This window comes from Macaca nemestrina, chromosome 2 (genome assembly GCF_043159975.1).
Source record: "Macaca nemestrina isolate mMacNem1 chromosome 2, mMacNem.hap1, whole genome shotgun sequence".
NCBI classification, from domain to species: domain Eukaryota; kingdom Metazoa; phylum Chordata; class Mammalia; order Primates; family Cercopithecidae; genus Macaca; species Macaca nemestrina.
In genome coordinates this window covers 39,675,350-39,815,672 of record NC_092126.1, presented here as the reverse complement: position 1 = coordinate 39,815,672, position 140,323 = coordinate 39,675,350, and the positions used below count along the sequence as shown (strand labels likewise).

Genomic DNA, 140,323 nt, shown 5'->3' with positions numbered 1-140,323 from the left:
ACCTTTTAAGCCTTCTAATATGATCATATGACAGATACATGGCTCTAGGGTTGTGTGAGCCGGAGAGAGCAGATAGGATTTTTCATCCTAAATCCAATATTAAACGTAGAATACATATGCCTATAGAATATTCTGGAAGACACAACAGTTGCCCAGCGTCACCCAGACACAGATGAAGTTTCACTGTCTGGGAAAGCAAGAGGACTTGCTAATCACCCATCACCTCTACAAACCTGCCAGGAATATCAGAAGGAAAGTCACTACTTTGAATGAGACAGCAGAGAACAAAATGACTCTTGGTTTTATTAGAGATTATTAAACTGAGCCCATGCCAGCAACAAAAATGGAGGCAGCCCCACGTTATACCGGCTTTGACTATGCAGATTAATAAAATAATAACCCAGTTAGAAAAAGCAGTTCTTGTTCTTTGTGGAAAGTGCTAAAAATATTTTAAAACATCAAGGTGAAAATTGAAATCACCTATAGCTTCACCTTTCAGAGATGAACAGTTAGCAGTCTAATGTATTTCCTTCTAGTCTTTTTTTCCATCACATTAATACAGAAGGTTGTGACAATTTGGACTTGACAATAGTTGATTTTTATATTGTATCTTAATAAAATATTTTCTGCTTTCGCATTTACAGAATAAGTAAAACTGTAACTTACTGTATATTATACAGTTTGCAAAGCTAACTGTATGTACTTTTGAGAGTTCTATCATATATCTTAGAGTTAAAATAGTTTTTCACTGGAAAGTTAGGAGGAAGTTACAGGTACATACTGTCACCTAATGTTACACTTGTATTAAATATTATATCCTAGGTTTTCAGTTCACATTATGCCATTAGCATTTCTCTATGTCATTAAATATTATTTAAAATATGATTTTAATTAATGCAACATATTTCAGTGTAAGGATAATCTGTTTAATTTCTCACTGAAATAGTTCCTCACTGTTCAACATTTAGGATATTTTCAGATTTTTAAAATAATATATATTTATGATGATGAATACTCTTGTACAGTAAATCCTCACTAAAATTGTTGGAAACTGTGACTTTAAGAGAAATGACATATAATGAAATCAATTTTATCATAGGCTAATTGATATAAACAAGAGTTAGGTTCCCATGGCATATTTCTGGTCACAAACATATCACCAAATTTCTAAATAAAGGCCTAAAACACTTCTAATACTAAACATTGAAATAAATGTGAGTTATGCATACATTTAAGAAATGTTAATAAAAACAAGTATGATCATTATTTGCCCAATTTTTGGTGAATCCATGAATGGTTGTAATGGTAGTGGATTAAATCAAGGGATAAATGTTTGCAAGCAAAAATTGTAAGGAGTACCTCCTACAACCACACAGTTCAAAACCAAATACTAACCAATATGGTGGGCCCTCTGAAAGATTTCGTCCCATACTTTTTATTGTCATGCAATTGTATGATTCTCATATATTTTATAAATTTTTATTTCATGATAATTTGTATCTTTCATTCATTCCTTTTCAATCCACTTATTCTAAGTCAGGGTCTCAAGTGGCTGGAGTCGATTCTAGCAGCACAGAACATGAGGCAGAAACCAATCATGGCCAGAATGCCTTTTCATCGGAGGGCGCGCACACACACACACACACACACACACACACACGCATTCACTCAGACTGGGACAACTTAAAAACAGCAATTAGCCTAACATGCACATCTTTGAGAAATGGGAGGAAACCAAAGTACCTGGAGAAAACCCACACAGACATAAGGAGAATGTGCAAACTCCATACAGACGGTGGCCCCATCTGGGAATCCATTTTTTTCTCATCAATGTTATAATGAAATAACATGGAACAACATAACATTATTCAAAGGACATGCTGTATCTTTGGCCATATCTCTGGTTATTTCTTTAGGACAAATGCATAGGAATGATACCTGTAGATTTGTATAAGATTTTTGCTTAGGCCCAGTATTTTTTAGAGTGCCTCTCCCTTAAACCTGAGATATTGTGAATCCCTGAAGCATCATTTTCAATCTAACAGGCTTGACAACCACTTCACCTTCATCCTCTACAGACAACAGCTTTTTGAGTTTCCCTCCTTGTCTATTCCCTACCTGTGCCAGTTCAGACCATTCCTGAGCAAATGGGGTAATATGTGCTTATCTCCCCTTTCTTCATGTGTTCTCTTCTCAGTTCCTCTTTAATGCCTTTTTTCCAGAGACCTCCAGTGCCCAAGAATATAAGATGTTAACTTCTTAAGTCTTTCCTCCCAGAGCCTTAATGACTTAATTAGTATGACTTCCATGATTACTTGCATTTTAAAGGAGGATCCTAAAGAAAAAAAAAATACTTAATGCAAAAAAAAAAAAAAAGACTCCCCAATGGTGGAAACCACAAAAACAAACAACCAAAAAGTCAAATCAGAGAGAGACAGAAATTCACATGAAGTCAATGGCAAAGAAAAGGTATTGAAGCCATTGGCTTAGCTGGACTTACGTACCAGGATTGGGAGGAGGGGAAAAAAGTGAGCCAAATATGGAGTCCTGGGAATACTCAGTGACCTGAAACCTCAGGAGGGAGCCTGAAGGGGAGTGGGCAGGAAGTCCAGATGGTGGGGAATGACCAGAGTGAGATGGTGGGATGGGAGGCAGAGGGAGCCTTGCCTGCCAGATGAGCAGTCTGGCAACAGGCCTAAAGAGGATACTGTGTGGAAGCCAGTGTTTGAAGATTGTTTCAGTAACTGTGGCTTAATAAATTGTGGAGGAGAGGATGAAGAGCAGGCAAATCAGCCACAAACGTGGCAACCCTCATAGCTAATATTTACTAGGCATTTATTGCGTGTCAGACACTGTGTTAAGTGTCTCACATGTATTAACTCATTTAAAAACTAGCCCAGATCCATGTTGTATCATTATCCCATTTTATAGGTGAGGAACTGAGAACCAGAAAAGTTAGATTACTTACCTAAAGCCACAGAGCTAGTAAGTAGTAGGACAAGGATTCAAACCTGGGTGCTTAGCCCTACACTGCTAATCTGCCATAAAGGTGAGGGCCTTGATTGTGGAGGCAATTACAGTCGTGAAATACAAGAGCATGCATTGGTCACTGTGCACACAGTTTGTGTTCTGGGGCACAAGGACAGCAGGGCATAGAGGGGAGAGGAAAAGAATGCCGACTGCTTCTCAGAAAATTTTCAGAGATGGCGAAGCCAGGAACCTGGAGCTAAGAAATGTGTAGTGTTGCAAACTACAATCATCACACATTCCAGCAGCACAGCTGCTCTTCTGTGACTCAACAGAGCCATTTATTAGTCTAGGCAGAGACCTAGGCAAGGTCTCTTAGTCTTTTCAGGCTGCTAAGACATAATACCATAGACTGTATGGCTTAAACAACACAAATTTACTTCTAACAGTTCTGGAGGCTGGGAACGCTAAGATCAAGGTGATGGCAGACTCAGTGTCCAGTGAGGACCTGCCTCCTGATTTGTGGATGGTGGTCTTCTCACTGCGTCCTCACGCGGCAAAAGGGAGTGAGGGACCTCTCTGGCTCATTTGTAAGGGCACTAATCCCATTCATGAGCATTCTGTCCTCATGACCTAATCACCTACCAAAGACCCCAACTCTAAAGACCATCGCATTGGAGGTTAGGATTTTAGTGTAAGAATTGGGGGGTGGGGTTTCTGGGGGGACATAAGCATGCCATCTATGGCAGACAGTCTCTGCTGGACTCAGTTCAGGTAATATTTAAAGAGTAATAATTTCTTCTTATTGAGTATGTATTATGTGCCAGGCATGAAGCTAGCAACTTGGCATGTATTATCTAATTCATTTCTCACAGTGAAACTATTTTTACTTCTATTTTATAGATGATAAAACTGAGGCTGCAAGAATTTAAGTGACTTGCCCAAGAACACATAAAGACTTGAACTCAGGAAAGTCTGGCCACAAAGGCTGGCGGCTCTCTGTCCACTCCTGGCTGAAGGGAACATCCCCTGTTCTAGTGTTTGGGCCCGTCCTCTCCTTCCCCAGAGGAGCCCCCTTTCCCAGAAAGGAAGAAAGCCTGAGATTTTCCTTCCTTAGACTTGTCATCAGCACGCACCGCCCTGCTTCCATCTTCCCTTCAAAAAGAAAAAGAAACCAATCTGTCAGTTCCTGGGACCTGTAGTTGACAGACAGTTTTATTCAATTCATGACCTTGTCTAGGTATTTCCTTCTCTTTTGTGAACTCCCAGGGAGCACTTGGGAATAAGCACAAGATGTGGGATCAAGAAGCCTGGGTTCAAGTCATGGCTCCTTAGCTCATAGACACATGATTACAAACAAACCTCAATTTCCTCCTTGGGCTATTGGGAGAACCAAGTGAAATGATGCATGTGAAATGCTTTGTGAACTGAAGAGCCCTATGTATCTATTCTACCACACCAACCCATTCTCCCTAGTCGGTCAGGATTGAGTCCAGAATAACTGTCCCCCATGTTGCCTCCTCCACATTAGGGGAGATGAAGCTGTCGACAGGGAAGTGGGGCATCCATCAGAGGTCTGCTGTGAGCAGAACCACCTGCCTGCCCTGTCAGGGCTGGAGTCAGAGCCAGGCAAGATGGCTCGCGTTTATATGGGGCTTTGCAGTTTACAAAGCACATTGACATCTATCACCTGGTTTGCTTCACACCATTCTACGAGGCAGGCAGAGTGGACAGCATTATCCCTGCTGGTCAAAAAAGAAAGCTGAGTCTTCAGAGAGATAAGTTGTCCAAAGTCTCATAGTTACCATTAGAGAGCTGGGCTCAAACCCTGGTCTTGCCTTGGTGGGTAATTGCTGCTTCTGGTTCTGGAAGGGCAGGTCTGTGGTCCACAGCACAGCTTCCTCGCTCTGCTCAACACATGGACTAGACTGGAGAGCATAACGAGAAATTGTATAAATCATGCATAAATGTGTTGCTTTGTATAAATTGTGTATAAATACATAGTTATGTATATAAATTAAACATAAATTAGTTTCAACTGGGCAGTTTTGTCTTAATTTCAAATTGGGAACATCTCAAACATTCTGGAAGCCTCTTGAAAACCCCATCAACCCTAAACACAGTGTCAATAGAGCCTAAAGGTTAAAACCACCTGCTCCCCCATCCCTGTACCAGCTCGAGATACTCTACTATGCTCAGTTTACCTCATTTAAGCCCAGATATGAGATCTTCTCCTCATATGTGGCCCAGGAAACCGGGGGTACCCTTTAGGTTAACAGGTAGCTGAGTGCCTGTTATAGGGACTGCTCACAACCTCTTCTTGCTCTTCAAGTCTTAGCCTAACCATCACATCTCTGGAAGCCTTCTCTGACTGCCAGCCTGGCAAAGACGTCCCTTTTCTGTGTTCCCAAAATGCCCTGCAATGGGTTCAATCTGTGTGAAATGTAAGTTACTTGCATGATATCACCTACAGAAAGTGAATCTCTGAGACCAGAGACTGTCTGTCTCCCTCCACATAAGAACAGTCAATAAATGCTTCTGAAGCATGTGAGTGGTGAATAAGTGAGGAAATGAGTGAATCAGTAAATAAAATAATGAGTAAACAAATGGAAGTTTATTTATATTCCCTCTAGCTCTTAAATTATTCTCTAAGTCAGAGATGGGGGTGAAATGTGGCAGTTAAGTTCAGAAAAATAATACTTTTAAAATAGTATTGATTAAAAAGTTGTATTATTTAAAGGCCCAGCTCTTATAGGCTTCCAGATAGATGGCTCAGGGCACAGGCCACACCCAGGGAAGTGAGGTGTGCTAATGGCTAATGTCCTCTCACATATCCATGATGCTCTGAATTTGTTTAAGGATTGTTATCTTCTCTCCTTTCCTTACTAGGTCACTAATATTCAAGCTGCAATGACCAGTGTTTTCTATGCAGCAGTTTCACTTTATCCATTTCCTTCAGTAAACGCAATTTTTTTAATCCACCTTAGGGCTTTCTCCTTGACCTACAAAACAACGCTGAGCACTCTGTTCCTAGGGGAGAAGTCCTGCCAAACCTTTATTTGGAGAAGCGTGTGTGCTGGAGCCTGTCGTCCTCAGTGGGAAGCTTGATTCATCTCACCAGGGAATGGTTGGGGGCAATTCCAGCCTGAGATTCCACTTCTTCCTTTAATGAAGTAGCACCTATTTGGATGATAAGGAGCCACTGAAAATTGGGAACATCTTACAAATGCAAAATGGCCTTTTATATAGAAATGTATATCTTATTTTAGAATGTATCCTGTAATATTATTCTAATATAATAAGAATACCTACAAGGAGTTCATAATAACTTGGGGAAATGTTTATGAAATAACATTGACTTTAAAAGTAGAATGTGAAATTATATATACAGTGTGTCCTCAATTCTGTTTTTTTAAAAGTGTACTTAGAAAAAAGAAAGACAGTTTTCTCATTTAATCTTCACAACAACCCTGTGGTGTTATTCTGCAGAATTACTAGATAATTTGCCCAAAGCCACACAACTGTATGTGCTGCCCAAGGTCACAATACCTGTAGAGAATTTGATTTTGCATGTCTATTTCATCCAGAAGGCAACTTGGGAAGGGTGGAGAGATATTTTGGGCCTCTGTGCTTCCAGGCACATGGTAGAATTGCACTTCCCTAGCACCGTAGAGTCTGACATGGTCAAATGACTTGCTTGGGCCAATAAATTTGAGCTGAGGTGATATGTCACTTCCAAGTAGAAACTTTAAGAACCAATGCATGCTCTCCATGTTCTCCCTTCCCTTCTGTCTACAGATTGGCAGTCCTCCAGAGAAAGGCTTCCCTGTCAGCGTAGATTGTGGAGTGAGGACAACATGAAGCAGAATTTATATGCAGCGGTGAGCAAAAGTGGTGCTGAGTTGTTTTAAGCCACTAAGAGTTGGAGGATGATTGGTATCACCACATAGCACAGTGAAACCTGGCCTATTCCAAATCATTCAGGCCGATTGAATACTGAGGCTAGCTGACATGAACACTCCAACATGATTTCTTACACTGTGAGTTGGAGGTGATGTGATACTGCAGAAGAGGTTGAGTTTTAGAACCAGACCTGAATTTCAATGCAAGTCATCATCCTAGTTAAACTTACTTTCATATTTGTAAAGTTTTATGTTGTTTTTAATTGATACATAATAATTGTACATACTTATGGGGTATGGTGTGATATTTTAATACATGTGTACCTTGTGTAATGATCAAATCAGGGTAATTAGCATATCTAGCACCTCAAATACTTGTCATCTGTTTGTGGTGAGAACATCCAAAAGCCTCTCTCCTAACAATTTTGTAATATACAATATATTATTGTTAACTATAGTCTCCCTGCTGTACAATAGAATAACAGAAATTATTCCTCCTAACTAACTTTGTACCCATTGACCAAATTCTCCCCGCCTTACTACTGTCCCCAGCATCTGGCAACCACTACTTTACTCTCTACTTTGAGTGAGATCATGTGGTGTTCGTTCTTCTGTTTGGCTTATTAAACTTAACATATGTTCCGTTGGTCCATCTATACTGCAAATGATAGGATTTCATTCTTGTTTATGACTGAATAGTATTCCATTGGGTATATACCACATTTTTATGCATTCATCTATTTTTGGACACTTAGAATGGTTCCATACCTTGGCTACTGTGAATAATGCTGTAATAAACATGAGAGTAGAGATAGCTTTTTGACATACTGATTTCATTTCCTTTAGATATACATCAAGTAATGGGATTGCTGGATAATATGGTAGTTGTATTTTTTTTTAGGCTCTTCCATCCTATTGTCAATAATGGCTGGACTAATTTACATTCCCACAAACAGTGTATAAGAGTTCTTCATCCTTGCCAGTATTTATTTTTTTTTTTTGTCTTTTTGATAACAACCATTCCAACTGGAGTAAGATAACATCTCATTGTGGTTTTGATTTGCGCTTCCATGATGATTAGTGATGTTGAGCATTTTTACATATGCCTGTTGGTCTTCTTTTGAGAAGTATCTATTCAGATTTTTTGCCCATTTTAAAATCAGATTATTTGGGGGAGTTTGTTTGTTGCTTTTGAGTTGTTTAAGTCCTTATATATTCCGGATATTAGCCCTTTCTCAGATGCATAGTTCACAAATATTTTCTCCCATTCTGTAAGCTATTTTTGCACTCTCTTGATGGCTTCTTTTGTGGTGCAAAAGCTTTTTAGTTTGATATAATTATATTTGTCTATTTTTAGTTTTGTTGCCTTTGCTTTTTAGTCCTTACTCAAAACATCCTTGCCTAGACTGACACTAGAAGGGTTTCCTCTGTGTTTTCTTCTAGTAATCTCACAGTTTGGGGTCTTACATTTAAGTTTTTAATCAACTCTAGTTGATTTTTGTAAATGGCGAGAGGGGTCTAGTTTCATTCTTTTGCATATGAATATCCAGTTTTCCCTTCACAACTTATTAAAAAGACTATCCTTTACCCAATGTGTGCTTTTAGCATCTGGGTCAAAAAGAAGTTCGTTGTAACATGCATATTTATTTTTGGGTTATCTATTCCATTCCATTGGTCTGTGTTCCTGTTTTTATGCCACTATCATGTTGTTTTGGTTTCTATTGCTCTGTAGTATATTTTAAAGCCAAGTAGTGTGATACCTCAGGCTTTGCACTTTTTCCTTAAGATTGCTTTGGCTATTTGGTGTCTTTTGTGGTTTCATATGAATTTTAGAATTGTTTTATTTTATATTTCTGTAAAATGTGATTGGCATTTTGATATGGATTGCTCTGAACCTGTATATGGCTTTGGGTAGTAAGAACATTTTAACAATAATAATTCTTCCAATCTATAAACATGGATATCTTTCCATTTATTAGTGTCTCCTTCAGTTTTTTAAACAGTTTTTTTTTTTTTATTTTGAGTTTTCATTGTAAAGATCTTTCAAGTCCTTGGCAAAATTTATTTTTAGGTGTTTTGTTTTCATAGCTATTGTAAATAGAATTGCTTTCTTGGTTGTGTTTTCAAATAGTTCATCATTGATGCATAGAAATGCTACTAACTCTTGTGTATTAATTTTGTGTCCTGCAACTTCACTGAATTTGTTAGTCCTAAGAGGTTTCTGGTGGAGTACGTAGGGTTTTCCATATATAAAATCATGTCATCTGCAAACACAAACAATTTTTACTTTCTCCTTTCTAATCTGAATGCCCATTATTTCTTTCCCTTACCTAATAGTTCTAGCTAGAATTCCTAGTACATGTCTGGTAGCAATGAGTTTCCTCTGCTTTTGTTTGTCTGGAAAATTCTTGCCTCTCCTTCATTTCTGAAGCATATATATGTGGTATACAGTATTCTTTGTTAGCAGGGCTTTTTTTCCTTAGCACTGTAAATATATTGTCCCACTTCCTCCTGGCTGCAAAGTTTCTGCTGAGAAGTCTGTTGCAAGGTGTATTGGATCTCCCTTGTATGCCATTTGCTTCTTCTCTCTCACTGCTTTCAGGGCCCTCTCTGTCTTTGACTTTTGAGAGTTTGCTTGGGTTTTTAACTTGAATCTTATTGGTGATGTTCGACCTTCCTACACTTGAAAATGTATATCTTTCTCCAGGTTTGGAAAGTTTTCTGCTATTATTTCTTTGAATTGGCTCTCTACCGCTTTGTCTTTCCCACTTCCCTTTTTAACTACAATGACCCAAGTATTCTCTCTTTTGATGTTGTCCTATAGATCCCATAAACTTTCTTCCAACCTTTTTATTGTTTTTTCTCCTCTGACTGTGTTTTTTCTACAAGACCATAGTTTGTCTTTGAGTGCATGATTTTTTTTCGGTTTGAGCAATTCTGCTGTTGATGCTTTGTTGCATTTTTTATTTTAGTCATTGAATTTTTTAGTTGCAGGATTTCTGTTTGAATTTTTATTATCTCAATCTCTTTGTTAAATTTCTCTAATACATTTCTGAATTATTTCACAGCATTCTCTTGAAGTTTGTTAAACTCCCTTAAAACAGCCATTCTGAGCTTTTTGCCTGAGAGGTCACACATTTCCATTACTTTATGATTGGTCTCTGGTGACTCATTTGGTCCATCTGGTGAGATGATATTTCCCTAAATGCTCTTAGTTCTTGTGGGTGTATGGTAATGTCTCTGTATTGAAGGATTCAGTATTTATTCCAGTCTTTACAGTCTGGATTTCTTTGTGCCCATCTTTCTTCAAAAGGCCTTTCACAGATTCTAAGTACACTGTTGTGTTCCCTGAGTCAATGGATCCTGCAGCCATCTCAGCACTGGAGGTTATTCTAAGCCCAGGTTAGACACGAGTCTCATGAGGTCTCTGATGTTGGCATGGCTCTCCAGTGCAGATGTACATGTGAAAGACTCAAGGAAGGTACCCATGCTGTGTGGGAAAGCTGGCCAAGGACTCAAGCCTGGGAGACTGTCATGGTTGCCCAGATAGGCACACCTCCCAGCAGGTTTCTGCACAGGTAGGATAGGTTCCTTAATGCAGCAACTGAAGCTGGAGCTGAGACTGGACCCCTCAGGATCTGCCATGGGATGGCAGCTGGCAAGCCTGTCTTGTTGGCTCAAATGGGTACACACCTCCCACCAGGTCACTGCACAGATGGGATAGTTTCCCAACTGCAGTAGGAAGGTCCAAACCTGAGACTGGGCCTCATCAGAATCTGCTGTGGGATGGAGGTTGATGAGCCCAACACAGAGGCTCAGAATCCCAGGCTGTAAGATTTGAGTAAGTCTCTCTCTAGGGACTTGTGTGAGCAGTTCTGAGCTGAGACTTCAGCTGAGGGGTGCTGAAGCCAAACCACAGGGAAATTTTCAGGTCCACAGCTGAGACTGTTGTCAGCAAGCAGACCAGCCTCTCTGCCATGGCACTAGTATGCACAGTTCTTCCTAGACTTCTTGGTAGATGGCTCTGGTTGCAGACTCAAGGCCAAATGGGGCTGTAGCCAAGCCCCTCAGGGAACAGGGCCATTTCTGGGCATAAACCTGGGAGTACAATCAGTTGATCAGCCACCTGGATGCCTATCTGCACTCTCAAAATTACCATCCTAAGTCTGGGCTCCACTCAGGTTTCATAACCTCTTTCCTGGATCTGAGACTCCCACAGAGAGCTTTTTGTCTGTGAACAGGTGCAAAACTTTTTTTGTTGTGGGGGATATGAGCGGGTGACCTCCTATTTCTACCATCTTACTGCTCTATTTTCATATTTTAGAATAACAATTACGGTATGTTCTATAAAGAGTTATTGTATTAAATAAAATAGTGCATATAGAGTGCCTGCCACTTAGAAAAAAAGAAACTAATTATTATGAAAATTTTTCTACGTTATCTATTTTTATAAAGATTTCCAAGTCCTATTGTGTTTGCCAACCAATGTATGGCTATACTTCTTTTATTTTGAATTTGTTCTTTCTACCAATGACCAAAAGATGATGATAACTTTAGTTTTCCTTGTACCAAACAGTAATAAATATGCACTATATAACATTAATATATCAATATATTTCTACATGAAAAGCCAATGGTTATAATGATTGAAAAAGCTAAACACCACAAATTAATATTAAAAGTGACATCAGCAAGATGGCTCACTAGAGTTGCCCGGTGCTTATGCTTCGCCCAGTGAAGAGGGATCAAAATAACAAATAAACAACTATATTTCAACTAGAGTGACTGAGAAAGTATGCTGGAGAGCACAGAGGGGTAGTGAAATTCCTGTGGAACATGGAAGCCCAGGATAGCACCATAGAAAGGAGAGCAAGGTATCCTGCCTCTGCCACATTGTCTCTCTTACTGGGATAAGCTTGGGGTCTGTCATTCTTCCTCTTTTGGTGGAAAAGGTAAGCTGGAGACCACCAGCAGTTACTATCGCCTCCACAGACAATAGCAGTCCTTACTACAGGAGAGTTTCCTAGCCCCAGATTTAGTTTAGAGAGTTGCCAAGGGTTCATTTATGTTCATGGCCTCAGAGTAGAACTCCTACCCTTTCACCCTCTTTCCCATGACTTAAGTTTCTATTGCACAGTGACATCTTGAAACCATACCCACTCCTAGAATGTGACCAGCTCTTAGGGCCAGTAACCACTGACTCTTTACATCCCTGAGGCTCTGCCATCATTCCACCCCTTTATTGCAAATGTCTGCAGTACCACTACCCCATCTGCCAGGAGCTTAGGCCTGATGAACAACCAAGATCTCAGAGTCCAAACCCATGTGACTCATGTGGCATCCCCCAACCCCAACCAAGGAATAGGTGGATCAACACAGTGAGGAAGCTACCGGAAGGAAGCCAGCCAGCCTGCCAAGCCTACACACATCCACACCTGGCCAAACAGCTAGTCCCAGCAGCGGCCCCACCTCCCTGGGGAGACCAGTCGTACACTGTTGATGGGAATGTAAATTAGTACAGCAACTATGGAAAACAATGTGGAGGTTCCTCAAAAAAATAAAAGTAGATCTACCATATTATCCAGCAATCCCACTACTGGATATATATGATATTGAATCCTCGTACACATCCAACAATAGATAAATGGACAGAAAAAAAGTAGTGTGTGTGTGTGTTTGTGTGTGTGTATATGTGTGTCTCTATACACATACTATCTTTCTCTTTCTCTCTCTCTCTATATATATACACATATATATGTACACAAAGGAATATTATTCAGCCATAAAAAGAATAAAATCTTGTCATTTGCAATCTCATAGATGAAACTGGAGGAAATCATGTTAAATGAAATAAGCCAGACACAGAAAGACAAATACCACATGATCTCACTCAAATGTAGAATCTAGAGAAAGAAAATGTTGGTATCATAGAAGCAGAGAGTAAAACAGCAGTTACCAGAGACTAGGAGGAGAGGGGTAAGAGGATGACAGAGACAGATTGGTCAGTGGGTACAAAGTTACAATTACATGGGAGAAATAAATTCTAGTGCTCTATTTCACAATAGAGTAACTATGGTTAACAGTAAGGCATTGAATATTACAAGACAGCAAACGAGCAGCTTTTTAATGTTCTCACCACAAAGATACATTAAGTGATGGATACCCTACCCTTATTTGATTATTATACAGCACATATATGTATCAAGACACCAAATTGCACCCCATAAATACATACAATTATAATGTACCGATTTAAAAGACAACAAAAAATGTAAAGTTACTAGATGAACAAAAACAAAGGAAAATTAACACTAATATGAAGTTAACCAAAAGATGGTAATATTATTGAAAATCCATTTTAAAAATATAATCATTGAGGTTCAATTTTATGTAACACCAGTCTAGGGAAAACATAAGGAAATATTGAAATCTGACTTCCTTTGAATGCTTACTCTACCAAATACATAGTTCCTGTCCTCCACACACTTTCAATCTGAGAAAATTAAATACATATGAAAAATCTGATGACAATTGAAATCACATATGATCATACAGCAGAATCATTCCACTTGTAGTTATACTGCTACATGAAATTGCAGAATATTATGTAACTGTTGGGCTACTTCCTAATTTTTATGAAAAGTCCACTCTTTTTGCTCACTCCAATACTCCACACACACACAGAACACACTTGTGGATGTGTTAGAGTGTGGTTATTTCTTCAAAACTTAATGCATCTGAATAAAATTCTGATTGAGTTGTAGACACTTCTTTAGGAAGAGGAAAACGTTCATTTTCCTCTTTCAATGTTAGATTACCTCTTTTTACCTCCTTCTTAAGACTCTCCCAAGAGAGTGAAGTTGCTAATTTATCAGTCAGAGCCCAGGACATTCCTTATACATTCTAACATTTGTACAGGTTTCCATTCCTCGAATGCAATATATGTTGTAATCTCTCTTCCACATGTACCACCAACTTGAGAGTCAGCTTCACTTATGTTGAGACATAAAACTATTCTGCCAGCTCCCTTAACAAGCCCAACTTTCATTTGTCCAAGATTGATAATGGAGGAAGGATCTCAGGGGTAATGTGGCTGCACCTCACAGCCCTTCCCATATGTCTGCTGTGATTGGCCTTCCCATTAGAGATGGCACTAACCACCTCTGCAGTCGCTGCACTTGCCCTAGAAATACTGCTTCTTCAATGCCATGGCCCAAAACATGGCTCAGGGTCCTTCACTTGGGTCACCAAAGCACCCCTTGAGGAAGCCTTCTTCTCATTCACTCTCAGTGGGGACAGTGTGGGCCCATTTAGAGAGAAGTCTGTGAGGATGATTTTCTACTCATGTTACCACAGCTACTTCTCAGGTCCCCTCAAGGCAACAAGCTCTTCAAGGAACCAATTTATCTTGCCCCTCTCTAGAAAACATGCCAATACCAAGGTCAACTCTAGGCCAGATACCTCCCTCTACACTACTGTCTGGATCCAGTCTACCTGTGATTAGGCTGCCAAGAGGCCAATCTGAGGCTCACCCTGGCCTTGTACATAGGACTGCTTGTGGAAAATGTGGTTGTAAGTAGAGAGGAGAGAGGTGGGTTGAAGGTGTATCTTCCTAGCCTTGGCCTTTGAGACAGGATGGATACCCAGTTGTGCTTATCAGCAGCCAGCAGCACTTCTCATTTCACAAATTACTTTGTCACAAGTGCCTCCAAAACTGTAACCATTTCTCCAACTTGGGAGTTCTCTCTAGAAAGACTTATTCTCTGTCAATGTCAGCCCATTGTCACTTCATATTACTGTATCTTTAATGTGCTCCTACTTTCTGTACTAACCTGAGCTAAATTTTGTAAAAAAAAATACAGCATTTACACTGTTCTCCAGCTATTTCATTGTGTTGGACAGCAAAGTCCTTTCATTTAACATGCTTCCCTTACCCCATGTGAGAAATTTCCTTTTAGAACTAATTTCTATGAAAAGTTTGGTTTCCCCTCCTAAGGAACTAGTATTTGTAATGCTTATGGTTATTAAAAAAATTTAACCAAGTTAATTTTTTTTTTTTTTTTTTTTTTTTTTTGAGACGGAGTCTCACGCTGTTGCCCAGGCTGGAGTGCAGTGGCGCGATCTCGGCTCACTGCAAGCTCCGCCTCCCGGGTTCCCGCCATTCTCCTGCCTCAGCCTCCTGAGTAGCTGGGACTACAGGCGCCCGCCACCGCGCCCGGCTAATTTTTTGTATTTTTAGTAGAGACGGGGTTTCACTGTGGTCTCGATCTCCTGACCTTGTGATCTGCCCGCCTCGGCCTCCCAAAGTGCTGGGATTACAGGCTTAAGCCACCGCGCCCGGCCCCAAGTTATTTTTTCCTTTTTTCCTTCACCTTCTGGAAAGCTCAGAGCCAAACTTACAGCTCAATTATGGGAACTGAGTTGGGTCTTTTGGCTCACATACCTATGTCAAGTTTCTAATAGCTCCAAATTTTTGCATGTGTATTTCATTATTTTATTATACAGGTTTCTATATGTATCCTCAACTGTTGCAAAATTCAGTAAAGAATATAGATGATTCATAGATATACAAATAAATCAATAAATAGATGATTGATTGGTAAATATTAACAGATCAAAAGAAATGTCCAACTCATTGGTCATTTATTCAGCCAAATTTTGTTACTGAGTGTCCACCCCTTCTGAGTACTAACTCTTAATTTCTCCAGTTCTTGTCCTCATTCTCTGGATTATGTTTTCGCCTTCAGGAACTCAAAATCACAGAGAAGAAATATTGTCTTGCAAAGAGAAGAAGTTAAGCATCCTGTTCAAGGTCACACATGTAGCAGTGGCCCAGGCATAGTTGGCTCAGATGTCCTAGTTTCCAACTCAATGATGCTTTCACAACATTGCTCTGTTTTTTATGGAGTTTACAGTATGGAAACCCCACAAATAAAGGCAGAGTCCAAACTAACCACATACTTTTTGAATCCTGTTCTAATCCTATCTCTATCTTCTTCTGGGTAGAGGATTTTCTCTTCCCTTATCTTTTCCCTGAACATTTTTACCTTTTGCAGCACATTTCTTTCTCTTCCAGCTTCAATTCTTCACTTTTAGTATTTTCTCTGTTAAAAAAAAAAAAGACAACAATACTTATAACTGCCTAGCTGACCTGCTGCTGTGTGTACTCAATAAATGTTAGTTCCCTTCCCCTACAGTTTGGAGCATATTAAAAGCTCCTCCCTTACCATATATGCTACCCCCCATCATTCCTGTACTACTCCTTTCTGTACACACTGACCTGGGAAGTTGTTAATGACAAATGAATCAATGGAGATAGAATAGATACACATAATGTCATTTTAATAAGAGAAATAGAAATAAAGAAGGTACCAGTCTGTTCAATTGGAACAAAAAAACACTGCCTGTTTCTAATAAGTCATTTCATGTCTTCAACATATTTGATTTTTGTCTTTGCATAGAAGGTAAAATAATGTCTGTTCTTTATTATTTGATTTTCATTGCAGAAACTTGACTTCAATGAAGTCACAGGAAGGAAGCTGATGATTTTTAGTAGGCATTTATATATAACTATTTATATAGTGAAAACTTCCCCAGCACCTCTGTCTTCTCTACAAGCCCTATTTGCGTATGGGAGTCCATATGGGGATCTACGTGGTTCCAAGGAAGCTAACTTCACTCTCTGGCCCCAGGGTTCATGACTTAAACTACACAAATCAGCACATTCCATCCACCTGGCTACAGGGCCACAGTGATTCATTACCTGGTGCATTATACAACCTCACAAAGTCTGATCAAAATAAATCTCAGGACTTTTGTTGGAATTGCTGGGTCAAGGGCTCTCTCTCTCCTGCTCTGGAAATAGGAAGTCTAATACTCCTCCAGACATTTTACTACAATGAGGAAAATCAGCTTGAGAATGAAGCCAAAACCTAGAGAATTACAAAGGAATTAAGCCAGGATCTTGATGATTCATGAACTGTTGGATTCGACTTTACCTAAGCCTAGACTTTTTAGTTACACGAATTAGTACATTTTCTTTATTATTTAAGCTCATGTGTTACTTTCCAATAGAAGCTTCCTAACTGATACACTGTTGTCACCTTAAAATTCATGCAAATTATGCTTATTTTTGATAGATTGAAGTTGTGATTCATCTTTGCTACTTCCTCTGTCTAATATGCTAAAGATACCAAGCAGATGAAGACTACGGTGGCGCGTATGTCTATGTGTGTGTATTTTCCCAGATGATCAACACCAACAATAGTCATTATCCCCATCATCACAGCGGATGGGGCCATCATATGTAAATCAAACTCAGATGACCAAAGTTTACAGCAACACTTGAAATTTAGTGTCTCAGAAGCATTTCATTTCAGCCCCATAAAAGTTATGGTATGCTGATTAAATACTGACTGGAAGCTAAAAGAGTGCTTACTTGAGGTTTATAGGGATGGAAAGGATGCATTCTGTTGCCACCTAATTTTGTTTTCTAAATATTCTTGCCCAAAGACAGCTGAATTCATGTATTTCATGTGTTTTAGGGGAGGGGATGTGGGTATTTTTTTTTATAATAGCATTTTCTGCCAATAATAAAATATGAGGAAGAGAAAATCACAATAAAAGAAACCATATTCCTTTTCCAAATAAAACATTTGTCGTCTTCAGTTTCTTCACTTCTGTATTTGAAGGGAAAGAAGTAATTCATTCCCTCTGGTAAACATTTTCATGTGGGAGTATCCCAGTTTTCCCCTTTGTAATTTCAGTCCAGAGCTTTGAATGTTTTGTACCGAGCTCCTTCCCCTTACTCGACTCTCTGAGAAGACAAAGGACAAGAGCTTCCTGAATAGATTTTCAATTAAAAAAAAAGCGAAGAACTAAAAAGCTGTCTCAGCAGAGGACCAAGGTGTATCCATAGCCCTTTCTGTGGGGCTGCTCCCTATATGGAAAGCAGGAATAAGGGAGGGACGGAGAAGGCAGGACCAGAAGCCGAGAATGGCAGAGAGCAAGGTTTGAGGATAGGAGACTGAACGGCTGCTGGGAATCTCGGGTGCTAAGAAAGCGCTGTACGTGGAGAATTTTAGAGGAATTGCCATGGACCAATCTGTAAGGGTTTGAGTTGCTCCAGAACTGAACCCTGAGTTTCTCAGTTCTATAGGCAATAAATACATCCTTTGGTGACTTCTTTCTTATTTCTAACATTTTATTATGAACTTTTTCAAACATATAGACAAGCTGAAAGAATTGTGGAGTGTACACCCACACACACCCACCATGCAGATTCTACAATTAACAGTTTGCTATATTTGCTATCCATTTATCTATCCTTCTATCCATTCATCAATCCATCTTATTTTTTAGTACGTTTTAAGGTGAGTTGCACACATCAGTATACTTTACTCTTAAACATATCATCATGCTTGTCGTTAATTAGAGTTCAGGGTTCAATTACAGTATTTTTTCCCCTAGGCAAAATTCACGTAGAGTGGATTGCATGAATTTTAACTGTACTATTCAATGACTTTCAACAAATGTACATGCCTGTAAAAGGAAAACCCCTGCTGAGACATAGAACATTATCATGGTGATTTCTTTCTAACATGAACTATCAAGAGTATTATTTCTCTGCTCCATTCGTTTATTCAACAAATATTTTCTGAGCTCGTCTATGGTTCAGGTATTGTGCTAAGTGTTGGAGATAGCGAGGTAAATGAGATATAGCCCTTCATGGGAGCTGACTGTTTATAGGAAGAGATCCCTGTATTTTAATTAGTTGTTTAATTAATTAAACTAGATAGTCACAGTTGCTGTGAAAATCTGTTCACACAGAGGAGAGGTTAGCCAATGCACCTGAAGTGGGGTCAAAAAGGGCTTCATGCCAGGTATTCTGAAAGATGAGAAGGAAGTCCCCAGGTGGCTGGAGACTAGAGTATGAAGCAGCCTGAAATGTATGACCTTGCACAGGGTCTGGCATGGCTGAGTTCCACGACGAGGGGGATGAGAAGAGTTTGGAGACACAGTAAGGGCCAGGTACAAGAAGGTCTCAAATGTCCTGCTAAGGGGTTAAGTTATAATCCAGAAAGTGATAGGAAGCTGAAGAGGAACTTGCCAGACATGTGAGCCAAGGTGCTCTGATAAAATCTACTCCATTTGGACCTTGAGAGAGACACGGAGAGGTACCATGATGGAGGCTCTGGAGAAGGAAAGACAAACGTTTTGGGATCAGATGTTAAATTATAAAAATTTTAGTCCATAATCCAGGCAGCTAGATCCTGAAGGTCATGGATGATTAGCTGGCTGCCAGCCAGAACATGTCTTCCATGCATTGTCAGAAATAGGAAAGGAGCTCTGAAGTCCGACCTCCAGCTGCTCCTCGACTCACATTACCAGAGAGCATTGTGGACTTAAGAGAACTGGAGAAGTCTGAGCTGGGAAACCCTAGATTCTAACATGATACAGTCATGTATCACTTACCAACAGTGATGTATTCTGAGCAATGCATCATTAAGCAATTTTGTCACTGTGTGAACATCATAGAGTGCACTTACACAAACCTGGATGGTTTAGCCTAATACACACTTAGGCTCTATGGTACAGCCTATTGCTCGTAGGCTACAAACCTGTACAGCACGTTACTGTACTGAATACTGCAGGCAATTGTAACACAATGGTAAGTATTTGTGTACCTAAACATAGCTAAACATAGAAAAAGTACAGTAAAATTACAGTGTTATAGTCTTATGAGACCAACATCATATATGCAGTTCGCCGTTGACCAAAACATCGTTATGTGGTGGAGAACTGTGTTTTTTAATGTAGTCAGTTGCATTACAATTATCTAATCATGTTATGGAACAACTCCTTTAAAAAATGTTGTGAAGGGTCTTGCCAGACTCTATCAAGAGATAAATCTTATAGCTGAAACAGTTCAGTCACCTTTGTTTATACTGAGAGGAAATTAAATGATCACACGAACACAAGGTCTGTGTAGGCACGTGTGAGTACAAGCATGCAAACTCACAGGCATGTGCACACATACTTGCTACAATCAAGGCTGAATCTTCTTGTGTTCCAATGTCTCCCAGGTAAGAAATGTGAAATGATCCAGGGTAAAGCGTCAAATTCTCTTTCTACAGGATGGAAAATTAGTGTGCTGCTGTAGTAAAATCCAGAGTGGACTATGAAATCAATAGCTGTAAAATCCAGTAGAATACTGCTAAGTTAAAAAAAAAAAAAAAAAAGGCCAGGGCCTCTCCATTGGTGGGGATGCCTTCCAAATTCCTAATGGATTTGATTTGTGATAAAGGTTGAAGGTGTGAGTCACACAGTAAACAGTATCAGCAAAGAAACCAGGGCAGAAGAGTGAATAAAGAAAGGAAGAGAGAGGCTTAATGACGAACAAAGAGAAGAAATAATCTCTGGAGAAGATACCAGGTCTTTTGTTTTTTCCTGGCCTTTTAATAGAGCTACAGTTTTATAAATCAGATGAAATGATCTTGCTTTAACAGCCAAGCAGAGAATGATCAAAAAAGGTGAAAGTGCTGATTTTTAGGACTTAATATCCTATACAGTGAAAAACTGTCCTATCAGAAGTGTTTCTCTCTGTTCCTTCCCTCTCTTCCCCCACCCACCTTCCTCTCTTTCTCCATGCCACCCCCACTTTTTATCTTTTTATCTGTCTCTCTTTTAACTTTGAGATCCTCACTGAACTCTGACTGGAATAACAACAACTCCCTAGGTACTTGAAGAACTCTGAGAAGTTGCTTCATGTTTACACCTCATTAAAACAGAGACTAGTCTTCATCAAGAGCAAAATTCAAGCCCAGAGTGATGGCTCACGCCTGTTATGCCAATGCTTTGGGAGGCCAAGACAGGAGGATTGCTCGAACCCAGGAGTTCAAGACCAGCCTGGGAAACATAGTGAGACTCTCTCTACAAAAACTTTTAAAAATTTTCTGGGCGTGGTGGCATGCACCTGCAGTCTTAGCTACTTGGGAGGCTGAGGTGGGAGGATCCCTTGAGCCCAGGCATTTGAAGTTACAGGGAGCTGTAATTATGCCACTGAAGTCCAGCTTGGGTGACAGAGCAACACCCTGTCTCTAAACAAAACAAAACAAACAAACCAAAAAGAAGCAAAAATTTTAATATTCACACATCTCTTTTATTAGCTGTGAAGTTTTCAGATAAAAAATAAGTGTTTAATTGGCTTAAGTATATTTGATTGGTCCAGGTACAGGACTCAACCTCTCCTCTGCTCCCCTTGCTTCTCAACTGTGTGCTGACTTCTCTTTTTGGCTGTTGTCTCCAGATGAAAGGTACAGCATCTCTAGCCTCACCTTCACATTCTGGGGACTGACAAGGAGCTTTTTGTCCCCAATCATTTAAAAATCAGTTAAGGTCCCATAACTGAGCCCCTTTAGGCTAACTTGGCTTATATTCTCATCCCTAAATAAAATATACTGATAGGCCAGGACTGGATCATATGACCACCCTGCAGTTGAAGAATGAGAAAATCACATGGTTTGAGGGTTAAGTAACAGGTGTCCCCAAGGAAAATGGAAAGGTTATTGTTAGGATAGGAGGGAGTGGATTGGAGGCAGGCAAAGACAAGAGATGTGCACTAGGTTTCTGAAAACTCAAGGTTTGTGTCTCAGTCAGCCTGGGATGCTATAACAAAATACCATAGACTGCATGACTTACACACCAGAATGTATTTCTTATAGTTTGGAAGCTGAAAAGTCCAAGGTTAGAGTGCCAGCATAGTTGAGTTCTAGTGAAGGCCCTCTTCCTAGTTTGCAGATGGCCATCTTCTCTTGTATCCTCACGTGGTAAGGAGAAGAAAGAGAGGGGAAGCTAGTTCTCTGGACTCTCTTGTTAAAAGGGCACTAATCCCATTATGAGGTCTCCACCCTGTCTCCTAAATGCCTCATCTCCAAACACCATCACATTGGAGACTGGGGTTTCTATGTATGAATTTTTGAAAGATACAAACATTCAAGCCATAGCAACTTGAAACACTAGTAAAAGCAGAACCCAAGAAACAGGCAGACACCACACCTGTGTCTGTACTGGTTAAAGTAGAGAAGGAGAGCATAGATCCTCTGGTCTCCACTGAGAACCTCTGCTCTTGCAATGCTTCTTCCTGACATTTTATCTCCCTGCCCCATCATTTATACAAAGTAACTAAGGCCTCCTTGCTTGTATCAGGAGAAGAACAGTGCTGAGAAAGACAGAATGACAAAGTACACCCATGACGTCTGGCCTCAAGCTTTGTTCTCAGTCTTGTTTCATGACTATTCTCCTACAAATTAATATTCTAGCACACTAAACTTTCCTTAACATGGCATACATGTTACCTCTTCCTGGAATTTTCTACCTCCTTTTCTTAATTTGTTGAAAGCCTTCCTATCCCTCAAGACATGGCTCAAATGCCACCTCTTCCCTGAATCGCCAGTTCAAATCAATTCCTCCTTTGTGACTTCCCATGAATTCTGCTCAGACCTCTATTTACAAGCATTCTATTCACTCAAATACCAACTCTGGAAAGTTCTTCGGTAATCAGTACAGTAATACCCTTCTTTTGAACAGAAATTCTGCAGGACATTAATAGGTATTTTGACTAAAAGGAATTCTGTGGTTAAAAAAATATTTGGGCAACACAGTCTTAAAGAATGTTAAGCTTTCTTTAGCACAAGACCTCTCTCCTAGTCTTTAGTATGCATGCGTGTGTTGTAAATCTATAAGAAGAGGCTTTGGTAAGGAGCATTTTCCACATTTTTTTGTTTGTTTCATTTTATTTTTAATTGACAGATAACAATTATATATATTTATGGAGTTCAAAGTGATATTTCAATAATGTACCCATTGTGGCATGATTAAATCAGAATAATTACATATTCCTTACCTCAAATATTTATCACTTCTTTGTGATGAAAACATTGAAAATCCCCCTTTAGCCATTTTGAAATACATAATATATTATTAATAGCAGTGCAATAGAACACCAGAACTTATTCCTCTTGTCTAACTGAAGTTCCATACCTGTTGACCAATGTCTCTCCTTTACCCAACCACCCCCACTTCCGTCATCTGCCTCTGGTAACCACCATTCTACTCTCTGTTTCTTTGAATTCAGCTTTTTTAGATTCCATATATAACTGAGATCACGTGGTCTTAATATAATGTTCTATGGGCAAAGAACTTGAATGGACATTTCTCAAAAGAAGACATACAAATGACCAACAGACATGAAAACAATGTTCAACATCTCTAATTATCAAAGAAATGCAAATTAAAACCACAATGAACTATCATCTCACATCTGTTAGATTGGCTATATTCAAAACGAGGAATGATAACAAACGTTGGCAAAGACGTGGAGCAAAAGGAACCCTTATGCACTGTTGGTGGTATTGTATATTAGTATGCCCATTTTGGGACACATTATGGAGGTTTCTGAAAAAACTAAAAGTGGAATTACCACAAGATCCAGCAATCCCACTACTGGATATATATTTAAAGAAAAGGAAATCAGCTGAAGGGATGTCTGCACTCCCATGTTCATTGCAGCATTATTCATAATAGCCAAGATATGTAAACAGCCTAACTCTCCATCAATGGAAGAATAAGTTTTTTAAATGTAGTATATACACAAAATGGAATTCTATTCAACCTTAAGAAAAAAAACCAGGAAATTTCCCACATTTGTTTAAGCAAAAGATTCTATTTGAGAAAACATCTAGAAAAGCCATTATTTCTACAGAATATAATATCAGAAAAGCTGACCTAGCCTAGTTCCTTTTATAAATGAATAAACCAATTCTCACACAGTTTTAATGACCTGGTCAACCCATAGCTGGTCAATACTGGGGCCAGGACCACAAGACACATCTCTCGTTTCCAAGTGTTAAGCACTTGCCTTTACACTGCATCCTCGCAGGTGCACTGTAGGCTTCTGGAGCTGTTCATTCTCCATAGGAAAGATCAGAGTCAGCCCTGTGGCTGGAAGCTGGGGTGGACGCTCCAGGCAACCCTCATTCTAAGGCAGTAATACATAGTAAGCTCCCAGACATTACTGCTGAGAGTCAGGACCATGGACAACATTAAATATTGCCTTAGGTTTGGGTCCCAGAGATAGAAACAAAAGGATTTGAGTTCTGATAGTTTATTTGGGAAGTGATCCCAGTGTAGAGATGTGGAAAAGTGAGACCAGGAGGGGAAAGCAGTCAATATAGGGTTTATTTATGTGAAGGTGGGTAAATGGAGCTGAATTCCACAGGGTCATCTGTGTAAACAATGTATGGCACACCTCAAAGATGTTGTATCCAATGATCAAGGAACTAAACTATTTATCACCAATTCTCATTCATCATTGGCTGAAGACTGTTTTCAGGGGTGTTAACTCCCCAGCACCTCTGTCCTGCCCTGCAGCAGATTAGGCATGTTCCCGTGGTCATGGGCTGGATACTGACAGCATCAATTAAGTACCCTGGGAAAATGCTCTGTACCTAACAAGTACCTGGGATCAGGTGCATTGTCTCACTCAGCACTGGGTGACCTGGCCTCATCAAGTCCATTGCCAAAGCTATGAGGATGCCTCTAAGATTTCTAAGTACAGGGCTGAGGCCACACTTACCATGAGCTTCCAACCAATGACTGAGTGTGGTAGAGCTACTAAGGCAGGCCCATACGCTGGAGATCTTATAGCTTACTTTAGCTCCAAGACTCATTGCTGGACTAGCCAAACTTACACTGCATAGCAGTCTACGATACTTCCACCTTTCCTTCCCTCTCTCTTGCACCCAGGATGAACTTACATTGTGGTCTCGTGGCACTCCTTGACTTTCCCAACTCCTTCCCCATATTCTCTCATACAGGGGTTCCTTTAATCCCACATTTTAATCCTATGTTGGCCATCTCCTTCTCTGAAACACACATCCACAAAAACTCCCTGGTGACAGCCATTGGAGCTCCACTGCAGCATCAGGGAGGCAACTTCCATACTGTATAAACAAATGATTCATGAAATCCTTTTTCCACAAGAAATAGGAAATAATATTTCAATGGCCAGGAGAGGGTTACGCAAGTTCAGCTGAGATTCTGTCTTTCTGCAGGAAACTTTTAGTATTACTTCTCTTTTACTCCAAGACTAAATTTCTCAGTTGTCTTATTAATACCCTAGCATGTGTTGGTGAGGATGTGGAGCAACTGGCATTCCCATACAATAATGGTAGGAATGTAAAATGGTTTAACCATTTTGAAAAAAGTTTGGTAATGTCTCAAAAAATTAAACAAACATCTGTCATTGGATCCAACCACTGTACTCCCAAGTATTTATCCAAGAGAAATGTAAGTGTATATCCACATAAAGACCTGTACACTAATGTTCTTCCTATCCCAGCTCACCTGCCACACACATATACCACTTCCAGACCTACTCTCACCAACAACACAGAGCAAATATCAGGTGGTCCATGAGGCAGTGGGTGTCAAATGTTTAGAAATAGCGTTTATAATATAAATGTTTAGAAATAGCCTTCATGAAGAGCAACAAAAATAATTTGGAAAGCATTGTTGTTGCAAAACTGAACTCTACTCAGTGAAACTGTGATAATTTGATTAATTAGTCATAAAGTCAGGCAGACTCTGTGGCAAATCTGGATTCTAGAATGTGCTTAAAGAAGTTTCATTGTAGTGCTTCCTGAGTTTCAGTGCCCACTAAAAGCTTAGCTATAAGGAGATACCCGTTATAACTTATACCCACCCCAACTGCTTACTACAGTTAAAGGTACTTTGAATGTTTTATTTACAGAAAAAAACTCCTTGACTTTTGAGCAAAGGCTTGCAATTTTCAGGGACAGAAATTCTGTCGGTTTTGTCCAGCAAGTGCCACATATCTGTGTTACTATCATTATAAGCCCAGTTTGAATGAGGGAGAAGATTTTTTTTGGTGGTCAGTCAGGCAGCCCAGTCCTTGCAGAAGGTTCTCAAATGTGCTGGGCATGGCCTTCTGGAAAAGGCTCCCTCGGGCACTTGTGTGTATAAGAGACAGAAACAGTCAATTGTTCTAAAATAAAATGTCAGATTCCGTTCTCTCTGAAGGCCATGAGAGTTCATCCTGAGACTACCTTCTAATCAGCTGTTCTTTCCTTGGCTTTTTTCTCTTTTTACTCAGTCTATGGAAACTTAAGCCAGACCCAGTCTCCTGTTTGCTCAATTCTAGAGAGTCAGAGCCTGAGGCTGCTCCATGCTGTGTATATTCTGCCTATAATTAAGGTGTTGGCTGGGGCTACAGTCATATCAAGGCTCAACTGGAGAGGACGGTGCTTCAAAATTCACTCCTGTGGCTATTCATAGGCCGTGACACATAGGCCTCTCCATAGGACTACTTGAAACATGGCAACTTGCTTCCACCAAAGTGGGAGCTCTGAAAGAAAGCAAGAGAACCAGAAAGCCAGAAATCTTTTTGTAACCTAATTTCAGAAGTGATATCCCATCACTTCTGCTGGATTATATTAGCTGGAGCAAGTCACTAAGTTCAAATAACACACAAGGAGAGAGGATTATACAAGGCAAAAAATATCAGGATGCAGAAGTCATTGGAGGCCATTTTAGAGGCCATCTACCACTGTCTGCCCTCTGGCAGATAGGACTGGCATAGCGTCACTTTTATGAACATTTCTGCTCAAAAAGGAGGAATATGGAAAGCCCAAAAAAGTGACTAGTCTGTAGCAGTTATAAAATCTAGCCAACCAAATGCTAGAAGTTCCTTAAATAATTGCCCATGGTTCTTGGCTCTGTCCTTTGGGCTCTTGATTCTGCTCTCTGAGTTACCCTTCCTTTTTCATGAATGGCAGCACGCCTTTGCAGATTTGTAGTTTTCTCAGCTTGGCTCCTTCCAGTAGAATTTTGAGGGTCCCACAACCTCTTTTCCTTTCGTACCAATCTACCCTTTTCATTATAAGCTGGCAGTGTTATGCCAATTAGTTCACTCAAAAACTTTGTTAACCTCCATGAATTTCACTGGACTTCATCAAAATCAAGAACCCTGCTCTTTGAATGATACAGTTCAGAGAAGGAATATAAGCCACAAGCAGAGAGGAAATATTTGAAATCATACATCTGATAAAGGACTTGCATCCAGAATATATAAAGAAATCTCAACTCTCATTAATAACAAACCAATTTAAAAATGGACAAAAAAATGTGAACAGATATTTCACCAAAGAAGATATACAGATGACAAATAAACACATGGAAAAAGCTAACCATTATTAGTTATTAGGTAAGTACAAATTAAAACACTGGGACGCTACTATCCACATATTAAAATGTCTAAAATTAAAGTGACTGACCATAACAAGTGTTGGTGAGAATGTGGAGCAGCTAGAATTCCCATAAAAATGATGGTGGGAAATGGTTCAATCACTTTGGAAAAAGTAAAAGTCTGGCAGTTTCTCAAATAGTTAAACATACACCTATCATCAGATTCAGCCATTGCAAAACTCCTAGATATTTACCCAAGAGAAATGAAAGCATATATCCACACAAAGACTTTTACACAAATGTTTACAGAAACATTATTTTAATAACAAAAAAAGTGTGAACAACCCAAATACCCATCAACAGGTGAATGGACAAACAATTGGTGGTATATCCACACAGTGGAATACTACTAAACAATAAGAAAAGCACAATAGGCAAGAATCTTAAAATAATTAGGCTGAATGAAGAAAGCAAGGCAAAAAAAGAATACACATTATATTATTCCACTTACATATAATACTAGAAAATGCAAGCAAATTTATAGTGATATAAAGCCAACGAATAGTTGCTTGGCGACAGTGGGAAAAGGAAGGGGAATGATGGCAGGAAAGGGTTACAATAGGATTCCAGGACACTTTTGGAGGTGATGGATATATTTATTTTTTTGACTGAGTGATTGATAGTTTCATGAGCCTGGGATCTCCTTGCCGAAGTTTGCTGGCCTCAAGGGAAGCACAGATGACTTGGAACTTGAGACTTGATAGAGCTCTCAGAAACCACATATCTAGTTCTCTGCTTGATGCTGGATTCATCTCCACAGCAGCCACCTCTTGATCCTCCAGCCTGTTCCCTGCTCTCTGCCAAGGCCAACCCATATCCAGAATAGAAGCTTAGCAGTTGTTTAAATTTATTGTTCTCTCCAATAGAAGCTTTAGGCTTTTTCTCAATCACGGTGATCTTTGTAACAGTTCACTAAGTCAGTTGGGTATTTGGCAAGAAAATCATCTACTTTAACCTTAAGCCAGTTCAACTGTGGGCAGTGTTAGTTTCTGTAAGCTTTTGGACTCTAAATTCATAGATCCCTTTGGGAAACTAGTGGAAGGCATATCCCACTAGCATATAATAAATGGGAGTAGGATTATGGGACTTAACTGTCTTGGCAGGACATAGTCAGATGGACTGGTGGAGGAGGAATTATCTAAATTCCTTCCTTGAGCAGTACCAAGCCTTCTGGGAGCAGTACATAGGAAAGCTGGATGAAGGGCTTGAGGACATGAGGGGTTTGCCCCTGTGCAATGTTCCTTGTTCATTTTCCAGACTTAGGAAGAGATGAGATGACGTAAGAGTAAACAGTTTGGATTTCGGAGTCAAATCATCTGGATTTGCATCCCAGTGCTGACTTGGGAGTATTATGTCACATTAGTAATTGTCATTGTCACAAATTCTCTTTTAGGCTTGGGTGAGGCACCAACTTAGCACTGTTAATATATTGCAGTAATTAGTTAGGGGAGCTGCCAGATGACAGTGCTGGTTCCTTGGCTGAGAGATTAAATTTCCAGCTTTTTGGAGGACCTGTCATGCCTGGAAGACCACTAGAGAAACTCTTGCTTGCCCCAGGTAGTCTCCACATCTGCTGCCAGGCAGCTAGACCCAAAACTCTAATTGGTATATAACAATCACACAGCTACTGTCATGAAAAATGAGAGGGAGAGGCAAGTCTTGTGACTAATCCAAATCACACTCCAAAAGATCTCCTGTAGGTTGCCAGCCCCCATATGCAGGGCCCAGGTCTGAATTTTCTCTATAATCCAACACCAAGCAGAGCACTCAGCATACAAATATGCAATAGGCATTGGACAGGGGTAAGTCCCACTTTGGACTTCTCCCATACTTTGGACGCTGCCTCAGGCCACAGAAAACAAGTGTCTTTTACTGTGTGGCACTGTGCCAAATGCTTTCAAAACAAGTTACAGAAAATTTTTAAGCCAGTTGCACTCTTTCAATTCCCCAGATGATCCTCCATTAAATGGATCTGGAAAGTAGGTGGCAGCAAATAAAGTCTATCTGACAGCAGAGGCCACACGTACATTCCACCCCATGCTGCCTCAAGCATACTTGAAAATGTAAGATGCAAGCAAGTCGCCTCATCTGCCTCCTTCATTCTCAAGAAATTTGGAAGGTATGCACCTCCTTTTTCTAGCCCCTAAAGTGCTCAGGATAAGGGAACCACAATCCCCCACATCCAGCCCCACCCTAACATCCTGCAGAAACTACTAGAAAATCCACTCTAGGCTCTGAGGTCAGGCCTAACTCCATTTTGCACTATGGGCAAGAACGCCATGGTGTGCAAGAGCCAGCTCAAATGGGCTGATGAGAGTTGATTGTGTGCCTCTCTTTTCAACTCCTAATGAGTGGCTCAAAACTAGCCATATGGGAATATTTACACCAAGGGAATTGGTGAACACTACAAATCAGGGCTTTTCCTTTTCCCCTGGAGAGGTGATTCTTACACATTTACCAGCATGCCACTGTTTTGAAGATATAAACTCTTACCATTCTGAGACAATGCTCTCATCAGTGTGCAAACATTTTATACTGCTTTGAAAACTAGGAACATGTCAGATGGATTCATATGCTGCCTTTGGGAACCCAAACCTTTCAATTGCCTTGCTTTAAGTATTACAGCTGTCATCCTGGAATTTTTCATTTACCAGTAGAACCTTTAATCCACCAATAAAATATGATTCACATAATGAATCCAGGTATTTCACCCAGTGCTAAAATCCAAAAGCAATTAGCCTTTGTGTTTATTTCACATGGGAGTTAGACTAAAAGCTAAATGAACATGCAAAAAAGAGTCAGGCATTGGTCCAAATGTCTGAATGATGTACTAATTAAATTGTATAACAACACTGCTATCTTTATACATACACTTTATTACAGGTTGGGGAATCAGCTCGGGCCTTCCAAGTCAGCCTCTGAGAGAGCACTCCTTTAAAACTAGAGGAATGGTACAGGATATACCTTTGTAAAGAAGATACAGCTACAATTCAGAGAGAACAGATAAGACTTGGGATGAGATTGAAAAAGCTTCATTAATTTTCCTCCTCTCTCTGCTATGATATGATCTTAATCAGGGATAAGAGTTTAAAAGTCTGCTTATTCACGTATTCACAAAATAAATATGATGAAACTTGGGGTAGACGCTGGGGATAATATAAAATTAACAAGACCTGGCCCAGGCCCTCTAAAGTCCCCAGATAGCTCCAGCCTGGCAGGGAAGTGAATGTTTATGAGGAAGATGTCCCTAAATGTGACCTAGGATTCACAGGTTCCTCATGGGTCCAGGGAGGTATTGTTAACACCGCCAGGGAATGGAGATGGGGTTATTGAAGTGTACTTGAGTGGATCTGTCATTTTGTTCATCCTAATCCAGAGGCTTCCATGAAGAGTTAATGACATATACATTGTTGAAGCAGTCTGTTTGTAAAACTCCTGCTGTCTGCCACAAGGAAAACCAAGAAAGAATAGTAATAGCAAAAATATGCACTGAGGTTTTCCAGATGCCAGGCATGGTTTCAGGAGCCTTACATGTCCTGATACACGTAATCCTCATGGCAACACTAGGACGACTAGGTGAGCAAAGTGACTTTCACAAGGGACAGAGTCTGGATTTGAAGCCAAGGGTCTGGTATGCCCCATCATACATTGTCTTTCTGGGACTGCACAGCTAAGTGCAAGTATGCCATCCCCAGTCTCATCCTACTTATCATTGCCTCACCTCTGTATATTTATTTTCTTTAAGGAGACCGTCCAATGCAGCTAAAGAGGAAGGGCACATAGATAAATAACATAAGCCTTGGAGTCAGTTATGAGTCCTCCTCCCCGCCACATCACTGACTAAGCTGTGACCTCTAGACAAGTTGTCTCTACAGTCTCAGCTGCCACCACTGCCCATCTCAGGTCATGAAATCCAAGCCCCACTGAGTGACTCAGTTTCCCTAATCATCAGGCCCTGCTTGATATCCAAACCTATGCAGGCTGTTTCTTCTCCCAAACAGAATCCCTTCCCCACAACCATCACCACCCTGCCCCACCCGATCATAGCTGCTCACTCTTGGTTATCTCTTCCCTCCAGGAAGCCCTCCCTCACCCCTCAACACTGAGTAGGCTCCTTGCTTGGTGCCTGGAGGACCCTGCCCTCATGCCCAGGTGAGCATTTATCATTTCTCACATGTTAGGTGTAACTGCCTGTGAGTCTCACCCCATGGTCCTGCACTTACTAATTAGGAGAACCTCAGAACCACCTAGGCAGTCTTCAATAGTGTTTCTCAAACCTGCCCTAGAGACTCTAATTCAGAAGACCAGAACGGTGGTCCCAGAACACTGGATCTTTAAAAAGCTCCCAGGAGATTCTGATGTGCACCCAATTCAGTATTTACCTGACTATAAAGTACCCTGGATTATACAATTTTAAAGGCTGGGGTTGTGCATTTGCCCACAGATGTATACCCACAGCTGAACACATAATTTAGCCCAGAGTAAGACTCTGTTAGTATGTGTTAGTTGACTTACTGAATGTGTGAAGTTAGTAAATCTCACATATCCTCAGTACTTTAATTTGTAAAATGGTATTATAACATCCTTCTAGCATAATTCTCGTGACTACCTATAATAAAGAAAAGATGAAGGAGGAAATTACAGTAAAGGAATTCCTCATTTTAGTATTAAAGAACCTCTCTACTATCTGTTATCATGAAAATCCTCTTTAATGAGGCTCATGTTATCAAGTGTGCTTCAGAAAGAAGAAACAATCCTTTGTTTAAGCAATCTATATGGTCATTCCACACTCTGTATGCTACATTGCAGGAAAAATAATTAAGTTGTTTCAGGTATATTCCTCCAGTGACCCAGCTCCTCTTTAACATGGTATGCACCTGGAAGATTTTATTTCAAGTTCATGAGAGCATATAAACCTGTCTTTGCCCTTCCCACTTGGCCACCCATTTTGCCAGGGTCAGCAGCCACTTACTAAAGGAGAGGCCCTGTCTGCTTAGAGGTTTTACCCACTTTCCACAGACCCGCTTTAAATTCACCCAATGTGACACCTTTGGGAGCCAACACTTTTGAGATGCACAGCACTTTAATTGTCCCCCTAGAGGAGAAAGAGCGAGCATATTCCCAAGTTCTTTCTCCTTGTCAGGAAACAGACCTAGCCTGAGAAGCAGAATTTTTCACTCTCTCAGAAGAGCCCTGGGCAGTCTGTTCTATCCACTCCTAGAGCCCCCTCACTGCCTTGTGAAAGGCTGGACCTCCTGGTAGCTTGACCTGATGTGGTCTGATGTGCATGAGGTTCCTACACATTCTCTTACAAGACCCTAGGAAATAAGCATGAAAGACACAATCAAGGCAGATAATTCCCATCTTTTTCCAGACACCATCCTAGCTGCTTGACAGAACTGGCAAAAAGCAAGTTCTACAAAAGAAAATCATGAATGCTCTGGGCTGCCACATGTGCCTCAGGAACCCAGGGTAGAGCTGGAAGCTTAGGGAAGATGTAGGGATCACTGATAAGTCCTCAAACATCGCCAGCCTGGGACATGAAAATAAGGTCTTCATGTTACAATGACTCTGAGTGCCCATCCTGTAGAGTGTTGGACATTCAAATTTTAACTAGGCTACCCCAAGCCCCAAGTATTTTCAGGGATCCCCAAAAAGGACTCATGCATTTCCTAGATCTGTCTCTGTGCTTGTCTGTTGCCTCTGGCAGATGATATTACTCTAAACCACTGGTTTTCTTCAACCAGGAAGAGTTGCTAGTTCATCACAATGTCTATTTGGTGGCTTCTCCAGCCGTCTCAACTCCCCTTGCCCCAGTTCCATTCAAGAAGTGACACAAGCTTCTCCACTACTATTAGAAGAGCTCACTAGGACAAATCTGCCTCAGAGGTCCTGACCACATCTCACACATCAGGCACTACAACAGTCACCCGGAGGGATCTCTTGACCTCTACTCTACTTGACCTCTACTCAACCTCTGAGTTGAGCACCCCACTCTCCCTATCCCCAAGACAGACCATTATCTCCCTTTCCCAATCCAAGCTCTTGACAAACTCCCAATGGAGGACCAGCTATTCCCTTAAGGAGAAAGCTCACACACAACCCAGAGGAGCCAGTTTTCCTCCAATGCAATGCATGCTCTAGGTTAATCTACTGAAAGTAAATTTGAAAATTTGTGCTGAAGGGATTAGCAGGACCTAGGAGGCTATTGGGAGCCATGACCCAATGCCTTCAGACTGTACAAACTGCCCTCAGCTTTCTAGCTCTCTGCCTTATTTCTTACCACCCTCACTCACCCCATCCTGTCCTGTAGCCTCTGCCCTCTCAGGATCAGCAGCCTGTGCTGGGCTGGGCACTAATTCCCCCCTGCTAACTCTCTCCAAAATAAGAGCCCCTCTTTCTGCCCCAACTGCCTCCAGCTATAGCAGCACAGAACTGGGATGGACACAAATGGAAGAAATATTGCTTAAAACACTGTTAAGAGGACAAAATGGGGCTAAGTGCAGTGGATCATACCTGCAATCTCAGCACTTTGGGAGGCCAAAGTAGAAGGATTACTTGGAGCCAGGAGTTCAAGACCAGCCTGGGCAACATAGCAAGACTCTGTCTCTACAAAGAAACTAAAAATTAGCTGAACATGGTGGCACACAGGTGGAGTCCCAGCTACTCAGGAGGCTAAGGCAAGAGGATCACTTGAGTCCAGGAGTTAGAGGCTGCAATGAGCTATGATCACACCACTGCACTCCAGCCTGGGCAACAAAGCAAGACCCTATCTCTCCAAAATAAAAAATAAAAACCTACCATTCAAAAATATAGAATTTTTCCAAAGCTATTAAAACCATCTCAAATTGTTGTAAACTTTATAATAAAAAGTCCTCGTAAATCAGTATATTTATCACTTGGTAAATTTAGTGAATTGGTCATTTGATGAAATTTGCAAAACAACTTATAAATGTTAAAATGTTGTCAATAGGGAAAATGACTTATATAATAGAATAACATATAAGTGTAACCTAAGAAAAATTTATAGAAAACTCAGAAAATTTAGTTATGTTCAAAATCTACGCATTTATTCAACAATATCACTGTATATCTCTTATGAGCCAAGTCCTGTTCTAGGCACTTGGGAAACATCAGTGAACAAAATACAGATTTTTGCCTCCATAGGACAATAAGCATATCAGTGCTATTGCACGTTAAAAGACAAAGAGTGCAACAGGAAAACAGAAACGTATAGCAGGATGAGGAAATCGGAAATGCAGGAGGGGAAATGGCAATTAGATGGATAATTCAGGAAGACTATATTGACTGAACGTATTCAACAAAAATATTGAAATTGTTCATTGACAATATTCAGGGAAAAAAATCACATTCATTAAAAAAATTGAAGAAAAATAATTCCCAAAATAAGTATAAAAGACAAATCAATATATTTGGTAGATTCAACAAACTGGCCCTTTTTGCATTTGTACAATAAAATGACCCATTCTGGAGATTTTTCCTAAATGAACTCAAAGAAGGAGCTGATGACTCTATCTCTAGAACAAAATTGCCTGCAACTTCTAAAGGCATTTCTCTTACTAAGGAAAAAAAAAGGTGAACTGTAGCTACACCAGCACCCAACTGCACCCATGAAATGCCAGTGAGCATTCCAAGTCAGTAACGAGGTGCTCAGGGAGAGCTGGGGTGGTCCTTAGCGTGGACCCCGAAAAAAAAGCAGGTTCGCATGAGCACAGAGAAGGGGAAGCCAGATAAGGAGCTCTTTGAGAAACAGAACTCCAGCTTATGCTTTCTTATGCAAGGCCCAGCACAAAGGAATTGCTCAATATAAGTTTACTGAATAAGTGAATGGTAACAGGGGCATTCTGCGCAGGGGAAGGAAAGGAGGCAATGGGTGTGCTCTGCCTATAGCACAGAGAGAACACTGGCCTGGCTACAGTAGAAGCAGGTGTGTTGAACAGTGGGGAACAGGACTTGGACAGGTAAGCCTGATTCTACCAGCTAGAAACCAGAGATGGAACGAGAGAGAGAGAAGTGGATCTTCTTCATCGAGGGGCTGCAGATCCCTAGAGCAGGGTTTATTAGGAATCTTATCAGAATGTAGATTCTGATGCAACAGGTTTAGGTTAGGGCCTGAGATTTCCATTTCTCAAAAGCTTCCAGGTGATGCTATTGCTGCTGGATCACAGTTGGAGGAGCAAGTCTCTAGAGAGTCCATGATAGGCTTTAAAGCTGTGTGACCCCACTAAAATCATGCACAAAATGTTGTATTCTATACACATGTCCATTTTTCTGTAGCGAGGGACCATAGTTTTCATTAGATTCACATAAGGAGTCAGTTATGGGTTAAATTGCATCCCCTCAAAAAGATGTGTTGAAGTCCTAACCCCCAGTGTCTGTGAATGTGACCTTATTTGAAAGCAGATCCTTAATTGGATCTTTGCAGATACAAAGATCCAAATTAAGTTAAAATGAGGTCATTGAGGTGAGCACTAGTCCAGTATGATTCTTGTCATAATAAACGGGGAAATTTTCGACACAGACACATAGAGAATGGCATGTGACAAAGGTGGCTGAATTTGATACAGCTGCAAGCCAAGGAACACCAATTGTGGTGACTGCCAGCAAATTGCCAGAAGATATGAAGAGGCAAGAATTTTCCCTTACCGGTTTCAGAGGGAGCAAGGCCCTGCAGCACTGTGACCTCAGACTTCTGGCCTCCAGAACTGCGAGACAATAAATTTCTGTTCTTTAAAGCCACAAAATCTGTAGTATGTTGTTACAGGCACCCTATGAAACTGTTAAAACAGAGACTAAAACACGCACACACACACAGAGACACACACACACTTTTAAGAATTATCATAAAAATATAAGGAGTCTTATAAGAACATAAGGGTGTGGTGGCTCATGCCTATAATCCCAGCACTTTGGGAGGCCAAGGCAGGTGGATCACCTGAGGTCAGGAGTTCGAGACCAGCCTGGCCAACATGGTGAAACTCCACCTCTACTAAAAATACAAAAAATTAGCCGGGTGTGGTGGCACACGCCTGTAATCCCAGCTACTCAGGAGGCCGAGGCAGGAGAATCGCTTAAATCCAGGAGGCAGAGGCTGCAGTAAGCCGAGATTGCACCATTGCACTCCAGCCTAAGCGACAGAGTGAGACTCTCTCTCCAAAAAAAAATAATAATAATATAAGAAGTCACTGATGATTTGGAGACCAAGGGTCACAGCTGTCACTGCCAACATGAAACCACTATGCGTCCGCTTGAATTTCTTCCTCTCTTGAACCCGAAAAATGGCTTCTTTCCTAGTCAAAGCTCTTTCTCTGGGATCTTCAGGTTGTCTATCTGAAGCTTCTAGCAAGAGACACATTCTTTCTGGACTTCTGGACCCAAGGAAGGAACCTTTTTCGGAGCTGCTTTCTTCTTGCCATAGAAGGTGGAGAAACTGAAATATGGCTTTTCTTCCTCCCCTAGGTTCCCCTTTGCCATTCTTTCTTTCTTCATCTTGGTCCACACAATCTGATTCCTCTTATTTATTCTTCTGCTGCTGCTGCTGTGAGGAGAAAGGCAGCCTTCTCTCTTTTGATAAGCAGACTTACAACCTTGACCTATTTATTTTTCTTGCTATACTGCTTCCCGTGTCTTACCTGGATGCCGGATTCTCTGTATTGGGAGCCAAGACTCAGGTAATTTGCTGCATTTTTAGGGATTGCCCCTGCTGCCAGGACATTCCCTGTCCTCACTGGTGTCTGAGCTTCTAGGAACTCTGTTCCCTACATCTGTCATCAAGGTGGCTACAGCTGCCATCACACTTCTCATTTTCTGCACAGAGAGAAAAGAAAGCAGAAGGATAACTAGCATTTACCAAGCATCCAGTGCATAGTTTCATATACATTTTCCCTCTGAACTCTCATATACACAATTACATATTCAAAGTGAGAATCAGTAGCATTACATCACTGATCCCATCTTCCAAATTAGTACACAAAGTTACAGAGCTCTCAAGGAGCAGAACCAAGAGCCTAATCCAGTACTATCTGCCTCCAGAACCCACGCTCTCCCTACCACTCTAGGCTACCAGCCTGAGGCTGAGCAAAACAGTTAAATTAGGAAAATAAAAGCAGTCAAGCCCAATTCTGTCATTCCAGAATGTTGTCTTTAAGACAAATATTTTGGTGTCATGCAAACACAAGCACCATCTGTCTGTGTACGTGCTATCTGTCTGATCCACTTACTCTACCTGATGTAAAAACAACCACCATCAGCTATTCCACAGACAAAACAACCAAAGAGGCACTTTCCACTGGTTGTTATGGACACAGTCATGGCTTTAGCCTCTCCACAATAATCCTCAACTCTGAATTTGCAACACCCCAGGGTATTTTCAGTCACTGTAAGGGATTTTGAAAGATTCTCAAAAATTCTCAAAACCAAATTAGTGTCAATGTACTTTAAGTAATAAAGAGGCTCTGCACTCGGCTTTTCAGACGGCAGGGAGAAGGCTGTATTGTGAAGCCCAGCAATGGTGAGAGGCCGTTAAAATAAGTACAAGGAGGAAGGCAAGTCTGTGTCCTGTTTCTTCACTTGGGCAGCCCTTTTCCCTCAAGAAACAGAAGAAAATGTCATTCTTGCTTATAAATAAGGATGAAGATCTTGATGTTCATATAGAATGTTTAGAGGGAAAAAAACAAAAGCCTATGAAGATTTGTGGGTAAAAGGTAAAAGGACATGGAGCTAATTTTGTTTGGAGAAAGGAAAACTGGAAAGCAAGTCGTTATTACTATTATTATTATTATTAGAGACAAAGTCTTACTCTGTCGCCCAGGCTGGAGTGCAGTGGCACGATCTTGGCTCACTGAAACCTCCATCTCCCAGGTTTAAGCAATTCTCCTGTCTCAGTCTCCCAAGTAGTTGGGATTACAGGCGCACACCACGATGCCTGGCTAATTTTTGTATTTTTGGTAGAGACAGGGTTTCGCCATGCTGGCCAGGCTGATCTCAAACTCCTGACCTCAGATGATCCACCTGCCATGGCCTCCCAAAGTGCTGGGATTACAGGCGTGAGCCACCGCACTTGGCCGAATTTGTTATTATATATTTGAATATATATATAATATATTTGAATAATATAATATTCAAATATATTCAAAAGTGACACATGGCAGCACTGAAGCCCGCACTTTTGTTTCTCTTGCCTGTGGCAGACACCACTCACTGATCACAGCACTCTTTAGCACTGAGCCAGAGCTGAGCCTCAGAAGCCTTCTCAACACAACTCATCAGGGAAGCACGTGAAATCTCTTGTCTTCATATATTGATATACACTGCCACATTATGAAGAACAAACAGGATGGCAGAACACGTACCCAACCTATCTCTCTGTCCCTTCCCTCAGCTTGTTTCTAACCTTCTAATTTTCCCTTTTCAGAGTTTCTACACAAGCCTATCCTTTTCAAGGTGTTCTAAATCTGTGTTCATTTTTATCACTGGGCATCCACCCACCCACTCTCCCTCTCATGGGTAGATGACAGCTAAAGACACATTTATAAGAAATTGATTTTAGCCTGGGAGTCTGAAGACCTCACTTTAAATCTACCACATCTCAGCTGTTTGACTTTAGGTGAATTAGATTACCTCTTAGAGTCCATTCTCTCATCTACAAAAAGAGGAGAGTTGCAGCAACTTATTCATATGGTGATTATCAATATCAAGTGAAATAACATAAAAGACCTTGTACATTACATGGAATGCAATGGATATCCAACAAATGTTAGATTAATCTGAGGAAACAGAAAGTCTAGATATTTTAAGACAAATTCTTTACCAGAGAATTGAAGAAGCACCCTCATCTACCATATTACAGCTGTTTAACACTCTCTCTTGGAACAGAGTCCTCTGGGACCTCCCTGTTCTCCGAGATTTATGTAAAATTAACCTGAGCCCCACCTGCAAAGCCACAGCCTTTAGAAGTCCTAAGCACTTCCTATGGTCTCAGTGGATTCTAGGGGCTCATGATCTCAGGATCTCCCCTCCCTTCCAGGCTCTTATGCCCTCACATGTAGAATCTGCTCAGTATCTCTTTGACCCAGATACAAAGCTTAGATCCTTCCTCATCTACCACAGAAGCATGTGTGTGTGGGTGGGGGTGTGTGTGTGTGAGAGAGAGAGACTGTGTATATGTATATGCTCCACAAAAAGTTTCTGGGAACAGTGGAGCCCTTCGGTCTTCCAGGTTATCACTTACCTGGCTGCAGCCCCCAATAATGTGGTTATCCATCCCCAGCCTCTGCTGATATTCTGCCTATCCTAGAGCACTTAAGCAACCTCCTGCCAACTGTTTCTCATGTGCCACCCTTATCTGGTTCACAGTGGACACTCACACCTTTTTTTTTTTTTAGGTTCCAGGATACATGTGCACAACATGCAGGTTTGTTACATAGGTAAACATGTGCCATGGTGGTTTGCTGCACCAATCAACCCATCAGCTAGGTATTAAGCCCCACATGCATTAGCTATTAGTCCTGATGCTCTCCCTCCCCCTCGCCCTCACCACAGGCCCCAGTGTGACACTCACACCTTTTTAACCCTGACTATCCATGGGAGTGAATGCTGATCCCAACATGCAGTTCAGCCAGCCTGAACTTTTTCAATTTCTTTTACATTTCTCAGATGTAGACTGAGAAATTTGAAGCTCAGGCCACTATTTTCCCCAAGTCCCACTCCCACCCACCTCCAATCTGCAAGAAGCTTCCTTGAAATCCAGTCTCTCTTAAAATGAAGGAGTTCTATTTCCCAAAAAAAGAAGAAATGGCTTCATCAATATCGTTGGTTGCACAAACTCTTCCTGAACTTTACCACACACTTATCAAGAAATACAGTCGTTTCCTCTCTTTGAAATTAGGCAAGCCTTTGTGATTGCCTTGACCAAAAAAACCTGATAGAAGTGACGTTGCATGATATCTAAGACTAGATCATAAAAGGCTATATAGCTGCCTACTAGCTGTCGCTCTCCAGGATTCTCAACCTTGGCATCCAGCCACCACGTTGTAAGGAAGCCCAGGCTACATGGAGAGGCCATGTGTAGGTGTTCCAGCTGACAGGCCCAGCTAAGATCCATGTCAACTGCCAGCATCAACAGCCAGACTTGTGAGCAAGCAAGATATGATTCCAGTCCTTTCTTCAAGTTGCCCCAACAGATGCCAAGTGGAGAAGAAAAGAGCAATCCCTGCCAAGCCCAGCTCCAACTACGAATTCATGAGCAAAATAAATGTCCTTGTTTTAAGCCACTCAGTTTTCAAGTGGTTTATTTTGCAACATTAAATAACCAGACAAAGTTTACCCATCAGGTGCTAGAGATTATATAAATGTTGACACCCTACACTTCTATATTATTTGGTTAGCCACTAACCAGTCCTGAAAGTTAGGAGTCAGTTCTCGGGCACCAAAACACATTCCAGCCCCTGAAATCCAAGGGCCAGAACCTCAGTTCATGAACTCATTATCTGAACCATGCTAGCTGGGATTAACCCAACCCTTAAAAACCAGATACGAGTGGCCCCCATGCCCTCTGTTTTATACAAACTACCTTCTCAGAGTCCTTTCTGGCTCCATGCTCCTGTTTTTGCTGAATTAGTTCTATCAGTGGGTAATTTCTATGACTAGCATGTGCTGGTAGAGAATAGAAGTCAAACTCTTTCTCCGGTATTTGCAAAAGACAATTCACACAAGTCTTAGTCTGAGAATCAGACATTACTGGATGTTTGAGCAATCTAAAGTGATTTATACTACAGAACTAGATATTAGATTTCAGACATCCCTATTCCTTTCAGCCACCCATCAGGGCCACCCCATCCCATAATAAGACCTGAATATCTCCAGATTTTTGTCTTTCCCCTCTCACCTTCAACATTTTCCCCTCTTCATTCTCTCCTTCCCAGTTGCCCCTAAGAATTCCATGTCCAACATAGCACTTTTCCTTCTATCGTATAGGTCAGTAGTTCTCAACTTTTACCATGTATCAGAATCACTTGATAAGCTTGTTGAACACAGATCGCTGGGACCCACCTCAGTATTTTTTTTTTTATTTAGGGTCTAGGATGGGACGGACCTGAGAAGTTGTGTTTCTAACAAGTTATTGGATGATGCTGATGCTACTGGTCTGAAGACCACACTTTAAGAACCACTGGTGTAGATTCCACTTCTCTCTAGCCTTTAGTTTCAAACTTGTTCCAGGGCTACCTTTGCTCATCAGCTGATCAGAAAAGTGCATCCACTCAGTTAGTGGCCTAAAGGATGCTTGATAGCATTCAGAAATCATTTCTGCTCTCAAAGTCAGTTATAGTTTTAATTACAATGAGGTGCCCCCTCCGGTTAGTTAGTCTGACTGATCCAAAGCTGGTTCTACCAATCACTAGTTGTGTATCTGTGAACCACAGTATTTAACTTCTTTGAGACTAGTTTCCTCATCTGTAAAACTGCAGCTGATAATGCTTACTCCTTAAGACTGTATGAGCATTAATGGAGCATATAAAGTACTAACCTGTTTCTGGGCATACAAAAAGATACTCCACATTAGTTATTACTTACTCATTCCACAAATCGTAACCAAACCCCTGCAGTATTTCAGGGACCTTGCTAGGCATTGGGATGAGCGATGAAGAAGTTGAGGCCCCTTATTATTAGGAAACCACATAATAGGAGAGAGGAGGGGCAGTAAACAAACACAAGTTGTCAGGTTTATGTCAGAGATGAGTTCTCGAAGCCCTCTCATAATTCAAGACTAATTGCTCTTAGAAATAAATGTAAAATGGAGGCTGCAATCTAGGGGCACATAAATCCACAAACATGGTAGAAAAATGTGCTCTAATGTTGCTCTTTATTTTCTTAGCATTAGCTCTAATATTTTGCAGAAAGCTTGTTATTACATTAATAGTATATCATGGCAGTTGCTAGGTCGCCCTTGCAGTATTTTATCACCTCTAACTTGCATTCCAAAGTTACTGATTTTTCTGGAGTGTTTTTCATCACTTGTGCAAACGTTATCATTTAATAAATACTTAGATGACTTTATTAAATTATAAGAAATGAATGTTAACATAACAGGACAACAACTACCAAATTTCACTCACAGAAGTTCAAGCACCTTTGAAAACAACAGAAGGGTCACAAAAAATGCTGACCCCAACAGAGATCCAGTTTGACAGCTAAAGTGGCGCCGCCATGTGGCAGCAGCAAAAATATTTGCAATGTGCTGGGTCCTCCAGTCTGTGATGGCTATTTTGGTTTTGGTCGTTCCACTTTTCATTTTGGAGGAGCTACACTACTTCACATTTTGTGCTTAAAATGAAAATTTATGTTTTTATGTTGCACTGTTTCAAATCCATCAATCAGATTCCCATGAAATGTCTGTGCCCTGTAATCACAGTGGTCTGATAGAGACACGGTTGGAGACCTTGAGAGAGTTGAGGAAAGACCAACCCTGGCAGGATCTGCTCCCAGCATGGGCAATTCCATCCTCTCTTCCTGCGGCCGCTCCCTTATGGGTGGGCTCATGTTTGCTGCCTCTGTTACTCTCATAAGGCAGGAACCCTTCCTGCCCAAACAAAAGCAATCGTCCCAGGAGGTACATCTTGTCATGGACTGCCGTCTGCAGCCAAGACCTAGCTCCTGATGGCTGAGACAGTCCATCCCACAGAAATTCATGGAAATTAAAGAAAAACATGCATCCTTTCAAACACTTGCAGGAACAGCAAAAAAATATATTTAAAGTGGCTACCCCTTTTCTGGTTAAAATATAGCCAGCATGACTTGCTTTTAAAAGAATGAAATACTTGTGTATGTTTTGGATGAAGGTTTTGGATTATGACCCGGAATATTGTCAATTATTTAGTAACTAAAATTAGAACAAATCAGACAGGACTCCAGAAGTTACATTTTAGAGGAATTGGCAGCTGCCTTTCCATCGACGCTTCATATTTTTCTTTTTACTATTATTATACTTTAAGTTCTAGGGTACATGTGCACAACATGCAGGTTTGATAAACAGGTATACATGTGCCATGTTGGTTTGCTGCGTCCATCAACTCATCATTTACATTAGGTATTTCTCCTAATGCTATCGGTCCTCCAGCTCCCCATCCCCCGACAGGCCCCAGTGTGTGATGTTCCCCACCTTGTGCACCTTGTGTCCAAGTGATCTCATTGTTCAGTTCCCACTTATGAGTGAAAACATGCGGTGTTTACTTTTCTGACCTTGTGATAGTTTGCTGAGAATGATGGTTTCCAGCTTCATCCACGTCCCTACAAAGGATATGAACTCATCCTTTTTTATGGCTTCATAGTATTCCATGGTGTATATGTGCCACATTTTGTTAATCCGGTCTATCATTGATGGACATTTGGGTTGGTTCCAAGTCTTTGCTATTGTGAATCTGCCACAATAAACACGCATGTGCATGTGTCTTTATAGGAGCAAGATTTATAATCCTTTGGTTATACACCCAGTAATGGGATGGCTGGGTCAAATGGTAATTCTAGTTCTAGATCCTTGAGGAATTGCCACACTGTCTTTCACAATGGTTGAACGAATTTACACTCCCATGAACAGTGTACAAGCGTTCCTATTTCTCCACATCCTCTCAAGCATGTTGTTTCCTGACTTTTTAATGATCGCCATTCTAACTGGCATGAGATGGTATCTCTCTGTGGTTTTGATTTGCATTTCTCTGATGACCAGTGATGATGAGCATTGTTTCATGTGTCTGTTGGCTGTGTAGATGTCTTCTTTTGAGAAGTGTCTGTTTATATCCTTTGCTCTCTTTTTGATGGGGTTGTTTGTTTTTTTCTTGTAAATTTGTTTAAGTTCTTTGTAGATTCTGGGACATTAGCCCTTTGTCAGATGGGTAGATTGCAAAAATTTTCTCCCATTCTGTAGGTTGCCTGTATAAAATGATGGTAGTTTCTTTTGCCATGCAGAAGCTCTTGTTTAATTAGATCCCATTTGTCTATTTTGGCTTTTGTTGCCATTGCTTCTGGTGTTTTAGTCATGAAGTCCTTGCCCATGCCTAAGTCCTGAATTGCCTAGGTTTTCTTCTAAGGTTTTCATGGCTTTAGGTCTAGCATTTAAGTCTTTAATCCATCTTGAATTAATTTTTGTATAAGGTGTAAGGAAGGGATCCAGTTTCAGCTTTCTACATATGGCTAAGCCAGTTTTCCCAGCACCATTTATTAAATAGGGAATCCTTTCTCCATTTCTTGTTTTTGTCAGGTTTGTCAAAGATCAGATGGTTGTAGATGTGTAGTGTTATTTCTGAGGCCTCTGTTCTGTTCCATTGGTCTATACATCTGTTTTGGTACCAGTACCATGCTGTTTTGGTTACTGTAGCCTTGTAGTATAGTTTGAAGTCAGGAAGCGTGATGCTTCCAGCTTTGCTCTTTTGGCTGAGGATTGTCTTGACAGTGCGGGCTCTTTTTTGGATCCATGTGAACTTTAAATTAGTTTTTCCAATTCTGTGAAGAAACTCATTGGTAGCTTGATGGGGATGGCATTGAATCTATAAATTACTTTTGGCAGTATGGCCATTTTCACGATATTGAGTCTTCCTCTCCATGAGCATAGAATATTCTTCCATTTGTTTGTGTCTTCTTTTATTTCATTGAGCAGTGGCTTGTAGTTCTCCTTTAAGAGGTCCTTCACATTCCTTGTAAGTTGGATTCCTAGGTATTTTATTCCCTTTGTAGCAATTGTGAATGGGAGTTCACTCATGATTTGGCTTCTGTTTGTCTATTAATGGTGCTTAGGAATGCTTGTGATTTTTGCACATTGATTTTGTATCCTGAGACTTTGCTGAAGTTGCTTATCAGCTTAAGGAGATTCTAGACTGAGAAGATAGGGTTTTCTAAATATATAATCATGTCATCTGCAAAAAGGGACAATTTGACTTCCTCTTTTCCTAACTGAATACCCTTTATTTCTTTCTCTTGCCTGATTGCCCTGGTCAGAACTTCCAACACTATGTTGAATAGGAGTGGTGAGAGAGGGCATCCTTGTGTTATGCTGGTTTTCAAAGGAAATGCTTCCAGTTTATGCCCATTCAGTATGATATTGGCTGTGGGTTTGTCATAAATAGCTCTCATTATTTTGAGATATGTTCCATCAATACCTAGTTTATTGAGAGTTTTTAGCATGAAGGGCTGTTGAATTTTGTCAAAGGCATTTTCTGCATCTATTGAGATAATCGTGTGGTTTTTGCCATTGGTTCTGTTTATGTAATGGATTAGGCTTATTGATTTGCATATGCTGAACCACCTTGCATCCCAGGGATGAAGCCGAGTTGATTGTGGTGGATAAGCTTTTTGATATGCTGCTGGATTTGGTTTGCCAGTATTTTATTGAGAATTTTCACATCAATGTTCATCAGGGATATTGGTCTAAAATTCTCTTTTTTAGTTGTGTCTCTACCAGGCTTTGGTATCAGGATGATGTTGGCCTCATAAAACGAGTTAGGCAGGATTCCCTCTTTTTCTATTGATTGGAATAGTTTCAGAAGGAATGGTACCAGCTCCTCTTTGTACCTCTGGTAGAATTCGACTGTGAATCTGTCTGGTCCTGAACTTTTTTTTGGTTGGTAGGCTATTAATTATTGCCTCAATTTCAGACCCTGTTATTAGTCTATTCAGAGATTCAACTTCTTCCTGGTTTAGTCTTGGGAGTTTGTATGTGTCCAGGAATTTATCTATTTCTTCTAGATTTTCTAGTTTATTTGCGTAGAGGTGTTTATAGTATTCTCTGATGGTAGTGTGTATTTCTGTGGGATCAGTGGTGATATCCCCTTTTTCATTTTTTATTGTGTCTATTTGATTCTTCTCTCTTTTCTTCTTCTCTCTTTTCTTCTTCTTTATTAGTCTTGCTAGTGGTCTATTAATTTTGTTGATCTTTTCAAAAAACCAGCTCCTGGATTCATTGATTTTTTTGAAGGGATTTTTGTGTCTCTATCTCTTTCAGTTCTGCTCTGATCTTGGTTATTTCTTACCTTCTGCTAGCTCTTGAATGTGTTTGCTCATGCTTCTCTAGTTCTTTTAATTGTGATGTTAGGATGTCGATTTTAGATCTTTCCTGCTTTTTCTTGTGGGCATTTAGTGCTATAAATTTCCCTCTACACAGTGTTTTAAATGTGTCCCGGAGATTCTGGTACGTTGTGTCTTTGTTCTCATTGGTTTCAAAGAACATCTTTATTTCTGCCTTCATTTCATTATGTACCCAGTAGTCATTCAGGAGCAGGGTGCTCAGTTTCCATGTAGTTGTGTGGTTTTGAGTGAGTTTCTTAATCCTGAGTTCTAATTTAACTGCACTGTGGTCTGAGAGACAGTTTGTTGTGATTTCTTTTCTTTTACATTTCCTGAGGAGTGCTTTATTTCCAATTATGTGGTCAATTTTTTAGAATAAGTTCAATGTGGTGCTGAGAAGAATGTATATTCTGTTGATTTGGGGTGGAGAGTTCTGTAGATGTCTATTAGGTCTGCTTGTTGCAGAGCTGAGTTCAGGTCCTGGATATCCTTGTTAACCTTCTGTCTCCTTGATCTGTCTAATATTGACAGTGGGATGTTAAAGTCTCCCATTATTATTGTGTGGGAGTCTAAGTCTCTTTGTAGGTCTCTAAGGACTTGCTTTATGAATCTAGGTGCTCCTGTATTGGGTGCATATACATTTAGGATAGTTAGCTCTTCTTGTTGAATTGATCCCTTTACCATTATGTAATGGCCTTGTTTGTCTCTTTTGATCTTTGTTCATTTAAAGTCTGTTTTATCAAAGACTAGCATTGCAACCCCTGCTTTTTTTTTCTTTCTTTCTTTCTTTCCATTTGCTTGGTATATCTTCCTCCATCACTTTATTTTGAACCTATGTATGTCTCTGCATGTGAGATGGATCTCCTGAATACAGTACACTGATGGGTCTTGACTCTTTATCCAATTTGCCAGTCTGTGTCTTTTAATTGGGGCATTTAGCCCATTTACATTTAAGGTTAATATTGTTATGTGTGAATTTGATCCTGTCATTATGACGTTCGCTGGCTATTTTGCCCATTAATTGATAGTTTCTTCACAGCATCGATAGTCTTTACAATTTGGCATGTTTTTGCAATGGCTGATACCAGTTGTTTCTTTCCATGCTTAGTGCTTCCTTCAGGAGCTCTTGTAAGGCAGGACTGGTGGTGACAAAATCTCTTAGCATTTTCTTGTCTGTAAAGGATTTTATTTCTCCTTCACTTATGAAGCTTAGTTTGGCTGGATATGAAATTCCGGATTGAAAATTGTTTTCTTTAAGAATGTTGAATATTGGCCTCCACTCTCTTCTGGCTTGTAGGGTTTCTGCCAAGAGATCTGCTATTAATCTGATGAGTTTCCCTTTGTGGGTAACCTGACCTTTCTCTCTGGCTGCCCTTAACATTTTTTCCTGTATTTCTACCTTTGTGAATCTGACAATTATGTGTCTTGGGGTTGCTCTTCTCGAGGAGTATCTTTGTGGTGTTCTCTGTATTTCCTGAATTTGAATGTTGGCCTGCTTTGCTATATTGGAGAAGTTCTCTCAGATAATATCCTGAAGAGTGTTTTCCAACTTGGCTCCATTCTCCCCATCACTTTCAGGTACACCAATCAAATGTAAATTTGGTGTTTTCACATAGTCCCGTATTTCTTGGAAGCTTTGCTCTTTTACTTTTACTCTTTTTTCTCTAACCTTGTCTTCTTGCTTTATTTCATTAATTTGATCTTCAATCACTGATACTCTTTCTTCCACTTGATCGAACTGGCTACTGAAGCTTGTGCATGCATCACGTAGTTCCCATGCCATGGTTTTCAGCTGTATCAGGTCATTTAAGGTATTCTCTATATTGTTTATTCTAGTTAGCCATTCGTCTAATCTTTTTTCAAGGTTTTTAACTTCCTTGCAATGGGTTTGAACATCCTCCTTTAGCTCAGAGAGGTTTATTATTACTGACCTTCTGAAACCTACTTCTGTCAGCTCATCAAAGTAATTCTCCATCCAGCTTTGTTCCATTGCTGGTGAGGAGCTGCAATCCTTTAGAAGAGAAGAGACACTCTGATTTTTAGAATTTTCAGCTTTTCTGCTCTGATTTCTCCCCATCTTTGTGGTTTTATCTACCTTTGATCTTTGACATTGGTGACCTACAGATGGGGTTTTGGTGTAGATGACCTTTTTGTTGATGTTGATGCTATTCCTTTCTGTTAGTTAGTTTTCCTTCTAACAGTTAGGTCCCTCAGCTGCAGTCTGTTGGAGTTTGCTGGAGTTCCACTCCAGACCTTGTTTGCCTGGGTATTACCAGTAGAGGCTGCAGAGCAGCAAATATTGCAGAACAGCAAATATTTCTGCCTGATCCTTCCTCTGGAAGCTGTGTCCCAGAGAGGCCGCTACCTATATGAGGTGTCTGTCAGCCCCTACTAGGAGGTGTCTCCCACTTAGGCTACACAGGGGTCAGGGACCCACTTGAGGAGGCAGTCTGTCCATTCTCAGAGCTAAAACACTGTGCTGGGAGAACCACTGCTCTCTTCAGAGCTGTCAAATTGGGACATTTAAGTCTGCAGAAGTTGTCTGCTGCCTTTTGTTCAGCTATGCCCTGCCCACTGAGGTGGAGTCTAGAGGCAGTACGACTTGTTGAACTGTGGTGAGCTCTGCCCAGTTCGAGCTTCTCGGTGACTTTGTTTACCTAGTCAAACCTCAGCAATGGCCGATGCCCCTCCTTCAGCCAGGTTGCCACCTCGCAGATCAATCTCAGATTGCTGTGCCAGCAGTGAACAAGGCTCCATGGGTGTGGCACCCACTGAGCCAGGCACAGGAGAGAATCACCTTGTCTGCCAGTTGCTAAGACTTTGAGAAAAGCATAGTATTTGGGTGGGAGTGACCCATTTTTCCAGGTAGTCTGTCACGGCTTCCCTTGGCTAGGAAAGGGACCTGACCCCCTGCACTTCCCAGGTGAGGCAGTGCCCTCAGCTTGCCCTCCGTGGGCTGCACCCACTGTCCAACTGGTCCCCATGAAATGAACCAGGTACCTCAGTTGGAAATGCAGAAATCACCCGTCTTCTGTGTCAATCACGCTGGGAGCTGCAGATCAGAGCTCTTCCTATTCAGCCATCTTGGAACACACACTGCCTACCCCCCCGCCCCCATATTTTTCTTTAGCAGCATTTCAAAGAGAATGCGAATAGTTTCTAATACTATTTAATCCAAACATATTTAAGTTGTAGGAAAAAAGAAAATACTTATAAAGATTCCTGATTGTAGAGATGTACAGTATGGGTCTTACATTGTATTATTCCTGAGATCCTGGACTTCTGGGAATATCTGACATCCAATTAAGGAAATTCAATAAGAGTGTGTGGCTGTGACTTGTTCTCATTGTATCTTCCCCTCCTCATTCCACAGAGAAGGCCAAGTTTTTGTGTTCCCTTCTCTCAGGGGTGTTTGTGTTACAGGGCGGAAAGCTGAAGTTGACTGAAAAGGTCCTCCTTCTAGATTCTGTCTTAAAAACCGAAGCTCTTTCAAGAGAGCTTCAAGGAAGGGACAAGGGGGAAATAAGCTGCTGCCCCTGGGGGTGGAAAGAAAGAGCAGCCAGAGCACTCACTCGAGGTGGGGCTAGGGACAGGATGCTCCCCTCAGCACATTTTCCAAAAGTCACATCTTTTCACGTTGTAAGTGTTTCTTAGAATAATCTGTTAGCATGATAGTCATTGATAAAATGATGAAAAGATACTATACTAGGCACATGGAAAAAGTGATGAAAACATTAATGGTTAGACTCAAAAGAGAAAGCAGACTCAAAGAGAAGCCTTTCATGTTTGTGTGATTGCTCCCACGGGCCTGAGGTCAGAGGCCCCCATTGGTGCTGGGGGTTGCTGACCACCTTAGCCCAGGTGCCTGCCCCTGGTGTTAGAACCTGGCCCTGCCTCCAGGCAGAGCAGAAATAAGTTGGTTAGGATGGAAGTGTCTCTGTGTAGAAGACTCTTCACCAAGTAAGGCACAAGAGCAACTTTGACATCCATATTCAACAAACCACAAGGGTTTGGGCTATGAGCATCTCAGTAGTAACTAGGGCACTGAAGATCAAATCTCCCCTGATATTCTGGCCTTGGCAAGACCCCATCCCCTTTGAACCCTAGCAGAGTGGCAAAAATGCCTACATATTTAACAACTGTCTCCTTATTAGGAGGAGACATACATGACTACCCTGGTTATCCCTCATAAGAGGGATTGGGGCCCTTATTAGAGAGTCTGTCAAAAGTGGTGAGACTAATTAACCCTAGACACAAGGCCAATGGCAAGTGCAGTGTATAACTTTCAGACGTATCAAGTATTGGTAATGAATTATGTATCCCCAGGAGGATCTAAACTATATTATTAAATGATTAATTTGAAAATAACTGATGGTTATTCACTCCTCAAGCATTTGCAAGGGCTCACTATGTGCCAAGTACCACACAATATATTTATCCTGAAAGTATAAAAATATTGCCCTGCCTTCAGGGAGCTCCCAATCTAGTTGAGAAGTCAGGTTAAAATTCAACAGAACCTAGAAAATGCATCATAGAGGCATGCACATATTTCCATGGGAGCCTTTTTAGGAGCAGAATGGCTAAATGAACAGATGGACCAACTTATTTACTTTGGGGGGCTATTAGCGAGTTCCTAGGTTTTGTTTAAACAATAATGGAAGCAGTACAGTATTCCCACTTGTTTTACTTTCAACGTTTACAGAATTTTCTCAGCAAGAGACACAAGAGACTGAGGGAGGAGAATTGCTTGAGCCTGGGAGGCAGAGGTTGCAGTTTGAGCCAACTGCATTCCACTGCACTCCAACCTGGGCAACAAGAGTGAAACTCTTCCTCAAAAAAAAATAAAAATTAAAAAAAAAGAATTTTCTCAGCAAACCAGGTCTTTCTCTGGATTAAGAGTTCATGAGGCCAGGCACAGTGGCTCACACCTATAATCCCAGCACTTTGGGAGGATGAGGCAGGCAGATCACGAGGTCAAGAGATCAAGACAATCCTGGCCAACATGTTGAAGCCCATCTCTACTAAAAATACAAAAATTAGCTGAGTGTGGTGATGTGCACCTGTAGTCCCAGCTACTTGGGGGGCTAAGGCAGGAGAATTGCTTGAACCCAGGAGGTGGAGGTTGCAGTGAGCCAAGATTGTGCCACTGTACTCCAGCCTGGTGACATAGCAAGACTCCATCAAAGAAAGAAAGAAAGGAAAGAAGGAAAGAAGGAAAGGAAAAGAAAGAAAGAAAGAAAGAAAGAAAGAAAGAAAGAAAGAAAGAAAGAAAGAAAGAAAGAAAGAAAGAAAGAAAGAAGGAAGGAAGGAAGGAAGGAAGGAAGGAAGGAAGGAAGGAAGGAAGGAAGGAAGGAAGGAAAAAGAAAGAAAGAAAGAAAGAAAGGAAGAAAGAAAGAAAGAAAGAAAGAAAGAAAGAAAGAAAGAAAGAAAGAAGGAAGGAAGGAAAGAAAGAAAGAAAGAAAGAAAGAAAGAAAGAAAGAAAGAAAGAAAGAAAGAAAGAAAGGAAGGAAGGAAGGAAGGAAGGAAGGAAGGAAGGAAGGAAGGAAGGAAGGAAGGAAGGAAGAGATCATGAGTCTTTGAATGGATTTTAAGGAGTCAGCAAAGTGGGGGAAAAATTTGTCATATTTGAGATCTTTCTTAATAGCTTGAAAAGTGTCTCTGTGGAAAACATAAATTTTTGTCAAATTTTGTTTTTAAGGAATTCTTTCCTACTGCACAAGTGCAGAGTGCCATGGGATGTTACTATACATTGCCAGGTAGCAAAGTCATCACTATGAAAATGTTTTCCTCTGACATTTTTTTTAGATGTAAGCTGCCATTATGATTATAGGCATGAATCTTTTAGTACATGGGCTAGCTTAAGTAGGAAAACATTGAAGAAAATCAAGTAGAAGAAAGTTTGTTTCTTTTGGTTTCATCCCAAATGTTATGAACATCAGAAACATGGTCCTCTTGTGCAGCAAGTCCATTGCCAAATGCCTGGTTAAGAATAGATAATTTTCATGAGAAGATGACTGAACTGAGAAAAAGCAAGAGTTTATCAAAACCACAGAAAATTGCACCAACTCAATAGCCTAAACCTAGAGCATCCTGAAACAATGCTCATCCTATAGTCAAACAAAAGAAGCCTTGGGACTGGGCAGACCTTGGAGTCATTTGCCCTAAAGCAGTCAAGCGTGTTTTTACTCTGGGAGAAATGATGCCGAATCAGTGCCTCTGTCAAGAAGTATTACCTGGGCCCTGCGCGGTGGCTCACGCCTATAATCCCAGCACTTCGGGAGGCCGAGGCAGGTTGATCACAAGGTCAAGAGAATGAGACAATTCTGACCAACATGGTGAAACCCTGTCTCTATTAAAAATACAAAAAGTAGCTGGGAGTGGTGGCGCGCATCTGTAGTCCCAGCTACTCAGGACGCTGAGGCAGGAGAATCACTTGAACCTGGGAGGCGGAGGTTGCAGTGAGCCAAGATCACACCACTGCACTCCAGCCTGGCGACAGAGTGAGACTCCATAAAATAAAAAATAAAATAAAATAAAATAATTTTTTAAAAAAAGTGTTACCTTATCCAGAATTGCCAGCTTTTTCTCTTTTTAAAGAAGTTCTCATGAATACTTAAGCCAAATAAGTTCCCTTCAGCATGCAACTGAATGAACGTATTGGCAGTTTTCAGTGTAGCCAGTTCTTCATTTTTCCTGTCACATACATACTGATGCACATTTGGTGAGCCCTCTTTGGAAGTATCATATACTTAATGGGACGCCTTTGGAATCATAAAAATATCTCTGCCAAGGAAAACCTTGAACAAAAAATGTTGGTGCCATGGGTACAGATGGAGCACATTGCTGTTCCACAAAGCGTCCTGCTTTATCATGTTTGTTAGAAAGAAACTCCACACTTCACACAGACATTGTTTTGTACATTCATGTGATAGGGGCAATAATTCTAAAATAAGTCATGTCCACTTCAACTTAGAGTCAGGGCCTTGAATTATAGTTTATCAACAGGATTTGTCAAGAAATAGTGCTGAAGTTCACTGGTTTTCTAAACTGCAAGTTTTGAAGCAATTTGTTGACTTCAGGCAGAATCCCGTACCTCTCTCAAGTGATTCGCAAAGCCCGTACTCAGAATAATTTGACAGAAAAGAGTTCATTCATGACAGGTTACTTGTTCACATTTTGGGGGATCTGAATGAGCCATTCTCTTCACTCAGGATCCGGATCCCATTTTTGATGCTGCTACCAAGAAAAGTCTTCTGACCAAGTTACCACTGTGGAAATGGTGTTTGGAAAAAGCTATGTGCTCCTTGCATTGTTGGAGAAAGGCTATCTGAAGGCCAAAGCCAAGAGTAAAAAGGCTTTGCTGGCTGTTTTGTAGGACAAGTAGGCAAAGAAACCCTTGAAAATTACTTTTGTTGGATGATCTTAAGATCTTTAAATGTATGGTACTAATGATTTTTTCCTTTGTAACAAACATAACTTTTATGATCCAGACATCAGCAAAGTTGACCTCATTGAACTGAAAACAAAGAAAATAATATTATATGAATTATATGAATTCAACTAAAAGTGTTTTCGAGAATTGTAGTGTTCCTCAACATAAGCCCATCCTCATCTGTCAGAGTAACCTGTAAAAACTCTTACTAGCAAATACCATTGAAAGTTAGAATTTGCCACCCTTATTACCACCAAAAATTAATTGAATGTGAAGGAAAGATATTTGTACTATGTGTCAAAAAACACTCTATAATGTCAACCTCTTGTTCTAAATAAACAATAGCAATCTTCTTATAATCTACTAAATTATATTTTACTTTTATTTGCACATTTTGATTTAGTGAGGTTTTTCAGAATGTGGCTTAACTTTTGCATGCAAAAATCAAATTAAGAGGATCATGAGTATTTTTAAGTATTGTTTTAACCTTCCAACTCTGGGAAAGATATGTTTGCGATGCAGCAAAATATACTGTATGCAGAAAATGTGTGTAATGTGGTTATATGTATTTTTCTTGATAAGGCATCCATAGCTTTTTATCAGATTCTTAAAGACTACCCACTAATTCATACACAACTCTAAAAAGGATTAAAAACCACTAACCTAGTTAAATCTGTGTTTTCTGATAAGCTCTTAACCAGCAAAAGGAACAGCCCAAATTCACATTTTGTGGTTTGTCATAATAAAGCAGACTTCTTTTTTTTTTAATCAACAACCTATAGACCTATGTTAAAATGAAGTTTTCATTCTTTTCCCTCATAGTCCCCAGAGTCTATGTCTCTATTTTTGAGGTACAAGGCATTACTAACAGTTCTAACTCTAAAATCCATCGAATACATATTTGGGGATCTTATCATAGCAAAATGCAGTTAAAATAATTGGCCCTGAAAACAAATATTAGAGATTCATAATATATTGCCTTTTAGTTCTACAGAAGACATATAGCTGAATAAGGAAAAATAAATACTTGAAGAAAATAAAGACAGATGAAGACAAGCATAGAGAAGACATCACTCAGAACAACTTTCCAGGGGACCGAGCACATGTACATTTCCGTTAGGAGCATGCCAAGTGTCTCTTCGTGTGTGTGTGTGTGTGTGTGTGTGTGTGTGTGTGTGTATGCACACATTTGTATAAGCATGTGAAATAAGCAAACAGCAGTGATTTCTTCCAGTCAAATGCATATCTTTTAAAGTGGAGAGTCAACCCTGGTGATGCTAATGGAGTGGAACATAAATATTGGCAAGCAAGTTGTCAAATAGAGGCTTTTAAAGTTTGGAATTTTTCAAGGAAAATGTTAACTGCAGTTAAAGGGCCAAAGTGGTCTTAACCTCATCTCGGAATCTAGAATTTTCACTGGAAGTTCTAAATACCCAGGACTCGTATGCTAAATTTAGACTTCCTAGCACTGTGACTGGCATTTTGGAACATTTGGTCTATAACGATAAACCACCACACTTGCTGAATACAGGTTAGAGGGGGACTCTCAGACATAACCAATTAATATATCAGCCTCCCTAGCAGCCTGCGGAGCAGAGGCAAGGGTGCAGGCCAGTAATGAATTGCTTTGCCACATTTCAAATAGCAAATGCACTCACCTCTACCCAGAACTCCCACCCTCAACCCCACCTCACACACCCAGCAAATCCTTCTTGCTTCTCAAAATTATACCCATTCCAAGAACCAGCTCAATTTCTACCTTCCCGAGACTTTCTTCCCCAACCCCCAAAACCACATCAATATCTACCTTCTCTAAATTCCTCTATATCCTTTATTCTCATTCCTGCTCTCTTGCTGACCCATGTTGCTATCTTCCCTATAATAATAGCTAACACTCACTTGAATTTTTACTATGTGCCAGGCACTATACTAAATGCTTTACAGGAATGACCTCATTTAGTCCTCACAGCAACCCTGTGATGTAGTTTTTATTATCATTCACAGAAGAGAAATGTTCATATGAGGAAACTGAGGTTTAGAGAGCTAAAGTAACTGTCCCAGTTTCCACATCTAATAAATAATGGGCCAGGCAATCCACCAGGTTGTCTGGCTCAAATCCTGCCCTCTTAATAGCAAAACGTACAGCCACTCATATCTGATATGCATATATTGTCTACCCAGCTGGATTCTAAGTTATTCAGGGCACCTGTATAACATTTCCTTCATGTGACCCCAGAGGTGGCATTGTGCTGTCCCCATAATGCCAGTACTTATTGAGGGAGTAAATGAATTAATAAGTGAATAAAAGTCAATGCACCATCTGCAAAACCCAAGATAAATTAATTGATTTGGACCTCCAAATAGCATGTGGAATCAGGATAAAATGTTCCTGTTGCTACATTTGGCAATGGAAGGCAGATAAATTACTGACTTGCTGCTCTCATGTTCAGCCCACATTTAAAAGTGGGAAATAGGTCTCCGTTAACAATCATGACATTGCTCAGCTTTGTCTCTGGCAGCCCCCCAACCCTTAGGTCTATCCTGATCTTCAGAATCTACAAGGTTCACTGGGGGAGAGGGGAACAGCACAAGAGTTTCCCAGTTCCAAGGCTAATTCTACCCCAATACTGCTCATATGCACCCACACACAAAAAGATGATTCCAGTTAGTTCTCTTCAATAAATGCTTATTGAGTATCTAGTCTAAATACTTGGCTGCACATTTCAAATCATCTGTGAGATTTGAAAAATTGCTAAGGTCTGGGCCTCACACCAAGCCAACTGACCCAGAACCCAGACTTTGAGATCCATTAACAGCCACCAATCTGAACCTTACGTGCAGTTGGAGTTAAGAATTACAAAAATGGATGCCAAGCGCTATGTACCAGTACCCATGCCACAGAGGTGTGAGTGTAAAAAGGGAAGTTTGCAGCATAGTAGGAAAGTCACCACACAATTTGATAAATACAACATGAAAAGTTAATTATAAGGAGTCCACTATGAAATGCTCAGACAATGGTAAACATAAAGCACTATGGGAGCTCAGAAAAGAGGTGCCTACCCTCACTGAAAATCACTGGGAAGCAGGTGTGGAGGATACAGATGAATCAGAGAATTGTTTTTTAAATAATGAGGTACTATGTCAGGCTGTGGAGGAAAATTGAAACCTTTTGCCTTCCTAGGACAAAAGGTTAGTCCTCTGTAACCTCTGATGACCTCCCTCTGCACACTCCCAAATGCCCCCAGCTCCTGATGGCCCCAAAATCACCCAAACTCATAAACAGAATTGAAATATAAATTCTCAAATATTGGTCCTCAGGCTTTAAGATCAGTATAACAAATTTTTGAGACTTTTAATCAGCAGTCAATGGAGATTGAGAGATTTTGCCCTAAATCTGTCAATCTGTAAAATTAGTATAACAATCTCTACCTTGCCAGTGATTATGAAGAGTCATGTACTTATTCAATAGACATTTATTGTGCACCTACTGTATTCCAGGCACAGTGTTAGATACAGAGAAAGAATGATGAATGATCACAGACCCAGACTGTGTTCTGTAGACCTCATAATCTAGTATGGGAGACAGACACTGAGGAAATAATCACACAATTAGTATGTAATTACCTACAGATATGAATCCTGTGAAACATGTACCCCTAAATGCCATGAAAGCATGTACTAGGGAAACCTGGCCTAGTCTAGGGGTCAGGAAAGGCATCCCTAAAAAAGTAACACTTAAAGATCTGAGACATGTCTACTGTCTAAGAGAAAACTAGATAAAGAGAGAAGCAAGAGAAACCAGTTGCAAAGGCAGTGGGGTGGAGGAAGCCTGGGAAAACGCCCTGTTGCCGAAATGAGCCCAGAGCAGATAGTTAACAAAAAGCAGGCCAGTGTGGCTGGAGCAGAGTCAAAAGGCAGCGTGTGCAACACAAAGTGAAAAGGGCGTTGGGACTCTGCCAGCCACATCCTTGTCCCTGGGAGGCATTCAGACCGTGACATAATCACATGTGCATTTCAGAATCTTCTCCAGCTTCTGTGTGGAGAATAAATTAGAGGGGCAAGAGTGGATACGGATGGACCAGTTAGGATATTCTAAAGTAGCCAGACAGATGTGAGCAAGTTTGGTTTTGAATATATGAAATTTGATGTGCCAGGTAGAAAAAACAATCGAATTTGAGACAGCATATGGCACATAAATGGTTACCACTTAATTAAAATTGTATAGACATTCAGACATACAGAAACACGGCTACTATTTGGGAAGGGAAGATTGAATAGAACTCTTATGATACTTTAACCTAGATCGACAGTGCAAATTCCACCTTCCTCAGACCACCATTTTGAGAAAGGCCATCTGTCAGTGCAAGAAGGCTGAGCCAATAGCCCTGGACACCCATCCAGAGTGCCCTTGGTGAGCAGAAGGTTGAACTCTGAGAAGGAGCCAAGGAACCAAGCCACATTTCTAACCAAAGGACAGCTGAAAAGATACTGCCCTTGAGCCCAATAGGAAGGAATTTCCCTCCATGTGGCTAGACTTATATTTTAAGCCTCCTTAAGGAATAATAAATTCCAGTCCCAGAAAGCCTTGACTGCTCCTGGCTGAAGAAGATAGGGAAGTCAAAGGCTGCTATCCCTAGTGAAGAGGGGTTTTGGTTGGAGAGTTAATTTATGAGGGTTCCTAAAATCATAATCTAGGAAAGCCGCATGTGACCATAGAGCCATGTCCCAGAAGAGGTAACCAGGAACCCATTTCCATTACAAACCGACCTGTCTTTTCATAATGAACTTTACCTTCTTGGGAAGGTGATTCCGTAAGATTGTGGATTGAGGCACCCACACCCCACAGGGGGTTCATTGCACAGGAGCTGTCAGCAGTGGAAGATAGAGGGCCCAAAGGCTCCTGATACAGTCACCATGGCAACCAACCCAGATCTGGTCCATTTTATTCACAGACAAAAAAAAAAAAAAAAACCCAGTTCAGTGAACACCGTAGGGAAGTAGGAGCGGCTTAGATTAACCAGGCTATCTTCGGGCCCCAAGCAATCTGCAGGATAAGACCTTGCATTAGGCAAAGGTCTTCACTGTGACAAAGCAGAGGATTTGTTAAGCTCTTTGGATCTCACTGGGCCCATTTAACTTCTAGTATGGGATAAAAAATTACTCTCCTCCAGGTAGGAGGCCTGAAGTTTCACATGAACTCAGTTTGAAGTGGTAATGGTCACACCATGATAAACAATCATCCTGAGCCATTTTCTTCCTCATCACCTGAGAGGTCAGAAGACTGTGAAATCAGCACCTTCTGATCTCCGACTTATCAAGTTAGAAAATAGATCACATTTTATAAGTGGAAACATGTCTTGGATTTGACTTGAGTGTTAACATGTATTTCACATGTATAGTTTCCCTTTTCCCCCCAGGTAATGGAACAAACAATGTCTCTGAGAATTGAACTAAAAGCAGTAAGCATCTTTTCAAGTAAATGTGCAACTCATTCATTCATTCATGCATTCATTCCGTTTATTGAAAAGTTACTCTGTGCCATGGAGCTACAGAGATGACTAAAGCAAGAATTCCGCTCATAGCTCAATGAAGGTGGAAAACTTGATTAAGTAAATAAAGAGTTAAATGTGTTATAACTGTATGTTATGTTAAAGTAAACCACAGTTGTCTCAAGCAAAACAGAAGCAAAATCTTGTTTATCTAATAGACCAGGACAGGTGGCCCTCCACTATACTAACAAGAGTCTGCCATCTTCTACATATAGCCACCATGTCACTGTGGTTGCTATTTCATAGGAGATTTCATAGGCCAGGCCTGGAAGTGGTGTGTATCACTTCTACTCACATCCACTGGAAAGAATTTAGCCACATGGCCATAACTTCCCACAAGGAATCTGGGAAATATAGTGCCCCTGGCCACCCACATGCTCTGCCACAGTCCTGCTGCCAAAGAAGAGGGAGAGAACAGAATTTGGAGAAAAACTGCCATCTCTAACAATAACAAAGATATGTACAAAGCTTTATAGAAGCAGAGAAGAGACAGTAACTAGGAAATATCTATCATACTCAAAAATATTTCAAATACCTATGAAATATTTAATTTCACTTGTAATTCAATAAATGCTAATTATAGCAACAATGACGTATCATTTTTTCCTTATCGAATTGCCAAAAATAAAGAAAGAACAAAAATAGCAGTTAATTTTTGCAAGGTTCAAAAGAAAGGGGTACTCACAATTGCAAAATGCACCAATTAGTACATTTTTTCTGGAGGACAGTTTGACAGTATGTATGTAGCAGATTTTTTTTAAGTCACAAGAATAAGGGAAATAAGGTGTATAATAATGTAACCTTCTTCATTTATCTATATTTTAACCTAGCTTCTAGCCCTCACTTACATTCAGTAAAGAGAAAATTACACCTGCCAATTCAAGGTACCAGTGACAACCAATTTAAAACTCAACTCTTTTAGGCAGAAATTCATCAAATTTAGGGTTCCCTTCTGCAGGTAGACTCTAAAAACTAGAAACAGATTCTTCCCTGAAGCCTCCAGAAGTTGCACAGTCTTGCCAATATCTTGATTTTAGACTTCTGGCCTCCAGAACTTTAAGAGAATAAATTTATGTTGTTTTAAGCCACTAAGTTTGTGATAATTTGTTACAACAGCATTAGGAAACTCATACATGCCTGGAAGTGGGGTGCTGCTGTAACAAACGCATTGAAATGTAGAAGAGGCTTTGGAATTGAGCAATGGGCATAAGATGAAAGAATTTTGAGGACCATGATAGAAAACAGCTAGATTTCCTTGAAGAAACTGTAGGTAGACATTTGGGTACTAAGGACTCTGCCAGCAAGTGTTCAGAAGGAAATGAGGAACGTGGTAGAGAAAACCTGTATCATCTTAGAGAATACCTAAATCATCATAAATGGAATGTTGGTAGAAATATGAATGTTAAAGGTGCTGCTGGAGGGCTCAGAAGGAAATGAAGAACATCTTATTGGAAATTGGAAAGAAGGAGATTCTCATTACACAGTGACAAAGCTTAGCTGAATTGTACCCTATCGTTATGTGAGCAGCAGAACTTGTTAAGTAATGAATTTGGATATTTAGTTGAGGGGATTTCCAAAAATGTATTGAAAGTATGACCTAGTTTCTTCTTGTTTCCTATAGTGAAGTACGAGAGAAAAGAGAAAAATTGAGGGAATAACTGTTTAGAAAAAGAAACTAGGACTTGATTATTGGGGAAATTCTTAGCCTGTCCAGGTTGCAAGACAATTAGGAGATTCACTATCAGGAAAGTGTGCTCTGGAGGAAAAGCCAATGGTGTGGCTAGACAATCCTTTTCTCACACTCCTGAACAAACAAAAAGTAACTATATGGAGGAATCCTTGATGAAATTAGGAATATGAATCATGGACCCCCTCAGCCATTTCATTAGAAGCCAGAAATAGAGTTTGGATTAACCAGGAATGATCTGTGGAAAAGCACTTGGTCTACTGGAAAGAATTGCCATAACATGACAATTCACACAAGAGAACCACAAGGTTTTGGCCGGGCGCGGTGGCTCAAGCCTGTAATCCCAGCACTTTGGGAGGCCGAGACGGGCGGATCACGAGGTCAGGAGATCGAGACCATCCTGGCTAACACGGTGAAACCCCGTCTCTACTACAAAATACAAAAAAACTAGCCGGGCGAGGTGGCGGGCGCCTGTAGTCCCAGCTACTCGGGAGGCTGAGGCAGGAGAATGGCATAAACCTGGGAGACAGAGTTTGCAGTGAGCTGAGATCCGGCCACTGTACTCCAGCCTGGGTGACAGAGCAAGACTCCGTCTCAAAAAAAAAAAAAAAAAAGGGAACCACAAGGTTTTTGAGAATGTTGTAGCAGCAAAAACACTCAGTTTGGACTGAAAGGACTGAGAGAGGATGAAATAAATGAAAGTTTTTACATGCCCAAAATTCTACAGGTAGGAAACAGGCCAATAAAACTGTTCAATTACAAACATATGCTACCCTCAGAAAAAGGAAGAATAACTCAGAGGGCAGAGCCGAGGGCCTGCAGTGCAGAACATGAAATCAAAGAGGATTATTCCCAGGTTTTAAAATGGACTAGAGTTTTTCTGGTTGGATTTCAAAATTTCTTGGGACCAGTGACTCATTCCATCTTTTCATTTTTTTTTTTTTTCCTTTTTGATTGAGAATGTCTGCAACTGGTATCCTAGGACTGTTCCACCATTGTATTTAGGGAGCAGATAACTTGTTTTCTAGTTGCATAAGCCCACAGGTAGAGAAAAATTTTGATCCAGAGTGGATCATACTTAGTGTCTCACCCATACCTGATTTAAATGGTTTAGATGATGAGATTTGAGGCTCTTTAGCTAACAATATTTAGGTAAGATTTTGAGCTTTGAGTAGATGCTGTAATGGGTTGAAACTTTGGGGGATGCTGGGATGAGATGAATGTCTTTTGAGTGTAGAATGGACATTAATTTTGGGTGACCAGAGGGTGGGCTGTGGTAGGTTAAATAATAGCCCCCCTCAAAGGTGTCCATGTTCTAATCCCCAGACCGCATGAATATATTACCTTATATGACAAAAGGAATTTTGCATATAGGATTATATTAAAGATCTTGTGGTGAAAGAGGGTTATTCTGCAGTATATAGGTGGGCCTAATGTAATTATATAAGTCTTTATTGAAGGGAAGCAGGAAGCTCAAAGTTAAAGAAAACTTAAGGATAGAACCAGAATCTGGAGTGAGGTCCTATGAGCCAAAGAATGCATGTGACCCCTAGAAACTGGAAAAGACAAAGAAACTGATTTTCTCCTGAAGCTTTCAAAAAGAACACTACCATATCAATACTTTATTTTAGACTTCTGACCACTATAACTATAAGAGAATACATTTGTGTCACCACTAAGCTAGTGGTTTTAAGCCACAAAGTTATGGCAAAATTTGTTACAACAACAATAAAAAACTAATACATCCTCCATCCTCTTTCTCTTCTCTTCTTCCACAATGCCCTGAGTTCCTACAGCCTTGATGTGGGAGCGGAGAGTGAAGGAGTGGTACTTTTTTCTGAACATGGATCTTGGTCTTCACTGCACCCCGTGAGGAATGTAGATCCTTTGACCAGACCTGAGTATTGGTCTCAGTCCTGCCATGCACACTTCTTGTCCTCAGCATGCTTTTATCCACAGGACCACACATGCTGAACATTCCTGTCCCAGAACTATGCCCCATTCTCTATGGGAATGGAATAGAATGAAGGTGGAAAATTTTGCTATCTAAAAAATAGTTTAAATATGTGCAGGTATCAAATTATAAGAATAATCATCACAATGTTGTTTGTAATTATCAAGAAAGAAATAGTTGGGAAATAATGAAATGTCACCTTAAATGGGTGAAGGAGGAAGAAGAATAGGAGACAGTGGAAAAGGACAGGCCTGTGGCTTTAGGGAATAAAAGCCTCCAAGAAAGGGTGTGTGTCTTTGGCAGCTTCGTCAGGGCATGGTTATGGCTCAGTCCTGTGGTGCCTTCATTTCTTGTACTTCTCTGCTCTCTGTAACCTGCCCAAGGATGGCCACAGCTTGTCCAGTGTAATAGAGTTGGCCACCAAGATGGTGGGGTTCCTGCCCCAGGGCAGGGCAGAGAAGGTCTACAAGATCTGAAAACCCCACAGTGTGAGTGCTCAGGTCTCCTGAATCATGGTGACCAGAGCTGATGAGCACACAGAGAAGTTAATGGGAGTGGCAGCACAGCTAAGAGGATCAGACATGACCTGGGGACCAGAACATTGGTGCTCCTTTCACACTTTACCACACCTTTGTGTGATAATTTGAAGGGCATAATCTTAAGTGATGCCTCTGTTTCTTCATCAGAAAAATTAGAAAAATACATTCTTTTTCCTATCTCCCACAGGGTCTTGCATGAAGAATCATTAGTGTGTAATTAAGAAAACATTTTCAACAGTAAATGTGTGTTAATACTTAGGTTTTGTTAAGTGCCTATGTGGCAAGGCAGAGAAAGTGGCAGTGAGGGGAGCATTTAGCCTTATTTTATTTAAAAAGCATTTTCTTAGCACTTTCAAGGCAGAGAAGAGACAAGCTTTGCATGCGCAAAGCACCTTGGGATCAACAGAGTGTAACATGTGATTCAGGCTGTTCTGAGCCTTTAAACAGTTACTGAGCCCATTCACTTGCTGATTGCTTTGCATAGATTATCCCATTTGATCCTTGCAACAATTACCTTTTTGTTAAACGTGCTGTGATAATCCACTGGTCACAGTTGAGAAGACAGAGTTTAAGCAACATGTCTCTAGTCACACTACTAGTAAGCGTTAGAGGCAGAATCTGAATACAGGTCATTCTCAATTCAACCCAGGCCCTTTCCTTTTCCCACAGAGCCCTACCCTAGCACATTGAGCTTATACAATACACTGATCTGCTGTAGGAATTTGGAACCAGGAGGAAGCAGTGTATCATAATATGGTCAGGGAGATACCCATAGACAAAGCCTGAGCCAGACCTGTCAGATCTGAATTTGCAGAGGTGGGAACAGACACTTGGACCACAAAGGAGAATTGCATATGCAAGGCAGGAAGGCAGGAAAGATGAGTTTATAGGTTATACTATGTTAAGACAACTGGCCAGACCACAGCAGTGGCTGCGGTGGCTCAAAAGCGTTCAATAGATCTGATGAAGAAAGCTGGCATCTTAGGTATTCCTAACTCTTTCAGAAGTTGGCTACAAATTTTCCATTCTTCCCTTTTATTTAATCACACATATTAAATTAAACAGCTAAATACAGCACATACTAATGGTGTAAATGATCACTGATGAAGATGTTTAAGAAATCAATTCCAATGTCTTTCAGGGCATTTCTGGGTCATCTTTGCCATTAACTACAGCTGAGTGTGACCCTTGGCACTTTGATGAGAAGGATTAGAGAAGGATTGGAGGGCAGGATAGGATTGAGTCAGAGATCCAGGTGTGCCCAACAGAGATTGAGTAGCAAGCAGAACCCAGATATCAGAACCAAGTCAGAATCAAGGTAGCCAGACAGAAGTAATATCAAGCACAGGCCAACAGGATCATAAAGAGAATTTGTGGCCCAACCTGAGGATGCTCACATACTTCCTACTGGGGGTGGACCAAACCCAGGGTATGAGTAGCATGGGGTAGTCAGGTAAAACCAGGTAAGTGGCTGCACCTAAGGATTAAGTAGTGTGGTCATGTCTGCAGAGGATGTATTGTCACAAACCCTTTCTGATGCACCCTATATTTTACCATGGAATCAACTTTCATCAAGGCCTGGATAACATTCCTGAGGATTCAGAACCGTGTGCATCAAAAGCCCCTCTGAGCCAGGCCCCACTGTTGCTGAGGACTTCTCTGCATCCCAGTCTTCTTCCTTAACTGTAAGAAGGAACCATCAGAAGGATGGAGAAGTACCTCCTCTTTAGTTTCCTCTCGCTCTTCTCCTTTTTCTTTCATTTGGCAGAAGAAGAGAAAGAGGAAACATTATCTGCCACTAATGTGGGAAAATTCCACAACTCATACTATTCTTCAATGAAAGTAGTTATCTTCTCAACTCCTAGAGACTTCTTTCCACTAGTGAGGTATTTCCAGCAGTGGCTGCTGGCTACGTATTATTTGAAACTTACATCCTTTGCCAACCAAGCAACCTGCACATTTTAAGTTGTTTCTAACATAAAGTGTTCCAGAAAGTCTTTTATAAAGCATCTATATCTCTCACTATGGAATACTTTATCCCAATATTTAAACACGGATTTTGCAGTATAAATGTAAATATGTCTTCTCAAGGACACATATGTCACAAACACCTTAAAGTATGCAAACTTCTTGACTGTCAAAGACTGTGTGCAAAAAAGAGCAAGGGGATGTCCCAAGTAGTAGGAGGCAGAGCTCTGGAAGCATGCATCAGCTGGATCCCACCTCCCCCTGAAGATGGATGGAGAGGTGTTCAAGATGCTTGGGCATGGCTTGAGAAGGGAACCCTGGGATGGAGTGAATGGTGTGAATGAGGCAGTAGCTGTTCTCAAACCCAACATGATAAAGCCACCACTTACTAGGTATCCAGGATTGGGATAAAAGTCAAGCATGGCACCACAAATGGTGGCTGCAGCATATGAATGTCACCCAAGCCAGATGTCCTCTGCAGCAGAACTCACCATCCAGGAGGGGAGCAAAGGGAGCTGCAGGCTCAGATGGGGTCAGCTCTCGGAGAAGGCTGGGAGGGGGCTTTCAGAGGCTATAAAAGAGAGTAGGATATTTTCCTTGAATGGAAATACCCACAACTCTCCAGGAAAGCCCAGATAGCCAGAGTAAGGGCAATAGTTTGGGTAAGGGTAAGAAAGGATACAAACTTAGGCAAAGACCCCATAAGAGAGACAAACCTGGGTTTAAGACCCAGCTCCACTGCCTAGTTAACATCGAACAGGTTGCTTAGCCTCCCTGTTAACATTGAACAGGTCCCTTAGCCTCTCTAAGCCAGTTCCCACATCTGTAAAACACTGTAAAAAAAATAATGGAGATGCTCCTTACAAAGCACTTAGTGCAGTACCTGGCATATAAGTGCTCAATAATGCTTGCTAATTTTGTCCTAATTGCCGTTATCATCACGTATTTGTTGTTATTATTAGAGAGCACAATCACGTCTCATTCTTATTTGATCCCCAGTGCTAAGCACAGAGCCTGGCATATAGAATTCTTTCAGTAAATGTGTGAAATGATTGAGGGCAGAGCCAGCTTCATGGGCACATAACCTGTGGAGTTGCACAGTGCCCTGTTCTTAGGAGGCCTATGCTTGGTTTAATGCTCTTCTGTAGCTGTCTTGAAATTCTTAATAATTTTTGCACAGGGCCCCACAAATTATGTAGCTGGTCCTGGGTGAGGATAAGGATATAAGGAAGATGTAAGGAGGAAACTAAAGCATGAATAATTTGAGGAGATGAGCAATCTACAGAGAGGCTATTAAGAATTATGGTGAACCAAGTATTTCCTCTCCAGAATAGAGAGGTCCTCAGTGGAACCAGCATTTGTTCACATCCTGAGTTTTTAATAGTCCACACATTTGGCAATATGTTGGAGGGACATGATCATTTACCCAAAAATACGTGGGACCTGATTTGTTCTTATATAATATTTCCAAAGTTTACCTGTCTTAACGCTAAGAGAACAAAATAATAGAGAAGAAAAATCAACACAGTCCCAGCATTTTCTGGAAGGTGACGCTTAGTTTTACTTTCTATTATTTAGACTGAGAAGTGGCAAGCATAATACATACAATCTCACAATATGAATCAATGCTTTAGAATTATTTTTCCTGTCAAAACACGTGACCCCAAACCTTTGCAGTTCACACATTACCAAGCAGAGTTCTATGGCATTGCTGAGACCAAGCTGTTCCAGCCCACATGGCCCATTTCTTGCTGGATATCATTCAGTTCTGTTCCTTCTCTCTATTGTCCAGGTCACTGCCTTAGGCCTGTTCACAGGACAATTGCAGGAGTCTCAATTCTGGTTTTCTTACTTCCAGTCTCAGACCCTCACACCATCACACACCAGTCACTTCTGGCTTCACAGTTCTGCACGTCACATGATCTTATAAGGTACCATTAGAGTGAACCACACTTCACTTCTTACAATGACATAGATGGCTTTTTAAAATATGGGACACTTAAGCCCCTTTAGAACAATCCCTTTGTTTGAACATGTCTGGCGTTAGACTCCTGGATGAGCCATCATTCGCTGTCTGGGTCTCTACATGGCTCATTCACTCAACCTGTAGCCATTCCTATGCTAAAGACAGAGGACACAGAGATGGCGACAACACTGCTTCTGTTCTCACACAGCTCACGACCTATGTAGAACAACCCATGAGTACACAGGTTCAGGATGACAGCACAAGTCTCTAACCCAGGTTGTAGGTAGGAGACTTCCTGGATGAAGGGCCATCTGAATAGAGTTTTGTAGAACACGCAGTGGGGAAGGGTGTTCTGGGGGAAAATAAATCAGCAGAATGTAAGGTACAGACTAAGAGAACTTAGCTCATTCCCGGAGATGTAAATGCTTCCCTCAGTGTTTCTGCTACATAGGGAGCCAGAGGAAAGGGCAGTTGGGGGCAGACAGGATATCCTGGGCCAGGACAAATTTGCTCTTTATCCCAGGAACAGGAAAAATACAATACAGTGGTTGGTTGGTTGGTTGGTTGGTTTTTAATCAGAGAAAGGTCCTGATCAGATTCAGTGAACAGAGACACATTTTCTCTAGGGTTGAGTGGGAGGAGTGAGGAGATGGGAGCTCTGGTTTCTGTTAAGTTACCTTTTATTTTCGCTACACATGTTAAAGGGAAGTTGTGCCAGCCTGCCACAGGTGAAAAGAGGAATGTGGGGACGAGTTTGGTGTTTACAGGAGATTTTTCGGAAGATTTGCCCAGCTTGGTGGGATGTAACCATCTTCTCCTCTCCCCACGAAATCTTCTGTAAATGCTATATTGTTCATCAAGGCTTTCAGAGTCGGATCATGTTTGAGAAGCAGATGTGACCATGTACAAAGATGAGTCTATTATGTGGGTAGGGCTTGATCAAGGATGATTCAAAGAAGATCAGCTACTTTCGGATTATATAAAGATCACTCAAGCGAGGAGGATCCTGGAGAATGGATTTAGAGTAGAAGAGGGTCTGAGACTGGACAGAAGAAAACCAGAATGGAGACTCCTGCAATTGTTCTGTGAACAGGCCTAAGGCAGTGACCCAGACAATAGAGAGAAGGAACAGAACTGAATGATATCCAGGAAGCAGAATCAACGGAAGCTTATTGCTAGCCAGATGCAAGAGTTAACAGAGAGGAAGGAATCAAGGATGTATACAGGTCCCTGGCTTAGGGAACCCAGAAGACGGTGTCCCCCTCTCCCAGAAAAATGGGGCAGTTCTAGGGATAGTCCTGTTTGGGATATGATGATTTTGGGATATCATATGAGACATTCAAATGAGCATGTGCAGTAAGTAGTTGGAGATATGGGACTGTGCTAGAGATACCTACTACTATTTCTTACCTGGATTATTGTACTAGCCTCCTAATGGGTCTAGTGGTTCTACCTCTGCCCCCTGCTACCTGAATTCTCAGTGGATCAGCCAGTGTGAGCAGTAAACACAAATCAAAATATGACACTTGTCTGCACAAAACCTTCTGAGGGCTCCCATCCCACTGAGTTATGACTGCGGGCCCCCAACCTTTATGATCTCCCTCCTGTTCTCCAACCCAGCCACAGTGGCCTCCTCACTGTTTCTTCTTTGGCCTTTTGCAGACAAGCAGGGAGTTCATGGAATCTGTTCTGGAGGCCTCTATTTCCCTGAAAGGTAGGAGGTGAGGTCATCTCTGAGTGTATCTTGGGAGATGGCAGGAGAATGCTCATGAGAAAGGCAGTAAAGTTGGAGGTCTAGAAAACTGCTACTGAGAATGGAAGAGGCAGCTGGCAGGATCCACCTGAGCTTCTACTAAGTGGCAAATGTATAGAACACGGTAAATATATTGTCTCCTTTCAGAGAAAATCATCAGCGCAAATAACACGGGCTGCCTTTATGCTCTATAAATCACATTATCTTAAAGGATGAAAAATTACCCACTGCCCACAAGTAGTGAAAGCAATGCAAAAAAAAAAAAAAAGGACATAAACTTTAGCATGAGACAAGTTGACTTCAAAAGCTTGTGATATACATATTCTAGGCAGCCTTAAGACCCAAGAAACCAAATTTTGATCTGGGATTAAGCCCATGCCTGTCTTGAAATAATAACTTGCATTTATATTAATATAACAAGTATTATGCATATGTTTTATATTTATACAATAATTTTACAATTTTAAAGTTTAATTTTTACAACAACCCTGAAAGACAGCAAACAGGTATTAATACCCTTCTTTTGGGGGATTGGGAAACTCAGGCCTAAAGCAGTTGAGATGCTCAAGCTCAATGGGAGGAGGCCAGAACACAGGCTTCAGCCTATTTGGCCACCACTTGCTACTCGCACACTGATTGCTTTCTCAGCCTGATCTTGAGGTTCTTTATTTTTCTTCTTCTTCTTCTTCTTCTTCTTTTGTAAATGAAGAGTTCCTCCCAAAGAGGACGAGACAGATTGGCATAAGGACCTGACATGGGGCAATAGTGAGGCAGGAGGTGAGATAGGAATGATGACGTGTGAGGTTGGGATTGCTGCCCACTGGCTGCACAGGGTGAGGCACATGAGAGATACCCAGTGACCCCTTGTTCAGGGCTTACTTAAGGTATCTGATCCCCACCTGAAGCCACTATGTCAACTTCCAGCTCAGGCCTGAGGCTTAGCCACACAGGGACTCTCCTAATGCATCTCCGACTTCTCATAAGCCCTCACAGATGTAGCGATGATGAAATCTTAACACATTTGTTCCCTAGCACTGAAATGTGTTTATGCTCCTGAATTTAAGGTTTGTAATGGGTTTTGCTCACGGGAATGATTATTTTAGTGCTGACTTTTAAAAAGGCAATTGATAACAAGTTTACACAGCCTAAAGAGCTCTGGCAATTATCTGCAAATTCAGACTCCATGAAGAGCCAAACTAGATCATTTAAGACGCCCTGAATCCATTCCAGGGCCAAGATTATCCAAATTGACAAGCTAAAAATGAGATAATTTATGCTGAAATGGGGCTTATGAAATCAAGATGCTACTCTGGATGGCTGCTACTGGGAGCTGCCACAATCCCTTCTTCCCTTATTTTTCTCCTTCATGAACTCCTTCTCTCCTCTATTCACTTCCCAAGTTAAGACGGCAGGAAAGCAGGGTAAGGTTTAAAATGTTCTTTGCCTGAAAACTTCCTGAGATAGTTTTAAAGTTTTTCATGTGAAGCCTTGAACAATATGTACAGAATACAAAGGTCTCTAATGTCGGGGTGTGGGGGACAGAGGCTTGGTGGTGGCGGTGGTGGTTGTTTTTAATTTCAGCTCTAGGCTGGGCCTGGATTGTGCAGCAATCGTATCAATGAGAAAGAAAACAAGTCCTGAAATAGCCCATCTCTGCAAAGTTCTTCACCTGAACCCCAAACATTCTTCCAGGTGGTCTTGGCCTTAGATCTTGACACCGAGGCTTCATAAACAGCAGAAGAGGCTGGGTCACCAGAGGACCCTGGCTTGCTCCAAATCTTCTCTCCTGGATGCTCTCTGGGCTCAGAGCACTGGGACAGTCTGTGAAACTGAGGCCTACGTTGATGCCAGCCACTAGGGTCCTCACCCCCACAGCCTGGACAGAAACAAACTGCAGCAACCTAGGAGAAAATGAGCCAGAATATTACACATATTTGACTCTAGTCAAACATGGTGGATTAATCACCCACATTGATCTCCTCCCTCCCCCAACCTCATCTAAATGACAGTAAAGGAAAAAAAAAAAAAAATTCCACCAACAAAGACCAGAAGAATAGGAAGGTAGATGAAGTCAGAAAACAGTGTCAACAGGTTTCAGAGGATAGAAAGCAGATGAATGAGTAGTAATTGCCCTAGGAGCGAAGAAAAAGTAAAAGCTTTCTGCCTGCAGGGGAGCTACACCAATGAGAAGCAAACCATTTGTCCTGCAGTCAGATGAAGGTACGTAGACCTTGGAAGCACCCAATACTTTGGAAGCAGGGCTGAGATGTGGGGCTGAAAATTGTGGGAGTTGTCAAAGATCAATATAAGGAGCAGTTGAACGATCCAGGCCCCCGTGCCCACCCCAAGCCGCCAAACAACTGTCCCGATCCCCTTACTCTGCAGAAAACAGAAGATTGATTCTCTGGAGAAGATAAGCAGAGAGTCTTCAGCTCAGAGGGCAGGGAATGGGTGTGAAGCTGAAAACAGGGGATGAATGGAGGCCTATATACTGAACTATGGGGCACCCCCACCCTTCCCTTACCTCATTCTGAGGAAACGGCAGCCAAAAATACACATGTCCTGGCAGAGAATAGGAAGATCATTCTCTAGGGGAAATTAACCCCAGAAAAAGAGCTCTACTAATTAATGTTTGGAGACTCTCCCACAAGGTGGTTGCTTGCTCTTCTGATTCAACCACAGTGAGGACAACCAATGGGGAAGCCTTACCCCTACCCCCGCAGGGCTTCTAATTGACCTTAGTTCTTTGTTCCAACCCAAAACAGAAACACCAAGAAAACAAAAAAGAAAAGTGGGTGAAAACTCAAGAAAAAACAAAACAAAAGCACTGGTACAGAAGAAAACAATCTCAGGGATATAGAAGTTGGGTGAGAGGGTAGGAGGGTGGAAGTGGGGGTGAGGAAAGAGAAATTACCAAATGGGTTCAATGTACCCTATTTGGGTGGTGGTTACACTAAAAGCCCAGATTTCACCACTACACAATATATCTATGTAACAAAACTGCACTTGCACCTCCTAAATTTACACCAAAAAAAGAGAGAGATGGAAGTTATTATCTATAATAAAGTTATCCAATGGAAAAGGAACAAAGAACTAGAAAGATTTGGGGGGAAAAAAAGCACAGAAAATATATAATAACAAAAATATATGATAGCAAAATTAATATATGTAAAGTCAAGAAACTCTCCCAGAAAACAGAGCAAAAAATAAAGAACAGTATGAGAAAATGAATAAGAAAATTAGAGAATTAATCTAGGATATCCAGACAGAGCAAAATGAAAATAGAAGATATTCTCAGAAAAACTATATAAAAATTTGAGTTTCCAGATTACAAAGGTCCACTAATCAGCACAATTCAAGAATGAAAAGCACGTATCATCATGTTTTAGAATTTGGAGTTAAATAGAACATCCTAAAATATTCCAGGGAAATTTAAAAACCATATCACACTGAAAGAAATAAAAATCCAAACAAAATTCTAGTTTCCAACAACAAACCTGAATGCTAGAGAAAAGTGGGCAATGCTTTCAAACGTCTGAGGGAAAAGGTTTTCAACCTAGAATTCAATAAATAACCAAACCATCAATCGTGCATGGTTGTGTGTGAACTCATCATAAGGGTAAAATAAATATATCAGACAGAGTCCAAAATTGTTTCTATTTACACCTCCCTCCTGCAACTTAAGAAACTAATAGAGGACATGTTTTGGCTACATGCAGGAGTCAACCAAAACATAAAAACAAAAAAGAAAGATATGGGAATCTAGGGAAGAGGGGACTCAGCTCAGAAGTAAAGGAAAAGAAAATTCCAGAATAATCTCCTTCGGCAGGCTTGGAGCAATTAATCCTGAGACAGCACAATAGAGGACTGAGGAATTGCTAGATACCTACTGTGTTTGAAAAGGTTAGATACAGTTATTAAGAAAAACAAAATGTTGCAGGAGAAAACAAATGTAGTAATGGTACCCATACCCTACTGTGCTCAGCTGTGAACAATATCTGCAGATTCATCAAAATGTCAACACTGACTGCTATGATATAACTATTTTGGAAGGGTGAGGGGTAGTGACATAGGGAGCAAGTGAAGAAAGCTAAGTCTAACTACCACAACAGAAGTGAGTGGATACTATGTGAAATGGATCAATGAAAAAAGAAGAGAATAACCGCGGTGTTTACATGTGCAGACGAAAATAACAGAAGAAACATCTTCAAGGGTAAAGGAGCTGGGGGATATTTTTTCAATAGTTAGTAATATTTAACTATATTACATTGATAAAAATACATTTTTATTAATTTTTAAGTAAATTCAATCAGTTCATTTTCCACTTGAGTAAGAATGGATTCAGTCTTCGTTTCATTCCATTATGACCTCTGAACATCACAAAGGAGGTGGCACCTCTCCCTCTTTTTCACAACTTTCTGATATATTTTTCCATAGGATTCTCCATCAATTTCTAGGAAAAAGCTTTTTTTATTTTGATTTTTTGGCTTTTTCTTCAATAACAAGAGGAAAAGGAATATTGGTTGAAAATAAGTGAAGTCTAAAGCCAAAGCGAGATTTCAGGCCCCTGCCCCACTTGGCTACCTAATTGTACAGAACAAAATCAAAAGGAAGCCGGTCTCCAACTGCATTTCAAAAGCAGACTAGATTGCTGGATAGACAATGCATGATTGCCTGTGTGCATGAGACTGAATTGGGTGCTGGGGGCATGGGAAGAAAGAAGTTACAGAATTAGATTTCACCTCCTCCCTCGTATCTTTCCCCTTTGTCAGAAACACCAACAGGAAAATGGCCCTAGAAGAACTATCCTTCCTGGCTCTGGTGATGCCCAGTGCAGCTGAACCCTTGCATTCATTAATGAAATTCATTGGACTGAAACTCTCCAGTCTCCAGAAGACCAGAGAGACATGGTCTAAAAAGGCGAATACAAAAGGAATTCTGTAATGAATCTGGGTAAGAAACCCATATGGGGGCCAAACTTATGCTAAGGGAAAGATAGGCAGAAGAACATTCTACAGAACCAGTAAGCAGTATCCCAACAGTCCTGAGTGGAAGTGAGCCACGAAGTTAGAGCAAATGAAACACTTTCAGAATAAACAATGAATGAAGTTGGGCAGCATTTGGGTAGTGAGGAAGCCAGCCAAGGGCTCTGCCCAACCCTGATGGTGACAGAAATGGGATAGAACTCCAGCCCTCCTACCAACAGTCCCTATTAAGGAGGCATTAGATTTGTTCCCTTTTTCTCATTTGCTCAGTCATGGAAACTCTGACCTCAAGTCTTTGTTCTCTGCTTTTTTGGCAGAGGGAGAGGTAAGTTGGTTCATATAGCTAAAGAAATAAAAGTGAAAGCATAAAAACTGAAGGAAATAAAAATAAATTATAAGGAGTACCCATTAAAGACCTTTCGAAAGGATAAAACGATTTCAATTTTACTGTCTCACTCACTTCTCCCTACTTCCTTCCCAGATATACCTGCATATCTATGTATTTATACAGTTTTTTCATTATTTAGTTAATATGAATTACAGGCCTTGCTTCCTCCCTTCTAAATCCAAAATGAAGAAGCTTTCTCTTTTCTCTCGCTCCTTTTTTTTCTTTGCTCCCCCTCACCAACACGATTTACATTCTCAATGTAATGTATTAAAAAGTTGACAGGGACGAAAGGATTCACACGATGTCTGCTAAGAAACCCAATTTCCATGATGAATTGCCCGAAGCCCCTGAATCACAAACCATTTTTTCCGCTGCTCAGAAGTTGAGTTTTTTTTTTTTTTAAATCTTCTTAAAGCCTCTCTCCTAATCTTCAGCTAGAAGAGATGGGTAAAAGGATTTTTTTTCTAAACTAAGGAAAGTATTAGCATCTTGGTTGTTGTGCATCAAATTTGAAAATGCAAGGTTAGTAATATTTCAAATCAGCCATGGTCCAAACCTCTTGATAAGTGAGTGTGCTGTTTTATGTTCATTCTCCCTCTCTCTCTCCTTTCCTACCTCCCTCTCTTTCTCCTTTTTCTCCCCTACATGTCCCCCCATAAGGTTTATAGTCAGTAATAAGTAGGAGCTTCCAGAAAAAAGAAAAATTTAGAATGATTCTTCATAGATCTATCCCCTTTTGGAAGGTTATAGAATTCCAAATAAAATATCCACTTTTCTGTACTTGATTGGATCAACCGTATCTGGGTGAAGAATTCAGCAGCAAAACCCTAACCCAATGCATGAGACACACTGTCAGCTCAGCAAGCAGTGACTCTGATGAGAACTGCATTTGCATCATATTGTGCATATTCTCCTAAGACATTAGGTTTCATTTTCTCAGAAGTGTTCACCATGGGCTGCTCATTATGAGAGGGGTGAAGATCGACACAGCATTCATCAGAGCTCTTGTCAAGATTTTTGGACTTTGAAGAAAACCCACTCTTTCCCAAATATTCTGGAAATTTGGAGCTTTCCTATCTGAGATTTCAACTTCACATTTTTTTCTGTGTGCTGTAAAGAGGTCAATCGGAGGCCTCTTCCACACAGGACAGAACTGGTCTTTGCCTGCTGCCCAAGCACTCTGGCTTTTCCTAGGACCCACTCCCCCAGAAAACTTACCCTAATAAAACTTTTTTTTAAAAATTAAAGATTTTATTTTCAGACAATATCTCACTCTGTCACCCAGTATAGAGTGCGGTGGCATGATCTCAACTTACTGCAACCTCCACCTCCCGGGCTCAAGTTATTCTCCCGCCTCAGCCTCCTGAGTATGTGGGATTACAAGCATGCACCACCACGCTTGGATAATTTTTGCATTTTTAGTGGAAACGGGGTTTCACTACATTGGCCAGGATGGTCTCAAACTCCTGACCTCAAGTGATCCACCCACCTAGGCCACCCAAAGTGCTGGGATTATAGGCATGAGCCACCAAGCCCAGCCAATAATTTTTTTAAGAACATATTCAACATTAGACAGGAGAGAGTGGAACTCTGATATTGTCTATAAATTGCTAAAACATTTGTTGAGATACAGAAAGCTAGTGAGCAGCACAGAAACAGACAATAAAGAGTTTATATGCTACAGTTTAAGTCCGAAATCACAAGCCCCAAATTTGACTCAAAAGTTATGAATTAGCTCTCAGGAAAAAATTCCAGCGTAGATACTCAGAAAAGTTTCATAATTTAAGAGAGGCCATGATCTTGGCCCTACAGTGTTAAGAGTATTTATTTTGCAGGAAGAGACTGAGAGCATTAGAGGGAAACAGCCTGACTCCAGCTGCGTAACTAGTAAGTGACAGAACGAGGACCTGGTTAGAACTGGTTATTGGTTCTTATATTGCCAGTTATGTTACTGCTTGATATTATATAGATAATGCATCTGGGTGACTGAGTGAGGGCTTTACAACCATGCAGTTTCCCCCAAGGGTTATTTCTCCTGAACATGTTTTGTGTCTTCCTAACCAAAGAGAAGCAACATAGCAGGGTATAGTTAGAAAGAGACGGGCACTCTCATTATCTTTCCAGACTGACTTTGACAAGAGAACTTAATGGGTCACATTACTGAAAAGTCTTCAGTTTGGCTTGATTTAGGGCTAAGAGGATGTCATAGAGACTGACTGACTCCCCTTTGCTCAAGGAAGGAGAAAGGTAAGCTTGGCTTAAGTGTGGACAGCATGTCAATTAAAGGAAAAGTAGTGGGCTTATCACTCATATATGTCTCCCCAAACAACACTTCCAGAGACATTATTCTCACACTACCTGTGTCTATCCCTCAGCATACCCCGATTTTAAAATGGGCAAAAGACCTGAACAGACATTTCACCAAAGAAAATTTATAAATGGCAAATTAGCATATGAAAAGATGCTCCACATCACATGTCATTTAATAAATGCAAATTAAAACAAAGAGATACTGCTACACATCTATAAGCATAGCCAAAATCCAAAAACACTGAAAATACCAAGTGCTAGTGAGGATGCAGAGAAACAGGAGCTTTCATGCTGTATATACATACAAAACTAAACATACTCTTACCATATTATCCAGTAATTCCACTCCTTAGTATTTAGTCAAAGGAATTAAAAGTAGATGCCCATGCAAAAATCTGCACCTGGATATTTATAGCAGCTTTCTTCATAATTTTCAAAACATATATGCAATCAAGCCATCTTTCAGTATGTGAGTGGATCAATTGTGGTATATCCGTACAATGAAATATCATTCAGCACTAAAAAGAAATCAGCTTTCAAGCCATGAAAAGACATGGAAGAATCTTAGATGCATATTACAAAGTAAAGAAGCCAATCAGAAAAGGCTACATACTGTATGATTCCAACTATATGACACTCTGGAAAGGCAAGACTGTGGAGATAGTAAAAAGATCTTAGTTGCCAAGCAGTAGGGGGAAGGAGGGACGAATAGGCAAAACACAGAGGATTTTTAGGGCAGTGAAACTATTCTATATGATGCTATAATGATAGATACATGCCATTATACATTGGTCAAACTCATGGAATGTACAAAACCAAGAGTGAACCAAATGTAAACTATGGACCTTGTGATAATGATGTGTCAATGTAGGCTCATCAGTTGTTAACAAATGTACCACTGGCCCAGGATGTTGATAATGGGGGGGGGGCTATGCATGTATGTGGTCAGCAGGTATATGGGATAGCTCTGTACCTTTTTTTCAGTTTTTCTGTGAACTCAAAACTGCTCAGTGAAATAAAAGAGGACACAAACAAATGGAAGAACATACCATGCTCATGGATAGGAAGAATCAATATCGTGAAAATGGCCATACTGCCCAAGGTTATTTATAGATTCAATGCCATCCCCATCAAGCTACCAATGAGTTTCTTCACAGATTTGGAAAAAACTGCTTTAAAGTTCATATGGTACCAAAAAAGAGCCCTCATCTCCAAGATAATCCTAAGTCAAAAGAACAAAGCTGGAGGCATCACGCTACTTGACTTCAAACTATACTACAAGGCTACAGTAACCAAAACAGCATGGTACTGGTACCAAAACAGAGATATAGACCAATGGAACAGAACAGAGTCCTCAGAAATAATACCACACATCTACAGCCATCTGATCTTTGACAAATCTGAGAGAAACAAGAAATGGGGAAAGGATTCCCTATTTAATAAATGGTGCTAGGAAAATTGGCTAGCCATAAGTAGAAAGCTGAAACTGGATCCTTTCCTTACAACTTATATGAAAATTAATTCAAGGTGGATTAGAGACTTAAATGTTAGACCTAATACCATAAAAACCCTAGAGGAAAACCTAGGTAGTACCATTCAGGACATAGGCATGGGCAAAGACTTCATGTCTAAAACACCAAAAGCAATGGCAGCAAAAGCCAAAATTGACAAATGGGATCTCATTAAACTAAAGAGCTTCTGCACAGCAAAAGAAACTACCATCAGAGTGAACAGGCAACCTACAGAATGGGAGAAAATTTTTGCAATCTACTCATCTGACAAAGGGCTAATATCCAGAACCTACAAGGAACTCAAACAAATTTACAAGAAAAAAACAAACAACCCCATCAAAAAGTGGGCAAAGGATATGAACAGACATTTCTCAAAAGAAGACATTCACACAGCCAACAGACACATGAAAAAATGCTCATCATCACTGGCCATCAGAGAAATGCAAATCAAAACCACAATGAGATACCATCTCACACCAGTTAGAATGGCGATCATTAAAAAGTCAGGAAACAACAGGTGCTGGAGAGGATGTGGAGAAATAGGAACACTTTTACACTGTTGGTGGGATTGTAAACTAGTTCAACCATTATGGAAAACAGTATGGCGATTCCTCAAGGATCTAGAACTAGATGTACCATATGACCCAGCCATCCCATTACTAGGTATATACCCAAAGGATTATAAATCAGGCTGCTATAAAGACACATGCACACGTATGTTTATTGCGGCACTATTCACAATAGCAAAGACTTGGAATCAACCCAAATGTCCATCAGTGACAGACTGGATTAAGAAAATGTGGCACATATACACCATGGAATACTATGCAGCCATAAAAAAGGATGAGTTTGTGTCCTTTGTAGGGACATGGATGCAGCTGGAAACCATCATTCTCAGCAAACTATCACAAGAACAGAAAACCAAACACCGCATGTTCTCACTCATAGGTGGGAACTGAACAATGAGATCACTTGGACTCTGAAAGGGGAACATCACACACCGGGGCCTATCATGGGGAAGGGGGAGGGGGGAGGGATTGCATTGGGAGTTATACCTGATGTAAATGACGAGTTGATGGGTGCTGACGAGTTGATGGGTGCAGCACACCAACATGGCACAAGTATACATATGTAACAAATCTGCACGTTATGCACATGTACCCTAGAACTTAAAGTATAATAATAATAATAAATAAAAAATAAAAATAAATAAAAATAAAAATAAAAAAATAGTCTATTTAAATAGGAAATAAATAAATAAAATTAGCATACAAGACAGTCAAAGCCAATGGAATTGCGTCAAGACCACAGCAAAGACCAAAACAAAAACAAAAATTTAAAGGAAAAAAAACAAGGTAAAATTCAGAGATCGTATGATTACAAGAATAGAAAAGAAGTAACTGGAGGTACATTTGAAGTGGATTCAACCTTGGTGTAATAAAATGGTGGAAACAGTCTGACTATTCTGAAATTAACCTTTCTGTATAAAATAAAAGTAGCTAAGGGTAAAGGATACTAGATAGAAGAAAATAACTGTAGTGGTAAAGAAAAGGAAAGCTCTTACCTCAGATAAATAGATAAATCTGTTCACTGTTCATTAAACAATAAGAAAAGTTCTATCACGGCAAATAAATGGCCATACACAATGTAAGTTTCATGAGAGGAGGGATTGCTTTTTATTTACTATTGTGTCCCCAGTGCCTAGAATAGTGGATGGCACCCAATAAATGTTAAATAAATAAATGATTTCATAACTCAGAATGCTAGAGTTGAGGGATAGACACTGGTGGTACAAAGAAAATCACCAGTGACCAAAAAATAGTAGGTGATTGCTCAGGGTTTGCTAACGGCTATAATAAATGTCCCCAATTTTTAGCAGGTTGAACAATGAAGATTTATTTCTTATTCCCATCATAATCTGATGGTCGGGATTGGTGGAGACAACTCTGCTTCCACACAGTCATTCAGGAAACCAAGCTTCTTTTGTCTGTGAGTTCTGTCACTCACTCCTAGAGCCCCAGAGTCCTTCATTAAATCATCTGTATCCACCTGGTACAACAGAAAAGCAAATACATGGAGGATCGCTGCTTTAGTTTGTGTTGCTATAAAGAAGTAATTTATAAAGAAAACTGTTTATTTGGCTCATGATTCTGATGTCTGGAAAAGTTTAAGTTTGGGCATCTGTATCCGGCTATGGCCACAGGCTACTTTCACTCATGGCAGAAGGTGAAAGGGAGCTGGCATGTCCAGAGATCACACAGCAAGAGAGGGAGCAAGAGAGAGGGTGGAGGAGGTGCCAGCATCTTTTTAACAACCAGCTTTCATAGGAACTGACAGAGTAAGAATGCACTCATTAGCATGAGGATAGCACCAAGCCGTTGATGAGGGATCTACCCATATGACCTAAACACCTCCCATTAGGCCTCACCTCCAACGTGGGAGATCAAATTTCAACATGAGATTTGGGGGTGGAGAGTATAAGTATCCAAATTATAGCAATCACATGGAGGTATTTTAGGGGCCAGGTTTAGATCAGGAATCTATCACTTCTACCCACATTCCATTGGCCAGGACTCAGTCAGAGGTCCCAACTAACTGCTAGAGGCACCGGGAAATGTACTCTAGTTGTAGCCAACAGCACTAGCAACATGCCAGAGCATCAAAAAGGGATAGCAGATAACATAAATGCTTGTTCTCTGGGTCACCGTTTGGGCAGAGACAGGGGGAGCAAGAGAGAAAGGCCAAAGTCCAGAATTCATCAAGGTATAGAGTGTTATTCGAGACTTTCCTTATATTAACTTGAGATGCCAGAAAGATACACCTTCAAGAAAAGAGAAAATCAGATCTAGCTAGACCTGCCCACTGGGAATGGTGGAAACAGCTGCCTTGCTAAGCAGATCAAAAATGAAAAAAAATCAAAGAAGCTATCTCTGGTAGGTTTTAGCTGTAGGCAGTTCTTATCTTCAATCAGGTTCTTCAAAAAGCAGACTCTGAGCAAGGATTCGATTCAAGTGATTTGTTAGGAAAGCACTCTCAGGAGAAACTGGTGACTAGGGGAAGCATAATGGAAAAAAGGAAGAAGCCAAGCTAGGGAGAAAATTCAGGTGAATCCCAGCTTCAGCCTGATCCTGAAGGAAGCTCTGATGTATAAATTGCATGTCAAGGTTTTCCCACTTCCAGACAAGGGAACTGGGCTTCTGTACTCCTTCACCAAGCAATCATTGACTACAGGCTTTCCTGGGAGGATATCAACTACTAGGTATTCTAGTACCAAGCAGTCATTGGTTATAGACAGCTCTGAGGGGTTGTGCTCCCAGAAACTTTCAGCTATCTCAATGGGCAAATTAGACCCAACAGTCCAAACACAATCCGCTGAAGAATATTATAGGTCCCAGCTATTAGCTACAAACCAGCAAATCTGGGGCATAAACACACAGAGCCAGTAGGAGGGACTGGAGGGAATTTAAGTGGGGCACTATAGGCCCTCTTGCACATTTATCTATGAACTTATTTTGTGGTAGTTGTAAAGGGTAGGGTACTTAGGCCACTGGCAGAAGCAAGCACAAAGTCTCTCTAAAGGTGAACACATCTATTCTAGCCCTCAGTGAACTTCCACAAATTATGTTTGCAAATCAATGAACAGTTTGCAGTCAAAAATTACCAGGCCTATAAGAATACAAGATAATATGAATATATTCAAAAACTAAGAGAAACCAGAGACAGCAGACACAGATCCACACAATTCAAACGTTGCAGCTGTCAGACACAATTTTTAAATGATGATGTTTACCATAGCTATTTATCATGTTTACAACGATAAATTGATAAATTGCCCACAAATGACAAACTTGAAAATATCTGCTGGGAACAAAACACTATAAAAAGCATTATAACAGATTTACAAACAAACTAAATAGAACTTCTAAAAATAAAATATAATCCAAATTTAAAGCTCAGAAAAATGGAAGAAAAAGGGACAGAGGGAATTTGCAAAGAGAGAATGCCTAAGAATTTTTAAAACTGATTGAAGGCAAAGATCCACAGATTCAAAGATCCTAGAGAATTCCAAAAAGGATAAATAAAAAGAAATTCACCTTTTATACAAATCATAGAAACTCTTTTTAAAATTATTCTGTAGAGATGGAGTCTTTCTATGTTGCTTGGGCTGGTCTCAAGCTCTTGGCCTCAAGCAATCCTCCCACCTCAGTCTCCCAAAGTGCTGAGATTGCAGGCATGAGCCACTATACCCAGCCCAAATCATAGAAACTATTTTTTTAAAAAGATAAAGGGAAAATCATAATTGCAGTCTATGAAAATGGAGAGATTACCTGCAAAGAAGTAGCATTTAGATGGATAACTGACTTCTGAACATCAGCAATGGAAGCTAAAAGACAATTGAGTATCTTTTTAAAGTCGTGATGGGAAGAAAAAGGTAGAATTCTACATTCAGTAAAAATATATTTGAAGAGAGAAGATAAAAATATTTCAGAAAAATGCTTTTGAAAAGCTCATCAGCAGCATACCCTCACCAAAAAAAAATTCTGAAGGACATGCTGTAAACAAGTGACCCCAGATTGAAGATCTGAGGTATAAGTGTGTATAAAGTGAAAACTGAGTAAAAATATATGGGAATTGAAAATAAACATTGATTGTGTAAATCAGCTAAATAACAATGCCTAATAGTGTTAAAAATTCAAAGGGCATTATTACCAGATAGCAAATATATATAAATAAAAAGTATGATAAATGGAGTTATAATGTTCTAAGGTTATTTGGAAGATGGATAACAGTTATTTCTTAAATTTGTTCTTTTATAATTTAAAGATACAGTTTTGTAATTTCCAGAGTAGCTTCTAAAATAACATAAATAGAGCACATAATACACAAAACAATTAAGAGGTGGAACAAATATAGTAAAACTAAACAGGGAAAAACAAGAATAAAATTGATATAGAAAATGTATAGCATAAAAATTCCAAATATATCTGAAATTACAATTAATATAAATCGACAATGCTTCAATTAAGGAAAAAATGAAGTTAGAAAAACATAAAATCCAACTACATACAGTTTTCAAAAGACACATAAAATATAAAGATATAGAAAAGTTGAAAGTAAAAGGTAGCATGAAAATACAAATAAAAAGAAAGATGATATTGCTATATTAATATCAGATAAAATAGAATTTGAGGCAAAGATCATTTCTAGAGGTGAGGACTATCACTTCCTAACAATAAAAAAGTTCAATTTATGAAAAAAACAAAATAATTTTTAAATTTATGTGCATTTAATAACATGGCCTAAAATAGATAGTGCAAAATTAACAGAAGATATGGAAAGGCCGGGCATGGTGGCTCACAACTGTAATCCCAGCACTTTGGGAGACCGAGGTGGGCGTATTATGAGGTTAGGAGATCGAGACCACCCTAGTTAACATGGTGAAACTCCATCTCTACTAACAATACAAAAAAAAAAATTAACTGGGTGTGGTGGCGGGCACCTGTAGTCCCAGTTACTTGGGAGACTGAGGCAGGAGAATGGCAAGAACCCAGGAGGCAGAGCTTGTAGTGAGCCAAGATCAAGCCACTGCACTCCAGCCTGGGCAACAGAGTGAGACTCCGTCTCAAAAAAAAAAAGAGAGAGAGAGATGGAAAAATAAACACGCACAATTTGTAAGATTTGACACCTCTATTTCAGTAATTTATAGAATATGCTGATAAAAACTAGCGAGGATATAGAAGATTCAAAAAAACAGTATTGCTATTGTTTGAATGTATATATCCCTCCAAAATTAACATGTTGGAACTGAAATCCTAAGGTGACGGTGTTAAGAGGTGGGGTATCTGGAAGGTGATTAGGCCATGAGGGTTCTGCCCTTATGGATGGGGTTAGTCCTTGATAAAAAAGGGTTGAGGGAGCAAGTTCTTCCCTTTTTGCCCTTCTACTCCTTTGGCCATGTGAGGACACAGCATTCATCTCTTTTTCACCTCTTTGACTATATGAGGATGTAGCAAGATGCACCATCTTGAAAACAGAAAGTAAGCCCTCACCAGACAGCCCCAATCTACCAGCACCTTGATCTTAGCATTCCCAGCCTCCAGAACTGGGAGAAAATTAATTTTTGTTCTCTATAAATTACCCAGTCTAAGGTGTTTTATTATAACAACACTAGGAAAAGGATCAATAAACCTGATTAAATAGACATCTAGAGAATGGTGTGCCCAACAGCTGCAGAATATACCGTTTTTTGCAACCATACACATATATTTACAAAAATAGACCATATAATGGACCATGAAGCAAGTCTCAACAAATTTCTGAGGACTCAGCACAATGCAACTAAATCAGAAACACTGTGAAAATAATTTTTAAGTTCTCAAACATTTGGAAAGTAAGATGTATCGATCATAGGTCGCAGAAGAAATAATGGAAATTTAAAACATTTAGAGCTAAACGACAGTGAAAATACTATACTCTGACCAACTTGTAGTAAATATAAGCTTTAAAATGTATCTATTAGTAAAGAAAAAAATTGATTTAAGCATCCATCTCAAAAAGTTAGGATAAAAAGGGAAGAAAAAATTGGAAGAGGGAATAACAGAAATCAATGATATGGGCCAGACATATGAAAGAGGAAGCAAAGCCAAAGTTGATTATTTGGAATAAGAGATGGGACAAGTAACTCATAGTGGGAATGAAAAGGAAATCCATGTAGATAAATGTTGAAGACATCTAACAGATAAGAGAAAAATCTGAGCAACTTAATACCTATAAATTTGAAAACATAAATGAAATGGACGCCATAATATATCTGGCATCTTTGACACCCAGAACAGATAACTTTTAACATTCTCATCTTCTATTCAACAAAATTATTTTCAGGAATAATCACATAATCAAACAAGTAATAATAATGGGAAAAAAGCAAAGTGAAATTTTTTTATTAAATTTTGTATGCTAGTAAACATAGACGTAAGTTTGAAAAATGTAATAAAATACCTGTTATAGAAAAAGGATGAAAACTGGATCAAATACTTTTTAAATGGATGTATGTTTCACAGTAGATGTTATCTTATGTTGTCTTAATTATTTTTAAATTCCTGTTCCTGGACTATCCTGAAGACACGAATTTAGTAATTTCGAAGTATATTTTGAGTCTAGGGAAGGAAAACCAAAAAAAAAAAGAAAAAGGATGAAAAAGTAATGGATTAATGCTTTTCGGTTGCCTTAACGTTGTGTTGGTTTTGGGTCTGTTTGTTTGTGACAGGGTCTTATTCTGTTGCCCAGGCTGGAATGCAGTGATGCAATCATGGCTCACTGCAGCCTCGACCTCCCAGGCTTACACCAGCCTCCCAACTCAGCCTCTTGAGTAGCTGGAACCATAGGCATGCACTACCATGCCTGACTAATTTTAAAGTTTTTTTTGTAGAGATGAGATATCTGTATGTTGCCCAGGCTGGTCTCAAACTCCTGGACTCAAGTAATCCTCCAGCCTTGCCCTCCCAAGGTGCTAGGATTATAGGTGTGAGCCACTGTGCTCAGTTGCCTTAATGTATTTTTAAAAGGAAAATACCTATGCTTACTTATTTATCTGTCATAGTAATGGATACACATATCATAATTTCCATTTTTGAGCCTAAATTTCTGTAATTTTCTCAACGACTTTATCGAAATTTATCTTCTCCATATATTCATGTCCATAGACAATCTGGCCAGATTTGTCAATCTATTTCACTCAGTTGACCAAAACATCTATTTTATTTATTTTAATTTTGAAAAGTATCTTCTATATGAAGGAATAGATATATAAGTCATTAGAAAAAGTATTAAATACAATACTGAACTCGGCTGCTATTCATAAAAATCTCACCTCACAACAAATTTCAGAAATTGCAATGCTGTCCATGCCTTTGTTTCTTTAGGATCCATTCTAGCCACTTTCAAATATCAATACAGATATTTGAAAACACCAAGTGGTCACAGAATGATAGAATTTATGTAATTCAAGTTATATTTCTCTGTTTTTCTAATCGCTGTGCTATCACTGTTAATTTCTAACATACACTTGAAGCCCAGAAACATGTAGTAACACAAGACTTAGATATATTACCTGCACCCAAAGCAGGTAAGCTCCAATAATTCCCAACTGTCTAAACTTACCCCAGAAACAAAGGTGTATAGCTGAGTCCAAGTGTTTCAAGAGCTAACTCTATAATTACGAATTCTCCAAATTAATTTTTACATAGAATGTAGTGTGTTTTAAAGAATAAGTTTTTTTAAATGCCAATTTGAAGCTTACACACATATCATGAAGATGCAACAGAAATCTCAGCCATTATTTTAGAACTTAACCCAAAAGATGTTGGGGTATTATTTGGAATTGCTGACATTTTCATTGATTGTACTTTTGCTTAAAAATTTTCCACAGTGAACTCCCTTATTGCATACATCCATGAGTGCACAGCTCCCACCACCCTGAATGGACAAATTTGTAGAAAATTATGACTTATTAAAACTGCCTCTGTATACCAGAACACATATATAAGAATGTTCATAGCAGCATTTCTCACAATCACAAAAGAAATTGAAAAAAAAAACCCATAATGTCCACCAACAATAGAAATGTCAAATAGTGCATGTTATAGCCATACAATGGAATACTATACAGCCAACCTCCCACCCACCTTCTAATTGTATTCTCTTTCTTTTCTTTATAATATCTAATGCAATTTGTTCAGTCTCATTTATTGCTGGTTTTCCCCACTGGCTGGTAAGATCCATGAAGTCAAGCATCAAGTCCCAAATTACATCTAGCACTCAGCTTCATGCCTGAGACATGGTAGGCACTCAGAAGTCATTGAATGAATGAATGAATGAATGAATGAATGAATGAATGAATGATGAGTGGTTACAGTTGAGCCCTGCTTGCCTGGGAGCCATTCCACCACTTTGAGGTGACTTTGTTGTGATCTACTATGTATTTATCTTTTTGTTTCCTTCTCAAAGGGAAACCTTATTTTCCTCATTTCCAAAATATTGGAGGACCCTCCCTATATGCTTAAATACTAAAAGGATAGGCAGTGGTTGATGTGGAATTGATTTACTCTGAAGACTTCTAACACTAATCAGAATACAACAAATATAAATGATTAGCGTTTACTGAGTGCTTACTCTTTGCAGACACAACCCTAAGAGTCTCACATGTAACTCCTTCAATATTCACATTGGTACTAGTAATTAACATCATTGTGCAGATGAGGAAACTGAGGCACCAGGAATAATTTTTCAAATCTCAGACACCTAGGTAAAGTGGTGGGGCTGGATTCAAACCCAAGAGACTACACTGCACTATGCTGCATTAAATACTCAGGGTTGAAAATTAAATGATGATTAATTGCAGCTCACACCTCAAATTGGTTGGCAGGTTGAACAGCATGGTCTGGGTTGTGTGGTGAAGAAAGGCTGAGCTGATGGGCACCACATGGGGCCTGTGAAGCCAGGCTTCAGAAAGCCAGTGCTCATGCAGACTTGCAATAAAGAACCCTTCAGATCCCACTTTTTTCCTGTGCTGGGTAATCACAGGATTTACCTGAAGAAGTCAGGATTTTGTCTCTTGTGATCCTGGCTGGGGGCTCAGAGTGCCTGTTGCTACTGGAGTCATCTATAATTAGAGGATTAAACATCTCACATTTGGGCTGACTGCGGGCATCCTTGACAAGCAGTCTAACTGATGGGTACAGTGTCTCTGTGGTTTGTGGCTCCATGCAGAGATGGATAGAACTTCAGAAAAACAGAACAGAAACATAAACTGCAGACACCTTTCAAGTTTTCATTTCTGCCTGCTCAGGTTTTATTCCCCATTTTGAACATTTCATGCACCAGAGACACTTGGTCATCCTTCTTCCTTCTTCTGCCACCCTGCAGACTGGCTGCAGCCCCACATCCACACAGCTCTTACCGCACTATACTGGATTATATACACTCCAGGGACACTGTCGATTCATACCCACAGGTTTGTTTGGCACAGGTAAAAGCCCTGGGCATTTCTTCCAAAGCTGCTTTTCCTTTCACTGGCTCCTCTACATACACTGGCTTCTGAGCTGGGGCTGGTGGTTCTGCATTCCCTCAGGCTCCATTAGGTCCCTAGAAGGACTGACCCTTAAATATTCAGCTCTCAATCTTTCTGACTTTTCTTCCGGTCAGCTACTGGGATACTGTCAAATTATAGCATGCCTGTTATACAAATACCAATTAATACAAAAATATATTAAGGAGGAAGTAAAACTTCTCCATAATTCTACCCACATTCTAGAGGTGAATGCCATTATTAACTTGGTGCTGATATTCACAAACTCCTTCAAAGCATATAAAAATTGATAGGAAGGTAGATGTTAGCATACTCTAAAATATTTCTACTACTTTACAATCTAATTTTCTCACTCAATTACATCACATTCGTTCATGTATGAATAATTTGAAAGATTGATCTACTTGTCCTTATTAATAGCTGCATAGTACTTCTTTTTTAAACTTTTACTTTAAGTTCAGGGTACAGGGCAGTTTTGTTACATAGGTAAACGTGTGTCGTGGGGGGTGGTTGTGCAGATTATTTCGTCACCCAGGTATTAAGCCTAGTACCCACTGGTTATTTTCTGATCCTCTCCCTTCTCTCACTCGCCACCCTCTAACAGGCCTCAGTGTGTGTGGTTCCTCTCTATGTGTCCAAATGTGCTCATCATTTAGCTCCTGCTTATAAGAGCATAGTATTTTGTAGCCCAAAAGCAAACCCATCTGAGTGAAGAGAATCATCACCCATCTAGATAAAAATTTAGCTGCCTTCCTTGACATCTCCCCAGATCCAATAATTACCAAATCCTGGTAAATTTTCTTCCAGAATTCACTCAAATGTACCCCTCCTTTCCATTATTGCCACCACTTCAGTCCAAGTTACCATCTTCTCTCATCTGCACTTCTACAGTTGTCTCTCAATTGGTACCTTTTCAAAGTAAAAATCTAATCAGATCACAGATTACCAATCCCCAAAATCCAGTCATTCTTGCTTTAAACACATTATAATAGCTTCCCTGTACTCTTAACATATAGACAAGATGGCTTAACATGGTCCACAAAGCCCTCCTGGAAAGGCCCCTGCTGGTGCCAAAGGTAATACACATTCAAAATTTTGATCATCATAATCAACCTGCTCTCCAAAAAGGTAGACAAAGTCATATCACCACCAATGATACTGGAAAGTGCAAGTAAGATGTATTTGTATAACTTCCTCACCTCCCTGCCACCACCACCATTACCATACTATCCAAAAAAAAAACAAAACTCAGGGCCTAAATGTTGATTTAGCCAGCATTATGTCTTTACATCTATAAAATAATATGATTTGAGGCTATTTCAAATTAATACAGAAAATGCTGTAGTAGCTTCAGCTCTGCCAGCTATATTGCCACACAAAGACTCAGTTGGGAGGTAATTACAAACCTTAGCAAACAGGGCCTCCCACAGACCTGCAGGTGGGTGGGTCTGCTTGGCTACGGAGTATTTCCAATTTCAGTATCTCCAGGGCAGCCAACTAGAGACTGCCATCTGGTTTGTGAGAGGAGGTCCCTGGATGGTTCTTTCTTCAATCTGGAAAAGGGCTTGCTCTCCATTTCGTTTTTTAAACTCTTCTCTGGATCAATTTGAGGCCACATCCTCCTCACACATTTTTTCCAAGGTTAATTCTTTATTAATGCTCAGCAAATTGTGAGATTTCTGATCCAAGAAGAGAATGACATTTTGAACCCATTTTTACACTGGATGCTGGTTCAGTCCCAACTTACTACTGCCAGATTATCCATATTTTTTTATGCAAGCCAAAGTAAAAAAAAAAAAAAAGCTTAAAATTTTCCCCAAATACAGCTTCCGTATTTTATTCATTCATCCAATAAAGAACTGTCAGACACCTATTATATGCCAAGCACTGAATTAAGTGAGAGGAAAATACCAAAGAAAATGACAGAAATAATCCTCATTCTCCTTAGGATTGCAGCCTAGCAAAATAGTGTATGAGGTAAATAGGGCTCTAGGACAACGAGTTATTTCTGACTTTCATAAAGGCCACATTTCTATCCTCATCATTCAATGTCAAGTTTCATCTAGAAAGCTTCTTGAGTTAGCTATAGAACCTGTACTTTGTTTTTCCAGAGATAATATCCTCAAACAAGATAGAACCTCTCAATTTAATGTCTTTAGTTCTCAGGGGTTTTGTGCTATTCTTCTTGTCTGCTTTTTAAAAATCTTCCTGGTCCTATGGTCAATTAAATTATTGACCCCAATTCTTTACCCTCCATCCCTCATACTTATGCCCTTTGCCAAGTGAGTTTGCTAACTTCTACTGGAAGGTCTTGACCCTGGGCTTAGCCATGTGACTTGCTTTGTCCAGTGAGATGTTAGCAAACATGACTTGGGCAAAAGCAATGTGCTTCCTTGCATGGGCATGCTTTCTTACACTTCTACTGCAACCATGATAAGAACATGTCCCAGGAAGTCCACTGATGTAAGGAGGGTGAAAGGTTAGTGGAGTAAACCTGGATCCAACCTGGAGTCAGGCCTGTTGGACCTAGATTAGCCCACCCCAGTCTATTGTCAGATGCGTGAGTGAGAATAAATAATTTGTGGTTGAAGGCACTGAACTTGAGGTTTTATTACACAGTAAGTGATTCATACAGTCTCCTACAATTTGTATACACATCCCTAAGTCTCTCCTCTCTAAAACTCCATTAGCCTCCCTCTGGAAGCCCAAACAAAAAGATGACTGCACTTTAAGTTTTTTGAGGGGAGCACAAATCTGGTATTTTTACTAACAGATTGAGCTGTCCCTCTGTTCTCTCTTTGTCTGGTAAAGCTGCTGTCTCAGCTACCTTCTGCACTCCCTCCAATCAAGTGGCACAGGAATTCTTCTAGGCTCTTTCCTGGAGAAGTCCTGAGAAGGAACTTTAGTTCTAGAGCAACACATGCCTGCATTAAAAGTATGACTCTGGTGTTTATTAGCTGTGTGACCCTGAGCTTCGAAGTAATTTAAAGTCTCTGAATCTCATTTTACTGATCTGAAAAAAATGAGGCTATTACTCTTCTCAAATTAAACAATATTATTTATGTAAAAATCTTGGCTCTGGGCTCAATTTTGGTATTCAATAAAAGTTATATGGTGTTTTTTGCTTTGTTTAATATTGTTTTATAACTGTCATTAATCTGTGGTTTTGTTTTCTATTTATAGCTATCACCAACCTTTACTGTGTCTGGGGAATTATCAGGATTTAAGAAGTAAAAAGAGGCCTTCCTGCACTTTCTAGAAGAGAACAAAAATTGGGAGGGAAAATGCCTTATATGACCACTTCAAAATCTCAAAGGAAGCAATCAACATATATGACTATGTAAAAATAAAGTTATGTCAGATCTTTAGGGTAAACATGGCAAAAAGTAGCCAGACATGGGTCTCCCTCTCTCATATCTGATGGAAGAATCCAAAATTAGTAAACAATAATAATACCAGCAAAAAAAAATCATCAACAACAACCCCAATACCTAAAACTTCAAAAAGTGGTGACCAAGAAGTTAGTTAAGTTTTTAGTGTGACTCTGTAAGTTCCACACTACAAAGTAACATTGCCCTCAACTCCTCAAACCAAACTGGGGAAAGGGTGAATCAAAAAAAATCCTGAGACTTCCTCCAACAGCCTCCAGTGTAAAGAGAAGAATAGGGTCTGAGCCAAGTAAATATCATGGCAAAACTCTCAAGATACCAATAAAATCCCCATAGCACACAGAGGGGAATCTTGAGGTCTCCAAAGAAAAAGGAAAATGGCCTTTCAAGGTGCCGTGCTGAATTCTGAGGACAATCTGAAGCCCGAATATTCCCTAGGAAACAGACACACTCTGACTAGAATGTGTAAACACAGAACAGGATACTTAAAAATTCCAGAAGATAGCCTAGAGCCCAGGTCATGCCACCCCAGGAGAATTCTTCCCACCCACCACCCTAGATCCTGCTCTGTGCTCTTGGGAAAATCGAAAAGTGAATAAAACTGCAATTGCCCAACCTTCAACCTGTAGCTGAGGCGAAAAACAGATCTCAGTTATAGAAGGAATGGAGCCAAGGAGAATTCAGACACACCGGATCGTAGAAAAGAGAGAAATGAACAGAGCTGCCCACATCAACAGGAATAATAAAAGAAAAAGGGGCCAGGAGCAGTGGCTCACACCTGTAATCCCAGCACTTTGGGAGCACCGAGGCAGGCAGATCACAAGGTCTGGAGTTCGAGACCAGCCTGGCCAATATAGTGAAACCCTGTCTGTACTAAAAATACAAAAATTAGGTGTGGTGGCGGGCGCCTGCAGTCCCAGCTACTCAGGAGGCTGAGGCAGGAGAATTGCTTGAACCCGAGAGGCAGAAGTTGCAGTGAGCTGAGATCGTACCACTGCACTCCAGCCTGGGAGACAGAGCAAGACTCCGTGTCAACTAAAAAGAGTGAAAAGAAGAAGGAAAGAAAGAAAGAGAGAAAAAGAGAGAGAGAGGAAGGAAGGAAGGAAGGAAGGAAGGAAGGAAGGAAGGAAGGAAGGAAGGAAGGAAGGAAGGAAGGAAGGAAGAGGGAGGGAGGGAGGGAAGGAAGGAAGGAAGGAAGGAAGGAAGGAAGGAAGGAAGGAAAGAAGGAGGGAGGGAGGGAAGGAAGGAAGGAAGGAAAGAAGGAGGGAGGGAGGGAGGGAAGGAAGAAGGAAGGAAGGAAGGAAAGAAGGAGGGAGGGAGGGAAGGAAGAAGGAAGGAAGGAAGGAAAGAAGGAGGGAGGGAGGGAAGGAAGAAGGAAGGAAGGAAGGAAAGAAGGAGGGAGGGAAGGAGGGAAGAAGGAAGGAAGGAAGGAAGGAAAGAACGAGGGAGGGAAGGAAGAAGGAAGGAAGGAAGGAGAGAAGGAAAAGAAAGAGAGAGAGAGAAGGAAGGAAGGAAGGGAAGGAAGAGGGAGGCAATTATACGTTTACCACAGCAAAAGGAATATAACATGCTGCTGACAAAGTACCCATCTTAGAAGAAATTCCTACAACTGATTTGGGCTACAAAGAAACAACAGAAACATGAACTCAATCATCAAGAACATGAAAATGAAATTTTAAAACAACAGAATGAGACCAAAAGACCAAAGGAGGAACTATATAGCTATGAAAAGAGAAATTATATAGCTATCAAAAGAGAAATTACATAGCTATGAAATAACCTAAAGACAAAAGTCACATTATTAATGAACTAATAATGCAATTTTAAACATCAGTGAATAATCTAGGCTTGACTGAAGAATAAATAGCTGATTGATCAAATAGACATTGAGATGATTAAAAATAAATCTTGGCAAAAAAGATGACTTTTTAAAGCACTTAAATGATGATAAATATAATGGACAAAGGTCATCCAACACAGAAATTATTCCTGAAAAAGAACCCCAATCAGAATAAAAATATATTTGGACATATAACACATAAAAATAATCCTTGCTATAAAAAAAATAGCTAATACCATCTGCCTGTAATCCCAGTTACTCGGGAGGCTGAGGCAGGAAAATTGCTTGAGCCCGGGAGGCGGACGTTGCAGTGAGCCAAGATCAAGCCACTGCACTCCAGCCTGGGTGACAGAGCAAGACTCTGTCTCAAAAAAATAAATAAATAAAATAATGACTAATACCATCTGCCTGAAAATTCCAGTATGGAATTATCGACAAGATATCACCTTCTTGCACTATTGAGACCCAACACTATTAAAAAATAAAAATAAAAAAGTATTTGGGCGTCCAGTACCCTCCGAAAAAGTATAGAATCACCTATAAGAAAGTGAATATCAGACATATAAAGATAGCAGACAAACATTCTCAACATGAACGAGCAGGGAGAATAAAACATCTAAGAGTTCTAACTAATAATAAATTCAGTCAATCAAAAATGAATAGGGGAGCTATGATAGAAGAAACAGTGCAAAATTCAATACTCAAAATCATTGGAGCAATGCTCATAGAGTCTTATGGGAAAGAAAGTGGGACATCAAATTTTTATACCCAGCCAACTCAATGCGAAGACAACCAACAGAAATTTGGAAGTATACAAGAACCCAGAGAGTAAACTCTATAAGTACACCTGGAAAAGAACTTCACAAGGAAATCCAGCAAACCAAAACTGAACAAGAATTTTAGAAAATAAAGAATTCGGGAAAGCAGAAGCTGTGGTACAAGGACAGGTAAGGAGCAGCAAATTCACTTAATTACAGACATAAAACTAAACCATGGTAATGATAGAATCATAGAACTGTAATTGTAGAATATAAATCCTTTATACTGACTTTATAAAAATGTTACTAAAAAACTCAGAAGATGAGGGGAGTGGAAAATGAGGTAAGAGGAAGATTAAAAGTTTTAATTTCCTTATCTTTCATAGCAGAGAGTCAATCAATATGTCTAAAATTAAACATGGATCTTAAAAAAAAAAACTCCAGCTTTTGTAATTTTTTTATAATCATTTTGTAACCTTAGGGAAAACTTTTAGGATCTAATATCTCTGGTGGAAAAAAAAATTATCTGAAGTTCCATAATTTATTTGATTTCTCTTTGGTCTCTTTTTCTTCTGTTAAATTCAAGAAAAATTCAATTTAATGCTTTTTATTTTTCTAAAAACGTAAAGTAAGACCCAATTTTTACTAATTTATTCAGCATTTTTCATTTCATTTATACACTTAAGGAGATACCTGGAATTATTTTCACTTGAAGTTATTAGGCTACTTCTTGACAGTAGAATTTGAGACAGTATTTTTATTCTCTTTTTTATTTTGCTTCCATACTTTCAATCCTGCATATACTATTTATATAAAAACAAATTCATAGAGTTTTAAGTACTGAAATACCAAATCGCAAAAATTTGTCATAAAATTCTCTCTGTGTGCATGCCCCTTGCAATATGACTGTGCAGCTCTACCATCAACAGGTAGAATCTATTTTCCTATCCCTTGAGCCTGAACTGGCCTTATTACTTGCTCTATCCAATAGAATGTGGCAGAAATAATACACGATTTCTGAACTTAAGTTTTAAAAGGCCTTGTGGCTTCTTCTCTCGCATTCTTGGAATACTCCCCTCAGACTGCTGTATGAAGAAGCCTAGGCTAATTTATTGAAGGAAGGGAGGCCACGTGGAGCAGAGATGAGCTGTCCAAGCCCCACAGACCAGACAACCACCTGACAACTAGCACTAACCAGCACACATCTTGGTCATCTGGCCCCAGTAAAGATGCTAGGTAACTGCAGCCACTGAGTGACCCCAGGTGAAGTTGGAAGTAAAACTGCCCAGCTAAGCCCAGTTCAAGATGAAGGACTAAGCACATACATCTGTCTGTCTTTTCTCCCAAAGTCCATTGAACATACATTAAAGAAATACAAAAGGAATGAAGTCATAAGAACAAATTCCAATGGCCAAGACTGAGTCACATGCTCATGTCTAAACCAATCCTGGCAAGGGGAATGAGACCACAATAACTGGCTCATACATTATGACTCATCCTCTAGCTCTGGGAGGAGATCGCCTTCCCTGAGTATAAGGCCTAGCAGATGCTAAGTATCCAAAATACTAGAGGTTTCTCAGAAAGGAAAAAATGAGGTCACACTCACTTCTACCAAACAATATTATGAAAAACGTATTCCAGAAAACCCTTTCTCAGCAGTATCTGAACACAGAATCAAATATCAAACTGATATTTATGGAGGAAGGAAGAAATACTTGATTATGAATGATTAAATATATGAATGTGCACGTAAGTGGATGAATTAAGGTGGGAGAGTTGAAGAAACACAGATTCTTAGCCTAGAGCAGGGTTCTCAAATTTGAGCACTCATCAGAATCATTTAGAGGACTTACTGAACCACAGATTGCTAGGACCCACCCCTAGGTGGGGAAAGAGGGGCTTTTCTAGCAAGTTTCTAGTTGATGCTGATATTGCTGATTGGAGACCACCCTGTTAGAATCCCTGCTCAGAGAAGAGATCAAGGGAAGATGTGCTATCATGCAAATATCTTAAGAAGTGTTGTGGCCCAGAGTTAGCTGGTTTGTTTAGCATGGCTCCTGAGTGAATTATTTGGAAGGTTACCTGGAGGTGGATTTTTGACTCAACATAAGAACACATTTTCGAATAACTGGAGGTGTGTACCAATGGAACAGGCTAACCCTTTCCACCCTCTCGAGCCTCTTTTCCTGCCTTCCTTTCATTTTCCTCCTACCCCTGCTCTGCTGTTCCAACAACAAGTTATAGCCCCGGCTGAGGGCGTAGATCTCACATTTCCACAATCACAAACTTATTTCTCCTAGGAACCAAATGTCAGTAATTTTCTGAATACAACTTTTTAAGAGCAGAGAAAGAATCAGTCTCTAAAATATCCATTTCTCTCATTTTGTGCTGTAATATTATGAGTTTTAACTCAGGTGAGCAGAGTGATCTACCTTTGATCATTTCTGTATGTTTATCCCATACTGTTAATATCCAATAAAATACTTCTAAAAAAACCAAATCTCATTTTAACATGACACCATTTTGTTTCTCTGAGGAATTATATGGACATCTCTAAAACTGTTGCTTTTGAAGGTGGTACGACACAGGAAATGCTGATAACACAATTTCTTAACACACATCGAGTACACAGGTTACACAAAAGCAGATTCTATTTTAGCTTTTTTGAGAGGCCATTTAAAAGTTAAGTTCTCCTTAATGAAACAGAAAGGAAAAGGGCTTTGCTTTGCTTTTCTCAGCATCCCGGCTTTTCCCTCTTTGTGGCTTATGATGTTTTCCTTCTTCCTCGTGTTATCTGTGTTTCCTGCTCATCTCAATTTGATGACATGTTGCTGAGACAACTAAATCGCTAACCTTCTTAACTTGGCTTTTGTTATGTGCTTGCGTGTGTTTAGGAGGGATATTTTCATTTCTCTTAGAAGGCTCTGTGTCTGCTCTGGGAGGCTATTAGACCTGGAGGTGGAGAACAAGGGAGGCTTCTTAAGTGCTTCCTATTCAAATCGCCTTTTTACTCCCTTTAAACCCATCATTTGTATGTGGTAGGGCACTGGTGGAAGCTTCCCTGCCTCCTATGGTCAGGATTAATTTACTCAGTGATGTCATGCTTGTTCCAGCCCAGACTCCTCCAGGGGAAGGAAAGGTCTGAGAACAAGAAGCACACAAAGTTTCTATCATTTCAATTCCTGTATTTTATCTTCCCTCCCCTTGCCAAAAGTGGGAGGGGAGCGCAGCTTATCTGCAAAATAATTACTCTGTGCAGTCCCTTCATCCATTTGATCATCTGATAAAATAAGTTTAGGATATAAGCAAGAACCACGGTGCCCTCAACACTGGCCTGTCTCAGCACTGAGCCTGTCTTATGCAACAGTCGCTTGTGTATGTGTCTGTGCACTCTCCCTCCACACACCACCCTCTATGGTGCTTCCCTTGGGTCTAACATTTGTCTTTTCTGTTGTTTCCACTCTCATGTTTACCATGCCCCTTCACATACTGAGCACTCAACAGAGAGCTCTTCCTGCTACAAAGTAAAATCAGACCCTAGAAAGCAACACCGTAAGACAATCTACATAATTTAAAAGTAGTTTTCAAAGCTAAAGTTTAGCTGTCAACCCAAATTCACCTAACTAAATCTAAATTGAAATGCAAAAAGGATATTGAATTTAGATACACTTTAGTCCATCTTCAAAATATCTTATTTGGCTAAATTTTTCACTTTTCCAGCAGATTTTTCCTTTGTTTTTGTTTTTTCTATTTTTTTTAATTTTACAATTGTAATTCAGGTGTCAGCTCCATGAGTGTCCCAGGTTTCCAGCCTTCTGAACCTTTCTTTCCCATATCCGGTAGATGTCAGATTTCTGCTAATATCTGAGGACTTACATTCTCAGGGCCACTACGAGCTTCAGTTTCCTCCCCCTGCCAAATTCTCAATATCTGTCACATACACACACACACCTTCTGTACTGCATCTCTTATTTAAGCTCCTAGGTGATTTCAGGGGGAAACATAGGCCTTTTATCTTTAATTCCCCAAGTCATACATTAGCCAAGACTGGTGTACATAGGAGACTTACTAAGTTTTGGGCAAGATGGTTCATTAGGTCATAGCATATAACACAGGACCTGTCCCACCACAAGCCCCGAGGCAGCTCCTGCCCTCAGTTTCACTCAAGGAAGGGCTGAGAAAGAGGCAGATTATCTTTTGAACAACTAAATGTGATCTTAAAGCTCCTAGGAAAAGCTCAGCCTTCTAAAAGAGAAAGTAAATTGTGATTTACAAGATCCAGAGCCTAGAGGACTTGAACATAATTGGAGAAAGAAAGAGCTCAGAAGGTGACCACTGCCTCACTTTTCAGAGAGAGACTAGGGAAGGAGCACCAGCCTCACGGAGAGGCTCCACATCCAAAAGGCCTTGGTGTGGCCGGGCGCAGTGGCTCATGCCTGTAATCCCAGCACTTTGGGAGGCCAAGGCAGGCAGATCACTTGAGGTCAGGAGTTTGAGACCACCCTGGCCAATATGGCGAAACCCTATCTCTACTAAAAATACAAAAATTAGCCAGGCATGGTGGCTGGCACCTGTAGTCCCAGCTATCTGGGAGACTGAGAAAGGAGGATTGCTGGAACCCAGAAGGCAGAGATTGTAGTAAGCCAAGATAGCGCCACTACACTCCAGCCTGAACGACAGAGTGAGACTCTGTCTCAAAAAAAAAAAAAAAAAAAGCCCTTGTTGTGACCGGAGAGCCACGTGAGAAGACAGGAGCATGGCCTCCGGGTCCCCTGAGAGGGAGAAGTATGATTCTCAGTGAACAGAGAGTTTAGTTACACACTCACTCCAAAATGTTCCCACTCCAGTTACAAAGATTATATGTCTATTCTTTTTTTAATTGAGATAAAATTCACCATTTTAACCATTTTTATCAGACATCGATCTGCTTCTCTCCCATGTCCGTCTATGGTCCTGGAGAAACTGAGACTTTTGGAGGCTGGGCATGCAAACACCAAGAGTAACTTTTACTTCTCAATGCCCCCTTGCCCTTGTGAGAGCTAATGTATTTCTCAAGTGCCCCTCTCCAACATTTAGGATGATAAAACTTTAGCTTCTCTTATGACAATATCACACCAGAGAATGTATCTCTGGCCTGTCAATCTCTCTTCTATTCACCATATTAGTCAGCTTTACTATAGCATAATGCAGTAACAAACAGCCCCTAAATTTGGTGGCTTGTAACAACAAAGATTTCTTTCAACATGTGAGAAATTTCAGTTATGGTGGTAATATTTAGAACTTAATCAGAAAACATGTGGAAAATGTTCTACTATCTGCCTCATTCCTTTATTTTTCCTTGTAGTTGAATTTTATTTCAACACTAGATTTTAAGTTCTTTGAAGGCAGAGATTATGCCTCATACTCATATTTTTCTCACTTTACCTGGTGTGTGGTTAATTAAATATTTCTTGAAGGAACCAATGAAAAAATGAATCTATTGAAGAACTGTGAATAGGTATGTGAGTTAATAGGCTGAGACTTAACATTCGCTTTCTTGTTAAATGGCAATTAAATGCATTGACATTCATTATAGCCTGAATATACTGAGAATCTAATTGCTCACATGTTGCTCATGTAATCTCCAGTTTTTCAATGACAACTTGATGTCTTTCTGACATACTTATTGTACCTGGATCAATGGCTATTTAACTGCTAATTGATCTTTTATTAACATATAATAACTTATTAAATCTAAATTAAAGTCTTAATTGAGACACTTTATCTGCAATGTTTCAACATACAATCCTCATAATGTAATGGATAATCGACAGAAAAGCTAGTAACATATTATCTGTCACCTTTCTCATTGACCTGAGAACAAATTTTCAGCATGAAGATTTTTTCACTTCATTAAGAAACCTGAGCGGCAACTAAACCCAAGAATGCAACAACACCGTGAAATTTTTCAGTTTTCACACACAGAACTAATTCCCCAGCTTCTGCTTTCTTCCTCACCCCTCCACCGAGGCCACTTGGCTACCAGTAGTAGGCAGCAATAAACGAATGCTGTTACTTTAAACATAAGCATGGCCAGCACAGCTACAAAAGAGGCTGCAATAAGCCATAGAGACAGCCTTCCTCTCCCACCCCAACAACCCTCTCTTGGCTCCCAGCTCTTCAGCACTTATGTATCCTTTTCCTCATCTCAACCCACCCACTCCCCATCCGGCCTGGTTTTATTGAGTGTCTCTGCCTCAGTAAACAGGATGGTCCTGCCCGTTGTTCTGCCATTTGGTCTAAAATTCCCTTTACCTATACATAATTTCCTTTTATTTACTCTTGTCTAATTCATGCACTGATGTTCTCAAACTCTGCTACCTCAGTGCTACTCCAGGCACCTAGCACTTATGAGATACATACTGTCCTAGTCTATTTTGTGTTGCTGTAACAGGATACCTGAGACTGGGTAATTTATAAATGAAAGAGATTTATTTAGCTCACAGTTCTGGAGGCTGGCAAGTCCAGGATAGGGCACCTGCATCTGACTGACTTCTGGTGAGGGCCTCATGCTGCATCATAACATGGCAGAGAAGTGAAAAGGCAAGCAAGCACGTGCAAAAGAGAGCAAACACAAGGAGAAGCCTCACTTTACAACAACCTGCTCTCAGGTTCTCTGCGGGAACTCACTCCCAGGATTAATCTATACATGAGGAATGCATCCCCATGACCAAAACACCTCCCACTGTGCCCCACCTTGCAGCACTGCCACATTGAGGACCAAGCTTCAACATGAGTTTCAGTGGGGACAAACCATATCTAAACCATGGCACATATCTAGGGCCAATCCTGAGTTCAGCCGTCAGCTCACACCTGTGCTGATCCGGATCCAGACTTGAATTCTGCTTTTCCTCTGGGAGCCTCTGGATGATCATCTTGCCCATGGACCCTGTTCGTGGGTTTTGCGTATTACCTTTTTCTCAATAATGACAGCCCTCTCCTGGTGCCTAGGACTTTGCTAGCTGGTCTCAAATGTTCCTGGTGCTCACAACATACCTAAATTTCTGAAGGCCACTTGTTTCTGAATCCCACCATAGTTGTAGATACCAGATATCCTACCCAGCATCCACTCCTCACCCATGCCAACAAAGCGTCCTCTGCCAGATAGCCCCTATGCCTCAGGGGAAGCAGAGAGCTACTCCAACTCCAGGGATTGGCCTAACTAATCCAAAGGAAATCTCTTCCTTCCTGCTAGGGATTGGCTTAAGAATGAGTCATTGAGGATTGAGGATTGACTTGCTAGGGGCTTCTGGGAAAGTGTTTCCTTGCTCTGCTGGGAGACCATCCAGAAGGGACATTCTCACTTGTCCTCTGGAAATTATCATATCCATATGTTACGCCCGGGGCTGGTTAATCACCTCATCACCAGTCTCGAGATAATGCTGGCATGTAGTAGAAGACAGAATGAAGAAAATCACACAGAAATGGAGCCAAAACCACTGGATAAAGTCAACCCTGAAGTCAGCCCTGCTTCTGAGTTCTTGTTATAAGACTGAATGAATTCCCTTTTGGTTTAAATCTGTTGTGTTGGGCTTTTCTACTATTATGGCTGAAAGCATCCTGGCTGATGGACTGTTTTCCACATGCTTCTCAGAACTCAGATTTCTTTAGGTGAAACACATCCCTCACTTTTGCAGTGCTCAACACTGGTCTTTTAATCAGGCCAATTTCCCACTGCACCTATATTCTCTGCAAAATTGACCTTTCTTAACATGTGGGTGTATGTTCAATATCTGCTGTTCAATACCTCAGGAAGCAAGTCTTATTCTAAGTTTCAACCCTTCCCAGTCACTTGAGCCCTGCTATATAACAGTTTGAAGAGAACTCATGTAAAAGTACATATTACAACTGCTGGGAATTCCAACTCAGTGTGAGGACCTAGCCAAATACTTTTAGAATATATGGAGCTACAAAAGGTGACAATTTCTTCAAATCCAGTCTACAAATATAATATTTAAAGTCAGAATAGTAGGCATAAAGTCTAAAGATAAATGAGAAAATCTCTCTAACAAGTAATGGCATTAAGTATATATTTGGCAAGATGGCAATCATATTACAAAAAAAAATGTCTTCCTTGAAAGTAGCTATCAGAAAGTAACATCACTGAGATTATAAATACATATATATGCATATATACACATATATAGAATGATCTTTTTGTAAATATTTTTCTATAATATTCATTGACCACTTTGCTCAGAACGATCACAGTGCACCTCCTGTTTTGAAACACAATGTTGAAAATGTGATTTTTATTGACATTTCCATTTTCGTAAATGGGGTTAAGGGTCTCAGAAAATGCTTAACTGAGCTGGCGAAAAGAAAGTTTGTTGCTTGTTGGCCAGGCTCCTAGCAGAAGTCCTTCCCACTCCTTCTCTGCGTTTCTATCCATAGAGGCAGCCCGCTCTGATGAACGCTCATAAAACAGTGACTGCACAGACAGTCCTTGCCCTAGTGTAGCCAGACGCCGTCACGCATTAACTACTTCCAGCAGTGGGATGGGTGTTCACTTTAAGATGAAGCTTTTTTTTGCTAACGATGAACAAGTAGCATAATTTTATGGGGGAAAAATTTCATTTGTATCCCAAACACAGGTAAATATTATAGGGATAAGCTACATGTAGTAGTGATGGGAACACAGTTTTTTGCATGACTTGGGTTCAAATCCTGATGCTTCACTTACCAGTTAAGTAAGCTTCAGTGGACTCAAGCTGATGACTTCAGCTTCTGGCTCAGTGTCATCACCCATACAATGGTGATTGATAACAGATAAATGGAGAGCATGATATTTAATGTACATAAAAAAATAGGACACAACACCTGGCACAGAGTAACATTCAATCAATAGTAGCTATTTTTTAGTTCATTATTTTTTTCATCCAAAATAAGAGCCAATGCCATCAGCAGGATAAATTACCTTGTGAAACAAACCTAGTGTTTTAGTTGTCACCACATCCCCATCTGTGCTGTCATCCTGTCTTTCAGTGTCTACTCCCTCACCCAGACCCTAGCCCTGGCCACTCGTTTTGGCCAATCTCAATGTCAAGAACTGCCCCTCACACTGTTCTCCATAGCAGTATATATTTACATGCCATTCTCTCCAACAGTCCTGCTTCCTGCTTCTCTAATAAGGAATATAATTTTTTATTTTTATTACAGTGCCACTTCTTTAGTTAAGTGGGCATGTGTACCCTCCTATTTGAAACACTTAAAAATCACTGGTCTTAGCCGGGCGCGGTGGCTCAAGCCTGTAATCCCAGCACTTTGGGAGGCCGAGACGGGCGGATCACGAGGTCAGGAGATCGAGACCATCCTGGTTAACACGGTGAAACCCCGTCTCTACTAAAAAAAATACAAAAAGACTAGCCGGGCGTGGTGGTGGGCGCCTGTAGTCCCAGCTACTCGGGAGGCTGAGGCAGGAGAATGGCGTAAACCCTGGAGGCGGAGCTTGCAGTGAGCTGAGATATGGCCACTGCACTCCAGCCTGGGCGACAGAGCGAGACTCCGTCTCAAAAAAAAAAAAAAAAAAAATCACTGGTCTTAGGACCTTGCATTTCCCAACTTCCCTCTCCTGCCCACTCCCCACCATTACTGGCACCACAGGCAAGCACTTTGCCTATGCCAGGCCCACTCCCACTTACTTTGAACACTCAGCCAGTTCTTAAGCTCTTTGACAAATATTTCCCTGATCTAAACACTCTAGCAAGGTTGGATAGCTAGGGTGACTGGCTTCCACAGGGCCCTATATTTACTTATCTCACAACCCTCATCATATTGGATTGTCATTGTACTTTTCACATCCAACTCTTTTTACGCAACTATGAGCTCCTCAAGAAGAGGGACCATGGATTATGTGCTCTGTAGGCCCAGAACTCACCATGGTGCCAAGCAGGTTTTAGTTCTTAATAAATCTGTATTAAATGGATGGGTAGTAGATGGACTTTTATATAAAAAAAAGAAAAATATGATCAAATATGTTTTCTAATTCACTAATGATTACCTTTGTCAAACAACTCAAATAGGTAATTTTTTATCATTACATCATTTGTTATTGAGGTATAATTTTCATGTAATAAAATATACAGATATTAAGTTTACAGTTCCATGAGTACTGACAAATACATTGATGTAACAGAATTAAAGACCCCAAAATAGGGTTTGGTTTTTTACAAACGTGCCAAGAAAATTCAACAGGGAAAGAAAATATTTTCAGCAAATGATGCTAAAACAATTGAACATATGGATGAAAATGAACCCCAATTCTTAAAAATTAGACCAGATTATACATAAAAATTAGAGATGAATTACAGTTCTAAAAATAAAAAATTAACTAAAATATATACAATTAAAAAATTTTAATATATAAAAATATATAAAATAAAATCTTCATAAACTTAGACAAGACACAAAAAGCATTAATCAAAAAAGAAAAAAATCAATAAATTGTGTCTCATCAAAATGTTTAATTTGTTCATCAAAGGACACTATTAAGAAAATCATAAAGGGAAATGACTTTTAAGACTTCAAAAGCATGCAGTTCTTCTACAGGTACTCTCAGTAAATTTCAACTGTCACTCTCAGACCTAATAACCCTTCATTCTAACTCCCTCTGTGAGTTGTAAATCCAGGCCCCTGTCTTCCAGTCTTGCTCAAGACCCTTTTGGCTAAGGGCAACTAGTTTTTCCTTCCTTTGCCTTTGGAGATTAGAAGATAAAAGCACAATGGAAGATAAACTCTGTCATTCTCCCTGACTTCTTAAAACTCATGTTTGTCTCTCTTCCAGTCAAGTAAAAGGTAACTCTTGGCAATCACATTTTTACACTACTATCTCCGCTAACTCATTTGACTGTTTCACCTCTTTTGAAGATTCCTGTATGAGAACAAAATGATTCATACCGACAGATTAAACCATTTTTAACTATGCTCCGTAAAATCTGTCTTAAAGGAATATACATATTTCCTTTGGAATATTTTGCTAAAATAATTCTGAACATAAAAGAACTGTTTTTGCACCAGAGTTATTCCACACACAGTTTTAGCATGAGTGAAACTGAGTATTTTTATTTTAAAAATTGTGAAGATCAAAATAGATATTGTATGTGAAAGTACATTGTAAACTCCAATACACAAGAGACACATTCCAACTTCTAGAAATATGGCAGAGCAGATATTCTGAAAGGCTGTCATTCTAAATACAAGTAGATCCTGGATAAACTACAATAAGTAAACATTTTAATTAGTTGCTGGACTCTCCAGAAAGTTGGAGAAATCTGAAAGATATTTTTTTTGAAAGATAGCAAATTGAACCCAGTGTTAGGAAATTGCACAGTAAGTAAATACGAAAGTGCTGCCCTGGTTAAAAATATTAACATTGCTAACATCAGATCTGCTACTGAGAAACTGAGCCTTGATCTTCGCTAAAGTGCTGAACCTGAGATCCCAGCATTATTCTGGCACTCTCAAACAGGGCTAAAGTGTTTCCAGGTCACTAATGCTCCCTGGCTCCAGGCAGAGACAAAGGAAAATATTCTATGAAAAAATACATTGCTCTTACAGGCCCTCAGGAGTTCACACAAATTAAGGAAAACAAAATATGAGCTTACAATAAAAAGTTACAAAACTCACACAAGGAAATAAGCAAGCATGAGTGTATATCAACAGAAAAACAAAACTGTAGTTGGTGCCAAAGGACTTAAAATATTCTCAAAAGCGGGATTTAAAATAGCTATTATAAATGTCTAACAAAAGAAAAGATAAAATTTTTAGCCTGTAGTCCCAGCTACTCAGGAGGCTGAGGCAGGAGAATCTCTTGAACCCGTGAGGCAGAGGTTGCAGTGAGCCAAGATCATGCCACTGCACTCCAGCCTGGACAACACAGCAACACTCCATCTCAAAAAAAAAAAAAAAAAGAAGATAAAATTTTTAAAGTGAACAAGTAACTAGAAGGTATAAAAATGACCTAATAGATTTTTTAAAGTCAAAATAACTTTTAGAGATTAAAATACAGCAATTAATATTTAATCAATAGGTTAAATAGCAGGTTAGTCACAGCTGAAAAAAAATAATTACGAATTGAAACATGGAGCTGAAGAAACTACCTCAGATTAGATGAACCCTTAAGAGGTTAAGAGAGGTGGGCAAAAGAGTCACATGCATCCAGTGCACCAGAAGGAAACATTAGAGAGAATGGAGGAGAAGAAGTATTGAAGAGAACGTGGCTGAGAACTTTCTAGAACTGATGAAAAACATGAATCTTCAGCAATATAAAGTACAACATATACTAAGCAAGAAAAATAAAATAAATTCAGACACATTGTGGTGAAAGTACAGACCACTAAAGACAATGAGATCTTAAAGGCATTCAAAAAGCAGAAAAACAGATCACCTACCAAGGAATCGCAAGCAGGTTTCTCAACATCAACAATGGAAGACTGAAGTTGGTGGAATAGTATATCAAAGTACTGAAAGAAAATGACAGTCAACCTGGAATTATGCCTGGTAATATTATCTTTCAGATAAACAAAACTAAGAGTGTACCACCAACAGAACTTCAGCAAGGAACTTCTAAAAAGCATGCATCAGGTCTCAAATGGTCTTCCTTTTAATCAAGACATGCATTCTCAATGAGGTGATGTAACTCCATAAAGAGAGAAAATCCATTCTTGGTAGGCAAAATAATCTTACTCTTTTTATGTATAAAACATAGATATACTTACACAGATACACAGTGAACCTGTGGTATTAAAATTGATTGATTCAGGTGAGGGGGCAATTAGGAAAAAAAATCTGAAAGTTTCCTTGGAGGTGGGGCAATAATAAAAAAGCTGAGAAACACTGATCCAAAACAATCCACAAAAATTTATAATTAATAAGAGAGTTTACTCAAGTGGCTAAATTTAAGATCAATATATAAAAATCAATTGTATCTCAGTATGCTAGCAGAAAGATATAGTTTATAATAGAAACAAAAATATAAAGTATCTAGGTATAAATCTAACTATATACATAAACTTTATAAATAAATATTTACAACTTTATTAAAAGTTTTCAGGTAACCCAGAAAAAAAATGGAGAGATACCTTATGTTTGTATTTAAGAAAGCTCAAAATCTTAACAATGTTAATTATCTCCAAAATGTTCTATGACTTCACTGCGAATTCCAATCAAGATTTATAAAGAAACCTGGCTAGCTGATTCTAAAATGTATATTAAAGGGCAAAGTGTGCCAAGACATTCCTAAAAGAATAAATTTGGGGAAATTGTCTTATCAAATCTTATGGCTTCTCATAGACTATTGTACTGAAGATAGGGCAGCATTGGCACAGGAATCAAAAAACTGATTAATGGAATAGAAACCCCAGAAACAGCCGCTGCATACGTGCGGGAACTGTTCTACCCCAGCGTCGCCTGCAAGAGCGCCCTTGCCTCTCATTGGTTCTCCTGGACCAATCACTGTGACCTGCAGCACTGGGCATCTGATGCCTTAGGTGTCGCAGCACCACCCCAAGGGCCAGAGACGGTCAGTTTCAGTTAAACCACAAGGACTGATAATAGGGAAGGGGATACTTCCCAAAAGAAAATAAGTGCCCTAAGCAGACCAGTCCTCACAAAAGTGACACCCTTAGTGATGAGAGGACATGGATGTTGATACAAAGTATTCGTGCATGTACATACAAAGTATTCAAGCATGGCCACACAGGCATGCAGACCTTCACCCAGGGAGGGGGCTGTCGTGGCCTCGCCTCATCATCGTGCTTTGCTAACAGGGCCATTCCTTAGTCCTACTCTTGGTCCCTAAATCAGCATCCGAGAAAGCATCTTTTTTAAAAAAGAAAAAACCCAAGTCTCTGACTCAATATCCCCAAACATTTTTTCTCAAAAGAATGAATTTTCTTCTTATTGCTTTATTGAAGCACTTCCCAAAGTATGTTCCATAGAATCCAAGTGCTTGGGATGCTACTGGGTATTTTACATTCTCCTAAATCCGTTACTAAATAAGCCTGGGAACAGTTCACTTAAGTGTGATGTTTTAAGACTGCTGTATTACTAGACCCTAGAAGTTTTAATATGACAAATGGGCATTGGGATCTTCTAGACTGGGACCCAGTACCTGAACTTCGAACACACACCCTTCCACCAGTGACCCAAATTGCCCTCCCTTCTCCAGATGATGATGGCCATCAAAAGTGGATCTTCTTTCTCTAGGGAACAGTTTCCTCTTGGATATTCCCCACATCAGAAGCACAGGAACATATTTAGAGTCGAGAGCTTAACCAGTGCCAGGCCACAGAGTCTGTCCATCCCAGCAGCATTTTCTGCCCATCCCACTGTTCCTCAGGCCTCATTTTATCTGCCTGGAGGAACTGATGACAGAGTACAACTAGAGAGTTAGCTTTTTATTTTCTCTTTTTAACTTTTCTTTCATAGGATTATATTATTTTTATAATAAAATTTTAAAGTATTCTTAAACTTAATCTTATTTTGATATTAACTGTCTGCCCAAATAAACCTCTATATAAAATTTCAGTAGCAGCCCCCTCAGGAATTACTGATTTGAGATAGAACACAGGATTAAATCCAAGGATCTGGGTTCCAGTCCTGACTTCCGGCAGTGTGAACTTGTAGAGCTTCATTAACTCTTGAACCCTAGTTTTCCCATCTGTAGAAAAGCATAGTGTTATGTGCCTAAGGCACTGTTATAATTATGTTATCTGCATAAACACATTCAATCCTCACATCAACCCTAGGAATTTAGTATCCTCCTCAGCTAATTATTTATTTTTACAGAAGAGAGACTGAGACACCGACAGGGTGAGTAACTTTGCCAAGATCACTAATCTAAGCAAGTAACCCAGCCTGGATTGGAACATAGAGAGCTGTTCTGAGCCTACACTCTTGACCACTATGTTTTACTTCTTCCTAACCAAAATACTATGCAAATTAAATAAGACCATGTGTCTTAGTCTGTTTTCTGTTGCTTATAAAAGAATACCTGAAACTGGGTAATTTCTAAAGAAAAACAGTTACTTCTCAGTTTTGGAGGCTGAGAAGTTCCCGGTTGAAGGGCTGGACCTGCTGAGTCCCAAAGTAGCAGACTCTGAAGAATCCCAAAGCAGCACAGGACATCACATGATGAAGGGGCTTAGCATAATAGCTCAGGTATCTCTCTTCTTGTAAAGTCACCAGCTCCATGCCCATGATAACCCGTTAACCCATTAATCCATGAATGCATCAATTCATCCATGAGGGCAGGGCCCTCATGACTAGATCATCTCCTAAGGACCCCACCTCTCAATACTGCCACTTTGGGGATTAAGTTTCAATGTGAGTTTTGGAGGGGACAAACATTCAAACCGTGTGTATCAAGGGCTTTGCATTTCCATACCAATTACAAGACTGTAAGTGCCTGGTAGGAGGAGACTATGTTTTTACCAATCTTGTATTCTCCTTGCTGGGTTTAGTCTCTGTCAATACACAGTCAAAGTACTATAATATTGAGAGATACTCAATATCAAGTGGTTAGTAACAAGTCACTGCCTTAAGCCTCACCTACAAGATTTCCCTGATCTCCCCAAATCCAGCAATTAAGAGCTAATTCCCGGCACAGCGGGGGACTCCAGTCCTGCTCCAACAACTCCAGTAAATCCTCCACCTGGTAGGTGGGCACCTGAGCCTCCTGGGGTATAAATGTTTGGAATATCATCCTGCAGAGGAAATAACAGTAAGCATGTGTTGAGTGAATACAGCTCAAGAAACAAACCTCAAATCATGTCCTTGCTAAATGGTACATATGGAATTTGGACCCAGATCTGAGTCCACAGCCCATGATCTGTGTCCCAGGAGGCAGAGCCCTCACAAGCATCAGCGTCTGAGGCAGTTGAAGCCTGAGAGCCAAAGCAGAGCTTACTGTTTACTATGGGCTCAAGAACCTAGATGAAAATCCCAACTGCTTACCTGCCTTGCAAGTTCAGCCCATCATCCTGTCTCCCTGGTCCTGCTGCTACCTCTCCACACTCCAGCTGCAATGGCTTCTTTCTGCTCCTTGGCCACCCTTGGTTTCTGCAGCTTGGAAAGCTCTTCCAGAAGATTCTCACATTCTGGTTTCTCATCATTAATGTTACATCTGAAATGTCACCTCCTCAGAGACGCCTTCCCAGACCGCCAGACCTAAGGCTACTATTCTCTCAGTCACCACATCCTTGTCACAATCATCTGAAATACTACCTTTTTTCTTTTTTTTTTTTTTTACTTCTTTCCCACTCTCATGCATATTTAATGAGGCCAGGGACAAGGCTCTCTGCTGAATCCATAGTTTCTAGCACATTTCAGGACAAATGAATAAGGAGCAAGTGTAGATACTCAGGAAGTGTTATCCAACTAGTTAAAGCAGGCCAAGGCCAGACAACTCTAAAATACAGCAAGAAAGACCCAAGGAAGCCTGATTCTCACAGAGATTTATCCACTGGCCAGCATCAAGTGAGCTACAAGGCACTAACCTAGGTACTGGGGATTTACAGGGGAACAAGCAGACAAAAACCCCCACCTTCATGGACTTTTTCCAATAAGGGGATCCAAGCAATAAATAAATACATGAATAAAATATATTACATAGCAGATGGTGAAAAGTGCTAAGGAAAAAAAAAAAACAGAGCAGAGTTAGGAAGTGTAGAGGGTGGGGGAAGTATGCAATATTAAATAGGGTAGGGTCCGGGCACAGTGGCTCACATCTGCAATCCCAGCACTTTGGGAGACCGAGGCAGGTTGATCACTTGAGGTCAGGAGTTTGAGACCAGCCTGACCAACATGGCGAAACCCCGTTTCTACTAAAAATACAAAAATTAGCCAGATGTGGTGGTGCATGCCCATAGTCCCAGCTACTTGGGAGGCTGAAGCAGGAGAATTGCTTGAACCTGGGAGGTGGAGATTACAGTGAGCTGAGATCATGCCATTGCACTCCAGCCTGGACAACAAGAGTGAAACTCTGTCTCAAATAGATAAATAAATAAAGTAGGCATTTAAAGAACTGAAGAAGCAGTGCATGGCAGAACTGAGCAAGAGCACTCTATGTAAAGGGAACAGGAAGCACAAAAACCTTGGTACAAATATGCCTGGTATTTTCTAGGAAAAGCTGCAAGGTCAGAGTGTCTATGAGAGGGTGAAAGGGAGAGTAGTAGAGGATTAGGACATAAAAGAAAGACAAGACGAGTGAAACAGAAGCCATTGGAAGGTTTTGAAGAGAAGAGAAACCTGTTCTGCTCTTGAAGCATAGAATAAGGGTGCAGGGGAAAAGAGCTGAGGCAGAGAGAGTAGTTCAGAGGCTACTGCATTGCAATAATACAGGTGAGAGTGCCCAGAGTGATCAAGGTGGACATGGAAAGAAGTGGTGGAATTCTGAGTATCTGAAGTCAGATTCTGAAGTTAGAGCCAACAGATGTGGAGAGAAAAAGAAGAGACATAAGCAACTGGCAGAGATACCTCGGACCTTTTGCTAATGATGGCACAGCGTGATGCATCCAAAAACAGATGCATCAAAGAATGGTCCCAGCAACCAAGCTTGTCATTTTGATTGGTGCCAAAAATCGGGACCCAGTCATGGTCTTATGATTGATTCTGAGGTGCAGAAAGGAAAACATTAATATTGATTTATCTGTTCATTCTCTTTATTCACTGTTCATCCATTTACCCAGACTAGCCGTAGCAACTAGACACTAGAAAATTAAATTTAAAACAACTCCTCTATTCTAGGTAGACTCATTCCCCTTCCCCTGTTTCTAGGACTGTGGCTACAACAAGATTTTATTTTTTAAATATCATGCAACCCACTGAGAGGGGAAAGGGAGAACTCACAAAAATAATGTTGAAATAATGTAAACCAAAAAAACTGCAAGATTGACAGAATTTGTTCCTTTATGGATGGCTGTTTTGGAACCATTGTGGACTATCTCAGAATATCAGAAAAAAAGAGGCAATAGCAGCTTGTTAAATACGTAGACACATCTTATAGCATCAGAATTATAAACACCCTTTGGTGCAGCGCAGCCATTCCACGTCACAAAAACACGAGGCAGAGCCTCTTCCCCATGATCTACACTAAAATACAGAAACCTAGAGTGTTTACATTGATACTGAGGCATCCTTAATATAGAGTGAATCAACTAATAACTGAATATGTATCGATCACCTACTAGGCACAAGTATTACAATCATATTACTGAAAAGGATTAGGCATAGCACCAAACTGAATTTTTCATAACTGCTCTGGTTCACATCTCTCATGATAGACAAGACATTGAATGGTTTTCAGCAACTACTGTCTCACAAACGTGTCCCTGCCACCCAACACCAAAGCTCCAAATGTAAGGCCCTTCATCACATCATACCCCTAAACCCTACAATGAAATGATGCTATGACTCTCTCTTCCCCCCTCTCCCTCTTTCTGTCACACACACACATACACACACACACACAGTTGAAAAGTAGAAAGCGAAAACAAAAAGCCGGATATTAGAGAGAGGTTAAATAACTGGCAGACTATTAATACAATTGAGTACTAAGCAGTCATTCCAAATGGAAAGGAAGCAGAGGCACATACCTCCAACAGAGCATGAACCAGCATGTACCCAGATTATACTAGCATAAGCTGTAAACCTAACTCTGTGCAAGGGAAGGCACTGGAACCTCTTGCAATAAACTGTACAAATATCTCCTTGTGGCCACTTCACTCTGCATGAAAAGTGTGGTTACCTCTTAGTGAGTCCATCAAGATGGAAACGTTCATTTATACAAACAGAAGAGTGATTATCATTCTGAAAAAAAAAAAAAAGGGGGGCCTTGGTCTGAGGCCACTTAGGTCTACCTAGTATCCACTAATGTAGTTCCCCTACTAGATTAGCTTCATTTCTTAGGAACCCATATTGGGGTTTGGGGATAAAACTCAATAGCAGAGGGTCATTTTCCTTGCTTTGCTGCTGTGATGCATATCTCACTGTAGGTCATATTTTTCCATTTCTCCTAAAACAAGATCCAAGAAACCCAATCATGTCACTTGCTACTATAAGCAGTAAAAGAAAAAAAGACTATAAGAATTAACTTATTTGCTTGTAAGAATTAATTCCCTGTGGGTTAAAATGACAAGCCAAGACAAAATCTGGCTTTACTCGGCAATTAACTAATGAGACTTGAATGTATACGAACGGGTGTCCTTCCTCCAGCAGGTGTTTTTGGCATAGTGAATTAGCAACAGGAGATAAATTTTGTGTTTTTATGACTCAATTTTCAGTGCATAACCTTGTTTTGAGATAGTACAATTGATATACTAAAAAAAGACTTTCTTTCAGCTAGATCTGTACCTATGTTATTAAAATAAAAGGTTATATTAAAGGAAATTTATTTCCCCTTGCCACTCCTTTGTAATATATTAAGTACTTTGAAAGTCATTACTTTTTCTCTTCAAAAGAGAATTAAATTTAAGAGGGACGCTTATCTAAGTTCTTTTAGATTTGTAAAGTAATTCCCAAGGTAGGTCTGTATTCATTTCAAGTGAAAATTTTACTTAAACAGAGGCAGCCACATGATTAAAAACAAAGGTACTTTTAAATGCTCTAAAATTTACTTTGCAAATTAAAAAAAAAAAAAAGTGGTTCTAGAAAAAATCTGACTTCTCCTGAGGTTGTTTCCAAAAACAACCCTCTGACCCAATGCTGACAATGCCCTTGCATGTTGCAGCTCTGGAATTAGTTCTGTTTGCAAGACTACAGAGTAATCTTCTCCAAAACTGCAAATGGCATTGGAGAATGTTTTATTTTTTTACCTTAAAGGTGGTGGAACTATTGTTTTCCAGATGATACACAGTGTTACTTTTTGAAATAATGCACATTTAAGCTTGAGAACACATCCAACATCAGCTGGGGTCCATTGTTAAGTCACTGATATTTATTAGCATCTCTCTCCTTCCCTGGTTTTATGGTAAGACTTGCTTTTCAATACAGTAGAGCCAGCATACTTAAAAATGAAGAGTGTACACCATATCCACCAGAAGTGCCAGGCAAAGAGCATCTTCTTGTGGTATCCGGTTACAGACCTGTTTCTAGTTACTTTTATTAATTCAGATGGTAAACCAGGCTTGACAGATCACGAAGCAGTCCTTTCAGAGTTTTTCCAGAAACTAGAAACAAGAAATTGAATCAGTGGTCAAATTCTGACCAGAGCCACTGGGACCATTTTCTTTTGTAGATTATTTTCACCGAAACTTCAAGGAAGGGATGGTCCCTATCTCACAGAAAATGTTTCAAAGAGGGGAAAGAGAAAGCCATCAACTAAGTTTACTAAACTAATAACAAACTTGATAACAAGAGAAGTACAGGGAAATAAAGGACAATGATAACCAATCTTAATTATTAACATAGATGGCAGAGTCCTATAACATTAACAAATCAAATCTGATAGTATATTTTTTAAATTATGTCATAATCATTTGAGGATCAGTTTAAGAGGCAAAGAAAGTTCAACCTCAGAAGATCTATTAAAATGTAACTCATATTAATGAAGTAAAGCAAAAAGAACCTCAATTGGTGCTGACAAATCATTTGTTAAAATTAAACACTCACTTATGATTTTTAAATCCTCTTAGTGAACTCTGAATAGAAAAGAATTTTTTAACATGATAAAAATGTTTTCACCAAAAACAGAACAAACATCACTCATCATGATAAAAACTTAGAAACATTGCCATTAAAGTCAGAGATAAAATAAAGGTGCCTGCTCTCCCTGTTACTGTTCAACATTGTTGTGGAGTCCTAGGCAATGCTGTGAGACAAGGGGTAGAAAAACAAAACATTTAGAAAGAAAGGCACTACATTGTTACTATTTGCAATTAATATTTTTTTCCACTTATAAATGCAAGACAAACTACAGACCAACTATTAGAAGCAATTAGGCTGGCCATGGTGGCTCCTGCTTATAATCCCAGCACTTTGGGAAGCCAAGGTGGGAGTTCAAGACCAGCCTGAGCAACATAGGGAGATCTCATATCTACAAAAAAATTAAAATAAATTAGCCAGGTGTGCTGGCACATACCTGTAGTCCCAGACACTCGGGAGGCCAAGGTGGCAGGATCACTTAAACCTGGAAGGTTGAGTCTACAGTGAGCTATGATAGCACCACTGCACTGCAGTCTCGGTGACAGAGTGAGACCCTATCTCAAAAAAAAAGAATGGGAGGGAACAAGAAAGATTTGCTGGCTACAAAATCATTATACTAAGATCGACAACATTCCTGTAAACCAGCAATAGCAATTTTAAAATGCAATAGCGTGCGTGTGAACATATAATTCACTATAGTAGCAAAAAAAGTTTAAAAAAGGAATAAATCTAACAAAAGGTTTTAAGAGAAAATTATAAAATATTATGAAAAGACATAAAAGAAAAAAATCTTGAATAAACAGGCTATACCTTGTTCATGGATGGGAAGCTGAATAAAGATGTAATGTTTTCCCAATACGATTGATTCGATTATAATCTTTGTAACAGAATAGAACTTAGCAAACTGATTCTTAAGTTTACATGGAAGAGTAAAATCCCTAGTCAATGCAATTCTAAAAAAGAACAAGGGTAGCGATTCTGGCAGATATCAAGATATCATAAACTTTATAGTAATTAAAACAGTATGGTATTGGTGAAAAGATAAATGAAGAGATTAATGAAACAGAATAGAAAGCCTGGAAACATGGTATATGACAGAGATTGGCTTACACGGCAGAAGGGAAAGGATAAAAACTCAGTTAATAATGTTGGAAATTCTGGCTTTCTATCTAGAAAACAAAAATAAACAATAATGTTGCACTAAACATAAAAATGAATTCCCCAGATGAATCAAAGTTAAGAATGTGAAAATCAAAACTTATCTACAGAGGAAAATGAAGCAAAATTGGTCTCCTATTAAAGATGGAAAGACAAATGCATATTTTAGTCTTCACTTCCTCCTTAAATCTCAGGAAAATAACAATTAATGGCTTTCCTAGAAATAAAACCACAAAAACAAATAAAAAATGAACAGCAGCAGCAAAATTTGCAATCTGAAAAGCAGATGGGTGAGCAGTAACTTACCGAGCAGACGCAAGAAAGCCAGATTCTAAACTGGCAGTGAAGTAATCAAGAAGCACCTCTGATTTATGGACAAAATATTCAAAAGATGCATCAATTGCCTTTACCAGTACCACTGGACAGTACGTGGGAGTAAAGATGGAGTAAAACAGATTAAAGCCTGTTTTAAAAGCATTTAGACCCCCAAATCTCTGTCTTCACTTTGCCCATGAGGGAAACTGCCCCTTTCTGACTCTGTGGTTCAGGGCAAAATAGAAGGCATGGATTGGGGGACACCAGCCTAGTTGAGGTCAGGGGTATCTTTATAAAAATAGAAGGGTTAAAGTAAAAGTCTCAATTCTAAAGGTTGAGGCTCACAGCATTTTTTCTCTTCTGGGTTGCCAGAATTCTGACAGCCAGGCTTATTTTTATGTTCCAATCAAAAACACGAAAAACCTTTTCTGGGGACTATGTTCAGTCCAAGAAAAAGACCTAAAGAAAATGATGGTGGGAGTTTCTGAACAAAAGACCCAGCCAGATATCCCTACAGTGAGGCCTATAGTTGGCAAGAAGCAACCAAGCTTAGGAAGCTACTCAACTATGAGAGGACAACCAAAGATCCCCAGGCATTTGAAGAAGTCCTGTAATTGAAAAACAGGAGCTACAAAAGTTATTTGAATAAAACATATTCCATATGGAAGAATAAAACTGCTAATATTATTAGTAGTATCATTATAGACATAAGAGAAGATGCTGTATATGCATGACGTGATAAAAAGATCCCGTTTTTAAAATAAGGAAAAGGACCCTTGGAAATTAAAAAGATGATGACAAAGAAAAAGAAAACCTCATTTTCAAGGTTAAAAGGGGTTTTTTTAATTTAAGTTGAGAGGCTATGTCTTGAAGTAGAACAGAAAGATGAGATGGAAAATAGAAGAGAAATGATTAAAATTCAGGAGGAACAGTTTAGGAGACCTCATGTCTAAATAACAGGATTTTCAGAAAAAGAAAGTACAGAAAACTGAGGGGAGGAAATTTTTAGAGAAATAATTCAAGAAATTTCCCAACACTGGAAGTGTGGGCTGGTGGCTGCCCCATGTGTTCAGAAACTGCTCAGGGAATGGATGAAAAGTAACCAACATCAGGACATATCATTATGAAATTTCAAAACAATAGAAGACCTTTCAAACTTCCTAAGAGGAAAGACAATAGCAAGAGATAAAAAAGGACAGTTATCAGAATAGCTTCACAGCCCTAAATAATGACATTCTGAATGTAGAAGACAGTGGAACACTGCCTTTAAAATTCTGAAGGAAAATTACTTTCAACTTAATATTATACATCCAGCATAAGTATTGTGTGAGAGCAAAATAAAGACATTTTTAGGCATTCAAGTACTTGAAAAGTTTATCTCCCACACATCCCTTCTCAGGAAGGTGCTGTAATACAGTCTTTGCCAAAACAAAGGCATAAACCAAAAAAGACAGGGAATACAGGAAAGAGGAAAACCAATACAGGAAAGACTAAAGGAAAATTCTTAGGATAACAGATGTGTTGCCAGTGTAGAAGGCAAGCAGTTCTGACTGGAGTTTAGGGGTCCTCAGGGGACACTTTAAGGAAATCACATTGACAGAATACCTGATGAGTTTCAACATATCAAGAGGAGATTTTTATACACTCATACAATTAAATACTATCCAGAAATTAAAATGAATCAACATACACATCTCAACACAGAAAGATTTGGAAGAGAAAATGTTGAGTGAAAGAGCAATGAGAATACCATAAACACTACAATGATGCCATTTGCATTTAAGTAACATTAATAATGGCATTAGCAGTAATGTAGGCTCTTCTTGAGGGGAGGAAAATAAACCAAGGTCCTCAAGTTCCCTTTCCTGGGGAAAGAGGAACATGAATGGTACTGGGGAGGAGAAAATAAAGGAGATTTCAATTTTAGTTACTTTTTTTTTTTTTTTTTTGAGAAAGGGTGCCACTGTGTCCCCCAGGCTGGAATGCAGTAGTGCAACCTCGTTGCTGCAGCCTCAACCTCCAGGGCTTAGATGATCTTCCCACCTCAGCTTCCGGAGTAGCTGGGACTAAGGCATGTGCCACCACGTCTGGCTAATTTTGTAGAGATGGGGCTTCATCATGTTGCCCAGGCTGGTCACAAAGTCCTGAGCTCAAGCAATCCACCTGCCTCAGCCTCCCATAGTGCTAGGATTACAGGCATGAGCCACCATGCCCGCCTCTATTTCTTTTAAATGATTTTTTAAAACCTAAAGCAAAAATGACTGTTAGTATTAGTTAATTCTAGGATGTGAGCACCCAAGCATTGATCTTACATTGCCCTTTCCATTTTTCTGTATTTTTCTTTTCCAGAAAGGAATGAAGGACGGGATTAAAAAAAAAAAAAAAAAAAGACAAACGCTGCAACCACCACCTTTCCAAGGACCTGGGCCAAAGGCCATCTTGTCCTTGCCCACTCCAGTTGGCCCTTCCTCCTAACCTAAGTCTTATCTTCATCTTGTTCAATCCACTGCTCACAACAGTACACAACCATTCTCAAAGTGTATGTTTTATTTTTCTAATAAAATCCCTTTTTAAATCTTACATTTTTGCCATCTCAACATAGTCTATTAAATTTGCCCGTCATCAAAAGTCTAGAGTAGGAAGGGTGTGTTACCTTCTTTTAACAGCAGAAAACCGAGGTTGTAAAATGAAGGTTTGAGAAAGGGCTTAGTAATTAAAACATAGTTAACTACTCATAGTAATACTTAATATAGCTATTACTTTAATAGAAAAAAAATGTAAGCAACAATATCTGCACTATATCTGGCAAAGTGCAGCCATGACTGAAGACTCTACTCTCACCTGGTGGCAGCTACCTCAAACACAGTTAAGTGTCCAGGAGGAAATCAACATGACTTGGGGTTGCTCTGTCAATATTACCTAAAAAGTGATAGTAAACGTAATAATGATCAAGGGGCTTGGGAATGGGTGATGCTGAGAAGGCATTGGTTCTGTTTAACGTCGAGATTTGCCCTTGGCCATGAAAGGGCCTGCTAAATGCTTGGCTTCAAGTGCACAATCACAGCTTCTGCAGAAACCCAAAAAGCTGAGCCTACAGATACCAATGCATATGGTCTCAGATAGACTCAAAATAGTTCATCATCAAACTCTTTCATTTGATTTGGAACTGGAAGAAGAATTGCAAAGAAGGCACAGTGAAAAGTACTGGACAGTTATCCTTTCTCTAGTAAAAAAAAAAAAAAAAAAACTCTAAAGCTTGGAGAGAATGTCGTGTGCTTGGGTTCAGGTCAGTGCTTATATTCACTAACGCTTGATGGATTTCTGGCTTCAAATGTTTTATCAAGACAATCCACCTTGTAGCAATCTCCAAAGAAGACTGTGTGGCTCTATTAAGTCCGCAATTTGCTTTTTAAAAGTGACTAAATACGCTTTTTCACAACAACGACAAGTCATCTCCCTCTTGGGGCCAACAGAGTTTGTCACCCAGCTTCCCCTGCTTTTCAAAGCCAGCCATCAAAAAGCAAAGGAAATGTCATGACTTTGGAGCGGTCAGAAAGCTCTTAAGTCGCAGTGCAGGCTATTTCTCCTTTTGTGTCACAGAAAAGAGTGGACGGACACAATGAATACATAATCCCATTGTACTTACAAATGTGTAACAATCCTTCAAAATGAGGTGAGGAACAAAGATAGGAGATAGCAAAGCAGCCTGGGCCTTAACAGAAAAGCTTGCAATTCTAGGGCCTAAACTGCTTTTGCAAACGTAAACACACACACAGCAACCATGAGAAAATAAAAATAAAAATGGCATCCAATTCAGAATGCCAAGAGGCTCAGCCTAAATGGCCTGCTGCGTAATTCACTTTGGACACTTTCAGCCGCTGTAGGGTGAGGGCACCAGGTCTGGACCAAGGTTAATACCTTAAATGGTTCAAAATAACTGACTGAAATAATCAGCAGGGTCAACCAGTTGTTGCTAAAAACACCTCTTCATCATTTTTACTTCACCACAGCCTTTCCTTTCCCTTTTAAAGGAGTCTTGTTGTTTTATGTTCCAGAATTTGTTCACGGCCTTCCTTTTTCATCACTAGTACCTGCAGTCACCTCTTCCCCACCTTGAAATATGGAATCTAGGAGCAAACAGCAGAGCTGTGACCACCAGAAGCCCAGCAAGGAAGCTCCGACACAGATTCTAATTATATGTCCTTCTTGTGCATTCATAAAAATAGGAATACAAGTGAAAAAAGTTGGTATGGTATATCTAAAACATCTTCATATTCTAAGTTCAGCTCTTCTGAATTGCTTTTCAATGGAGGCATTAATGATCATGGTTTTCTACCCAATATCATCATCAAGGCATTAATGATCGTAGTTTTCTACCCAATATATCATCAAGAACATTGATGAAGAGACATTTCCTAGGAGTGCTCCACTATTGCCTCTGGGATTTTCTTCCAAGACTCAGACACCATTCTACAAGTTTAATGTTGAAGCTTTCTTAAAATTGTCACGCAATAAAACTACTTTGTGACTGAGACGTTGTCATTGTAAGGTGCCATTGACTAGAAGACACAGCCTGAATCCGTGCATAAATAAAACTCTGATAGAAATAATAATTATGCCTGTAATGCTACCTTGGGTAAAAAGAGGGGATGCGGAGCAGGGACAAGGGACACATGTCCATTTTGATGAAAGCAGGGTCAAAAACCAACTGAGTAGAGAGAACAATTGTGACCCAGTCATTTTCCAACATGGCACCTTTTGTTTGTTGCCCCTAGGGATTTATCTATCCCAAGGCAAAGCACCATGCTCAGGAGAGAAGCATACATCTATTTTTTGGGTTTTGGTTTTTTGTTGTTTTTTGTTTGTTTGTTTGTTTTTTGTTTTTTTGGTGTAGGGGGTGGATGGAGTGTTGCTCCGGTCACCCAAGGCCGGAGTGCAGTGGCGTGATCTCAGCTCACTGCGACCTCCACCACCCAGGTTCAAGTGATTCTCCTGCCTCAGCCTCCCAAGTAGCTGGGATTACAGGTGCCCACCATCACCCCGGCTATTTTTTGTATTTTTAGTAGAGACGGGATTTCACCATGTTGGCCAGGCTGGCCTCAAACTCCTGACCTCAGGTGATCTGCCCACCTCGACCTCCCAAAGTGCTGGGATTACAGGCATGAGCCACCACTCCCGGCCTATGCCTCTGTTTTCTAATGGGAGAATATGAAGGCAGACGGAAAAGAAGAATCTGCAGACCTTGGGCATGTTCCCAGGTAGATAAATATTAGGAAAGAAGACATGTGGAATCTGGGGATCTAAACCATCTGTGTGCCCTCATGCCTCCTGGAAAGTCTTTGGGTTCACTAGTGGGGATGCATTCACCAGTCTGAAGACCATAACACCAGAATGGCCTGACGTCTAAGATGCAATGAAATAAAACTTTAGAGTTCTAGTTGAGAAGGTATGCACTGCCTCACTGCTCCTACATGCTGAGGGCTCCCTCATGGATGCTGCAGTGTCTTAGGACAAGCTTCAATTCCCAATCACCGTTATCTACCAAGTTGGAATGATACCAGACTTTTCCTCCATTCCATGAGCCAAGAAACCAAGAAGGAGACAAGGGAGGAACCCCTCCTAGCACTTTAGCAAGACAAATCCTGATTTTTCCCCTACACAGAGTCAATATAAGAGGTCCCTTGCTTCCATCACAGTTTCTGTTCCAAAGACCTGTCACATAAACATCTAGCAGGGAACAAGCATGCCTAGGTGCTTATGAAAATGCATGATGTTTTCAAAACATTCTTCTGTACTTTAATCCCCCTTTAAAATTAATGTTCCTAAGTCCTGAGGCTGCTGCGATAGGATCTCAGCCATCTGCCCCTGCCTGTTCCTATGGCATCCTCTGATTAAACAAAGGGAGTCGGGCTGAAGGCACAAGGGTTTTATTTCGCAGGGGACCCATGCATTCTCTACAGGCCTCATTTAGGAATACAAACACTTTTTAAATTGATATTTTTTGAACTAAATGAATACATTGTCTTCCTCATCTCTTCTGGATTAGAGAACTGGGAAAAAGTTCCCCCCAGGACTTCTGGAGCTTTTCTATACTCATAATTTCAGATACAACTTCTCCCCTAGCAGCTCCCATACACTATCAAAATGGTATTTCCGTTTGCACAATCCTCTGCCCAGTTTCTTGTCATCTTTCTGATACATTCTATATATTCAGCTATACTAACTACTTTAGCAGACTCAAATTTTCACAAGCCACAAAATCACCTTTACCAAAAGAAATGGAGCTTAATTTTCTGTAACTCTACTCAATTTCTACCTTGAATTCTCATTTCCATTTGACAGCAGAAAACACTTTCAGGTAAATTCAATCACATTAGCGATCACTCAGACACTTTAAGTTTAATTCAGTCAAATTTTGTGTGTCTTTTATCCTGCACTCCAACCCTGTCCATACTTCCCTTTTCAGCAAGGGGAACAGCTAAGTTCCAAAAATAGCACCCAAGTCCAGGACATGAGAGCAGGCACTAAGGGAGCCTCTGAGCCATAGTCACCCTCAGCTCTCTGGTAGTATCTGCTGACCTGAGCTTCTCACCCTTTATCAGCCATTTGTGCAAGTCTCCTGGGGACGTGGGGGCTTTCTGATGCTCTCCATCAACATTCTGCAGCCTGTGAGAATCTACTTCTCCTATGCTTTTGTGGCCCTGGGGAATATTAGCAAGACTGCTACTTCTTACGTTCCAGAGGGTAAGTAGGTTACAAGTCATTACTACTCTCAGAAACCCAAATTTAAAGGAGTTTCTAGGTATCCATCCTGGTACCCAGCCTGAGGTGGGGCATGAGGAAGAAACCTCACTCCATTTCTAATCTTCTTGCCCCTTTCCCAAATCAACCTCCTGCCCTCTGGATCTGTTACTTATGCCACCACTTCTCAGTGGAAGTGATATGGCCCTCATGGCAATTTTGAAAATTTGTGAGGGTATTTCCCCGAAAACATTTTATTTAAAAAGCTTTCAAATTTATGGAAGAGTTGCAAGAATAGATCCAACTATAATTGCCCAAATAGTAAAGAAGTTTAGCATTAATACTATTATCTATTATATAATTTATTATTATTCAAGTGTCCCCAGTTATCCCAATAATATTCCTTGTAGCTGGTTTATAGTTCCATCCAGGATTCAATTAAGGATCATATAGTTCTCAAGTCTCTTCAATCTCTATTACTCTAAAATAGTTCTGGCACTTAGTGAGCAGGAGCCAAGAATAAAAGACATCTCACAATGCTTGGGATGGTCCCACCAATAAAGAATTGTTCTGCATCCTGCATGACTTGAGTATTTTTCCCAGACAGTCATACAGGTTTAAAAATCACTTATAATTACTTGCACCCAGGGCCTAATTCCACTTTATATGTAAACACACAGAAATTTTTGCACACTTTAAATATAAAATATACACTGAATTTTCTAGGACAGCAACAATAATATAAATCAGGGAAAGGTTGAACCCTCTTTTTTTAGAGACTTTCTCAGGAGTTATTCATCATTTCAGAAAAAGTATGTACTAATGGCAATACCATTTATGATGTTTAAATCACCACATAACACCTCTATGTCAGTCTGTGCTCAAGGCTGTGATATTCACTGTGTGTGGCTCAACATTCAAGTTCATGCATAGAACTACATTACAATATCCTCTACTGTAATGGTTGGTGTCTAAGCACTCAAATGTTGAAACATGTGTTTTTGTTTGTTTGTTTATTTGTTTGTTTTTGAGACGGAGTCTCGCTCTGTTGCCCAGGCTGCCAGACTGGAGTGCAGTGGCGCGATCTCAGCTCACTGCAAGCTCCGCCTCCTGGGTTCACACCATTTTTCTGCCTCAGCCTCCTGAGTAGCTGGGATTACAGGCGCCCGCCACCATGCCCGGCTAATTTTTTTTTTTTTCTATTTTTAGTAGAGACGGGGTTTCACCATGTCAGCCAGGATGATCTTGATCTCCTGACCTCGTGATCCGACCGCCTCGGCCTCCCAAAGTGCTGGGATTACAGGCATGAGCCACCGCGCCCGGCCGAAACATATGTTTTATTTTAAGTAGCTTTCATTTTGTTTTTCCTTTATATCTCAGTTAGGGTGTTATATTGATACATTTAATTACATAGTAGATCAGATTTAACCTATTGGTTTTATTTGAGGATAATAAAGGGGACTTTGCAAAGTGCCCATTATAAAAAGGGGTTTCAAATAAATTGTTAAAAATGTATAAGTTACTCAGGGAAATATGAACATGGTAATTAAGGAATTATTATTAATTATCTCTACTGTAATAATCGTATTGAGGTTATGTTTTCTAAACGAGTACTTTATTTTAAGAGATTACGTCCAGAAGTATTTTCAGATAAAATGCTATGATTTGCTTTGAAATCATCAGGGTTGTAGAGTGGATCAGGTAGAGATAAAACAAAATGTAGCATGTATCAGTAATTGTTGAAGCTGGATGGTGGCTATGTCGGGTTCATTTTACTATTTAGTCAACTGGTGTGAATTTTTGAAATTTTCGGTAATAGAAAGGTTGAATTAAAAGAAAAAGGGAGTCTGCTGGGTTTGATGGGGTTGAGAACCACTGATTTGTGATGAATTGTATTTCCAGCTTCCTTTAGGGCTGGCTCTTTTGAAGTCATATATATTTTATAAAATATATATCATATATATATTTGAAAGCATTGGCTCTCAAGAATGTTGTCTTTATTAGTAGTTTTTTTTTTTTAATGTATTTGAAACTCAACATCCAAGACTTGACTCTTTCTGTGTTCCTTTGTTTATTTCCTGTAATGAATGTGGCAGACTGTGTAGGAGAAAGGTCATGGGGGAGAAGGGTGGAAATAGTGGGGACAGGGAGGTTTGGGAACCACTGGGCAAGGGAGAAAAAATCTTGGTAAATATCCATTGTCCCACTATACTGCCTCTCTGCATTTCAAAATAACTCTCCTGGTTACATTAACTCCTTTTCTGGTATGTGAAATACTTCCAGCTACAGCATGATGGACAAGTCGCAGTGTCGGCCTCTGCCCCCCTCTCCAGCCAGCCCTCCTCTAACCACAAGCAGAGGGTCTCGTTCTCTTCCTCTCTCGGCTTGTTTTTAGTCTAGTTTCTCAAAAATGGAACCTACTCTGGGTGGGGCATTTGTTTATGAATGGGTGTCAGGCTGGGTGCTCAGGGGACAGAGAACAAAATAGATGGCGTTTGGCCTCAGAAAGACCAGTCTAAAAAGGATGAGGTGTGTGCAGAGGAGCAGCCCATGACTGTGACAGCAAAGGCAGGGATCCTGTCTCAGGTTCTGAGGCTTCTGCTGAACAGCCCCTGCTGTGAGCTTTGCCCTCTCTGAGAAGCTCTCCAACCTCCTCCGGGAGCCTACAGTTGAATTGAATTGAATTGAATGAATGTTTACTTAACACCTACCCTGTACCTGGCACTTTCTTTTCTGAAATATTCTTCTCAAGACCCACCTATTTTAACTTCCTTCCCTGGTCTCATCTCTTTGGTCCACTCTGTTTTGTTGTTCATGTCTGAGCATTTCCTGCCCCAAATAGATCAGCACTCAGAGCTGTTTCTAGCCTAACATAGCTGCCTTCCAATTTCTGGTTCATTTCAAGGTAACAGAGAACACTTCCATTAAATCCAGAAACAAATAAATAAATAAACAAGCAGCTAAATGGACTCAGCAGGGAGGAAGGGCCATCGCCATCACACTCTCTCCCTTCCCCTTCCTTGCCAGAGCCTTCACAATGGTTCCAGACTCTCCAAGCCTGCAGAAAACAAGTCCTAGTGGACTCAGGTTTAAAAATATTAGGGCTTCTTCCGTTGCCCCTTTCATGGATATTTGCATTTTAAAGGAGACCAAGAGGGCCTTGATCCCTCCAGCTTCTCCAGCTTATTAACCCTCTACAGGTCCCACTTCCTGCCTTACCCTGGGAAGAATACAGGCTGATTATCAGAACCACTTTTATTAAGCTCCTTACTCCTATGCTTCCTGCCCTTCCATTTCTCCTGCACAGCAAAACTGATGAGACTAATGAGACTTAATCAGTCTTGTCAGTTGCCTGAAGCCTGACCTCCCTTCTAAATCAAAGTCCCCCTTTTCCTGATCTGCACTCCTTAGACTGGTCTTCACCCATTCCATCAGCACCTTCTCCCACCCACTCCTCTTAGCCAAAAAGCCTCACCTCCCTAGTGGAAAAAATGGAGCCAGTCAGTGAATCAGCTCATCATCCAGCTCCTGCACCTGCAGACCCTCTGGATGAGAGACACACATCACACCACAGAACTGTTCCTAAAGCACACTGACAGCCTCTATACCAAATACCACCAGCACTTTCCAGGCCTAACAAAGTGGAACTTTCTGCTGCATTTTATTTTGCTTTCCTGCAGTGCCCCTTACACTCCCTTACCTGGAAAGCTCTGACTCAACCTTCAACACTTCAACTAACACTTCCTCTAAGAAGCACTCCCTGAGCCCCCAGGTTGTCTATGTGCCCCTCCTCTGGCCCTCACGGGAGGGTCAGTACTCACCTCCATACTAACATTTATTATATGGTAAAAGTATTTCCTGGAGGTCAGGGAACAGGCCTCATTCACCTGTGTTCCTCCAGTGCCCAGGCCAGAGCCTAGCACAGGGGAGGCTAGCTGCATGCCAGGCTGAACTGAAGGTTCATACTTTAAAATGCCCTGGGCTTGCTCTGGAAACTGTGTGGTGCCATAGTCATGAGTGTCCATCAAACTGGATGTTAGTCTTGTGGAATTAGCACATGTGAGGGGTCACCACAGGCTTCAGGAGCCCCACCAGGCTGATTAGTTGACCTCTGAGACTCTGGGGGAAATGAGTCCCTATCTGTACCCAGGTGACACTTCAAAAGCTAAAGTCCTCACCTCCACATACACATGCACCAAAACAGGAGGTTGAGGCAAGCTCACTCAACCATCTATAAAAGAACATAAAAGACCTATAAATTCCCTCTACTCATGCCTGAACATTGCAGTTGGGAGTGAAAACCATGTGTTGTATTTTTCTCCCCCACATACGCCTCTTCCACCAAGGGCCAAGGAGAGTGGATATGACTCATCAAGAGTAGGGGCTTTTCTTCCTTCTCTCTGAATGCTCTTAGCACCTTGCTTAATTCCTTGCTCAGAATAGGCACTCGATAAATAAAACAAGATTTTAGGCCAGGCGTAGTGGCTCACACCTATAATCCCAACACTTGGGGAAGCTAAGGCAGGAGGATTGCTTGAGGCCAGGAGCTCCAGACTAGCCTGGGCAATACAGTGAGACTCTAGCTCTACAAAAAAACAAAAACAAAAATTTTTGTTTTAAAATTAACTAGGCATGATAGTGTGTGCCTGTAGTCCTAGCTACTTGGAAGGCTAAGGAAGAAGAATCTCTTGAACCCAGGAGTTCAAGGCTGCAGTGAGCTGTGATCACACCACTGCACTCCAGCCTTGGTGACAGAGTGAGATCGTATATCTAAAAATAAATAAAAAAAATTTTTAAATGAAATCATAAAGATTTACACCTCAGTGATTTTTTTCCAGCAGCCTGAATTTTCAAGGAATAAAATCATTGATATCTTCTGATTGGTGATCAAATGAGAGACAATTCACAATTCTTTTTGCATTGCTATTCTATTTTAAAATGCAAAATTAGTCAACTTCCTCACTTGGGGGCAGAGGGGCTTTCAGGAATCCGACAAAGTCTGCCTTTCTCAGTACATTTCCCTGCCAGCAAAGCTCTTAGGAATCAAATGTGGTTTATTTCATTTTAAGTCACCTTTTTTCTACTCGGGAAAATGAATGTTGGAGCCAGATAAGAAACTATAGTCTGCTTTCAAGAAGGTTACAAGAAAACTGCATCTTGCATTACTAATCCTTTATCTTCATGTTAACAAAAAGATTACTGACACATTTTTGAATGAAAGAAAATAAAATAGCAAATGCATCTTAGGAAATGTGTAACTTTCATGCAACACACAAATCAGTTGTTAAATGTTTTTTAAATGAAGGAAAATGCATAATAAATTTTTCCTTTGGAAGTAAAGAAACCAACTTTTGAGGATAGGAGAAAAAAAGAAAACTAGGATCAGGAAATCATCCTTTCACAGAATGTAGTTTGAATGAATTAAATGATTATACCTATAACTTTTTGATAGATAACATGTTTTCTCAAAATGATTTCATTGGCCCAGGTAAGTGTTGTTTTGTGAGGGGAAACATTTCAGAGGCTGTCTTTGTGCTTACTTCCTGCAAGGTCAGACTCCATTTCCCAGAGTTCCCCAAAGATGGGCCTGGCAGACTGAAGCCAGCTAGATGGCACTGAGTCCATCTGTGCATATAACCAAGAAACGCAATAAAGATGCCAGGGACAGAGGAGGTGATCAAAGCAATCAACAGTGTTGACAGAACCCACCCCACAGCATGGGCTAGGGTTAGGATCACCATCCTGGGCAAAAGATAGACCTGGACTCGATCCCATTCATGTGACTCACAAGCTGGGTGCCTTGGGTTAGTGCCCTGACCCCTCTGTCCTTTAGTCTCCTCCTCATTTATAACATGGAGATAATGATACACCTACCTCATAGAATTAAATGAGTTAATATTTGTGCTTAGAATGTGCCCAGCACCTAGTAAGCAGTGTATTTAAGTATTTGATGGATGAAATAAATAAAAATTGAGGAAACTCAACTGTACATGATTTAAAAAAAAAACAGTTACTATTTTTGCACAAGGAAAAAAGAGACTGAGAGCTGCAGATTACAAAATGCATGGAGGATGAAGAAAGTGGGATTAAACCCCCCAAAAAAGATGATATGAGGTACACATTAATATTATCCTCATTTTACAGATGAGGAAACTGGGGCACAAAATGTTTAAGTAACTTACCTGAAGCTGGTAAGCAAGTAAGTGGAAAAAGAATATACAATTATTTAAGTTCATTAGCAAATACCTGCATGACCATTTATCAGTTACTTAAGCTTCCACATGCATGATTTCATTTAATAAATCTGAGGCAAATGACTTACTTCGATTTTATAGCTGAAACTCCAAATAAGTATGAAATATTTGTTAGCATATGTCTGAGAAATACACAATCTCTTCTTCTGCAACTCATGTTTCTGTAATGCAAATTAGTTCATACATGACTGGGAAATAAAGAAACAACGTTAATTTAACACAGAAGTCATGTTAGTTCATGTACAATTTTTGCCAACATTTTAATGTTTTACAGAAAATGCAGCAAGCCGTGAAGGAATATGGTATTGTACATGATGCCCATCATCCAATGTTCTTCCTCCTAGTCTAGTTAGACCACATGCTCTGTCTCAGATGTGCTTATTGTGTGGTTCCACCCAGTCTTTATTTTGCCCTTGTCTGTGCAACTCATCAGCATCAACACTTCCTTACCCACGCTTTCATTAAGATTATTATATATTTTTTGAGGTAAAGTTCAAACTTTTTCATCTATTAGGGATTTAACATGGATTTTTTTTTACTGTGCTAGTATTTTTACTAGGATTGCAGTTGGTTTTTAATTGATGAGGAGGTTGCATACATTTTGAGTGAACAGGCTTCTCACCCTGTCTTCCTACAATCCCCATTATTTCCAGTGTGTGATTTTGTAGAATGTGGGGTTTTTCAAGAATGTCGATATCGCCATCATTGCAGAAATGACTGTATGAGATAAAGTGTTTGAATTTGCTCACCGTCTTCTTTTGTATATATGTCATATTCTCATCAACAATAGCAGCGGGTAGATTTCATGGGCAAATTTTTACTGGTTTGAGATGACTAGCTGGCCAATGTTTTCAGATTTTTTAATTAGGCCAGAAGATGGAACAAAATAAAATACCGGGGAAGGATCACTTCAAATCCTTTTCCCATGCCAGACCTAATTCTGCCTTTGTGGGGTCTCATTACCCATTCCCCTCAAAGGAAAGTGTAGTTATCTGATTAGTTTAGAGTCCAGAACATTGATTAAGCTGTAATTCCCATGAGTAGGTCCATTAAGCCTTAAAGAACTGAGCTCACTTAGCTGGGAGTCCTCCTCCTCTTAATGCAGAAGAATCAGAAACTTTGTCAGGGTCCAAAAGGAGTCCTATAGCCTCTCTTTTCTCTTTCTTCCTCGCATAGGCAGCTAGAGGAGGAAGTTACATCCTAGCCTGCTCTGCAGATCTGACCGTATCAATCTCTCAGCACCTCTTCAATTTTATTGTTACATGTGACCAGACAGTAGGAAATTTTTCAAACTTTTGGTTTTTGGAAGAGTTTAGAAAAACTACTTAGATCTCAGGTCCATGCAATATGCTTCAATCCAACCATTTCTGGAGAACCCTACCTGGGCACGTCAGCCATTTGTGCTCTCCTGAGGAATAGGGGTGGTTGTCAGGGCAGAATTTGGGCACACCTGAGTTTCTGGTCATACTATGCAATATGCAACACCAAATTCGATTCATGACAAGTATAAGATTCGAGTCTCACCAAGTTTACATTATAGAGTGGGATATATTCTTCTTGGTCCTCCTGCTAGGTTACCAAGGCACAAGATCGTGTTTTAAAAGTCACAGCCTCTGCCATGGGTTCCCCAGAAGCACCACTGTTTGTCTCTTCACTACCTGTGTGAAGCCTAAGGCTCTACTTAATATGCTTTTTCAACCCTGGAGAAAATGTTTTTAAAAATGAGCAACTAATGATCCACACAGTTCAGATGATGTTATGATCTTCATTTTTTCCTTACAGAGACATTCCCAAGGAATCCACTGGGTGACCAACACTAGAACGTAAATATTGGGGAAAGGTTAGGAGGCCTTTTAATTCTAATTAAAAGATCAGTAAATTCCACGTAGAAGACAACAGTGGAACTCAGTTGGTAGAAAATGTATTACCTGTAAGGAATGCACTTAATGAAAGAGTCCTCTAGAAAAAAAACAATACTAATAAAATAGGTCAAAGACTGTGAACATTGAAAAGTTCTGTGTAGTAAAGCATCCTGTTTCATTTGCCTGGCCAGCTTCTTTCTCTGGAGACACCTCTTCCCTAGTCTATGTGGACCTGAGGAGCTATCATAGGGTACTTCTTCTTCCTTCTCCCCAACTACCACAAGCATGGGCTTGAAACCCAGTCTGATCAATCAGAATTCCCACCCACCCCCCAAACCATCGCAGTGATTTCTTCAGAGATGATCATGTGACTTGGATCAGACCAGTTAGATTCTTTGCCAGGACTTTTCTGGTAGAACTTGTAAGAAATAATTCTTGCCTTTGGGGTCATAATACTGGGAGGGAGTAAGATTGTGATCTCCAGCACCCATCTTCCTTACCTGAGAAGGGAAAAGCTAGTCTATTCTGGGACAGAAAAGAATGAAATCAAAAGAGAAAAGAAGCAAAGCTAAGAAACTGCATCAGAGAAGTTCTGTTGACAGTTATTGGTTACCTAGATCCAACTGAGCTCAAATCCAGAGCTATCCCTGGACTTCTCAGTTAAATGGGCCAATAAATTCCCCTGTCTAAGCCAATTTGACTGTGGTCCCCCCACCACCCCCACCATAACTGAAAGACTACTAACTAATACAAGGGCCTTTTCTGCTACTTGCAAAGATAAACTTATGAGGACAAGAAAGATCCCACATGCAGGAATTTTCTGACTGAAATGTTGTATTGAAATAGCAGTAACCACCTTTTGAAGATGTTCCATGCAATTCGCCTAAATATCTTATTGTCATGCGTTAACCTTCACTAATGGGTTCAGGAGTGAGCTTTGGTGCTGCCTAAAAATAGACAAAAAATGAAAAGGGATTCTACAGGATCATCAGATGTCCTCTGGAAGGAAATTGCAAAGGCAAGGTGTTCCAGAACGTCTCCTCTACAATCTTCTGGTATCACCTTCTCTCTGCTTCCAATCCTGCCTTCCAAAATGCACTGATTAAAGAAGGAAAGGAGATAGCACTGACACCCACACTATGCCAGACACTGCTGGTGTTTGGCACATGTTATCTGATTTTTCTGACAAACCTATAAGGTAAGAATTATCCCCATTTTGCAAATGAGGACACCAAGACTCATATAGGATAAGCAACTTGCCCAAGGCTACATAGCTAGTACATGCCAGAGCTAAAAATTAAAATCTATATCTGTATGAATCCAAATCTCATGTTCTTTTCAGATCAGGAAGCTAGAATACCCACCACCACTACTATTTCTCGAAGGAGACAATAAACATGGTAAAGGGTGTAGAGGGAAAACTTCAGTTCAGTTAAACCATCATTTATCAAGTATGCAAGTTGCTGTGAGGAAAGACACATGTTTAAGACATGTAATAATCTATGTCAAATGTGTAACATTCTATATAAGAACATAATTGGTCTGACCTGAATCACATGGTCATTCCTAAGCAAATTACTGCTGTGTGTTAGAATTCTAATTGACTAGAGCTTGCAGTATTGTAGGGGAAACAGACTGTTACACAAACTATTGCACTTCAAGTACGAATGAGTCATGTTACAGTGGAAAGTCACATGGGACCCTAAAGCGGGAGAAACAGATTTCAACTGGGTGTGGCAAAGGAATGCTTTATGGAGAAGGAATTAACCTAAGCTTCAGAGTGAGATTTCAACAGATAGAAAGTTTGAGATAGAGAGGCCTTCTCCTTTGAATAAAACATTACATAAAGTTGGCTAACTGTACTCTTACACTATTTGGATGGTACAGGGAACTAAAAGGGGTAAGACAATGCATTGATTAGAACGGGCTAGTTTATGCTATAGTAGAAAAGAACCCCAAAAATCTCAGCTCAAGACAATAACACTTGTCTGACTTGACTACATGCTCACCACAGTGGGCTGTGAACTTTGCTTCATGTCTCTTTCACTTTAGGATGCAGGATGATGAAGCAGCCTCTATCAGGAACATTGCTGGCCACTATGACAGAAGGTGAGCGAACTCAGAACGTCACCCACCATCAATAAATGCTCCAGTTTGGAAGTGACTCCTATCATGTCCACTGACAACTCATTGTTCAGTATTAATCCAAGGCCCCTTACAATCACAAGGGCCCAAGAAATGCAATACTAACAGGTTCACGGAAAGTAAAGAGCCAGAGATATTTTGTGAGCAGAAGTGATTTCTACTACACTTGATGTAGACACTTATCCATGACAGGTCCAAGGATATGAGAAAAGGACAGTCGCACAGAGCGCAAAACAAAGTCTAGACATTAGGCCAGCAAACATAAAAACATTAAGTACCAACTATGTGTTAAGCACTGGCAATACAAAAATGTAGCTCTGTCTTCAAGGAGCTCACAGTCTGATGGTAATGAACAGTGCATGTTATGTATTGTATTGGTCCCTCAAATTCATATGTTGAAGTCCTAACCCTCAATATGGCTGTACTTGGAGATAGGGATTTAAGGAAGTAATTAAGATTAAATAAGTCAAAAGTGTGAGGCCCTAATCCAATTGGGCTGATCTCCAAATGAGAAGGAGAGACACCAGAGTTCTCTCTCCCACCATGTGTGCACACAAAGGAAAGGCCGTGCAAGGACACAGCAAGAAGGCAGCCATCTTTCAAGCAAAAGAGAGGCCTCACTAGAGGCCCCTTGATCTTGCTGTGCCCTTGATCTTGGACTGCTAGCCTCCAGAACTGTGAGAAAACAGATTTCTGTTGTTTAAGCTACCCAGTCTGTGGTATTCTGTTGTGGCAGCCCAAACAGACTAACAAGGTGCATAAGCAGACAACTATACCGTGACATAGTGAGTGCGGTGATAGACATATATACACAAGCACACAAGGGAGAGGGTCCATGCAGTGATTGGCATGATAAGAGTTTTTCAGTGTAACCGCATCTCCTAATCTTCAGTCCTGATGCAGAACCCAGGGGCAGTACCCTGACTCTACTAAGAGGCAAAGATTTAGGGGCTTTAGGCAACATCAAGAACCAACCATGAGGCTGGGCATGGTGACTATTGCCTATAATCCCAGCACTTTGGGAGTCTAAGGTGGGAGGATCACTTGGGGACAGGAGTTCAAGACCAGCCTGGGCTACATAATGAGAATCCATCTCTTAAAAAAAAAAAAAGTAGCTGGGTGTGATGGCACACACCTGTAGTCCCAGCTACTCAGGAAGCTGAGGTGAGAGGATCACTTGTGTCCAGGAGATTGAGGTTACAGTGAGTCGTGATCATGCCACTGCATTCCAGCCTGGATGGCAAAGTGAGAGTCTGAAAAAGAAAGAAAACAAATAGCCATGGTCTAGTGAACCTGGCTCTCCATGTGGCCCTAGGAGAAAATAGAAATATTTTTATTAAGATGCCCCACTGCCCTCAGACCCCTGTCAGAGCTGGTGCTTGTGACTGCCTTTGGGGGTCCTGAGGGCAGCTTGCCTGTTTGGGCTCTGCCCAGCTTTGCCCCTCTCGTAGGGGCTGAATGTGGAGGCCAGGCCACTATGCTTTCTACAGACCAACCTATTGCCTGAGGCACTGAGAGCTTCTATTTAAAAAAGATCAAGCATAAAAACCCATTGCTACCACCACAACCGGCTCTTACCTGCAAGTACCACCTACTGGCGGGGATGTTGATCTGCACATCCCAGCACAAAATCTGCTGACACAAGTACACAATGCTTGAGAACATGACATGGTTCTCAACATCTCTCCACCCCAGCTATGAGCCTGCACACATACCCAATACAACACTACTACTACAACCATCATTTGAGAAAACCACCACACTAAGGATATCTGTAACCAAGGAATTCATAGAGAGTCTCTGCCACTGAAAGCACTCAGAAGCAAAGCCTAACAACCCTACTCAACATATATTATAGTTGCATTCTTAAGGGGAAAAAATAAGTTCCACCCAAATGAAAGTAAATTCAAAATTAAGAAGTGACAATTCCCCCAGATGAAAAGAAACCAGCACAACAATTTTGGAAGTATGAAAAAGCAGGGTGTTATTACTCCCCAAAAACAATCACATTAACTCTCCAGCAATGAATCCTAACCAAAATGAAATCTTTGAAATACCAGATAAAGAATTCAAAATATTGATGTTAAAGAAGCTCAATGCCATACAAGAGAAATCTGAAAGCCAATATCAGAAAATCGATTCAGGATATGAATCAGGAATTTACCAACAAGATAGATATGTTTAAGAAAAAAAACCTGGCGGGGCACGGTGGCTCATGCCTGTAATCCCAGCATTTTGGGAGGCGGAGGTAGACAGATCACGAGGTCAGGAGATCGAGACCATCCTAACACGGTGAAACCCTGTTTCTACTAAAAATACAAAAAATTAGCCTGGCATTGTGGCGGGCACCTGTAGTCCCAGCTATTCGGGAGGCTGAGGCAGAAGAATGGCGTGAACCCGGGTGGCGGAGCTGGCAGGGAGCTGAGACCGTGCCACTGCACTCCAGCCTGGGTGACAGAGTGAGACTCCGTCTCAAAAAAAAATAGAAAAAGAAAAAACCTAACAGAATTTCTGGAAATGAAATGTACATTGAAATAATTACAAAATACAGTTGAAAGCTTCAACAATAGATTAGATCAAGCAGAATCTTCTGCTTTTAATTTTTAATCCAGTCAGACAATAATTTTAAGAATATTTTTAAATTAACAAATTATTCAAGAAGTATGAGACTACACAGAATGTCTGAATCTATGAACAGTAGGTATTCCCGAGGGAGAAGAAAACACAAGAAGTTTGGGAAATCTATTTGAAGAAACAATTGAGGAAAACTTTAATCTGCAACAGATCTAGACATGCAGATATAAAACTCAGAGGTCTTATAAAACAATTACACAAATGAGACTGCAAAGCAACTAGATAACAGCACCATGACAGAAACAAAACCTCACATATCAATATTAACCTTGAACATAAATGGATTAAATGCTCTGCTAAAAGATACAGATTGGGCTGGGCGCGGTGGTTCACGCCTGTAATCCCAGCACTTTGGGAGGCCGAGGTGGGCAGATCACCTGAGGTCGGCAGTTCAAGACCAGGCTGGCCAACATGGTGAAACCCCGTCTCTACTAAAAATACAAAAAAAAAAAAAAATTAGCCAGGCGTGGTGGCAGTCACCTGTAATCACAGCCACTTGGGAGGTTGAGGTAGGAGAATCACTTCAACATGGGAAGCAGAGGTTGCAGTGAGCCAAGATCACTGCCACTGTACTCTAGCCTGGGCTATAAGAGTGAAACTCCATCAAAAAAAAAAAGAAAAAAAAAGATACAGATTGGCTGAATGGATTTTTATATAATCATATGCTGCTTATAAGAAACCCACTTAACTGGGAAAGACACTAATAGACTGAAGGTAAAGAGAAAGACATTCCAGGCAAACAGAAACCAAAAGCAAGTAGGAGTAGCTAAACATATCAAACAAAACAGATTTTAAATCAACAAGAGTAAAAAAAAAATAAAAAGAAGGTTATTATATAATGATAAATGGGTAAATTCAACAAGATATAGCCATCCTAAATACATATCCATCCAACAGTGCAGCACCCAGATTCATAAAACAAATATAACAGACTTAAAAAAAGAGGTAGATAGCAACACAATAATAGTTGGGGACTTCCATATCCCACTGACAGCAACGGACAAATAGTTAAGACACAAAATCAACAAAGAAACACTGAACATAGATTGAATTGTAGACCACATGGACCTAACAGATATTTGCAGAACGTTCTCACCAACAACCACAGAAAATACATTCTTATCAGTGCATGAAACATTCTCCAAGACAGACTATGTTAGGCTACAAACAAGTCTCAGAAAATTTTTAAAAGTTGAATCTTATCAAGTATCTTCTTTTGAACAAAATTAGAAATCAATTCCAAGAGGAACTCTCGACATTATACAGAAACATGGATACTAAACAACCTACTATGATCTTTCAGTCAATGATAACATTAAGATGGAAATATACCTAATAAGATACTTATATTTGAAATTTTCTAGTCTTGAAAGCTGTCTTGGTCCACTTGTGCTGCTACAACAAAATACCTGAGTCTGGGTAATTTATAATGAAGACAAGGCCCAGGCAGGTTTGATGTCTGATGAGAGCTCCATCTCCACTTCCAAAATGACACCTTGTTTCTACGTCCTCTGCAGGAGATGAACACTGTGTCTTCACATGGTGGAAGAGATGGAAAGCTTGAAAAAAAGGGCAAACTCACTCCATCAAGCTCTTTTACAAAGGTACCTAATCCCATTCATGAGGGCAGAGGCTTTATGACTCAGTCATCTCCTAAAGGCCAATATTGTCACATTGGGGATTAAGTTTCAACATGAATTTTGGAGGAGATACAAATATTCAAACCATAGCAAAAGCATATTTTATAAAGGAAGAAAATTGTAAGGTAAATTGAGGTTCTACCACAAGAAGTTAGGAGAAGAAACAAGTAAAAAAATCAAAGAGTAGAATGTCAGAAATAATAAATTTAAAATTAATAGTAATAAATAAGAGAAGAAACTAATAAAATTGACAACAAATGGAACAGATAAAGAGCAATAAAATAGACAGATCTCTGGCAAGGCTGATCAAAAGAAAAAAAAGAAAAAAGCACAAAAAATAATATTAAACTTTTTTAAGTGCCTAACTATAGATTCCCTAGGTGTTTAAAAATCAAAAGGAAATGGTATGGCAAACCTTATGCCAGTCAAGTTAAAAATTGAGATTAAAATTAAAATTATAAATCGTCAAATTGCCTAAAATATAAATAGAACACTATATTAGAATCATAATCAATAAAACCATCAGGCCCTGACAGTTCTATAGTTAAGTTTTATCAAACCTTCAAGAAGCAGATAGCCCCTATATTATCAAAAAGTCCCCAAGAACAGAAAAAGAAGAAAGGTTTCCCAACTCATTTTATCAAGTTTGTATAACCCTGATATCAAAACTGAACAGGGAGTACAAGGTGGAAAAATTATAGGTTAATCTCATTCACAAAAAAGGTTAAAAATACCAAATAATATATTAGCAAAATGAACAAAGAAAATTATTTTAAAAATTGGCATGACTAAGTAGAATTTCTTACAGTATGCAAGGATGTTCTAATAGTTCAAAATTGATTATTTCACAAAATTAGATATCTGAATGGCCAAAAAAGTATATTTAAAAAATGCTTAACATCATTAGTCATCAGGTAAAACCATAATGAGATACCACTTTAAATTCACCAGAAAGGCTAAAATTAAAGACTAACAATACCAAGTGTTGGCAAGGATGTGGAGCAACTGGAATTCTCATACATTTCTAATGAAAGTGAAAAATAGTAAACCACTTTGGAAGGCTCTTTGGCACTTTCTTATAAAATTAAACACCCATATTTCATTGGCTGGAATTATGTCCCATGTCACAATTATATAACTAATATTATTAGCATAGTAGGAAAATGTAAATTGAAACAACCAACCACCAAATCATCAAACTGTCAGTAGGACACATGGGGGTAAGGCTGTTTTATGAGGAAAGCACAGCATGTGCAAAATGTCTAACACTATGAGATTATATTTATATCTCCATTCGTATTTCTTTCTGAGGGGAGCAGCAACAATTTTAAATGCAAATGATGGGTCCTGGGAAACACTTCCCTAAAATATGGCACCTTGGCATTCTAAGTATTTTAAACTGAAAGAAAATGAGAAAACCGCAGAAGCAGAAATGACCCTCTGACTTCCTCTGTCACCTCTCTCTTAAAGACATTTATGTGACAGGTGTCTGGCCTTATACCTGTTACACAGAGAGGCCAAGAAGAATCTGAATAAACAGGACTTGCTAGTCCCTTGCCTCCCACCCTGGTTTATTGCCATTAGATCATATCCCCTTTTGTCCAATCATACTTCTACACTACGATCTACTCTTTAGCAAACAAACATAGAAAGACAGTTTTCCCATTTCTATGGGTCTTCATTTCTGAAGACTCTCACATCATGTAAAACTCATGTTAAGTAAGTTTGTTATTCTTGTGTCTTGTTAACCTGTCTTTTGTTTCAGGGATACTAGACATGAACCTGGTGACGGATGACAAAAAGCATTATTTTTTCTCCCCTACTCAAGTAAACGCCAAATCTGGACTTTTAAAAAATGTATTTTTCTCTGCATCCCTAGCATAAGAACACATGAAAGTCCAGTGGTTCAGCAAATGGAGGCTCCCCAATCCCAGACATTCCTAGGATTCTGGGGTGTTGTTACCTTTCCCTACATTAATAAATGAGTTCCAAGCCAGTCATCCATTTATATTGTGGTATTAAATAACTCCATTGGTTGTACCTGAATCAGACAAAACTAGCAACTGGAATTACATCCTGCCTTTCTCTTGCAAAGGTCTCCTTTCCTGGCCTAGTTCCAGAAACATCTGACTTTAGGAGGACCCTTTTGCATGTCTTGTGTGCCAACCTCGGGCATAACAGCATGTTGTAGCTGAGGCTGTGTTACCTTGGAAGTTCAAAGCACAGGAAAAAAAAAAAAAACTTGTAAAACAAAGTAGAAGGCATCAACGGGAAAGTAAAGTCATTATATAGCCCCAATATAAAACTTAAAAAAATCTTCCGTTATCTACTTTTTTATCATTAATATCTCTATTTATTTGATAATTGAGAGTTTTCTAAACTTCATTGAAATTTGGAGACAATGGGTCATAACTTACTAGTTTAAAAAAAGAAATTGAGTAATCATGGAAATGAAAATGTTTTGCTCCAAGAAATGGAGATTTGGGGCCATGTGTGATTTCTGGCATCACTTCC

General features: G+C 40.0%; 1 long non-coding RNA gene across 5 annotated transcripts; it reads right to left on the bottom strand.

Moving 5' to 3' along the window:
- Nucleotides 1–69,563: 69,563 nt before the first annotated feature.
- LOC105469926 (uncharacterized) lies at nucleotides 69,564–137,765 on the bottom strand. 5 transcript variants are annotated; one of them, XR_011619724.1, is made up of 5 exons: nucleotides 137,579–137,765; nucleotides 134,671–134,788; nucleotides 85,307–85,464; nucleotides 82,636–82,691; nucleotides 69,564–71,014 (listed from the first exon to the last, which is right to left on the bottom strand). It is a non-coding gene; the product is annotated as an uncharacterized lncRNA (long non-coding RNA). The 5 variants fall into 5 exon arrangements; XR_011619726.1 differs by lacking the exon at nucleotides 69,564–71,014 and adding an exon at nucleotides 80,214–80,356; XR_011619723.1 differs by lacking the exon at nucleotides 82,636–82,691 and having other exon boundaries at nucleotides 69,566–71,014.
- Nucleotides 137,766–140,323: the final 2,558 nt, after the last annotated feature.